The sequence below is a fragment of the Chamaea fasciata genome, unplaced genomic scaffold, assembly GCF_029207755.1.
Source record: "Chamaea fasciata isolate MVZ Bird 193981 ecotype frontalis unplaced genomic scaffold, bChaFas1.0.hap1 SCAF_5, whole genome shotgun sequence".
In the NCBI taxonomy this organism is placed as follows: Eukaryota; Metazoa; Chordata; class Aves; order Passeriformes; family Sylviidae; genus Chamaea; species Chamaea fasciata.
The window spans coordinates 68,839,044-68,960,939 of record NW_027094090.1 but is presented as its reverse complement, the minus strand read 5'-3'; the positions used below and the strand labels follow the sequence as shown (position 1 = coordinate 68,960,939).

At 44.0% G+C, this 121,896-nt stretch overlaps 1 protein-coding gene and 1 long non-coding RNA gene across 3 annotated transcripts; one reads left to right on the top strand and one right to left on the bottom strand.

Annotated features, from left to right (window-relative positions):
* Nucleotides 1-512: 512 nt before the first annotated feature.
* On the bottom strand, nt 513-95,305 carry WNT7B (Wnt family member 7B). Of its 2 annotated transcripts, none has more exons than XM_066184324.1 (4): nt 95,235-95,305; nt 42,590-42,816; nt 15,562-15,833; nt 513-3,787 (listed from the first exon to the last, which is right to left on the bottom strand). In XM_066184324.1, the coding sequence occupies exons 1-4, from the start codon at nt 95,303-95,305 to the stop codon at nt 3,308-3,310; spliced, it is 1,050 nt and encodes a 349-aa protein (XP_066040421.1). In that variant the 3' UTR covers nt 513-3,307. The 2 variants fall into 2 exon arrangements, with proteins under 2 accessions (XP_066040421.1, XP_066040420.1); XM_066184323.1 differs by lacking the exon at nt 95,235-95,305 and adding an exon at nt 88,345-89,309.
* Nucleotides 78,524-81,652, top strand: LOC136290301 (uncharacterized). The gene is made up of 3 exons (XR_010721082.1): nt 78,524-78,628; nt 78,774-78,915; nt 81,486-81,652. It is a non-coding gene; the product is annotated as an uncharacterized lncRNA (long non-coding RNA).
* Nucleotides 95,306-121,896: the final 26,591 nt, after the last annotated feature.

The following is a 121,896-nucleotide window of genomic DNA, read 5'->3' as shown; positions in this document are numbered from 1 at the left end:
TCCGATGTGTCCGTAGCTGGCTTGACTAAGCTGGAGCATGTACAAGTGCCCAAGTCAGGGTCTACAACCCTCTCCTCCACGGCTTTCATTACTCTCTATTTGCTAATCTGTTATGTAAAGTTCATGGTCAAGCAGCCTTTTTGATTTGGATGCTAAATTTCTGTCACAAAACATTTATTTTCTTCCACCAAGAGTTTAATCTTTTCATTGTAGCCAGCAAAAGTCTCTGGTAGCAGCAATGTTGGTGCCGGTTTCTCTGTAGCACTGGTGTGCGTAGTTGGGCTTGAGACTGATACCACACACAGTCACGTTCATTACTATTTTTCCTGAAACACAAAAACTGCTTAGGACTTGGAATTCGCTTATCATTTCTCATGTGGAGAAGCCTGTACACGAATGGTCTTTTCATAAGACCTTGTTGTGGTTTTTTTCTTTCCTAAACAAAGAACAAATAAAAGGAAAAGGAACTGGAAGGGGGAAAAAATTAAGTTTTAATGGAAACACATTTAGTCTTTTGCTTTCTGCTTGCCACAAAACATTAACATAGTAAACAAATTGATCTTTGCTCTTAAGTTCTTTAATAACATAAAATATTTTGAGTTTTGGCATGGCTAAGGTATGGTTAAACCACATGTTGCTGGTCGTGTTCCAACCTCTATTGTCACAGGTCTTTGACATCAAACTACATTTTTAAAAATAAAAGTTGTGTGGAACCCACTTCTATTCACAGACAGCTTCATAAAAAGTCGTGATTTTGGGGAGTGTTTCGGCATATTAGCTGTAATGGTATTTTCTGACCAAAACTACTTTTCCATGGGACATATTTCAAAGTCCAGGCATTCCCACTTCCAGCCCCTGCTTTGTGCCATACAGCACCTTTTTGAATGCTGCACCTGAAACATTACATTCTAGACTGCTCACCCAGATATGGGACTGTTACAGTGGTCTTACAGTAGCAGACAGGGCTATTTCAGATAGGGGTGTGCGAGAGAGAAAGTGTCACTTTGGTCCACTTTTTGGAGTGGTTGGTGTTATAAAATATAACCTTTTTTTCCTTTTTTTCTTTTTTTTCTTTTAACTCAGTGTAGTTCGCAATAATTTAAAATACTCTATAGACATTTAAACGATATACAATAATATAACTTAATTGGATTCCTCAATTGTACTTAACAAATACTATTCTAATATATTTACAGTATCTAGTACCATGAGACTGTGCATTAGTGTATTTGGGAGCTTTATTTGCTTCCTGTCAAGAATGTAGTGAAAGTACAGTATTATCACTATTATTCAATAACAATACCCATGAATCCAAGGGCCTTTAAATTACATGGAGTGAATGTAGTGTTTTGGGGGCCCCTGTTGACTTCTGTGAAGTTGCACTCATTCGTGCCAAGGCTGGTATTTAGAAATCAACAGCAATATCGAAAAAAAATAAGCAATTTTGCATTGCTCTGTGAGGGAGTCGTCTGATTTTCAGAGGGTAAGTACTTGGGGTCAGAAAGGTAGGTCCTCACAAGTGTTCAGATGAAGGTCCCCAAATCATTAGTTGCTTTTGATAATACAGGTCCACAAATTACAGAGGTAATTCTGGCTCATTCACGTATCCAGCACGGGAGCTGGTGGAGCTCTAGGTCCACCAGCCCCTTGCCCCAAGAGCACCACGTGGATGGACAAGTGCTTCCATGTCAGGTGGGGAGGGCTCATGGCTCTGCAGCCCCTCCATATAAGTAATGAAATGAAACAAAAGCTAAAAATGCAGATATGCAGGTGTAAGGAAATTTTTAATTCCGAGTTTTCAGAAAATCAGGCAGGGACCCTTGGGACAAGCAAACAATTACATGGTTTAATGGGCTGTGTTCTAAGTGGGCATATCTGGGCTCTTGGGGTTAAAACACTAGATTTTACAGCAGTAAAATATCTGAGGCTTTTTTTAAAATCCCTCATAGGGAAAAGGTGTGGGAATTAGGATTGAGTGCTATTAAGAAGTGAGCTTCTTTCTTTTAACATTCATGTGCTTACCAGGGGGTACGTTATTGCCGACCTTAAAATAATGATGACGCAGACTAACCCAAATTTTGGCTTTCTTATGCTCGTGAAGCCATGACAGCTCAGAGGCTGCAGCAACCTAGAGCTCAGCTGCAAGACTTTTATTGACTTCTGAGCATAAGTTTTTTAAAAGTCTCAGAAATATTAACTTTCGACCATTAAAGGGAGAACGCAATGCCTGGAAGATCCTGCCAGTGCATTCAATGTCAAAGCAAAGCCTTTGATATTTGTTGAAGCACGTCTTTGTATCCTAAAACTCCCTATGAGGAGCTGTGAGCAGGTGCTCCACACCTCAGGCCTGAGTCAAAAAAAGTCATTCTTATTCAGGAGGCAAGTGGGAAAAGTCGATATCCAACATTGGTAACCAAAGTTTCGTGTGATGTTTTCACTCAGTTCTGGCAATTGCTTAAAGCCTACAGTAATTGAACTCTCTAATAGTGGAGTGACAACAGATCAGTAGCATTGAAGAACTTAGGGAGAACCAAATACAAAAGTCATAAAGTCAGAGTTCCAATAAGTTTACATTTAGTACAGAATTAAGACATAGCTACCCGTTAGTGCTTAGAATTTTTTGATACTAATAAAAACATAAATAATTCTTTTTAATGTTCATTCAAAGACTTCCAGTGTCACTGGCAGCTGATGGAATTTTGTGAATGTTTGTTGGGGTTTTTTTCCAAACTGATAGTGGAGTATTTCTGCCATAGATTTTGCTCCCTACCAGTTGTTTTCTCTCTACCTGCTTTCTTAGAAATTTTGGTTTTTGCAGTGAGAATGCTGTGTTCTAGTCAGTGAAGATTTCATTTCCTTAAAAAAGTTTTCATTTGCACAGGGCTAGACAGTTTTGTTGCTGTAAAATAGGCGAAAGTGTCTTTTCCTTTTAAATGTCATGGGAGCTGCAATGCAATCAGCTTCTCTGATATGTATAATTTAAAACACTAAGAGAACTCTACAACACCCAGATTGTAGTTAAAAAAAAAAAAAAGAGAAAGAGACAGAGAGAAAGTTTCATGTGGTTGTCAACATCACCTTAATCCTGTTGCCCTTGCTTCCAAAGCAGTTACAACAGCCAGCCAGCCAAAATGCACCATCCTTAGAAGTATAAGTAGTAGTGGGGAGGGAGTGGTTGTTGTGGTGTTGGCTGGGGTTCTTTTCCCCAAGAGGATTAGATGTGCAAAATGATGCTGTCGTTGTTTGTTGTACTCCACTTTCCTCGCCGGCGGTGGTGGTCTGCTCTGTCGGTCGGCGCGCGACGCCGCTATTTGCAGGTGAACACCTCTGTCCGCTCGCTGCACGTGTTGCACTTGACAAAGCAGCACCAGTGGAATTTGCAATTGCACTGCCACACCTTGGTGTACTGGTGCGTGTTATATCCTCTTCCACAGCACATCATGTCGCACCCGTCCGCATTGGGAGAGGTGCGGTTGCAGAGCCGTCCCTGGGTGCCGACGCTCCCTGTGGAAGCGTCTTCCTCACAGTAGTTGGGTGACTTTTCGATGTACACTAAATCCGTTTCCATGGGTTTCTGGTAGCTCTTGATCTGCTTGATCTTCAGGAAGGTTGGCTGTCTCAGTCTGCTGGCTCGTACCACCTCCACTTGCACCGCGGCGTTGTATTTCTCCTTCAAAATATATCCAATCTCTCTGAATTTAGGAAGCGTGGTCCAGCAGGTCTTAGTTGTGCAGGAACCTGAAACTCCGTGACACTTGCACTCCAATTTCATTCTCTCTTCGAGAACCTATGTGTACAGACATTTGCATATTGTTACTGTAGGAAAACAATATTGCAAGCCTGCCTGAACCTCATTCTGTTTACTTCATATGAATATTCACTACTGCTGGTTGAAATTTTTTGAATGCATGCTTACAAATCTTCTCCCCTCCCAGCAGAACGCTCATAACACATTTTGTTTCAAGTGGCACCTGGCTGGAAATACAATATGTTGTCATTTTTTTGGAAAACATTTCCATTATTTTTCCAAATATTGGAGAATATTTACTTTCGTTTTAGAGGACATTTCTTTACAATCACAGAGGGCTTCAATTTTTTCAAATAATTTTCATTTTGAAAACAGAAAAAAAAAAGGGTGTGGGGGTTAAGTGGAATAAGGTTCAAAATACTTAATTCCTTTAAGTAATGATCAAAGAATGCTTAAAAAGAAAAATATATATTGTGTGACTGAATAAGCCTATACGCAGGGAGCTGGAACTAGATGATCTCTAAGGTCACTTCCAACCCAAACCATTTCATGATTCTATATTCACTGCATAATTAAAGATTTTGCCTATACACCAATACTTATACCACCAGTGGTAAACTTATGGACTATTCCACTCACAGAATGTCTCATCCCCTTTAAAACCAGCACTCATTGCAGCATTTAGTCCAGCTATTAAGCGAATAATCAGCCACCAATACATTTTTTTCCACCAGGGCAATGACAACAAAACATTAGAGGGAAAACAAAATCAACAGTGAGCCGAAGAGAAACGTAGTGCTGTTGTAGAGGAGGCTCAGGCAGAGGGGTTTAATTCAGCGTCAGAAGCGACACAAACTGGCGGGTGCTCAGGCTCCTGTTCCACTGTCATCCTGCCGTTTCTGCTGCAGACAGGCCGTGCCACCAGTGGCACATCCCTCCTTGCCCGGGCCAGGTTGTGCCCGGGGAAAAGGTGGGCGGTGTCCTCCCGCTCCGCTCCGTGTGTGCAGCAGAGGGAAGCCAGCCCCACGGAAGCGCCACTCTGTTTTTCTGCCCTCGCGCTACCACTTAAGCCTGACCATAATTACACCCACAGCCATCATTAGCTTATGAAAATCAAGGCCTAAGAACAAAGCGAGCTGATCTTTCCCCTTCGCAATAGGATGCTAACAAAGAAACATGAGCTACCGAGCTTGTCTGAAAGCATTACTGATGCTTCAGACCATCTCCTGTAGTGGTTTCGCTGCAGATCCCAGAACAAGACTGAAATGGGCAAGGGATAAAAGGGCCGAAATCTGAGTACAATAGCATAATGAAGTAGGAGGGAGTAAAAAATGCTTACTGCTTCAGAAACTGGCCTTAAAATAAAAGCTGTACAGATCTGGTTATCCCTGCAAATAGAGGGCACCCTCCTGAGCTGTTTGAGTTTCACTTAAATTGTATGGTTTGTTTTTCTCCCAAATTTCTGGGGTTTCAATATTAAAGAGAATATTTGGATTTGATTCTCCCTTACCAACATACGGTAGCAAGCATAAGATAGCTGAGCAACAACCTATGCAAGAATCATAAAATATCCTGAGTAGGAAGGGACCCTTTGAGTCCAGTTCAGGACAACTCCAAAATCCCACCCTGTGCATCCCTGAGAGCATTGTCCAAACTCTCCTGGAGCTCTGGCAGCCTTGGGGCCGTGACCATTCCCTGGGGAGCCTGGACAGTGCCCAACACCCTCTGTGGGAAGAACCTTTTCCTGATATCCAACCTAAACCTCCCCTGACACAGCTCCAGACATTCCCTCTAGTCTGTCTCTGGTCACAGAGAGCAGAGATTGGAGCTTCCCCTCCACTGCCCCTCAGGAGGAGCTGCAGCCCCTGCTGAGATCTGCCCTCAGTCTGCTCATACCTTAGACCTTCTGGAACCACAGCCTTTACCAGGGTCATGGTCAAGTTCTCCCATCAGAGGCAGAAAAGGTGTTTCCCAGCAAGGTTTACTGAGTTGGGGAAGAAATTCCTATAGCTGCAACTGCATTAAAAGAAGAAGATCACCAAGGCTGTGATGAGCTGTGTTTATTGTGGGCACTGGAACGCACTCTATCACCGTCCTGTCTTCCGTACTGACAGAAGAGAAAACTTGCCACCTTCCGCTGCAGCAGCAGCAGCATTTCAGTGGCTGTGAGGAGATGGATGCACTGTGACATACTCTGGGGTCTTTTAGGGGTCTCCAGGGTCTCCTCTGTATCCATTTCTGGCCTATGGAGAACGTATTTTTCCCCCCAAATAAGATTTCAATCTTGTTTCACAAATCTGATTTCAAATGATCTATTGATATTTAGATGTGTTTGTAGATATGTATAAACACGCTTCGAAGTTGTGCTTGATGTTGCTGAAAGATGTTTGGTTTTGTTGAAACTAACCCATTCCTACAACTTTCTCCAAGTGCAGTTGCAGCTGTAAGAACTGCAGCAAAATCCACGACCAGAGGTGGATGGAGACAACTTTTGCACTTCCAACAAAGAGCACTAGGATCCAAGGATTTCCAGGAAAGCATTGCCAATGGGATCTGTCACCCCAGAGTCGTATTCCTCCCTGAGGAGTAATTCTTGGTGAAGTGTACATATTTTGTCATGCTCTACATGTGTTGCTGGTGTCTGCATTTGGTTGAAAAGGCCAAGTGACTTGTTAAGAGAATGGGAGGAGGTGAAGTTCATGAGGCTCATTGTTCTTCTGTGGGGTCAACACTGTGGGTTCTGTCCCAAGGAGCCTCTGATGTGCTTCCCTGATGCACTAGAAAGTGTCACTGCTCTTGAAAGACAGACATGACCCATTTCTGTGTCCCAGGTGACATCTTCGGAAATGTATATTTATATATGGATGCCTGGCTGTCTATATAATAATTGTTTGCCTGTGTGTATTTGGTTGAGGTGCTGATGTTTATACACATTATTACATGTGATAGATAGATAGATAGATAGATAGATAGATAGATAGATAGATAAAATTTATCGACACTGCTTGGCAGCATTTACAGTACAACCTACAGCAACTTTATCCTAAATCTTGATTTTTTTTCTCTTTTTGCTGCTGTCTTTCTGGAGGTCCACTTTCGTGATTCATTTTGGTGAGCAGAAACCTGATTTAATTACTGTGTTTTTTCAAAGATTCCCACTCTTTTTGATGGTGGGAGGACTTGCAAATGCAAGCCATGCAGGCTCAAAAAAGCAGAAGTTTCAAAAAGTATTAATTTATGCTCCTGAAGCCAATCTTGCAGGTTTTTTTAATCTTTTTGGAGGCTTCTCTCATGAATGTGGAATGCTTGGGGTTACAACACTGAACAGAGGCCCAATCATCAGGTAGTTAAATTCCTGAATGCTATAATTTGTGTGCCCACAGTCAGCTGTGGGTATAAAATTGTGCCCAAAAACTTGGAGGTTAGGGAATACAAGGCCCAAACTAAGCAGATTCTAAGCAACATTTTTTTTCCCCCTCTTTCCACCCAGATGCTGCAGAGTGCCCTTGACAGGCCAGCATGCTCTGGCCCTCCAGAGGAATGTCTCTCTGCATGGCATCTTGAGCAGCTTCCCACTTGCCAGGGAGGTGCCATGGGACCTGGCAAAGGTGGCCGGATCTGACCTTGTTTGCTCGATGCTCTGGATGAAGAGCAGCTAACATTTTGCTTCCTAAAATTCTCTCCAGCTCCAGTTTTCCTCAGCAAAATTCCCATCAAAGCTCTGACCCTGAACCTTAAAGGTACTTATTTACTCAAATCTAAGATACTATGCCAAGCTAGGTGCTTAATTAAAGATTGAAAATCATTAGCTCGTACGAGCCACTCTCTCAGCGGTTTCATTTGTCATATGTCAGTGCCTCGTATCTAATCTTGAATGGTTTACAGCAAGATCTACCTCCCAGAGCAAATTCCCATCGTTGGGCTGTGCTGCCTCAGATTAATCACAGGAACATTCCTCAGGTCCCTTTTCCACATACAGGCCCACTCCCACCCCAGCATGGTTCTTGCCAAGTAAAAGTTTCTAACTGCTGCTACTTTGTTAAATGAATTGTGAAATACAACATTAAAGCTTTCTTAATCCCACATCTTTTTATACCTATATAAATCATGCATTTAAAATGCAATTTGAGGGCCGTCTGCTGCCAGTTAAGTAGGAAAAGCCTCGCAAAGACCAAAATAAAACGGAATGATACGCATGAAAAGAAATTAATTTTTTCAAGTTCCATATCTAGATCCAACTGCATAACATCAGACACAGTTTCTGTACATAGAAAAAATCCTATTTGGATAAAGTATTTAAAAACAATAGGTACATTTTGTGTGTGTGTGTGTGTGTGTGTGTGTGTGTGTTTTGGCTTACCCCTGCTGGTTTTTTTGGTTTTTTTCTTAATGGAAACACACATTGTTGGACCAAGTGTTGAATGCAACAAAATCCACATAAATTTTTGACTGAAGTATCAAAAAGAAATAAAAGACTTGATGAGTTTCGCCTCACGGAATATGCTGGTGATCAACTTTTGTTTTGGGTAATAGCTACCAAAAGAGATGGATTCTGGTCACAAGATGTCACCACTTCTTTGATGCTCTTGCGGCTGCAGCCACGAGAGCTGATGGCTTGCTGATGATGTGGTGGGCACTGGCTGACCCAAATCTCAGTGCAGCCTGAGGCCCACCACTGCTGACAAAATGCTGATCCTCCTGCACCCATCTGGGAATCCAAGCTCAGTTTGTTTGGGTTTGGTTTTTTTGTCTTGGATAGGCAGGGGTGTAACTAAGATTAGTAGGGTGTAATGCTACTGTTCTAACACAAATGTCCTGAAATTATTCTTTGTTAATGGCAGATCACAGAGCCCAAAATTGAGCAGTTCATGGCATGTCTTCTTGGGTTATGCCCAGCCCTGTGAAGAGGGAGCGTGGAGCCAGCAGGAGAGGAATGAGGGTACTTCAGCTGCATGGTTTTCTTTCTGCTCCTCTGTGAAGCTGTTCCATCAAGCATCACAACAGTATTTATATTCTGTGGGATGTGGGATGGGGAACTGAGCTACTGTGTTTATTCCTCTTGCCACATCCCTGTTTTTCTTGTTGTTTAGTTTAATGGGAGCAGAGAAGCTCTGCTTTGCAGCAGGTCAGTGCCCAGACACTGGACATCATGAGGATGGCCTGTTTTTAACCTGCCACTGGCCAGAGCTGAGCAGGGTTGGGGACTGTCAGGGCTACCAGGAGGTATCAATTCGCCTCCTCCTGCCCTCCACTTGCCTCCCTAGGTAAGGCATCCTCTTCCACAGTGTCCCCACTTAATGCACTGAAAAAGCTGAGGAAGGCCCACTGCACTCTCTACAAAAGTTCTCCTCCTGGCTACCAGGAAAATTAACCCGGCATTTTGGGACCTGCTGCCCATTAGATGGATATCTCTACTGTTATGAGGATGAACAACAGCCTAATCCACCAGTGTTTCCTCTCTACTTTCTAGGAGAAGAGAAAATAGCTATTTGAGCAATAAACAGCTGAAATTGTTTAAAACACTCTGAATATTGTTTTTACAGTGAAATGTTGCAAAGCAATTTCCTTCAGAAGCATCCTCCCAGTCATCCCCAAAGCGAGTGTGCTTGGAGTATTCTTCCACTCTCTTTTCTATGGAATTTTTTGTAAACCCCAAAGGTAAAATATCACCTGAAATAGTTAAAAATATTTCACTGGTACTTTTATTCTGTCAGGCAGAACAGATGTGTCAGGTTTGAGGTCGTGCAGTGATATTTCACTCGATGTTTGATACATGCCTTGCATGCATTACATGGTATGCATGGGCATGCACATTTCTTGAATAAAACCATTTAGCAAGTCCTAAAATATTTGGCTATTCCCCCCTCTAATTTTAAAGCAAATTGTTCAAAAAAGTAGGGTAGTACCAGATGTAGCTGCTGGCAGTCTGTGTTAAGGGTGTGTTTCTGGAAGAAAAAAAATAAGCTAACAAATCCAGCCCAACTGGAAGCAGGAGATCTGCCCTCATGAGATTTTGAGCCAAAGCTTGCATATTCAGGACATATGGATAAGCCTTTAGTTATCCATTTAACCCACCCAAGCTGTAACACCAAAATTTTTGAAATTGGATTTATGTAACTGTCTGCAAATCACTTTAAGTGGGAAGATGGAAAGTACGGCATGAAGCACAACTATCGAAAATTTTTCTTTCATGAGTTGTCTCACAAGGGACGTGCAGTGAAATAATTTGTGACTTTTAGAGAAAGAAACTTTCAGCAAATGATGGGCTCGAGGCTGTAAAACCTGGAAAGTAACATTCTTTGCATCCATGAAATGACTTAGAAAACAAAGTCACATTTTAAAGAACATTTAGGGCTTATAAGAGCATAAAATCAGTTGGCTTTCACGTTTGAAACTGGAATTCAGCCTCCACTGTGACTTCAGAACATTTCATTCAGAGTCTTTTTCTGGGCATTGCTTCCTATCTTTACATCCTGTCAGGTGACATTGTGGGCAATCTGCAGCACACCAGGCACTGCGCGTCTTGCAGGAATGAGCTGACTAATTATAATGCTTCACGCGAGGTGAAGGGAGCTAACTCCTACATAACATATGTACAGACAATACGCATAAATATGTATAAATATCCATAATTACGTGCACACACACTACATATATTTGTGTCTGTGTATGTATATCTCATATATCATAACATAATCATATCTTTATATCTGTATATATGTAATTAATCTTAATCAACAAATCACCTCATTAGCTGTTCTAAGCCAAACCAAGTGAGCAAAAAACCCCCTTTCCTAGTACCACAGGCCTATTGCCCCAGAAACTATGAGAAAAAGCCATGGCTTAGGTGGAAAAGTCATCCCAAGAAACGGAAAGATCTCTTCTGAAGAGGGCCTGAATTATTTGTTTGTTCCCCAAACTCTTATTTTTTCATATGCAAAATAAGCTGTTGTCATCTTCCAGGCATTCCAAAAAAAACAGCAGGAAAAACCCATTGCTGTTACAAAGGAGTAAATATTGGGATGGTGTCAGGCTGAGCTGCTGGCAGTCGGTGGGATGGGTGTGTTTCTGGAAGGGCCAGGTTTTTTTCCGCATAACCACAGTCACTGTCTATTGTAAGAGCCTAATTGATTGATAAACTGTTAGAAATATTTCTACTTTCTGGTAAAAGCTGCAATCTGCTACCACTTTGTCAGTTTGTTCTTTTAACTCACCCCATAAAAGCAAACAGAAACCTCCATTTTTATAAATGAGATTCCCCGTGAGAGATGGTCATTGTTTTGAGGCTTTCAACAGAAAGTAAAGCTTAATGATGCGTGTTCCCAGATGTTACTCTAAGTTCATTTATCCCAGAATAAAGATACTGATTTCTAAAAATACATGGTAGAAAGCTGCCTCATAAAACAGCATCAAAGCTGACTTGGTTTGTTGGTATTTAATTTTTCATTACTCTGTCAAAGTTTTGCCCACAGATCTCTCTATAATCCTCCAGATTCTCAACAGAACGTTCTTTCAGCAGCATTTGTGTCAGACCTATACCAGCCCTCCTCTGGGGGCTTGTTTTCATTTACCACAGTTGCACTTTCCATCCTGAATCACAGAGGACGTTTAGGAGCTGACAAGGAAGTTTGTCCCTCTGTTCTTTCACACCGTGTGTTGGTTGCCCCTTTGCCACCAGGCATAAATCTTCCCTCAGGAGAGTCTCGTGTCACCAGGAATCCCTGAGCATTTATTTATTCCACATTACACCAATGGCCAGGTTATGATTTCGTCCCCGATGCTATCCATTGTAAATTTATCAGAAACTTTGTAAATCTGCCATTGGCTGAAGCAATTCTTAGGAATTCAATGCAGAGTCATACAGGATGCAGTGCAGGGCAGTTAGGGGACTCGTTCATTCCACAGTTATCAAGAATTCCTTGAGAAGCCTAAATGTCATTTTTTTCCTAAGGAGATAATTTATTAGGGGGTTGTGCTGAACATCTCAGCACTAGACTCAAGTAAAAGACGTCCCCAAGACCGTTTTTCCCCTCATCTGTTTGCAAAGTTTGTGCAATTATTTTTACAGCATGCTGCTCGTTCCACAAAGAGAAATTCCTCTGGGCTCTGTTTTTAGCAACAGTGAAATACCAGCAGGGCAGCTTTTGAGAGCATCCCAACAAAGGCAAAATATTTAGAGCCATACTGCTGCACTTACAAACCCCTCTGGCAGCCAGGCGTGTATGGGACAAGTGCTGGGAGAGATTGGGAATGGGCAAGATTTCTGAGAGCACATGAGAAAGTCCTCGTGGTGGTATAAGAGAACGTTCAAATAATTGCTCAGGGGGCAAAACTGGTGGCCAGGGTCTCAACTGAATGAACCTCTGGCCACGTGGTAGATGTCTAGTGAGGTCATCAAGGGCCTACCACTGACTTCAGAGCAAATTGGAAACTATTGTATGTGGGATTGGAAGCTCTTCGTGTTCTTTTTTCCCCATGTTTCCGTCTTAGAAGGCTCTGAGATTCGAAGAGAAGACTAAAAGGAAGGTATAACATTTGTTAGCTAAAAGCTGTTCTTCTTAGCAAACTCAAAAAGCCAGTTTAGTGTGACTAAAAAAGAACTGCAAGCCTTACCATTACAGATGTGCATGCAGGGTTTTTTAAATGGTGAAAGTGCTGTGAAATCTCTGTAGGAAGCTACAAAAGCATATACTGTTTTCTGTCTTTACTGTCCATTACCACTCTAAGATTGAAAATACCTTATTAGAAAATATTTAAGAACTTCTAAAGCAATGAAGGAATTAAAAAATAAACTTGAGTTGCCTGTGTTTTCCTCCTTACCTTTTATTCCTATTCCTAACACAGATAAAATATCCGTACTTTGGTTCTTTATAATTGCAGTCATGAACCAGAAGTTTGGCTCCAAACTGTTTCCAAATTTTAAGACAAGCCACATACAGATCAACAGGATGGCGCTGACAGACTTTCTCAGAGCAGTACAACACATTTCCCAGTAGTGTTGTGAGAGTTTTGGAAGGGAAAAGGAGGAAGATGGAGGCAATGGCACCAGAGGAATGGGCAGGAACTGATGCCCAGGAGGTTCCACCTGGACGTGAGGCAGAACTTCTTCCCTGGGCAGTGACCGAGCCCTGAACAGATTGTCCAGAGAGGGTGTGGAGTCTCCTTCTCTTGACAGGCTCAAAAACCATCTGGGCACAATCCTGAGTAGCATGGTCTAGGGGATCCTGCTTGAGCAGAGGGGTTGGACCCTTCCACCCTTACCCATTCTGTGATTCTGTGATTTCTGACTCGAGGGTGAATAAGGACCATGTGGAGTATTGTAAGAGTGACACTCGTGCATAAGCAAAATCCGTTTTCAGATTTGTGTCAGGGTCACAGTCCAGTCCAGGTTTACCAAGGACCCCCAAAACTGCCAGATTTCAGGTGAATGTAGGTCAGATTTCAAGTTTGCCGGGATTCTCAGAAGGAACTTGTGATTTCACACTGAAATTGCAGAAAATTCTCTAACTGCTCTTGTAAGGGTCCAACCCAGAAACACAGAAGCACAGAAAGCATATCCTAGGTTCCAGAGTTTCGTTCTAACCTCAAGTTTCAGTCAGTCTTGAATTCAAAATGTCTAATTTATACAAATAACAAATTATCTCAGAAGAACCAAAATCACTAAATATTATTTACTGTACAACTCTGAATATTCAATTAATGGGAATATATATCATAACACCAACATTATTTCTAAACATGACCCCCAAAACCATATTTTATCTTAGCACATCCCTCTAGATTTGATGGATTATACCTAAAATCAAAAAACTACACCAAATCCTTTCAGTCATTCTTAGCTTTTGAAAGCAATACAATGAATTAATGAATAGCTATGGGCATAAATAACTACTGAGAAATGCCAGCAACAAAAAAGTTCATAAATTCCAAAATACTATTTATATTTTTAAAAATGGGAAAAATATATTGTCAGTATTGCAAGCCTTTTTATTCCTTTCTTAAAATAGGAAAGTATTATAATTTGTTTTTTGCAAGAACACTAGCAAAAAAAAAAAATTAGAATTGCTAAACAAAGCTCATTTGCATGAATGCTGCTATCAGAAGTATCTGTAAAAGCATGCACTTCTTTGGTTTGCTTATGTCCCTCTGCTTATGAAATTCTGATGAAAAGTAAAATACAATGTGCTTAGTAAGAATCAGCAATGTGGTCTAGTGGTTACTGGGCTGTATTTAGAATTGGGGGACCCATGATCAGTGCCTGGTTCACATAACGATCTCTTTCTGTCCTTGGGACTTCACTGTTCTCCATCTCAGAATCTGCTTTTGCTCTTTTGTCCCCCTTTCACATCTAGAGTGTGACGTGTTCCCAGCAGGACCTGCATCAGGATCTCCATGGGGACAGCAGTGCCCACACCACAGAGGATGCCAGTCTGAGCAGGGATGAGAATGCATCCAGCAATAATAAACTCTCCCTGGCAAGTTTAAGAGTTGACTTCCACCTTCTTTTGCATCCAAGGATAAATCATGACGCTGAGGTGAAATTCCCAGCCTAAGTGAAGTCATCAGCCTTGGAGCTGGTCTTCCAATGTGATGGTCAGCTGCTGAATTAAGTTCTTTTATACCCATGGCAGCAATTTTTAGGAAGACAGACTGTGCCCCTCAAGGCTGTTTTTCTGTTTGGCTCTTCAGTCAGCTTCCTCATGCACATCTGGACACCTCAGTGAGAACTAGCACTGAAGTACCAATCCTGTCTCTACACTTGAGATTATGCCTCTCTCACCACACTGAATTTATGTAGTATTTCCATCCCAGTGAACTCCTGCCCATGCAGAACCTTTCAGTGCATGGCCAATGCAACTGTGCTAATAAGCAAGATCCAGGCAGTAAGATGATTGCACTGTTTCTGCCACCACCAATTCTGCTCTCTCTGCCCAGTGCTCAGTGCAGAGCAGAAAGCACACATGGCTTTAGAGGAGGAAAAATCAGTCTTACTTTGGGGAATGGAGGGTTTTATTGGATTGCTATATTGGTCCATTGGATTTTTCCAACACTGGAGTGGAGGGCTTTTCCTGGGGGAAAACACTTGGAAGGCTACAATCTCTCCTGAGGCAGGTGTATATAATGGAGAAAGATTTGTGGCATTTTTTAAAGGACAGGCTTTGAGAGTTATGAGGATTGTTGGTGAACATAAATCAGTGTAGCTCCATGATGTTTATTGTTTCCATGACAAGCAATTCAGTCATGGTTGTAGACATGGAGCTATTTCTTCCTATGCAGCCTTTTGTAGCTGTGTAGTTACAAAGAGACAGTTGTGCATCTGATAAGTGCATTGTGTACTGCTATGTGTATTTCATCAGAGCTGGGGTAAAATAAGTGATCTGGGTTTCGCTGGAATAAATATCTGGAAGTGCTGTGGACGTTGAGCAATGCAGACAACTCAGTTCTGTCCCATCACAAGCCCTGACATCCCTTGCTGGATTTTTTTTTTTTTCCAAATTTGATGAAGAGCAGTGATTTATCATTATGCCAAACAGATCCAGCAAGGTCCTCCCTGTTATTGGAGGGCGGGTGGGCTGGAAAGAAGGCTTAGAAAGCCAACATTTTTACAGGAGTACCTACAGTACGTAGCCAGCTCTGAATAAAAAGAAACAGCAAACACAAAAGGTGAACAACAGATGCCATCCGGCGTGTTTGGGCGCGGGATAACATCAGAGAGAAGGGTAGGTTCTCAGGGAATGCCTCCTGCCACCAAGCCAGCCTCCCCCCCCGTCCTCCGGCACACACGTCCCCATCCCTCGTCCTTTCTGGAATACCTTTCTTCCAGCCTCATTGTTGTGCAAGTTCATCAGCCTCCGTGCATTCTTTTTGATTTCTCGGGCATCAACAAACCTCCGGGAGAACTCAATGCCGTATCTGATATCCGCGGAGCAGCCTCCCCACTTCCAGCCCTCCTCCTGGTTGTAGTAGCCCTGTTTCTCTCGGTCACAGCCACAATTGCTGAGGTTGCCCTGGCTGCAGGCGGCCGTGACAGCGTGTGCAACCCCGGCAGCAGTAATGGCATAGGTGAACGCAGCTTCCCTGCTTCCTGTGGAGAGAAGCCAAAAGCTGATGGGTTGGCAGAAAGGCAGCACGTACTTACTAAAGAAAGCACACACAACATCTACAGCGAGGGGGTCAGGGCGGCGGTGTGACGAGGGCATCGCTCCTCAGCGTGGATTTCTCAGCTTACGGAATTCCACGCGTATTTAGGATGCTTGGCTCAGCTCGGCCGTATTACCCCAGGTACGCGGCCATGTGATAGTCCCACCTAAACCCCTTCACCGGAGGGGAACTTGGCAATGAATGTGGACAGTGGTGAGCTGAGGCCGCAAGATCTGTTTTCACACTGTCTAGTCAGGTTTGCGAGCTGAATTTTCTCTGTTTCACATGAACAAAAAGTGAATTAACAGCTACCTCTGAGCATTGGCACTGCGTGGAAAAAGAGAACTGTTCAGACAGCATCAACAACAAAAAAAAAACCCTAGGACACAAATGGGGCTGGCTATTAATGTAACTTTAGAAATGCCCCAGTAGCATCCATTAACAATGCTGAGTGTAAAGTACTGCAAGAGAGACCTGTAGAGTCAAGAACTGGGTAGGTTTAATTTTCCTTCGTGGCGGAGTTACCCCTTTCCCTTTCTCCTGTGCATTAGTTTTGCTGAAGTGACCCTTTTCCACTCCCACTCTCACTCAAACCTCTGCATTACCATGGCTCTTGAGCATACAAAGGGCACAGAAGTGCTGTGACAGCACTATTTTCTCCCCAAAACAGGTGAGATACTGCCATAGAAGCACAGGCTTATTAAAAAAAAAAAAAAAAAAAAAAGTTTTAGAAAAGGAGTTCCTTTTTTTTATTCCCCCTGTGATGCTGCTGCTTGCGAAGGTTCCTGATTGCCAATTCCGTGTAATAGCTGTTGATAAGGAGTATATGAGGAGAGGTGAATAAGGCCCCTTTCCGTACTGATTGCCTGAGGTGCCTGGGAGGTGCAAGGAGGCAGAATGATGGGAGGGGAAGCTACAGCACATCCCTGCTCTCATTTGAGACCACACTCTGTCACTGACTTCACACAGGGCTGGATCGTGGTGTCTTGCTGCTCTCATTCGGAACCCATCCCCACAAGTTCCCTTCTCAGTGCTTTCCTCTGTGTGTTTCTCTGGTAATAAACAGACAATCCTGTAGTGCTGCAGCCAAAGAATAACAGTAAAGAATTTGCAGAAAGTTGCTGAAATGCTTTAATGACCACACACAGAGCTCTAGCATCATTAATGGATTCGGGAAGGGGGGGAAAAAAAAAAAAAAGGAACAATTTTTTTCAGAGGAGGAAAAAAAAAAACTATTTAGAAGCTGGTTTTAATGTTTTAATTTTTGGATTCATAGACGTCACAACTATTCTGGAATGATAAATTCACAGCATGGAGGGATTTATATTTCTTATTTTCATAGATAGTTTCCTGAATGATTACGCCATTGCCAGACATGAGGAAGATCCTACAAGAAACAACCAGAAGCTGAGGTTTGGCACGATTTGCTTGTTTCCCCAAAGCAATAAAAGAGAAACTTCAGGTAGGGGCAAAACAAAAGGCTTCTGTGTTCCTCAGCTCCCAAGAAGGTTGAAGTGACGTGTGCCTCGTGTGAGTGGATGGTGCAGTTGCAGGGCTGCCCCTGCTTTCAGCCACAGCTGTGTTTTTTTGGGGTGTTTGATGTGTGCAGTCTGCTCCAGTGCTGCCCAAACCCTGGTCCACAGAGCTCTGGTGGTCCAGGAGGCCACGGTAAAGGGTTCACAGCTAATCCACAGAGCTGCATTAAACACTATTTTAAATAGTGTTTTCAATTAAAAGCTTGATGATAACGATGCCTGGTGGTCCGTAAGAAATTCTGAGGGTTGATAGCAATCCAAAACAGTTATGGAACCACTGCTCTAGTTCCTAGTGTGATCCTCACATGTTGATATCCACTCCTCTCCCCTTCCTTACTAGCAGAATTCTAATCTGGGGCTCGTGTTTTAAAATGTGCTCTGTTGACTTGCAGGATTTCTTTCTTTTTCTTTTTTTTTAAAAAAATCTATTTCTACTGTATAAATTAAAATATTGGAAGGATGAAATGTTATAGAAGCTACGTACATAGACACAGTTTGCTTTTCTTCAGGATGAGGGTAAACAACAACGCAAAATCAGACCCAGGGAAATTTTTGGTCAGATACCTTTGAAGCACACGTAGAAATGCTTATTACCAAAAAGAAATTTTATCTTGTGAGGGAACATAGCAGCTGTGACCTACAGTTTAGTAGATTCACTCAGAGATTTAGTGACAGTTGCTCATCTTTCCTGTTTAAGCTCAATATATTCCCCACATCTCCAGAGTACGTGGTAAAACGTTTTATTATGGCCACCGTGTCTGTGATTTCTTTGCCAATTTTCACACGTTGCTTCCCTTGATCAGTTTAATAAAATGAAAGAAAATCATGTCTTTATCTTCCTTTCTCTCTCCCTCATTCCGATTATACCCCTGACACCATCAACAATAAAGGAAAATATCTTCCCTTTATCCGTTTGAGAGCTATAGCAGTCATGGAATTTTCTCAAGTCATGGGATAATATCAAATGGAAACCCCACTGATTCTCTTAAGAGATTACTCTCCTTTTTTTGCTACAGCTCTAAAATAAGGTCTCAGAAATTGGCAAGTTAAGTTGTCCTGCTAAGAATTAAGGTTTAGGGGGATTAGTATTTTTTTTTAACTAGAGGATGTTCTAAAACTTCACTTGTGTTCCTGAGCAGTTTGCCAAGGTCCCAGGATCAGCGGGGTCTATCAGAAACTGCTGATGGGGGAGGGAGGGGAATCTCTGTGCTCAAATAATGTCTGCCGTACACAAAGCTTTCCATTAGCATGTCATCACTTGGAATCAGTTCTAAGCAAGTCTTTGTTAGGCAGCTAAAAATATTTAAGTAATGATTGCAGTGATACCTTAATGGAGAACAATAATCTCATTTTACAGAATTTTCTGAGATTTCAAAAATATTCTTGGTCTGCAACAAAAAGGAGACAAGTCTTTCCAAAAACGCTCATGAAATGAAGACATAAGTAGCAGCAGATTTGGGATTTGACCCGAATTTGGGGCTAGGTTTTTCTTTTTCCAGTGAATATCCTGATTATCGAGTTATTATTTGCCACTGTATACACTCAGTTTCTCAGTCTCAGAAGAAAAATTCTTGTCTGACTTAAAAAGTTTTTTGTCACACAGACCAGAATAATTCTGTTGAGATTTTGGTTTTGGTGAAAAAGACACTGCTTTGGCTTTTACAGGAACCCTTGTATTCATCCATTTCTCTGTTAGAGATGCCTGTCTTGGTGTCAAAGATGACAGTTCTGACTTTATTCCCAAAACGTAGAAGGGATGTTTTCACGAGTAACATTTACTAATAACCATCGGATCTGATAACTGTCTGATCTGATAACTCCAAAAGGAGACGGCTGCCAGCATTAATTAAAATTAAGCCCTTTTTCTTTGGTGAAGGTGCTCAAGGCCACTTCTAACAGTCTGCCAGGCCATCAGAGGAGTCCGTGGTTTGCCAGTCTGAGTTACTGCCATTTTCTTGAGTTCATTTGCATTCTAGCAGAGGGCTGTACTTTAAAAGTGCTCTAACAGCCAGCAACGCAGCTGCTGCTCAGACAGACAGATATTGAACCACTGAATCCTCAGTGCATGTCTTCTGGCAGATAGGCAGAGAGGAGCTTTTATCTGTCCTTGGAGTCATGGAGTAGCCTATATTTTACCCCTCATTTAGATGCCATTTCTGATCAAGTTTTAGACTTCTAACTGAGCACTAAACTTACTATGGTTTGATGTGGAAATTCTTACAAGTTCCACAGTTGCTGTAGTTTACCAGGCTCGAACGTGCATGGATTCAGCAGAGTATTTTCAGCCTGGAGCCACAGTCAGAGAGAATCACATTGGCTAAATACGTATTCAGTTATTCAGCTGTGAGCACCGGGTCAAAGATGTAACTGTTCCATGGTTATTTGCAAGACATCTATTTGTCCGAGTAACTAGATGAGAATTCTGCTGTTGCACACATCATCCTGAAATGACTCATGTCAGCAGCTAGATGAATAAGGCTGCCACTGAATGTCAGCTATTAGAACTGTGATTTAACTTGAAATATTAAACTGCAGAACACACAGTGTCTGGCCAGTAATTTCCTAGATCTTGCACCAGCAGTGATAGAAAAAAAAAAAAAGGACTACACACTGTTGTTAAACAAAACAAATTCTTTGTGCACTTACACAAGACACCAGATTGATTATATGACACAATGCAGCATAGGTCAATGGGAAGAAGAAAGGAACCACAGCAAAACTAATTTTTTTTTACAAACCTACCCTTTTCAACAAGTCTGGTAAGCTGATGATAGACTGAGTCATTTTTATGGCAAAAGACAATAGATACATCTAGATGAGTAAACTAAAACTCAGACAACAGCACCCTGAGTAGTGTTGGATGAAGCCTTTTACAGACAAGCTATTTCCTTTGTAATTTTGTATTTTATTCAACACACATATTAACAATTCTCAAGGAAAATAATGCAGGCTCTTCTTTTTGGGTTTGATCCAAGGGCAATACAAGTCAGAGGGAGTTTTCTCACTGTCTGGAACAGATCCTTTATTCACATTTTCACTGTAATTAACTTTGAGCTTCTTGGTTTATAAAAGCAGGGACTAATTTAATTTGTCTGACCCTCTAACTTTCTATACCCGGTGCTTCATGTCAGAACTAAAGGCCACTGAAACCACTTTGTACAGGCAGAAAAAGTAAGGCAGAAGAACAGGAAACTCAGGAGGGTCTCTACTCTGTCAACCCTGACACAGGCTAATAAGAGAGACAATTCTCACAACAGCTTTTATGCTTCCTATTCTTAAAGATCTTCAGTAGAGGAGGTTCCAGGGTCCAGTCCAGTACCTCAGGACTCCTACTGGAATGTATTTCACTAGTATTAATCTGAAACTGTCTTCCTGAGTGCAAACCCTAGAGCTGCCAAGAGCAGGTTATTCCCTCCTTCTAGCATCAGCCTTGAAATATATAAAGACTCCTACCCCTTCCCAGATGTGCTGTGTTATCAGTCCTTGTCCAGCACCCCCAGGAGCTCTGCCCCTTGCCCCTGCTCTCCCAGCTGGCCTGTTGGTGTTGCAGTGCTGGAGATGTGACAGGGTGCTCCAGCTGAGGTTTTGCCTCCTTGGGGCCAGAGCAGAAGGAGCCCTGCATGTGCCTTGTAAGCCATGGTCCTGTTTATTCCTGCCAGCATTCCTTATTTCACAGCAGCAGGACACTTCTGACTCTTACTCAGTTTGCAGCCATCTTCTGTGCAGCTGCTCTCACACCAGATGTTTCCCATCTTGCATTTGTGCAGATGATCATTCCCACGTACAGATCTTTGCCTTTCTGATTTGCCTCCTCATTCTTTGCTTTAACTCTTTTTTCTTCTTCTCTGGATCACTTACCCATGATCTTGTTCAATTTTGACCCCAGCTTCCCCCAGCTTCCTTGTAGTCCTTCCTAATTCACAAATGCCATGGGCACAGCTTATTCTCTTGGTCAAGTCAAGAGCGTAATGCTGACTGGTACCAGCTTCAGCACAGCTCACAGGAAACCTAGTCAGCACACCTTTCCATTTTGATAACTACCCTCCAGGTACGATTTCCAGATGGTCTGTACCCACGTGGCATGTTCTTTTTTTCCTCTTGAGAATGTCATGTAAAGCAGTGTCAAAAGCTCCCTTTAAGTCCAAGATTTATGGTACAAACTGCTTCTGCCCTGTCTCTGAGGCCCTGGGTGGCCAAAGAAGGAAATTAGATTGTTTTAATGTGATTTGTTCTTGACAGATCCTGCTTGACTCTTACTCATATCCTTGTTCTAAGTTACGAGCTTACAAATGGGGTTTTGTTCCCATATTTTTTCATTTACTGAAGTTAAGCTGATTGGTCCTACAACTCCTTTCTTTTACTTTTTTTTTTTTTTTTCCCCCCCAGACAAAGGCAATACATTTGCCTTTTCAAGTCTTCCTAATTAGAGTTCTCCACAGGTTTTCAGCACTAGTGGCTGTAAGGACAGCCAGCTGTACACTGACTGCATTAAATGTTCTGAGACGAGGGACAGCTAACTGGAAAGCAACCAACAGGGACAAATGCTGCTCTCTAATGCTCACAGGGTATTCCTCTGTTGATGGTATTAGTTTACAACCATCTGCTCACCATTCACCTGTTTAGTGAAGTCTGAGGCAAGAAATGCTCGGCTTTCTTGATATTATCCCTGGTTTGCACTCTCCTCAGGTGTCCACTCCACTGAGTGGTGGATCAGCCTGTGTTCTACGTCTCCTGCTCACTGACAAAGTACTGCTAACCCAGTGATTTCTCTGTAGCCTTCTGGCAAGAAAAACCAACAGCCATCCGTGGTTGTGAGGTTCCTTAGCGGCACCTGTGCTCAGAAGTGTCCTTGAACAATGAACTTGGTCCTGGCTGGATATCTGTTACTGGCAGGACTTTCTGGTCAGGTCTCATGGAGCTGATGGTCATGTTCAGTAATGCTCTCTCTACAGTATTCATTCATTTCACTTTTCTTCCTTAAACCCCTTATTTTCTACTACAGACAAAGTAGAATACCCTTGTTTCATTTTGTTCCACCCGTGTAGGTCTGTTTAGTTGAACTAGAGCTAGAGCAGGGGTGATTACAGCAGCTTCTTCCTAGGCTGCCTGTGGTGTCTATTTTCAATTACACGTGGCCAGGACGGAGAAAATTGCAGATCTCAAAGCTGAGCATGTGCAGTGATATGACATAATGGTTTATTTACAGATTCTTCTCTTATTCAGCATTTTTCATCTCCAGGCTCCCACTCAGTTTTTATGGCTGGAGGTGCCAGGATCTTGGCTGTCAGTTTAGAATTGCTCTGTCAACTGGATTGTTTTTTGTTGCTCATGTGGGTTTGTCAAATCTTCTTTTAGAATGTGCTGTACACGAGCCAGAATTATTTCACACTATCCTTATTGAAGCTTCTTTCTGTCACTCTTAATTTACTTTTGAAAGCATGTCTATTAAAAAAAGATTCTTACTCTGCCTCTCCTTTTCACATTTTTCCAAACATTTTTTGAATGTCATGGTTATTTTCTAAAGGCTTGGTGTTACTTTCCACAGTGATTTCTGTAATGAGTCTTCCAAGGATTTACAGGGATTTTTTACTTAATTTACCCCCTAATTTATTCAGTTAAGTCCTGGCAACCTTAAACAATAGTCAGCATTTCTGTTCCAGTGAGCATAATTCTGTTGTGTTTTTGACTGTCTTTTGGCAACATGTCCCTTGGTGAAGTTTTCTGGGACAGTTTCTGTGAGGTTACTGAGTTTGCTATAATCTTTGAAAGGATGTTTAGCAGTGCCCAGAGAAATATGAAATTTTTGGGCTCTCCGCTATAAAACTGTGTTTGCCATAACAAATATTTCCCTACCAGCTCAGCCCTAAGAAGCAAACCGTGTCCCATTCTCACAGAAAATGGTGAAATTGAGTTTTGGTCCCAAAAGCACCACTGCTTTTGTCAGAGTTAAATCAGAACATGGTGCTGAGCACACATTTAAAGAGTGCACGAGAGCATGGCCTGAGGAGCACGAGGGGGTATTTCCCAGATGCTCTGTGCCTTTGAGAGGAGCCTGTGTGTGTCACAGACGGCTGTGCTTTCACAATGCTGCTGCTAATACTATCAAAGTAGCATGTGGGAAGCAAGAGCTGGAGCAGAGAGGTTGTCTCCTGCTTGTGTTCTCTTCTGGACCTGCTGATGTCCCACTGTGGCACTCAATGATTCCCTGCTGAATGTTTGGTGCCTTCTCTTTTCAACGCTGACAAGAGGTTTGATATGTTATGGTATGTGAAAGCTCAGCTGGAGACATCTTGCGGTGCACTGAGGTTTTAAAAAAAGTTCTTTGCACCCCGTGCCAGAAAGCATGGAATCCTGAAGGCATCCCAGAGAAACTGTGTTCTAAGGTATAGCAGTGTCCTTAAATTAAGTGGGTCTGTGAGGAACCAGATGTGTTACACATTCTATTCTATTCTATTCTATTCTATTCTATTCTATTCTATTCTATTCTATTCTATTCTGTTCTGTTCTGTTCTATTCTAATAATTCGACTGCCCCAACCTGTTAACAACAGTTTTTATGTAGGATTTGACAATGCATTAAATGCCCTCTTTTAAAGGGCGTTTCACAGGGAAAATAAGTCCAATATTTAGGAAAATGGGAAGGGAATCTGTAACTATGTGGGCACATATTTTTATCTTGTTTTTAGGTTTGCTCTTGGTAGTACTCTTGCACTAGGATATGGCCTGTTAAAGGCTTCTGGGGTACCTGTGTGCTGCTCAGCAAGGGAAACACTGTCCACTTGGATTTAGGAAGTAGAAAAGGTGCTTGCCATATAATAAAAAACAGAAGGAAAAAACAAGCAGAAAAGAAACCTCCACTCTGAAGCTGAGAAGAAAACAGAGGACAGTACTACCAATCACATTTTTAAAGAACATTTGCTTTCAAGTCAAATTCATGCTCTGTTTAATGAGATACAAGAGCAGAGCAGGTGGCTTCCATAACCACTGAGATTTTCACGTGCATAGATTTTAGACGCTTGAGCCTCCTGTGAGTGAATCAGTTCAGAATGGATACACTCAAGGTGGGATCCTGCCAATCTGAGTTATTCTGTGATTTTGTGACTGTATTTGACTTTGCTGTGGACCCCATTTCACAAATATTCTGTCATTCCCTCTACTATACCCATGAATATTAAAAATCCACTGCCATGCAGAATCAGACCTTCTCAGTGGACTTTTTGCTGGGTCAGTATTTTAATTAACTTAAATCATCTCAGTGGTCTGACATAATTATACTGTGATGAAGAGCACCTCCATAAAAATATACTGCAATGCCATTTGCAGGAAGTCACCTTTTCCTCCAGTATCTTATATCATTTCTAACCCAGATAACAAATCTTCAAGGGCAGTGGTCATGTCTGTATCCTTTTGTAAATCACCGTGTATACCTGTCCTTTGCTGTGGGAACATGTTCAATAATAACACCTTCTAAGGGGTCCACTGAATTTTGGGTGGTTGTAAGCACCAAGCTCCTATACCTGGGCATGCCAGAATGTCTGTGTCTGCAGACAAAATTTCTGATCTTGCTCCCTGAGGTGTTTTAATTAAATCACGAATATTGCCTGAATGTTCTGTGCAGAGCCTATGAACGGGCCAAGGCCACTTTGCCTGAATTATTGAATTGCAAATATCTGAGGACAGGACACCTGGACAAAACTGGTGTTAGTCACAAATCTGGTTCTGCAAGAGGCAGTCCTTGCCTTAAGGAGATGCATCTTTCAGCTGGAGAGGGCGAGAGAAGGTAGGTATAATTACCACTCTGTCACAGAGGCACGAGGAGTTAAAGGTATGTATCCAGAGGACAGAAGGACCTGCAAGAGGACAAGCTGTCCTCTCCTTGGATTCTCTCTGTGAGAAGATAACAGAGTAACTCAGTCGCAATCTTCTCAAGCGAGAACTGAAATACAAATTCAAGCCAGGGAGAAAATCCATGGAGCTGCATGGTGGGACAGGAGCCCTCCCAGAGAGGAGCAGCTGTCCTGGGTCTGGGAATCCCCTGCTCTGCTCTTCCACTGTTCAATACGGTGTTGAACTGGACACAGGCATCTGACACAGCAATGCTCAGCATCCCAGTGCCTGCCAGAGAAGGACATGGCTCTTGGGAGTCCACTCCTTACGTTCACACTCACACACATCCTCACATGCCCCACCTGCTTAGCATGGATCCACATCCTTCCTTTACTTTTAATTTGGAAAAAATAACTGACTGAAAAATAACTAACATGTTCTTCCCAGAAGAATTGCTGAGGTTCTATTTGTTCTGTTTCTGAGAGATTCCAAGTGATTTCACATCCCCATTTGGAACTGACAGCATTTCTTGACTACTAGTGAGACATGAGCAGCTTCAAGCTGAGTCTTCTCTTTGCCAGCGTAGATTTTTTTTTTCTTGTACTCACTTTTTACATTAGCCCACACAAATGTTTGAGATGATAGATAGATAGATAGATAGATAGATAGATAGATAGATAGATAGATAGATATAAATCTAGAAACCTCCTTCTGGAAACACATACAAAGCAAGCATAGCCCAGGACATTTAGCAAGTATGAGATACCGCTTTCAGAGCAGGTCCTAATGTGTATGGGATACAAAATAATTTACATCTATAGGGAAAGAGCTGATCACCTAGAGCTAAATCTACATCAGGGTGTTGGCTCTAAAAGCCTGTCTTTTAGATGTTCTTCCACATAGCATTTTCCATGTGGCTGGCACAAAAAATCCAGCCTTACCAAGCACCGAGGGAATTAGAAACCAAAAAAAAACAAGGCTCCCAGAAGGTATCAAGCTGCATGGAGAAGCCCCGAAACTGGAAGCAGAAAATGCAAAGAAAGGAAGAGTCTAGACTTATCCCATCAGAGTTAAGCCAGATTTCCCTGCACAATGAGTCTTTCCAACTATGCTGGCAGCAATCATCTTAGTGTAATTGCTGGGGGGACATGGTGGTTTGAGAAAAGGAGAGCCCACCCTTAAAATATTCTGAGTGGGGAAAAAAGATTTCTCTACATGAAAAGCAAGGAGATGACTTTGTTGGTTTCAACAAATGATTAGAAAAAAAGACATTCTTCTGAACATAATATAACTTCTTCTTGTGTATTTTTCTAGGGTGGGTTTTTTTTTTTCCCAGTATCATTTAACCTTGTTCCATCAAGTACAGAATTAAGATGAGTTTATTTAAAGTACTAATCCTACTTAGTCATGAGATTTTCAAAGATTTTTAAAGAGAAGCAGTATCTTTCATTAAACTGAATCACATACACTAGGCATCTATGTGACCTAGGAAGGGTCTAATAAACATATGTATGTATTTAAATTATCTTTTCGACTTCCAGTCTAAATCCAGACAAATACCATGAAATGGAACGACCACTGACCTTTTAGTTCTCACTGCAACAGCAACGCAAGATGAGCATTATGTCAAATAACTAGGAATTAACAACCTCTAGAAGTACCTTGCTCTACACAGCATTTTGTGGCAAGAGCAGTGAATATGGAGGACATACTGCCCAAACTGAGAAATGGTGACAGACAGGCTGGGAGCTCTGAAAAGCATTTCAGGCTGCTGCTCATGGAGAAACAGCTCCTGTGTGCCCAGGACAGCACTTTCCAGGCTCGGAGATTGTCATGCTTTCTTGCCTGACACTGCTCTTCAAGGTGGTCTTCTTCTTAAAACGTGCATAGACACAGACAAAAGACTGATGTTTGACCAAAAAAAGGAAAAATAATTTGCATCAAATAGTATACCAGAAGGTTGTCCTCTTCTGTAAAACTTCTGCACAGGACCACAGCAGAGAGGTTCCTGCTGCATTTGCTGGGAATTGCTGCTGGAATGTCTCCTGGAGGATAATTCTGTGTGAAGGTTGTCCTACAAAATCTGCAGCTCACACAAATTCCTGGCATGGTTTCCAATGCCTGGCAGGATACCTTAGAGGACCAACTCAGTAAGTCAAATTCCACAGGCGAGTCACTTGCACTGTCACAGGTGACCCATTCCTGTGGGTGTGGGAGCTCTAACGTGTTTGGTGCATTCTTGGCAAGGCAGAGTTTGGAAGGGCTGACAACAGTGTTATGTGCCTGTTTAGGGTGTTCTCACTGGAGAGTCAGGTATCTCCCTCTGGATATCTCCCCTGGCAGCAGATGTGCCTCGCTGGCTTTAGCCCACCCCACCCAGCCCTTCCCTGGTGGCTGCAGCAGAGGGGATGGGCTGGCAGACCCCTGGCATGTGTCTGTGCTCTGCTAATTCTGCTCAGAGGTCACAGTTGGGCCGGGCAGTAACCCTGCAAGTCACCGCAGTCCTCTCCCCGAGCTCAGAGGTTGTGGAGAGCAAATGAGAAAGTTCTGGTGGAAGGGCTGGGTTGAGACTTGCTTTTGAATTTGCTTAAATATTTTCCAAATGCTCTTTCACAGTGCTTGTGTGGCTGCATTCACCTTTCTGATACCTCTGACTTGCCTGCACGTCTTGCTGGCAGGAGAGACAGGGTCTAGTAATGATGTTCACCCTGCTTGGTGTTCAAAGGGTCCTTGCCTGGTCGTCACATTTGCAACCCCAGGGAGCAAGACACAGCACAAATCACACATATGAAAGAGATTTAAAAGAGTAAAGAGCTCAGAGAAGTTTGGATAAATACACAAAGTTTAGATTCTGATCCAAGCCTCTCTGGTTTGCAAAATGAGTTTGGAAGCATCACAAGAGCAAAGTAATTTTTTTTTTCTCCAGCCCTGGAGTTTCTGGTCCTGACAAGAGTTGGGAATGGACAAGATTCACATAAAGAAGGAAGGGCTATCTGAATCTTCTCAGGACTCATGACAGATACTGAATCAACGTCTAATCCGAGCCTGTCCAGCTAACCCTACTGGCTCAGGTTATCTGATCTAGTAGACAAGTGGTTGCTGTTTATTTTTTGTGCTGTGTTAAGCTTGTGTCTTGCCACAGACTGAGTGAGCTCACCCAAAAATGGTGATCCAAACCTGCAAGAGATTGACAAATGGCAGATGCAATAACAACCCTGCAAGTTACCTGCTGAAAAAACTAAATCTTATAATAAAAAGATCGAATTTCTAGCCCACAGTCATTTGCTTTTAAGCATTATACCCTAGAATGGAATGATGACGTTTAAACAAAGACAAGAAGAGAAATTTCTAGGTTTTTAAGGTATTCCAGCTTCAGACCAGGATCCAGGCTTTATGATCAGGAAAGGAGGAACAAGGCCCTTTCTGTTCTACATGAGTATTTCAATAGATAGATTGGTATTAACACCAGTCTTTGAGATGCTGCTTGTGTAAAACTGCTTCTGAAAGCCACTAGCAAATGTCTCTACTGCAAATCTCCCATTAAAGCGAGATATGGGTCCCACTAAATAATCTTTCCAGCAGCTCATTTCCAGATCTGAACTTTGGAGCTGACCCCTGTCTTTGTGATGGGCCAAACCAAAAGCCAGATCTGAACACCGCTGAACTCTGGGAAAGCTCAAATCTATCGTTTGTGGTTCAGGTTGAGCTCTAATTAAAACGGACCAGTCAGAAAGGCAAATGTCTTAAAACCAAAACAAAACAAATGTTTCACGTGAAAAGTTTTGGATCAGGCTAGATGGTACCGAGTAGTGTCTTTGTCTGTCACATGATGTCATGTTCTTCTGGTTAAGAGAAACTGACAGCCTGCACGTGCTGCTGTAGAAGATATTCCATGCAGACACTTGGAACACAACTTCAAGAAGAAGACGGTGTTCGTGGAAATGCTTTTGTGATGTGCTAATCATCAGCAGCAATCTTCCTGCCACTCAGTTCTGAGGGTAGGCTGCCACCTTTCAAACTTTCCATGCCCATCCCTTCTAGCACAGTAGTCCAGGGTCTCTCACAAAACAGTGTCTTGCCTTCTCTGAGTGAAGCTTATGCCTCGTTATGTCAGCAGTATGTGGAATATTGCCACTAATCCCTGAAAACAAACAAGAAGGGGGTGCTGCAGAACCTTTGGTTGCATAAGAGGGCAGGGAAAACCCAGCTAAATCTCCTGCTCAGAGCTTCTGTTTATACTATAGTTAATGCCACAGTGTAATAATCAACATGGCTGATCAGTGGACAAGGGAAAAGCAAACAAAAGGGAAGGGAACTTGGTTTCAGCATTACTGAACTGCTGAAGTGAATGAAAATGGGAGACAGCAAGGAGAAAGGGAAAGGGAAAGAGGGACGAAGCGCTAATGCCCCATCTTTGGTGTCAGGATGTCATAGTGCAGCAGTAGCTAGAAAAAGAGGGAACTCAGGAAGATCTATGCAAAGAATCACAGCACACATACAATAAGGAGCCAGAATTTACTGTCCCTGTGGGCTTTATTCTCTCTCCCTTTTATGCTACATGTAAGTACTGAACATCAGTTCAGTATTTTCTCTTTGTGAAATTTGAGTGGGCAATTACCTAAGGTTTGCAAACTACCTTCTTCTGCAAACTAAGCTAATAATCCTACTAGGCCTCTTCTACAGAGATTCTTTTGGCATTGTTTTTTTCAGGCCTGGACTGACTTTTTAGAAGACCAAATTCCTCCATGACCTTTCTTTCTTCTCCATTCTCCTTTCCTCTTCAAGTAAGGAGACTTTAACAGCAACCAGTTTTGTTTGAGGATACATCCCAAACTTTTAAGTGGAAGTTAGACCCCAGTCACTTCAATTCCTCACTGAAATTACTCATCTTTTGTTTCTAGAGAGTGAGGTCTTGCCCAAAGTCACAAGAAAAGGCACAGCAGAGAACAAGTCCATTATCTCCTGGTCCATGCTTTCACCATAAAATGATTGTTCTTACATTGAACTAGGAGACACAGGTATGTGAAAAAGGATAGGAAGGGAATGGTGTTGAGCTTCTCAACGTGATGCCTTCCTCTCAGCTTAGATAAAGAGAATGAAAAATTATTTTATCCATTCTGCATGAATACTTCTCAAGTTAGAGAATATTCAAATGTTTTCACTCAGGAAATTTTCGGTTCATTTTCACTGGGGAAGTTGTAACTACAAGAACAATCTTTCTAATTAAACATTCTTCGCAATGTAAATTCCATTTATGGCATCATTTTAAATACACCATAACGACAGAGAACAGTAAAAGACCCACCCAAGCAAAGGAATGACACATGATATTTTCTTCTGCCTAACTTTCATGATGTTCATGAAATAGGATTGACAGGAACCTAGTTATCACTTAAGAATTTTCTTTAAAGCAAGAAGTAGAGTAGAATGGAAATAGATACCTACTCATGTGCTACACATGATAATGTATTGATGTCCAGAAAATCTAGTTGAAAGAATCACATGATCTATTGTCATTGTGACAAATATGGCAGAAAATACATGCTTGTTGATTTGTGCTAATCCTTCTCTGAGTATGGAGGACCCAAATGCTTAGGAACGAGAAGCAGTCAGGGAAAAAAAAAAACCCACATGACTGTTTAGGAAAGTCCATCACCTTTGCTATGCACTTGATGAAATACTCTGTCTGATTCTGCCTGGAATACTGGCAAGTCTCCAATCTATAAACATCAAGTTTATCCTTCAGAAATGCACTGGCAGGTACCCACCACTGATAGCCAGAACTGCCTCAACTTAAAATAGCAATGCACAGGTGCTCCGTGCTGGCCACTTCTGATTTTGGGTCCTGTCACTGCCCTTCACCATTACCAATTTTTCCTGCTTCTGGCCCATCCCTTTTTCTTTCCCACTCCCTCCACATGCATTTTTAGGTCTGCTTCACTCTTCCCCACTTCCTCACGTCCCTAGCCAGAGAGTTGAAAGGCTTCCATCACAAAGATTGAAAACATACTCCATATTAAATGTAACGGGATAGTATGACCAGCAGGTCCATGTCTCTAACATATTCAATTTATATCAAAACCGAGAATAAAGAGCAGGGGAAGCTACTTGGTGGGTTGCTGGAGGCTGTGGCTTCCATTTTTTGTGGAACATGTCTCTGTCACTTGCTAAATAGGTGCACCATCTGGTGGTAATTTTGGACTCCCACTTCTTAAATTTCCAAAGAGCAGCGGTGGAGCTACGCCTGTGGTTGCAGCATTTATTTTTGGGTTTTGCCACCATCTGTCTGAAAGTCAACTAAACTAAGACAACTTTTGCAGGTACTACTGGTGATTGAGTACTAAGAATTGGTAGGACATTAAATAGGGATCAAGTTTCCATGTCTGCCGTGTGGGGCAAGCATGTATGACTTCATGAGAGGGACCGAATGCTCCCCTGAGAAACTATTTACATAGAGATGGAAAAATTTCAAAAACAAGGAGAAATTAGGTATTAAGGGAGGTAAAGGGATTATTTTATTAAGGGATTAAGGGTGTATTAAGGGAGTCTAAACTCCTGGGATAGGCAACAGGGACCATTGTGCAGTCAAATTAAGATCCAAATCACCCTCTGGAAGCGTTTCTCCCTGTTCTTTGACCATACAAGGAATACAGCCTGAGTTCCTATCTCAGACATCTCAAGCAAATGCCTGGAGCTGTGTGATGTGAAAACTGGGCCAAAGGAAAGAAGTGAGGAAGGGGCTCCTCATTTTTCTCCCTCTGTTGTATGAAACCCTTTAATTCAGCAGCAGAGAGAACTTCTACCTCTTGTGCCATTGCCCTCAGGAACTGCAAGGTTGCACTGACCACGTCTGATGGGACTTACAATGGAGAACTCTTCTGAACAAGATGGCTGGAGGCTGAATCAGAAAATGAGACAGAAAATGAGCTTCCAAATTTTGGTGAAGAAACGAGTGAAGAGGTAAAAAATAAGTCATGATCCACGAGTAAACTTTTTTGTTTTGTTTTAGCAACATGAATAAAGCTGTAAAGTCTACAGCAGTTTGGTGCATGTCTGTTGGGCTTCTCTCTAGAGACATTAGAGCCTTCTCCCAGTGCACCAGTGAGCTGCCTGCGGTGAGTGCAAACCAAAAAGACACCTCAGTAATCCAAGCTCATTTAACTGATACCGTTTCAGGAATCATCCCTCTCACAGAATCCCAGAACTGGAGTTTGAGCCCCTGCAGTGGAGGGAGCATTACAGATAGCAACGAATTACCCTTGTGGCTAAAAGCAGTCTCCTAGATCCACTCCAAGTGGGTCAGGGATGGGCAGGAGGACCCATCGTTGGCTTGATCTTGCATGCTGGCTTTCACTATGACTTCCATATTCTGCAAACCACTCGGTTCTGCCTTTAAAATGAAACACTTTGAAAGCCTCTTTAATAGCACTTACAATGGAGGGTTTGAAGCTAAGCAAAAATCAGGAAAAAAAAGCATGGCTGGAGTCAGTGGCCAGTTTGAATCCTGAGAGAATGACTACCTTAGAACTACAATGCTAGATTCACTTTTTCAAGCCCCCAAATAACAGATTGCAGAGTCCTCTTGCTTGCTTGCTTGCTTTTTTGCTTTTTTTCTTTTTTTAAATTTTCCTCTTCTATCAGTAACAATATTATACTTCACAGTATGAAAATCGGTAAGGAATAAACTACAGTCATGCACAATTTAATCCAATGCTAAAAGGTCAGGCACGACACGCACGAAGGAAATTTTGTCAATTAGAAAATGAGGTATTTGTCAGATGTAATATTTTGCAACACACCAGCCACTTTGTTAGGAAAAGAAATTGCTCGTGACTGCAGGCACGACAGCAAACTGCATGGATCAGTGATCTAATCCTGAATGCTAAAACATTTGTTTGCAAAGCAAAATGTGCAGATAACAAATGCTGTGTTTTTTTGTAGTGTTGGTACATGCCTCGCTCTGCATGTCAAGCTTTTCAATTTAGAAACAGATAGTTTACCAAACAGAACCTATCCCTAAGAACTGAGGAGGAAAGGGAGGGATGCTGCTACACATGTAACTCTGAGGTCTAATGTTATGTTTAGCCTGTCCTGCTTGATGTAGAGGTTGGACTGGATGACCAAACCTATCATCTGTAATTCTAGGGAAGAGAGTTTGACAACACACTTAACCGCAGTAGTAAAGCTCAGGGAATTTCCAAAGTCATTGGAACCCCAAGTTATTATGGGATCACACTCCAGCAGGTGCTGTCCTGCGCTCCCTGTCACCCTCCATAAAGAACTTCCCCTGCAGTGGCAAGGTTTGGCAGCACCTGCCTGTTTGCAAAGCTGCTCTGTACTTAAAAAGTAAAATGCTGTATGGCTGATTTCCATTTAACTAATTGGGTTTTAGCTGAGTCCCTCTATGAAATTCAGCTTCACTTTCAACTTCTGCTCATAACCAAAAGCCAGGAGACTTTTTAGTGGTTCTGGTGAAACCAGTGGCAAAACTTCTACTGACAAGAACTTGGCCCTTGTCCTTTTGGATTAAGCCCAGCCCCACTTTATTTGACTTTTAATGTCATTTGCCTTCCTGGTTTAAGCATACATTACTTTGTAAGTCATTGACCAATAGCACTGGGATGCTGAAGTCACTAATGGGTCAGCGTGCTATGGAACATTTGTACTCAACAATTTTATTAAAAAGTGATATGAAAAGAATGACACTAAATGAACATTAGTGTTCCTTGGAGGCACTTGGAAGTGAGGAAGTGCCAAGCTTAAAGCTGCTACACAAAGTTAGCCCTGTGTCCAAACTTTGGTACAGTATTCAACTGAACCATAGCCTAGAATTTGCATACTATCTTTTCCAGAGGGCCTCTGACTGACTCATCCCAAGGGAAACCAGAAAAGTAATATGGAAAATGTTACCCTGAATAGCTACGGACAAAGCTAACAGAGAAAAGGAGGACTTTTGTTCTGGCCAGTGCTGAGCAGGAAATGATCATCACAGACCCAAGGCCCCATCACACGTTCCTGTTCCCCTTCCACTCTCCCTAAGGACACAAGTAGGACCATCAAATGCCAAAACTTACGAGTACCCACCCCTCTCCCCCCAAAAATGTTTCCTTTCCATACTGACACTTAAATGGAGCAATTCCATACAATAAAAAAGGTCCATTTAGTTTTGGACCATGGAAAGGAAGTATTAAACCCCATCCCCATGTCAGTCCATTGGTTTTCAGGAGATCTGAGGTTTAGGGTCACAGGAAGACAGTGTGCTGTGCCATATGATGTTTCCTACCAGGCTGTGCAGTGTTATGGGACCTTACATCCCAGAATAACCATGGAAGCATGTGAGAGCAGAGTTCAGGAGATCCAGAGACTTGAGTCTCCCAAGTTGCAGTTCTTGGCATTAATTTACATCAATGCATGGAACAAATTTAAAATCAAGTGCTCTGACAGCAAAAATGGAATTGCTCACAGTCAGGTATGTCAGTGTATTTAAATCTGAAAATGTCTACAGAAAAGCACCTGTTCCAAGAAAATCTTCACTTTTATATGAAATGGAACGAAACAGAAGCCCTTTCCTTAGAATGGAAATTCCAGATTTCATTCCAGTCAATAACCACCCTTCCTCATCCAGCTGCAAGCCACACACAGTTCACCGAGTAATTGTATTACCATATTAGTGCTGTGTTTGGAATAAGGATATCTGCCTTTTAAAGAAAGTCTGTTGCCAAATAGGTAAATATTTAAATGGCAATAAGAACATTTCAATTTAAGATAATTTATACTATTCTTCACACTCATGACCCTTGAGGGATCAAAAAACACAGTGGAGTTATACTTGAACCAAGCAGTAAAACCTTACAAAAAGACAAAAAAGTGGAGAAGATAAATTGCGATATATAAAAATCTGTCTCTTCATGGCTGGAAATTATTATATGCTGCAGACTATACATACTTTTATTTCTTTTATAGGGAGACAAAGAATTAAAGATTATAAAATCAATATAGCAAACTGACAGTTTTCCTAGTGAAGTAAAACAAAATTTATTTCAGTCAACTCATAAATTACAAATGGTACTGTCCATTTATGCTTGTTTTTTCCTCTGTGATTTACAACGTATTTTGAAAACATTACTAAGGCCTCCCTGAATAATTTTGAGGTTCTGGCATTTAAGAAATTTTTAAAGCACAGAGATATTATCACCCACAAATGCTCAAATTGATTCACCAAGCTGAGACTCCTCAATCCTGACAAAATACGATGTTTCTTTAAAACAACTGTACTTCCATAGAATAAAAAGACATTTTTCTTCTTCTAAAAACATCCGAGTGACAGACATTAAGAGTCTGAACCTACCACTCCCACAATAGCCTGTCTCCTCAGTTAAAAAAATGCAAATTCTTAGCACCTTAGTGGTTTCATAACTTTTTGACTGCTCCTTCACAACCTCAGCTACCGCCAGCTGGGAGGGTTTATTTTTCTTATTCTGGTTTGGGTTACTGTCTTACTTTGTTACTTGTGATAGTAAAAAGCTTATCCACCCTTCTGCACTAAGAAAGCATGAACTTTTTGAATCAACTCCTCAATTTTCCCCCAAAGATGATAATGCAAACTGAAATGCCCTCTCACATACTTCGCCTTGTAATTGCTACGTTATCACACTTTTTTTCCCCAGGGTTTAGCTTTCAGCTGAGACGAAGTGCACTGAGGAAACTGTTCTGCTAAGGCAGCCTCCCTCGGAGGACTTTTCTCACTGCCTGCAGCATAACTCAGACCAGCAGGCAGGGCTTTGGGTGGAACAGCTCAGCTTTGCTCCAGCATGGCCTTTCTGCCTCTGTCAGGACAGTCACTGTCACACCAGGGTCCTTCCGCAGTAATATATAGCTAAGAAGTGAGAACAAATAGATTGGACGTTCTTAAGGTTAAAGATATTTTAGTTTCTCCTTCCAGCAACTCAACGCGCCATGTGTGAAAATAAAGGTGCTGCTTGAGACATTTTTCAGAGAAGACTTTGCAATGACTCTTTGCAGGGTGGTAAATCTTTCCTGCAAAATGAGCACGTGGAGGATGTCCACAGATTTGGGGGGTTTTACCTCTTCACTCCCTACCTGCCAGCCACTTACCTAACTGCTTGGGGTAGAGGTTCATCGTGCATGTCTTGTTTTTTGATTTTTTTTTTTTCATTCAGGCTAATAATGAGAAAAATCTCCCTCTCCAAATGACCAAGAAATATACATCTTGTTATGCACCACTGTGCTTCTATTAAGAGCCATGCCTGCTTAAGCCACAGATCATTAAATTTGCCATGGTATTCACTGTTTAACTAAATCAAACGTGCGAATGCACTGGCTCCACATGGCATCTTGGGAAATGGACATCAGCAGTCACTCCAAGTTGGCTACGTGAGAAATAAAGACACAGTTGGTGCCGGTCCTCCATCAGCTCCTTCTGGAGCTGCACACGTCCTCAGTACAGACTGCAGCAGATTGAATGCATCCTGTGCACCTCACCCCTGGAATCCCAGACAACCCACTGTACTAGCAGCTGAAAGCTGATGCCTTGCCCCGAGAAGCCACCCCTCACACTGGAAGGTTTTTTTACCATATCCTAGCACCAACGGAGAAATCCAGTTCAAATTACTGAAAACAAATTTATTTTCTGCTCAGTCGCTTGAATGCTCAAAGGGCATTGTTGTCTGGGCCCATGCTATAGTACAACAACAAAAAAAACCCCAATTTTTCCACATTCGGTCCAAAAAGCCACTGTGCAATTGAGGTTCCCCATAGCTGACAAATGCCTAAACCAATCATAGCACCTACTGCTATGACAAAGATAATTACTGCCTTTCCGTCGGTGAAGTGTGCACCCTGCTCTGTATCATATTTAAAATAATCTAATTCCAACTCATTTTCCCCCTCCAAATTGTTTCCAGCTGTACAATTCCCTTTTTTACCCCATATTGTTTTTATTGGATATAGTGCAAGTTCGTAAAGATAGATTTTCCCATAATAAATACACAGATGTTAGAATAATAAACATACAGTCAACCTGATATATGAATATTACTAAGCCTTAACAAACATATAACAAACAACATAAATTGGTTTAAAAAAAAAATTGAAAATGAGAACATAAAGTAGCAGAGAAAGAAATGGCAGGAAAAAATAAAGGCAAAAAATGAGCTAGAAATGTACTTACTTGATCAAACTGTCTGGATTCATTTATGGTTCCCTTTCTTGACTTGCTGATAGCATTAAAGCACAACTATGGTTGTAAAGCATTCCTAAGAATGCTGCCTGTCTTCATGTATTGGAAGTTTTCTGCTCACACTGAAAGCCAAGCTTTCCAAGTTGGCCAACTCATACCACACTAGACACTACTGTGCTGGATTAATGCATCTGCTTGCACCCAAATATCCATTTTTGGAGAATAATGAGCCTCTCTACTCCTCCCATTTTTGGTAGGAAGTTTTTATGAACATTTGGCATCTCGGTTAAACCATCATCATAGCCCAGAATAAAAATGACTGGATTCATATGTGGAATCCAGATTTAATTAAGCCTATATATGGCCTGAAGCAAGAATAATTTACTGGCTGACACCCTCTCAGTATGTAAGATAAGATGCCAACTGCTTCCCCATGACTCCATCACTTAGATATCTTTCATGCCCAATTCCCATGGTTTTTTTCAGGCTTGCAGTTGAAACATGGGATCGAGAGTGGACTGACAACGTTACCTGTTTCCAGTACAAACAGAGCAAAAATCACTGTTGTTTATGAGTACCTGTCCTTCAGAAGCTGTCCCCTTCCCTTTGCCAGTCTTCCATTTGGAATTATCCACCCTCTCCTCAGTTTATGTGTGCATATGTACAAGTGCATCCTTCTAGAGAGCTGTGACATTGAAGTTTATGTTCTGATTGTGTTTGCCAAAAGTCTTCTCCACCTGGGGGTTAATAAAATCCATGCACAGATTTTGTTTGTCTCCAAAACTGCGGGGTTTTTCTCCTATCCCTCCCCCTTTCTGCCTGGACAGTGGATCAAAAGTTGAGTGAATGGGAAGAGACAGGAAACTTCTTAAGACGTTCTTCTCCTAAACCTCCCCTGGCAAGCAGAGGTGCAACTTCCCTTCAGATGCATCCACACACCAGAAAGCTACAGATCAAAACAAAGGGTAAGACATTAAAAAAAAAAAAAAGACCAACTTCAGAACTCCCTTGTGTTTGGCCTACTTGTCAGTATTTCCCTGTCAGGTGTCCAGTTTAATCCAGTTTAAACTTGACAAATCACTGCACCAGTGACACAGCCAAACATTGCTAAATCGTGATCACTTTTCACATCATGAGTCTGAGCAAGGAGACAGGTACGGATCACTTTGGGTATCTTGACAGAAGTATTTTTCAAAACACCAAAAACAGCTCGGTTTTGGCCTGGATTTAGCCCTAGTAAGAGGTGCCTGTTCATAAGCACTTCAGTTTGAAGGATTCCAGTGGAAAGGGTCAATGCACAAATAATTAGCCAGAATAACCCACTGTCAAAGAACAGCAGTAGGTTTCATTTCTGCTATTGATTCAGACTTCATACTACAGAGCCCACACTGCTTACTTTTTTGGGGGTGGAGTTCTTTGCCTTCAATGCTATTAATGATCTGCAGTTTTAGAGGTGAGTGACAAATTGTTCTGCCCAGCATTTGGGGGAATAGAGACCTAGTGCTGGAGCTCTTTTGTGTCAATAACCTGATAGGACCAGAGGATTTGCTCATCCAGATCAGGGGCCTTGCTTTCAAAATGTTAGAAGGGCAATTATCTTTCAACAGTGATTACCAGTAATAACATTTGATATATAATTAGTATTGAATTAGTTTTAAAATTTTTTAAATTTCCAATCTATTTGTTAAAGAAACAGTCTTTAAAGAGGCTTAAAGCAAGAAGAATGAGTGGAGGGCACAGAAAGTTATGTGAGAAGCTGGCATGAAAACTAGGGGTGAGTGCAAGAAGGTGACAAATACAAGCATGTACAAGGACAGCATGAGTAAAGTGAGTGCAGGACTGGCTTTCTTTGGGGATGGCATGACTATGGAAGAGTTCCCAGCTATAAATATATGAAAATAAGCTATGCACACACAATGCTTGGCTAATTCATCCCATGCTACAGCCTTTGTTCATGCTAGCAATTTAGATTTCTCTGTCACTTTTATCTCTGGCTGCTACAAATCTTTCACACCAACACGAATGCCCCGTCATTTCTACAATTGTTATTTCATCCTTTGGACTATTTAAATTGTTTTTAATACAGATGCCATAAACTGTGTTGGTGATGCAGCCCTCATTCACTGTAGTACCTCTTCAAATAAATGACTCCTCACTGATCCATCTTGGAGCTTAGCTAATAAACTGAGGGTTTCTCCTGGCACAGTAGGATCCCCAGAAATCACGAGGGGGGACACGGGTGCCTGTTTCATGCCTTCTGGCTTGGTGGTGGGTGGAAGACCTGCACAGTTACAACATAAAGGCACCCGAGAGGTGATGGTAGCAACAGATGCATCTGTTGGAGAAACCTCATGCTGGGTGAGCCTTGAATTTTGAAGGGGGTGGGTTGCATCAAAATACAAGTTAGAATAAGCATAAATCTGTATTTGTCAGTGTCATGGTAGACTCTTGGTCAGTGGCTAAAGTGTAGGTCCTCTCCTTCCCATGCAGCAAGAGAGTGATTAGTATGTTTTCACTGCTTACTTTCCCTCCCCACCCTGAGACCTGAATAGCTCACCTTCAGTGTCCATCTCCCCAAGGGGTTCTGGGATGAAGCTTTCCTTTGGGGTGAAGTGAAAAACATGCCTGTCTTTTTTTTTAGTTTTAGTCCTTTCTGCAGTGTGTTCAGGCAGAACTGAATGGCAGGTTTAGTGTTTCTATGTCAGACACGGGTGTGTTTTGTTGCACATGTGAATTTTTGTGCTTAGAAGCATCTTGTACTTTTAAGTAGTTGGGTTTTTAAATCTTTGTCCATTCTTTACCAATTTTCCCCATGCTAATGTAATAACATTACTTCCTAAACCCTATCCTTTTCCTAGGTACTGACCTCATAATCTCTGGGTGCTACTCCAGTAATAAAAAAAAAAAAATTGAAGACTTGTGGATTATGGGATCCTTTATAGACCTGCATGGAACTCATCTGGCTCAGCTGGAAGGGGTCATGTAAACCTTCTGCAACTGTTAGAGTCTGTGTGGTTCCACACCCAACAAATGTCAAAGCAGAACTCAGCTGCAACAGCCAAGTTTCGTCTGTGTTTGGGTTAACCCATAAAAGAACCCACCAAATTCAACATCAGCCGTTTCAGATTTGCAAGAAACCACCCAGGTTCAGTGAAGAGGTCAAGAATCTGGTAAACATTTTGGCAAATATGGCTCAAGAAAATCCTGGTTTTTTCCACCTTTGTATAGTCTGACCAGCCTGATAGCTGGTCCATCCTAATGAAAAAAAAATTCTGTTCCTTGTAGCTCTTACTTTGTGCAGAAACGTTGAGAATGAAAGCACAACTACAACTTGTCCTCCTCAGGCATTTGAACTGCACTCACTTGCAAAGTTTTGGAGGATGAAAGGAGTCTCTCTGAAGAAGAGGACTGTTACCCACAAGCACAGCAGTGAAGATGGCGAGGCAGAACAAGATTCTCAGCTTGAAGAAGAGAGCAGAAGTGATGAAAGTCTTTTCACTGGAAAGCGACACCACCTCTGGTACAACCCTCCAGAGTGGCCTTTCTCAGGCCATAAGGGATCTCACAGAAGGTAGGACAACTCACTTTTCTAAGGTCAGAGCAGACCTGCAAGCTTTGCCAGATGAAAACAGAGCACGAAGAAGCACAGAATGCTTGGCAAATGTGTGTTTTCTGGCAGCAACATAATTCTGGTTATCAAGCGAAAGCAAACAAACATAATACCAACCAAGGAGGATCAGACCACGCTTCTAATAGTCAAGACAAGTGAGTAGATTTTTCCCTGGTTCATTTAAATTTGAAGGTAGAAGTCAAAAGTTAAGTTTTGAATATAATGCCTTGAGGATGTAACATAAAGCTCACAGAATGTGACAGTCCCTCTGCAAATATAAGTTAATTGCCCAGTGCCAATGGATTTATTGCCTTACAACACTTTACAGCTGAACCACTGTGTCCTTAAAGCACCCAGACCTCAGCCAGACTCTCAGATTTGGATGTTCTCTCAAAAAATATTCCGTTCCCTTGTTGGCCCAAACATACCCCAGTTTTCGGCATTCATTTTTGCAAGGGTGTCAGAAAAAAACCCCTGAGGCCTTGACCACCACTAACAACCACAGCGCCATGTGAATCAACACCTCTTTGCACAGATGAAATTAAATGTCACGCCTTTTTTCATACAGGTTTAATGAGATCTTGTGTCCGACCACACTTAGCTGTGTTGGAAGCACAAGACCCACCCGAACCATTGAATCCAAGAGGTATCACCCAAAGAAAAATGGGACACAAGAAGAATAGGTTACAACCCCACTGAGAAGCTGGATGGTATCACTTTGAGTGCCCTTGAGAGAGCCACACAGTACAACATGTTATCCCAACCCAGAGCAGCAGACAGGGGAGTGGGCAGCCCTTGGGGGAGAGAGAAAAGGTCAGGAACAAGCTAAGGATACCCAGCTGGGTGATGAGGAAAATAGTGACCTCAGTGCTGGAAAAAAACCTTACATAATCTCCCCAGTGAAATAGTATCAGACACAGGGTAAATGAAAAGGTATTGATTTAACTTCTGCCAGCTAACAGCTTGTCAGGCCAAGGCCATGTATTATTTTCTTTGAATAGGTTTCCTGCCTCAAAACACTTGCAGTATTTTCTTTGCAGTATGATAGCAACACTACAATGTACCATTGCCACATATTGGAAGGCCAGTGCTGTATGCACAGGACTTCCATCAATTATTTGGGACCCTCCCATTACTTAAGCTTCTGGGAAAACTGCAGAGGGGTTTTTCTGAGCTGCTTGTGGTTCATTTTTGATTGGCCATAATATTCACCACGGTTATCGTGACAACCTTTAACAAGACAACGTTTGGAAATACTCTTTCCAAGGGCTGTGACCTTGGATGGCTGTGCAGCCCCTGAGGCCATTGCTGGGTCTGAAGCTGCACAGATATGAGTGACTTCATCTACAGATCACTGGAGACTCCATTTCTCTTGCCAGTCACTTTTCAGTGAGTGGAAACACACACTTGTCCTGGAAGCATCGCTGTGGAGCTCTGAGGGTTACAAACCTTTGCAGGACCGCAGCGAGAAAGGTCAAAGAAAACCACCCCAAACAGATCCCTGCAGCAGCGTGGTGGAGACACCCTTACCTACTCGAAGCTCTTGTCCAAAGACTGTTTTCTCTCCCAGGGCAGAGCAGTTCCACCTCCCGTAGCGAAACTGGTACTGGCACTCATTGATTCCCATCTGTGCCCCTTCCCCGATCACAATGATGGCATCAGGGCGGCTCTGGCAGATCGCTCGCTGCCGAGGGGCCAGGCCTGGGATTTTGTTGCAGATTATGTTAGCTCCTAAAGCCACCACGGATGACAAAGCTCTGAAGAAGAAAGCAGAAAGACACGTTATAACCAAATTGGGGTGACCAGGTGCTGCTGTGTGGCTGGCTGTGCAAAAGGGGAGGGGTTGGAGGTCGAGTTCCTGTAGTTACGCCGGCTTGGCGCAATGCCTCTGGTCTGGTATAGCAGCCTGGAAATCTTGCAGTAATTCCTGATCCCATTTGTGCCAGAAAAAACGAAGAAACGGAATTTTGGCACTTCTGTTCCCAGTCCTACAGAGAGACGTCAGCTTGCGAGATGTGGAAAGAAAGACTTACTTAAAATCAAAAAATAGTGATAAGCCGTCATCCACAAATCTCTGAAACTCGTGTCTGCTTTGAATGCAGGTTCAGACATAGTGTTTTAGTTACTGCAGCCAGTTCATCCACCCTTCATTTGAAACTGCTAAGCACAATTTAGAAAATGACACTAGCAACACTCTTGCCCATTATTATGCTCAGGGTATTAAATGATTAATGAAGTTCACTAGCATAACTGTGCTTTTAGATCTGGCAATCATCATGGAGCACATAGGAGTGATCCTTAATATGTGCCATCCCGACTAGAAACATTTGCAGTTCTCATTCTTCAAGTATATTTTCAGAATTCGTGATGAAGTTTGCATATAACTTGCACCTGCCATATGTTTTCACTTGAGCACGTTTATTTTTCATTTTTCAGCTCACTTTTCAACATCTACACAGGTTCATTTTTCAACATCTTTACAGCCTACATTTTAAATGGTTATATTTGGGAAAAAATAGGACAACGTGGGTGCACATTCAGTGATGCCTTGTGAGCCTTCTTCCCACCTTGAACACCAGCCTAAGCCTTTGACCTCAGTGTTAAAAATTTCCCACTGGAAATGCTCCCCTTGGGGAAATGCTGACTTATCAAAATTAAAGAATTAGATAGGAATTTGTCAACTTCATCACAAGGCAACTGCAAAATTACATAAATGCTGCGTTTCAATGAAATCAGAGTGCCTAATTTCGTCATTTCAATAAGATACAGTAAAACCAGAGCAAGGAGGGTGAAACTGAGAACCCTGGCCAAAATGAAATATTGCTATTCCTGTGGAATGGAAATTCCGTGATGATCCACTCTGCCTTTAATGGGTATTTTTGCATCTTTTCCAAAGTTAACAATCCATGAGAAATTCACCACTTGTGGTTTTTTATTTATGGTGGTGGAGGGGGGTTATGGATATAGAAATGAGGTATCACACAGAGCGTGCATGCCCTGTTGTTCTGCCTACTAAACAGAAGTAAGAACAAAAGGTAGTTGCAGTCTGACCACTCTCAGTGTTGGAGCAGGAGTTCTCAGACCTGCAGCTTTAATTTGTGTTCCTCTGGGTGCTGGGAGCAACAAAGCTGGAGCATCAGCTGGAACCAGAGAGTCCCTGAGACCCCACGCAGGTTTTGAGCTAAGGGTTGGTGGTTTTTTTGGGGGTTTTTTTGGGGTTTTTTGTTGTTGTTTTTTTGTTTTGTTTTGTTTTTGTTTTTCTTTTTTTCTGGCAAAAAGTATTTCTCCACTTTAAAATTAAAAAAAAAAAATAAAAAGTGATGTCTTTAAATAAGGACTTTCCAAGAGACGTGATAATCTTAAAAAAGTATTATGTTTGATAGAGGGATAAGATTCTCTTTACAGTGGCCTATGACCTTTATGCTATGGCTTCAAAAGCTAATGAAAAGCACAGAAGAAAGTATCAATACTTTCTTTTTTTTTTTTTTTTTTTAATCAGACACTTTTCAATACGGAAAAGTAAAAGTGTTATTTCCTTTGAAAGGTCATGGAGCTTTCCTCTCTCTGACTTCATCCACTTTTCACACAAAGTAGGATGGACAATTGCAGTAAAACACAAAGGAAAACATTTTTCCTTGACAGATAATGTGTCAAATTCAGACACACTCTTGGATAATACCAAAATGCTGTGCCCCATTCCCTCCCCCCGGCTTTGCCCAGTTCCCTGGGACAGACCAGGTGCCTGCAACACCTTCCCACCTGGTAACCCATTTCACTGCTGCTTCAGACTGCGACCCTTCCAGGAAAATCTAACCCTGAGGAAATCCGGGGCTGACTCCTAGGGAAGAGACACGCACAAGGCATTCCAAGTTCCATTTGATGCTTGGCACATGCACAAGACACACAGTTCTGGTCTTGTAGCTGCCTGACAGTCATCAAGTTACCGAGGCTATGCCACCAATTTACTAGCAAAAAACTACCTCTAAAAATTGTTTTTATGTTGTATAAATACTTTTTTAAAAATTAAAAAAAACTGATCAAAACTTTGCCATAACTTCCTGACATTTTTTTTTTTAAAACTGGTGGGCTTCCACAGTTTCCACTAACTATTCTCAAGTTCAGCAGCAAAAACCTTACGACTTTCAAAACAAAGCAAGAATTGGCCACAGCATCTAAATGTATAATTTTCAGTTAAGTTGCTTCCTTCATACACGTCACTGCTGTCTCATAATTAGGTTAAAGAGTGTATTCTTTGGTCTCCCATTGTTTTTTGGAGCGGGCCTTGGTCAAAGTATTTTAATACAGTGGGTTGGTTTATTCATCCAGAAAATAAGCATGACCATATCTGCTTCAGGAGGTATTGTGAGGGTGTCATAATTATTGTGTGCTTGTGAAGTGTATTATAACAATTAAACTGCAATTATTGGGGGTGGAAGGGGTCTTAGTTCTTCTGTTATTACTTCCAGAAAGTTCCCCCTCTCTGGCCTGAACTTACCAGCATATTCCCTCAGACTTGTTTAGCCTACTTTTAAACTGTTACAGTGCCAAAAGAAATGCTGAATCATGAAACTGAGGTTTTGGAAAACTTTATTTTTTATTAAAGAAATGCACCCAACAGCATTTCAAGCTTCCTCTCCTCTATTTCTTGTGGCGTCCCTCAGTTTGTGCATCCATCACACATTTGGGAGGGTTGTGCTGTGCTCCTGCCCCTTGGCAGGTTGAAGGCTACATTATTTTTTTCTTTTAAAGATGGAGATTGTTTCGCTTTATTAGCTGTCAAAAGGCAGATCCCCCATGCCACATTTTGGCATCTTCTCCCATCTAATCTTTCTTTGTGGTTCAGATTGCCTTGATTCTTATCACCGGAAACTCCTGAGTGTGGCATTTTGTTCAGATTTCTGAAGCAGTTTGCTGTAATTGCAACCATCCTGCACCACGACAATCTCCACGCTGCTCAGTGTTCTGCTGGGTCATCCACATGGGCTATCCAGTTAAACATCATCCACGTGGCTTATCCAGATTAACAGAGCTAGTGGAATAATGACACATTTCCTAAGGAATTGGCATTAGTGTCTGGCATATGGAGAGCTTTCACATTTCTTCACGCCTATGCCATTAATCCAAGGGAAACACCAGCACTGAAATTGAGCAATATCTATAAACAGAGTCACCCCCAAATTTAAAAAACAACAACAACAAAACTCCTAAAAAAACCCAACAACCGAAAAAACCACAGGAAAAACTCAAAAAACCCAACAAAAACAACAAACAGACCAAAAAACACACACAAACAAAAAAAAAAACACGCCTCGGATCTGGGCTTGGATAGGACCTTGCAGTTCAAACTTCCATCAAGTTAAACCTGATGAAGCTGATTTTGTACGGCTTGGTTTCTGCATAAGAATCCTGAAACATCAGGGTTTTTATTTTTTGAAAAAATAACAAAAAACTAGGACTGTGTCACAGCAAGCAGAAATTCATGGCAGGGGGAGACAGCTTGTTATAAGTTTTAGCTTATTTTCTGAAACAATGCTTGCTAACTTATGCAAAGATGATGATGAATCCTGTCAGAAAAAGAGAAATTTCTCCCTCCAAATGTATTTCCTGTTACAGTTGTATCTCCTCTGTAGGACCTAAGCAACTCCAGCTTCCCTTTTCACACAGTGAAATGAAAATTATTATTCTAAGCGAATCATAAAAGTAAAGGTCTTTGAAATGCTTCAGAAATTAAACACCAAGGCCACTTGAGTTTTATGAACTGTTTGTTGGAAGAGAAATACACTCTTCATTGCTGATTGGCTTGAGTCTCCATTTTATATTTGCAAAATCAAGCATTCATTTAATTTGAGCATGAAACATTTTATTGACCTCAAATGTTGTCATGTCCTTGCAACTTCTGATCAATTTTACATATGAGAAGGACTTAATGTGAACTAGAGTGTACAGAGTCTTTGCAGGGGTGGAAAATATATAAAGTAAATCCTTATAATGGACAGGTGTACAAGCGTATGAGAAGAAAAAAAAATCTAAATTTTATTCTTCTTAAAAGAATCTGAATTTTGATAAAATTATGAAACAGAACTGTCTGCTTATAGATGAAGAATAGTAACTAGCCAATCTCTGGAGTTGTCCCCACGCTCCTGCACAGGCACGGATGTGTACCCTGATCTCTCCAAGTAGCTTAATATACCATGCTGACAAACACATGACGAAAGATGCAAAGTAAGAAATTAAACCAACAACACATTGCACACAGATGAAACACTTAATCGATCTGATTTTAACCTTTTGGCTAATAAAACCGAACATTGCTTTTAAAATCCTCTGCCAATCTACACTCCCTGGGCAAATTACATTTTATTGGAGCCCAGAAAGAAGTTCTGGGCTTCAAGAAGTTCTCCTCCTCCAGCACCCTCCCTGACTTGCATTCCTGGCTGCGCAACAGCACTTCCCCACCCAGCCAGCCTCACTGCAAGCCCTTGGAGAGGCAGCCACAGAGTCACTGTGATCCCTCCCCAGCTCTGCTTCTTGATATTCACCTGAACCTGCTGCTGGGCACGGGGTTTGTTTTCAGCAAGGAATGAAGGGATTTAGCCACATGAACCCTGTCAACAGCAGGGGAGCTGTGCAGCTTTTTGGCACGCTGCACCGAAAACTTGCCCCACCATCTCTGACAAAAAAAAAAAAAAAAATTAAAAAAAAAAATCCACATAGTGGGTTCTTTGTTAGCAGGAACCACCGAGGTATTTTGTGGTGACACTGCGACACATCTGAAACCCTACACCACTACCAAATGGTTGACTTAATTAAGAATTCCTAAGTAAATATTTTGAGTGCGTATCAGTTGCAGAAATTGGCAGGAGCGTCCCGGGCTCTGAATGCCATCTGCATATGTTTAGGCTTTCAGTTTTGTTTTCCACCCTGGCTTTGGGAAACCGTTGTTCAGCACATATGTTATTGAAGCAGAAATCCAGTCAAGGCTGCGTGGCACAGCCCTGTGCTGCTCTCCCCTCTGCTGGGGCTCTGGACCTGGGGGCTGCGCACAGCAATGCGCTCGTTCCCACCAAACGAAAGGCAGAGATTTCTTTGAGTGTCCCAAAAAGTGCCTGATATCCCACGCAGTGTGCTCGCTGGCGTGGTCAGGAATGGAAGTGGTGGGACAGGTGAGCTGAGGGAAGACTCACACAATGGCAGAGCGTGCCTCGGGCTAAATGCCTGCTTGAGAGAGGAGTGGGGGCATGGCCCCCATCCCTCTGTGCCGCAGTGATGGGGGAACACCAGCAAAGCCTTGGAGCACACCCTCCCCTACCTGCCAGCTGGGATGGCTGCTATGAAGCCAGCAGTGAATCATGAGGCTCCAGGAGAAGGAGGGGAGGCATTGCCTGGGATGCCATTCACAGATCAGCACCAGCCTCCTGCAAATTCCTACTGTTCACTGAGCAAGAGAAATCTGATTTTGACACATATCTTATTTGCTGTATGACTGGTCCACTGCAATAATTTTTAATAATGTTTTGGTGAGGCAACACTTGGTATGTAACAGCAGGATGTCTTGAAGAGTGTTACATCTGTAGTTTACCTGTATTCAACTTTTTTACGCCAAAGAAAGGCTCATGGAGAACAGAAATGCCTCACAGGCCTCAAGTGTCCTATTGTAAAGGCCATACTAGCAAATTTACATTTCCATTTTCGCTGGACATTCATTGCCCTCCAGAATTTTCATGGCAAACTACAGTATAATGAGGATTTTCTTTCTTGTCTCAAATCACTTTACTCTAGGGGCATCTTGTTATACGGTGGAAAACACATCCTGTGGATATAAAAATTCATAAAAATAAAACCGGGTGTTAAAATATCTGAAGTGTGGCAAATAAAGATTCCAAAGGAATTTGTGTTTCAAGAAGTGTTTGGTTTGCTAAACCAGAGAAAACTGATAGGGCAGCGTTGGAAAGCTGCAGGAAGGCAGCAATTCTAGCATTCTCCTGGGAAATTCATGGAAAGCTGGAATACTCCTGCTTTGGTCCTGCCAGTGGTGAAGGTGGTGACATACATGGTGTAATTGAACTTATCTGAATAAGCTTAATGAAAAATGGTGTTGATATAAAATTATTTGATTCCTTTCACAAACAGAACTTTATCAGATTCAGAAATCAAACCGAAACACTTTTGTTCCGCACGGATTTTTTTCTTTTGTCTCTATAAAACACCATTAGCAGGACCTACCAGTCCAATTCTGCAAACATGCACATGCCTTGCCTTGCAGAGAACCAAGCAGCTTCCACCCTCAGTAACAACAAAGTCCATCCCTCAATGCCCAGATGCCCCTTAAGCACTCACAGCTGGTGCTGATGTCCAGCACCACCTTCAACCCCATTTCTGGCTCCCTTTAGCACTAGAATTTGCCTTCAACCCCATTTCTGGCTCTCTTTAGCACTAGAATTTGCCTTCAACCCCATTTCTGGCTCCCTTTAGCACTAGAATTTGCCTTCAACCCCATTTCTGGCTCCCTTTAGCACTCGAGAGAGCAACACTGATATCTGACAGGGAGGCACAGAGCTGTTTGCTGAGCAGCATCCCACCACTGTGGAAAGCAAAGTTACCTTGCAGAGTAACTGGGGTGGGATATCGCAGTTCTCCTGGCACGGAATGCAACTTTGAGATACCAAAATGGCTGGAAGAGGCAACTCACAGATTTTCCGTGTCTGTGCAGAAAGAGTTCAGCATCATAGGAAATATTTCAGTACCATAGGTAAACAAAAAATTTCACACTTCTATATGTAAGGTCCACGGTTTTGTCATGTTTTTCATATAGTAAATAAGAACAAATAAGCTTTCTCCAATCACATATGACATATATATGACAAAGATATGGGCATTTTCCAAGCTTTATCAATTCCAAGCCTTAATTAAACTGAAATGCATATTTTGGCTCTGACCAAAGTTTAGCAGTCTGTTCTGTCTGGGGAACGGATTAAGAGGAAGAAAGAAACAGGTAGTCTTCAGGCAAAGTCCAAGATTTATCCAGACCATACCCTGATTAATTCGTGAGATGTGATGACAGCCTGTCACAGTCCTACCACAGATGTCCTGCACAGAAGCAGCTATCTGCTGGTTAGCTCATTCTAAAATACCAGGTATGCATTGTGACTTTAAAATCTTAAAGGTGGACTGTTACTGGAATCTGTCTTAAAATATTTGCTTCATGATCTTTTTCATTAAACATTTATGAAAGACCTTGAATTTTTTTTTTTTTTTTTTTTTGCTTGGCATGCATAGGGCTTTCATGGATGTGATAGAAAAATTGGAAGAGGAAAGCATGTAATAATGGGGCTACAGGAAAGGAAGACTCTTCCTCCTCTAAATGAAGTCAGCTGGCTTTACTGCTGTCGTGGTTCAGATAGGAACTCATTTTTGCTAGTCAGGATCTGAGCAACTAACGAGAATAAATTCTGAAAACCTACTGGTGAGCCACTATTTTGCAGAATTTGGTCTTTTGTGTTAAAATGTTGAGCCTCCATTGCAGTGTCTGTTAATCTGTATGCAGCTCTGAGGTACACCTGAAAAGCCACACAAAATCGTCTCGGATGTTCTTTTATTATTAAGGTGGAGAGGCCACATTGACCCTTCCCACAATGTCCATTTCAGACTAAATGACCACTGAAGGCTGCTATTTCTGCACAGATATATGACCACAAAACAAGACTTTCTGGTCTTAAATTAGCAGCAGAGGAGAAAAAAATTAAATTCTCTTTGTCAGTGACATTGAATTTTTATCCACTGAATACCCCACTATGATGAGCCATGATTTATTTCTTTTATTCCTTCCCTCACCACTGTTTTCATGGTGGTAAATCTTTCCTAAGGCCATAAAAAATCAGGATATGGAATTAAGTAACATCCACGAACAAAATTAAAGCAAAAAAAAACCCCACAGGCTTGGTGCTGTCAGGTTTACTTACTGGCTCCTACACCTGGAACGGGAGCATTGCTCAAACCAGCAGCAGGCTGCGTTGTTCTCATCTGCTCTAAATACCTCACTTCAGGCAAGACCATTGCCAGGGGGGACAAGGAGCAGAATGAGTTCTTCTGATGTTTCTCTACAGCTGTTGAAGCTTTGGGATGACAGGAGGGCAGCTCTTCCTGCTCTGGTGGGCAGCAGGTGAGGAAGTGAGTGTGAGGACTGGGGTGGGACCAGGCAGAACACTGGTGCCTTGACATAGCCCCAGCTTGGTTGTGAAGCTTTGAGCCCTTGTGTTTTTCCTTCTCTCTTACCCACTTTCACCTTTCCCTCAAACTACAGTAGCTGGGGGACACTCATTCATAGTGAACACACTCCATTGTTCTCAAGGTGTGGGAAAAACTGGAGAAGAAAAACAAAGTCCCAGAAGCAGAAACCGTGGACCTCTCCAGGATTAGCATGAACAGGTAAGAATGAGGAAAACTGTGGGGACCTCAAAAAAATTTTAATATTTCATTTCAGAGTTTATTCCTTCCCAGGAGAACTGCAATATCCCACCAGGCATGGGGGGTGTGTCTGCATGAGGCCGGGTGGTGGTGCAGACCTCCCTCTGTCTGAGACAGGGGTTGAATGTACAACCACTCTCCAGCTCCAGCTCCAAGGACAGGAGGGAGGAGGCACCTCCCGCATCTCCTTGAAAAGAAACAGATGCTGCTCTGCTCCTCAGAACCATGGAATGGTTTGAGTTGGAAGGGACCTCAAAGCCCATCCAATCTCCCACCCTGCCATGGGAAGGGACGCCTTCCACTATCCCAGGTTGCTCCAAGCCCCATCCAACCTGGCCTGGGACACTTCCAGGGATGAGGCAGCCACAGCTTCTCTGGAAAACCTGTGCCAGTCCCTCACTTTCCACTGGAGCAAGTTGCTCAGACTGGCACAGGCTGATTGCCTGGGTACGTGTTCTGCTCCCAGGACAGGTTTGGCAGCCAGGAAGTTGTGCTAGGGCTGGACAGGCAACTTGAAATGAGCTCTCTGGGCTGGCTGCCACTTCAAACAAAAGTGCCCTGAAAGTCCCTTTTAGCCTGCATAGCTCAGCTAAGCTCTTGCATAAACCTTGATTTAGGAAGGAAAATGCTTTTATGACCACCTTACTAAAGACATGAGATCCATCACAGATCTCAAGGTGCTAGATCCCTTTGGCTGACACCTTTTGTGTTTTCCTGGTCACGTAGTTCTGTTTGCTCCCATGGAAAATTCGTTGTTTAGCTGCAAGTCAGCGCGCCAGAATATATCACTGTACAAAGGCTTCATGCTAGCCACCAGAACCCAAAATAAATTAAGAAGGTAGAGGTTTTACACTAAGGAAGTTGCCTAAGAAATGCAGAGTGCAGAAATGCTACACTCGGTAGGTTTTATATACTTTAAATAATAGTTATGGAAAAGAAAAAGAAAATAAATGTGACGTATTTTTAAGCAAATGGCACTTGGAAATATTTTTTTTTTAATATTCTCTTAGGGCGTGTTAACTAGTTTTGTCTCTTGTTTTCTGAGTCTGTTCCCTGATGAGAAAATTATTTGCAGCCTTTCTTGTACCATCGCACCAGCTGTAAGCAAAACTGCTTGGCACTTCCATGGAGCAGGCCTGCATTCCCTGCACCCAGCAAAACTCCCACTAGCTATTGGTGATCACAAAAAGAGAAATTCTGATCCATCAGATAGACAGTTTATGGTCAGCTCCTTACAAGAATTATCCTACTGAAGTTATGAGACAGTTGGTCTGCTTGAGATTATTCATGCTGGTTAGACACGGAAATGTGATTTGATCACCAGTCTGATCGGACCTTCAAACCTGCACCTGAAAGTTGGATATTACTATAAAATAGCTGCAGTCTGAGAAAGTCTCAAGTGTGGAAACAAAGGGGGAAACCCCTCAGAAATTGAGGAATATAAAAGTTTATTTCCTATGCAGATTTCCAAGCGTCTAAAGCATGTTGGCTTTCTGTGAACAAAAACTCTCTGAACTGTCAGCAGTGGCACAAAATAATGTGACACCAAACAGGGATATCCATGGATTTCTAAGGTTTCTTTCAGCTACTTATTTCAAAATTTTAATTCTGAGTGATACAAGAGGCCTGGTAAACCACGCAGCAACTTTTCTAGTTCCCTGGCTTGTTGAGTCTATTCTAGGTGTTCAGAAGGATTAGCGAAAGTAATTTGGAGTTGTTTTTCTAGAGGGAGTTTCTAAATTTGGTATGCAGCCATAAAAATCGTGCATCTGTGTTATTATCCTAGTGGCCCGTGCTGGGTGTGTCCTTGGTGTTTTGCAAATCACTATAAGCTTGTGAAAGCAGCTGGATGGAATACTTCTCCTTCTAAAATCCCCTCTCTAAAGATCCTGCACACTCTGCCAGTCATACACATGCAGGCATTTGCCTGCTTTTTTGTTAGGTGACGTACTGACCCCAATTCAGCTGCTTCTTGCCTTCAAACTGAAGATGCTGTTGGCTGTGGGCGTCTTGAATTTCTTTTTCTTCCAGTTCTCTTTCTGAATTCAATAATTTGGAAAAAAAAAATCCCTTTATGGTCATGCAATCCAAAGAATGAAGAGATTTAAAGAGCTAAGTGATAAGGGTGGTTTGGGATTCACAGCTGAGCCTGCAGAGGTGGTACTAAAACAGCTCTACCAAAGTGAGTTGTGTGCAATCTATAGGGGCTCCAGGCAGCTTGTGACACAAACATGTCACCCAGTGAGCACCCAAAGCAGGTTAAGCCTGGCTTAATAGCTACATCTGAGCCACAGTCTAGTCTTCATCTTCCGTCAGCCCCACACTCACAGAAATCTCCTTTCACTGCTAACAAATACTCTCATTTTTCTTCCTCATGCTACCGTTCTTTTGCCACTGATCTTTTTAACTTTTTACCCTTGGGTAAAACAGAAATTGATGGAGAAGTGCTAGCTTTCCATCTGAATTACATTTATCTGCTCCATAGAAGAAAAGCTAACAGCAGCATCAGGGACTATTAGGAAGCTGAGAGATTATCAAAGTTCCCTAAAACTCTATGATTTAAATATCTTTTAAGCACTGTGGCATACTCAGAGGATGAGTTTGTGTTAAAAGGGTTGTGGTCAATAGGCAAGGACATTCATGGGCATTCTCTAAGATGTGAAGTCTGCAAGTTGCCCCTCAGTTCCCCCAGTGGTGACCTCGACGATGTGACATGCCTTTGTACACGGTGTGAGGCATGGGGCACACCTGCCTTTGGGCACTACAGCAGAACTCCTGCACCAAGGGGACCCAAAAGCACACGCCAAGGCATGTCAGGCTGGCAGCTGTGCATGCACAACTGGCCCCCGTGTGCTCACATGGAAAGGTTCCTGTTGGGAGAGCAGGAGCCCATGGATGCTGGGGACTGAACGAGCTGCATTCCCCCGAGAGAGCTTGGTGGGAAAGCAGCGTGGTGAGGACATCTGTGTGTGATGGGAAGGCACAGGGTCCACAGAAGGAAGCAAACTGGACAGTAAGTGACTTTGGGGAGACAGCAGTCCATCCACTTTCCCTGGGCGGGATCAGCTACACCTTTCCCACTCCTGACGGGCATTTTATACATTTATAAATCATCCTAACTAAATTTTCCCTAAAAGGGTGGCTGGGCACTGAACAAGCTCCCCAGGGAATGGTCATGGCTCCAAGGCTGACAGAACTGAGAGTGCATTTGAACACTCAGGCACAGGGTAAGATTCTTGAGGTTCTCCTGTGCAGGGCGAGGAGCTGGACTTGATGACCTCTGTGGGTCCCTTCCAACTCAGAATATTCCAGTGTTTCTGTTCTATGATTCTATGAAATTTCTGCAATTAAAGCCCAGGGCTTCTTCTCTGATACTCAACGGGAACAGAATATTTTGTCCCCAGAGGCCTTGCACTGTCCTTTACGTTGTTTATAAATCTGCAGCGCAAAACATCCCTCATTTAAATTTTCCTCTCATGCAAGAGACCTCTGATCATTTGTATCCCCCTTTTCAATGTTCCCTCCCACTGGTTCAAGCTCTTCTGCTTGGACAAGAAGATAAACCACACATCATGACTCCAATTACACTCCCCTCTTCTCCTCTCAGGGATACCAAAACAAGGTAACTGCTTTTGCCATTCCTTGCTTTCAGCTCCACTTCGTAACATAGAGTTGAGACCTAAAGTGGCTCTTTAATCCTCATTCTACAGTGAATTACCACGGCTTCTGACTTCTTCAGCTCCGGCATGCACTGCATTGCAGCTGGGTAAAACAGGCCTAAAAGAATTTTGACTCCTCGTTAGTGGAACAGTAGCAGTTGAGCAATTAGTGCCCGGTTATGAGCACTCCCTTGATTTGCTGCATCTGACTTCGAGAACATGGGGCAGATGGAGGGAAAGTATGGTTAAAAGCATAGAAAAACAATTTGCTTAGATTGTGCTTCATATTTACATTAGAGGTTTTACTGTCTGAGACAGGTCAAGTAAAACTATCCTCACTAGGTACCTAAAATACACAAAGGTTGTGTTTTAAAAGCACCTGTTTTAGGAGTCTTAAAAAAAACGCATATATTGCCTCCCGCTGATATGCAGCCTGAATAAATCTACGCCAACTTTTGGTGCAGGATTGAGTGGAATTAGAGTAAAGGAATCAATTTTCCCAATAAATAGTAGCCAAAGTAGGCTTGACATGCTTTGGTTTCATTGTACTTCTGAGAATCAGAGCAACTGCTCAGGAGAGTGAGAATTGCTCCAGCTAGAGGTTTGTGAACTAAGAGGATGGGGTGGCACCACTTCCAGCCTTACCAAGTTGTTCTCTTGTGTCTCAACAAAGCCAGAGAAATTTTTCTTGTAAGGAACTACACGTGTTGGTGAAAAGGTGTCTTTTAGCTGCACCCTTAAATACTACCACCCTTTGTTTAATTTCTAGGCCAGTCTGTACATTCAAGGGATCCTAGGAGTTAAGATTTACGGTTCAAATCATGTTATGCCTCTGAATTTTCTGTAAATCATGGATTTTCTATAAAGTATGGATGACATAAAAGTTTCTATCCAGTAACACTTCTAACACTTCTAGAATTAAGCCAGTGTTCACATATTTTTTGTCCAACTTCTGAGCATTTCACCCCTACTAAAAATCAAAGTGCCTGATTTTATTGGATTGCCTTTGCATTATGCCATTAACATGAATCATTAAACTCCAGTTTCTCTACCTCACACATAAAGCATTTGTGCCAAGTTTTCCTAGCATAGCCTATATGATCCAAGATGAAAGTTTACTGCCATGGAGGAACAAACATGCAGCATGGGAAAGACATTACTATTAAAAAAAACAACAAAAACTGAGTGGAAGCTGAAAGCTCAGAGTAACTTTGAGAGCTGGGTTTTGGTTTCTTTGGATCTTTAATCCCCAGAATGGCTCCATCTTTTTTCTTTTTTTTTTTTTTTTGTCCAAATTGTTCACCCTGGTCTAATGACCATTGAACAGTCTGGCAGGCACTACACATGAGATAGGATTAGGAGGTCATGGGTTCAGTCCGTGAGCAGGACCACTCACCCCTCTCACAAATCTACTCAGTTGACAGACAATTCTTTGTGATGAGTTGGCCACCCATTTGGAGGGTCAACAGAATTCTCACTTATTTTGAAAATTTGACCATGAGACACACACTGCTTTTCTGTGTGGGGAAGCCCACCCCACAGACAGGGAAAAAAAAAATCCCAGTTCATGCTGTTCAAAATCCATCTTCCCAAGGCTCTTCCTAGGCCGGCCAGTGTTGTCCAAGCTGAGTGCTTTTATTCTGTCTTCCAGTGTGCTCTCAAAAATACTTACAGAATGCTAAAAATCTTCATTTTAAAGGAAAAACTAGCTGCACTAATGGAACAACATATGTATTTGTTCAGTTACTTTAATGAAGAGAATGGTTCGCATGCTTTCAGGAAAAAAAGAATTATAAATAATACCTTAATGCCATGTCTTAAAGTATGCTTTAGAACTCTCCTAAGCATCTTGTTTGTTATGTTTCAAAACTTTCTGTCACCAGAAAGGGAAAAAAAAAATCAACAGCATTCCTTCTGTCTTACAGAGAGATGAGAGTAAGAAAATCGCCCCTTTGGGGGTTTTTTGTTTGGTGTTGGGAAAACTATAACTTCATGAAGGATCTGATAACTAACCCATATGGTGCATGATCCTGATAATACAATCCAAACATCACAAACCAACTCCCAAAAGCTAACAAGAATCAGCGTCTTTGTTGTAGAACAAACAACGAGATTTCATGCTAACCCCAAATCCAGTTCCTCTGGAGATACCAAATGCCTAATTCACAATGAAAATAGATGGTGATGGACGATGACGCATGTCCTGCAGTTTGTTGTTGCCTCCCACAGATGAAACAGGGGGCTTGATCTCTTGTGGTGTTAAAAATCCTCTGGCATTTTTTGGAATCAAAGAACTGATGGAAAATCAGATAATTAAACTTGCCTGCGTGGAATCCCTGGAAGTATTAACTGTATGTTGTATTCTTCTGTTCTTTCTGTTTAAACAGGTTTTTCTGCATTTTTTCTGTATATAAACCATCCAAGCTTTTATATTTTGGGGGCAAGAAACCTGCTGATTACTTAAGTAAAAGGGCTTAAGTAAAGGGCTGATATTTTCCAGTTCAGATTCAAATGATTCAGCCTAGAAGTTTAGACATGATATCTAACTCTACGGCCCAAGAGGACAATCCACGAATGTAAAATTGAGCACACATGTCAGAGACCTGCAACTGTCTGGGGACTCATTTGGGGGACACAAATATTGTATATTTATGACTCATCTGTATGAAACGCATACAAAGTAGGGGTGAATGTGGGTAAAACTCAAAGAGAAAAGGCATAAGATTTTATGTGTTTCTTAGGGTTCTCTCTGGCTGGAGAAGTCAAGTGATGCCAGGAGAGGTTTGGGCCATAACCTACCAAAGAATTTTGGGTGGCAGAACAGCCAGACTTATGAAATAGGTTGGGTCAGGGCTTTCTAGAAATGGTAAAGAATGAATCCACACTGCACAGAAGAGACGGGCCTCCCTGTTTCACTAATAGAGGAAAATGTGATTCACAGATCTAGAGACTTCAAATGGGAAACTTGACCTTATAATGATTTTTATACCGTGGACTATTTTTGAATCACAACTATCATGATATGTTCCCCATCCAGTTTGGTTATTTAGCTAAAAACCACCATTGTGCTATTTCAGCTAAACATTGACAGCCAGTTTCTAGGTGAAGGGATTGTTCTCAGTTCTGCCAAATATTCAGCAGTGTATCATCATGTATGTCCAAACAACATCCCCGCATGAAACTCTAACACAGAGAAAAGTTCATTATGAATAAAAATGTTTCCCATGCCAAAAAATCACTCACTCAGAAGGAAAATGTAAACCCAAAAGAGAGATCAAATAGCTTGTGGTATAAGGTCCTAACACACTGCAGCCAACTAAAGTCACTTTTACTGACTGAAGTCTGCAGCAAGGCTGAAATGGTAATAAATTCCAGGGATAAAACGGGACAGAGCAGAGCAAACTGGAAACATTGTGAGAAAGAAGTCTCACAGAGCGAACCTTCTGCTCCCCACGGCCAGGGTCACTTTGTCCGTGGTGTGGTCCCAGCTGTGACAGCAGCAGGAGAGGCTCTGCCCAGGAAGGGGGAAGGGGATTCAGTGTGGCCTGAAGGAGCTGCTGGTCCCTGCCAGGGGCACACAAGCCAGGCTGGGCCTGGCAATGCCAGCAGCTGCACTGTGCCAGCATGCCATGGCTGATCCCAGAAAAGATGGGCACTATGGCAGAGAGGATTGAGCTGCTTGACCTCAGATGACTCAGTGTGACAAATACAGGGCTTGCAGAGAAAAATAAAACTCTGCGTAGCCAACATTAAAAAAAAAAAAAAAAAAAAAAAAAAAAAAGAAAGAAAAGAAAAAAAGTGATAATTCAGTGTTTGCCTGATGGCTTTTTTTCCAGTTATAAAAAGTTTCTTTTTCAGCTTTTACAAGATATAGCTGGTGTATTCTTTTTTTATGAAAGAATGAAAGGAGAGGAAAAAAAAATTCTGGCACACTTTTTTCAGTAAGTTTCTAGAAACTGATATTCTCCCTCCCTTCTTTCCCTACCCCCATGCAATGACTGCTGTGTTCACTGCTGAACTGGAGAAGCCTTCTCTGAGGACGAAGAGAGAGTTCCTGTCCTACAACCAGTAAGTCCTGTGAATTCTATGTAGAGACCATCAGTGAGGCAATGACAGATAACAGCTGTGGTGTTCTGGGTTCTGGAAATTATCCCAAGGCTGGCCAAACTCACACCATTCCAAACTACTAGTTTCATCATGATCCAAATCAAAAAAAGTGAAAACAAAAAGCTGTATTACATTCGCCTATTATAACTTATCTCACTGTCCACCGATCCTTTGCATCTATCGTGGGTTTAAAATTCTGCACAAAATACAAAAATTCCACCCACACTCCCCACACTTCACTAAATTCGGTGAACTCACACAGAAGTAAGCTAATACTTCCAAACTGCTGTTACTCCAAGCTAGAGGGGGTGGAATTAAATATCCCTGACACGGAAGCATGGAAAACTGGTGGGTAGCTTTTATTTTTGTCTTATTGATAGACTGTGTTCCTAGTGGCTGAGATCCTTGGGTTTGATTGCAAGCTGTTGACTTGCAAGCTTACAGCTGCCCTGGCCTGGATATAGTTATAAGGAAAGCTGTGTAGAAAGCTGCCAAATTGTAACCTGACACTGACTAAGAAGAAAACAAGAAGGAATAGGTTCCTGAGAAGATCTTGTGAGTTACTGAAGCCAGGAATCAAAGCCGGACTCCAGCAATTTTTGTACAGCAACTTTATCAGGGAATTAAGTGGTGCTGCAGGAACTCCACTCTTATCCTAGCTACAATGTGTTAGTTTCCATCATTTCTTCTTAATTACCATCAGCTGATGGTGGGATCCAAAACACCCCAAACCTTCCTTTGAGCATGGTGAGACACTGCATAGGCAAACGAAATAATCTTTAAACCTATCGTGTGTGAAATAAAGAAAAGCCAAGAGTCTTAAAAAATCAGAGATTGAAATCCCCAGCAATAGCAATAGATGAGAAGTGGTACTCTAAGATGTGAATACCGCAGCACAGAACTGTGCGAAAAGCTGCTCATTTTGAATTTGAATGTGGCAGTTAATCCAAAACATCTTCTGGTTCACAAAGGTTTTAATGAATTTTAATGAAAAAGCTGGCCAAAAATGTATCTTAATTGGCTCCCTACCATCTTAACTTAGTGACATCTTCCACATGCAATATCTTTGTCAATCAACCTCTTGCTCAGCTCCTTGGCGATTACTGAAACTTAAAAAAATCACGCATTCCTTTTTGGAGACAATTCCACCCATTAGAGCACATAATAAAAGGAAGGGATTGAAAACCCACACAGGAGCTTGTAGAAAATTGTTAGAGTTTCCAGCAGATGTACATCTTTGCAGGATCAAACCCAAGCACTTGCTGGCCATGAGATTCCATTTTGCTGCTTTTAGTTGTCTGCATCAGTATCTCCCACATTCAGAGGCTTACAGCTAATAAATGGCACAGGAAGTCTCCATGGCACACACTGAGGGCAGTATTTCACAACATTTACGCTCCTGATGTCTTTCTAAATGAAAGACCTTAGGACTGTAATGTCAAATCATGGGAATGATAGGCCAGCTCATCCCGTAGGTTAGGATTTGAATTGAAAATCTGAGATGGTCCTCTGGAGTCACAGACTCAGAAAAACAGGAAACCTGACTCAGGTCTTGCACAGCTCTGTCCACACCTCGAACATCAGCTCACTTCCCATGTTTACGAGCTAAGGCAGGTTAGAGGAAGGATGCATCCAGGATATTGAGAGACTCCTGGTCCTGAAGAGCAGCTTAAACTTGCTCTCCCTGTTCACTTATTCTTCCAGAAGATCCACAGATAAGAAGTGGAGAGCCACTTCTCCAGTGGCTGCAATACCGGATCAAAGTAACAAGATCTGGTCCTACTCTTGGCTCTGATTTGCCGTGTTGGTTTGAGTGAGCCACCTCCTTGTCCTGTGCTGCTCTCCTGCTTCTTTGCAGTCTTACCTTCCTAAATAGAGTTTGAGCCAGGACACTGACTTGCCTGAACTGGAAAACACCTCCATGCTAAGTGCTAGGCATTAATTTATTTAAAAAATTAATTCGAAGGTATATATCAACTGACTCTCTCCTAGGTACCACCAGTGGCAAACAGGCTGACAGCAAAAAGGGGAGGCATTAAAAAATTTGAGTACAGTCAGTTTTAGTGCTTCCCTCTGCCATCCAAACTATCCTTTTCAAACACTTTTGAATGATCATTTTCGCTGTAGCTGCTGTTATTCATTTGCACAGAAGAAAGATGTTGGGTTGGAATCTGGTCTTGCCTCTCCAGCTGCCCGTAGATTTTTTCCTAGCTGAGCTGATGTTGTTGCCAAAGTAGTAATTCTAAAACAAACCATCCTCCTCACTCCTGCCAAACATGTGTCAGTGCTTTCCAGCCCCAGAGAAGGTACATGAGCGTAGGCACAGCAAATCTTAAACATCTCCTTCAGGGTGCTCAGGAGTCCCATCTTTAGGACAATTTTCAAGTTCAGCCATGTTAAACAGACACACACTAACTAGCATGTTAGTTCCATGCCTGGGATACTAATGCTAGCTTGTGGATCGACTATCTCCCACTAAGGATGAAGAGGACATCCTGAACGTTTTAAATCTCAAATTCTTAACACAGATGAACCAAGTATAAATCCAGCACAAGTTTGGTGACTTTTTAAGAGCACATTCCACAGGTCTGAAGGAGCTGAGCTCCTACAACACACTGAAGCCATGGCGCTGTCCTTGGCTGGTGCAACTCCAGGAGACCCATATCTGCCCTGCCTCTCTCTGAGGAACCAAGGGGCTGCACAATGCCACGCAACACTTTGTAGTTTCACCCAAATCCTCTTTTGACCCCTGAAGAGGTCAGAAATTACTTATCTGAGAAACCCAGCTTTAAAGCACATGCTGGAATGGATTTTGATTTTTCATGGGAACTTTCCAAGATGAACAGCCCGTCACTTCCCATAGTGGTTTGCTCTAGCAATTCCAATTGAAACATAAAAATACGAATCTTTCTGTTTTCTGCCTCCAGTCATTGATTCAGACACACACATTTGTCACAGAGGAGCAAATGACAGGCAAAAATAAAACTGAAACATCTGCAATACGAAATTCCGTTCTGCCCTATGACTCTGACAATGGCATCCTAAGGTACAGATGCTTTCTCTTTCTTTACTAACTAATCTCACTGCCTTTCCCTGGGTTAGTAAAATAGCAAGAGAACAAGCTTAACCCATCTCTTTTCCTATCTTAGGTTCTTCCCAGCTGCCCGCTCTCTTTTTGTGTTCAAAGGATACTACAGTGCTCACTCCACAAGTTTAGCCACAACCCAGAGGCCTCTCAGAGGGAAAGCTCTCACCTTTCCAGGCCTGCCTCATGGCCATGGAGCTACCACTGGAAATAGGAGTGTCAATTACTACTGGTTACAGAAGTGGCCTGGTGGGCCCCATGGGGGAGCTGCTGTGAAGCCACAACACTGATTTTCTCCTCAGCCATCCAGCAGCTGTGGTGTGCTGCTGTCCCCCAACTCATACTGCTCTAGACAGAATTTGGGCCACTCTTTGTGAAGCTGGGAGATCTCTGTTCAATGGACTTTGATCCACCACTCTTCTATCCAGGTACCTGCCTCAACATCCTGCTTCTACTACCTACCACCTTTCTTCACTTTACCCTGGGAAACACAGCCAAGCCGCTTTGCAGGCTGTACCTTATACAAGGGGTTTTTTCTTAAAAAAAAAAAATCCAAAGCAAATCCAGAAATTGCTGAGGTTGATTTTCTTCTTTCAGCTAAGACCCAGCTCCACCTTGTTTCAGATACTGGCACACACGTACACACGTACTCATACACACCCAGCCATTCAACCTTCCTCCCCTGCTCCTGCAGAGTGCAATCAGCCATAGAAATTACAGCATGTTCTAACACCCTTATCTAAAAATACACCTTGTTTTAATTAGAACAAGAGTTTAGGAGCTAGGATGGATTTAATCAAGAGCTTGTAAGCAGGGTGCAACCTTTAGCAAACTCACTGAAATTATCACTTAGCGGTTTTCCATCGCCCATGTAGCAAAGCTTTCATTTGCCCCGTGAATGCTTCTGTTTCTTTGGCAATACACAAAGTAGTTCTTTTTTCCTGTTGTTCCCTGCAAAGGCATCCAGATATGTCTCTTTGTTTACTGAGTTGTTGACACAAAGGAGTCCAGTGTAATAGGCCAAGTCGATGGATCTCTTCACGGTGAGTAGGACTAGCAGGATTAGCCTTCCAAAATGAAAGGGGTGCAATAAGCCAAATACCAATGTCATTAGAGCAATATGATGGATGAATTTGAGCAATGCCTCTAAAATGCCAAACTGTTAAACTCTAGGATTTAACAGGCTTCAATTAACTCGGTAATTTAAAAGTGAGTGAGACAGTGTATTACGATATATCATAGATAAAACCCTCAGAAAATTAAGTATGAAAAGAACTGTTCCTTCAAATGAAAAAAGCAAGTTGGCATCAGGGTTTTATGTCCTAGTTGATTCTGCCAGTCTTTCCATTCAAACCTCTCTAAGCATACATAATATTAAGTGATAGAAACCAACTCTACACTAACATTTTCAGGTCATGAGGTCAAGCACTTGCAAGTCAGAAGATGCCAGGACAAGGACTGACGGTGAAACTTGAATTCACCTGTCTCCTGTGCATGCACAGGAATGCAACCTGCAGTTCTACAGCAGCATAACTTTTTTTCCCCCACAGGACCCTCTCATCCACTTGGTGAACAGGGTGGACGCACTCTCTAGATGAGGAATTGCGTTGTCTTGCTTCCTCTTTGTTCGCTGTGGACACACAGGCTTTATAAGCATTTCAAACTCCACTTTATTGAAAGATTCCGAGCTTGACCTTGCCTTTTGTAGAGTGATGATCAATACAATGTGTGAGAGAATGACAGACAAGTTATCCCATAACACCCCTTTGAGGACAGGAGATATGTTTCCTCCCACCTTAGAAATTCAGTGAGATTCAGCTATGAAGTATTCACTGGTCCAAGGAGTTGAGTTTGACAACTCTTAAGACTTCAGCCTTCAAAACATTGTTTTTTGTCTGATCCTGCTGACTTCTTCTGCAGCTGGGATCATTCCCCATTTCAGCAAGCCACATTCTGGGAACCTGAATCAAGCAACCAAATACAGGGAATGGCTATTTCTCACTTAAAAACCAAAAAACTTTCATAGAGCAACACTCAAATATTTGACTCAGAGGAGCCTTCTGCTGCTCCTGCACAGCCCCCATGCCCAGACACAGCTCCTGGAGGAAAGCCTACAGCCCAAACCCACTTGAAATAAATGCCCCAAGGCCAAAGTACCATAAAAACCTGTGACTGAACTAGAGGTCAGACACTAACACACACTTAGGTGGGAACCACAACCAGGATCCATTGGCAGTTGTCAGAAAAAAAGGAATAACTGCTAGACTGAAATTTTAACTCAAATGGGAACTTTCAAATACCAAACCTGGACACTGCTTGGTTGCCAACTGCAACTCTCTGTTCAAAAGCACATTATGACTGAAACACGAGGGTCAGGGTAGCCTTGCTTTCTGCAGCCTCTTTTCTAAGCATCCTCTGAGCTATCTCATCTGAAATCACTGAGGCAGAAATTTCATGTCACAGAACAGGAAAAGTTTTGACACCCTATCAAATGCATGATAATCCCTCCTATGATTTCAGATAAAAACTCTCTCTCCCTGCTCTGGTTGGTATGCACAGCCCTCACTTATATTTGTGGCCCAGTTTCCCACACTTATATCCATTCTGAGTAGTGGTACACTTCACCTGTAAATGGAATCAGTTGAAATGGCTTAGGTGCATTATTGACCATTTCATTTGAAATTCATTGCATTCTGTCCTTCAGAAAATGGGAGGGAAAAAACCCACTTCTGAATTTTGGGAATGTCCAAAATTTAGGCTTTATAAAATTATAACAGGATTAGAGAAACCCCAGCATTGTGTGAGACATTGTTTTGCTGTCTTGGCTTCAAAGAAGCACCTCCAGCTTTTTCATTTCACAATGTCTGTTTTGTTATTAAAATACAACAGCTGAGTAAAAAGATTGTTATAGTGCTCATTCACCTCTCAATGCATTTTCCAAAGGAAGAAGATAAATGAATCGCTGATAGGCTATTGCACCCCACAGTGCAGGCCTTTGTAAGGGATAATGTTGCAAGTAAAAGCAGTAAACAGTGATGTCTGCATTGACAGAACTCCCAAAAGAAACTTCAGCAGTTAAAAATGTTTCTGCAGACTGCCTCACATTTAGTGCCACCTGAAAACCAAAGCAAGCAAGACACATAACGCTGAAATGAAGCAGCACTAGAAAAAAAAAACAGCGTCCTGCAATGCTTCATGGGCAAAACTTACTGAGTTATGGAAAGAAAAGCCACTAGAATAAGAAGGGGTTTTCTTGTATTGTTCATGCATTCTAGCACCCATTTAATAAGAGATTACTGGGAAAAACAGCACAGCATCTTTCTGGAAAAGCTAATCATCCGATCTTGTTGCCCATGCCACATAATTGCTGCTAATCCGTATTCCATTATGTCATCCTCCACAATACTCCTTTCCTTGCAGTCACAGCCCTGATATCTCCTCTTCCTCCACTCACGTCGTCTTCTCTGCCCCTTCTAACCACAGGAAAGAGTTTTCCTTTATTACTTTCTGAAAACCGTGGTTGCTAAAACCTCTTTGGTATTTATGATAACTATTAGGATCTATAGGGTCCAATTGACTCACACAGCAGCCCTTTGCTCTTTCATGGTAATTGCCTTCCACCCACACTCTCTACCTTCCCAGATCTGAGCTCCCTTCTCCCTCTCTCTCTCTCTGTCCCACCCTGTGACTCACCCTCACTGCCTGGAAGTCCCAAGCACATGCTGGCAGCTCTAGAGATTATGTTCCCTCTGCCCAAAGTGCTGCTGAACCCCGAAGCTGTTTGAGAAAACACCTTTGCTCTGCTTCCTTCTCACTTGGACGTTGATAAACCAAAGCAAAGCTGGAGAAGCAGTTTTGCCTCAGGAACAGGAGTGGGTTGGTAGAAGTGGAAGCTGTGTCAGGGGAGGTTTAGGTTGGATATCAGGGAAAAGTTCTTCCCACAGAGGGTCTCAGGGCACTGCCCAGGCTCCCCAGAGAATGGTCACGGCCCCAAGGCTGCCAGAGCTCCAGGAGAGTTTGGACAATGCTCTCAGGGATGCACAGGGTGGGATTGTTGGGGTGTCTGTGCAGGGCCAAGAGTTGGACTCGATGATCCACCTCTGTTCCTTCCAACTCAAGATGATACACTATCCCACTTTCAAAGAACTGTAGCCATCTGTCAATGTCCTCACCCTCCCCAGTCCAGCAGCCTAAAGAAGGATGCCACTGGTGCAGCACCTCAGGACTATTTCGACATACAAGGGGCTGTTACAGCAACAGTTAAGCAACCCAAAAATCCATGCAGCACAAAGACTGCCACTGCTGTATTTCCAACTCTGCTTGAGTTCCTTGGATGTGGTGGATCACAGGCACAAAGCAGAGTTTGGTCCTCTGCCTCTTTAGCATCCCATTTGCTCCCTTCTAATTCTCTTTCTGCTCAGCATTCAGGCAACCAGGCTAGGTCCAATTAATTTTAACGGGAATTAAAAACAGATTTTTCACAGAATCATAGAACATCCTGAGTTTTGGTAGACTTTTTCACTGGGTCCTGTTTTCTGTCTATTCACAATGCCACCAGATGCACTTGAGGGACACAACCAGGTGCACCAGGTTCCTTCTAACATCAAGGAAAGAGCCAGACACCTCCCAGGATGATTCAGAGCAGAGGTGGTTTGAATTACCCCACGGACCTGCCTGTCTCTCCATCAACTACAGGAGGCACCCACGGAGACTGGACTCCTAACCTGAGAACCTCTCCTCATTGCCTAAAGTCGGCTGTGTGAATCCAGCTTTGCATGTTGCTGCAGATAAACATTCAAATAGATTGCAACACGCCACTGCCTTTCACAGCTCCTTTTTGTTCTTCTCTCTGTTTACCTCTCTCTTATCGTGCAGCAATTGTGGTTTCCGCATATTGAATTTTTCAAAGTAAAAATCTGACACACAAGTATGCATTCCAGTTGACTGAAAACAACTCTGGATTTTAACACCGAGGCCAATATTCTGTCACTCCGAGCAAGTCATCTCTGAGGAGCCACTCTGGTATGCTTTGGCTTTAACAGGAGCTGCCAAATACTAGCAGCAATGTCTGCTGTCCTGGGCCACTCAGGAACATGCAGTGTGTGCTATCAGCCACCCCTGGGCTTGATCTAAAGCTCATTGAAAAGAGCAGGAGTCTTTGACTGGGTTAATAGGACTGGGAAGTCAGTTCTCATAGCAAAATGATTCCTTCACATGTTCATCAGTACACTACAGACAGGTGGATTTTGAATGTTTCATGATAAAGAGGCCTGAGCTTTGGCCAGACTGGGGTGTCAGTTCCCCACAGATCAGGGGCCATGTGGGTCTGGTGTTACAGTCTCTTGCCTTTTAATCCTGATGCGTGTGCACTAATCTTCCTTTGCTAGGCTGGGGATGACTTCTCATCCACACGGGGGTTTCGCAAGAGAAGATAAGTGCCTTTTCCAGCACTAAGCTCCTCTCTCTCTGTGCTCCATCCAGCATTCTGCATTTGAATAATAGGGTGTCAAGTAATCTCAGACTTGCACTCCAATTTATGGCTTAGCTTTTCATTTTTATGCAATTAGAAGAAGTGGTAACATTTATCTGCTTTCAAAGGAGACTATTCCCTCTTCCCCCCTCCTACCGCAACTCCACACCCTCCACTTCAATCAGCTGCATCTCAAACTGGAAGGAAACTGGAGTAATTTGACTCACATCGTTAAAGCAAATTATTGTATCAAAAAAAAGGCAACCTGAGCCAAAGTCCATTTAAGTCTACAAGTCTCTGGGGGCTTCAAAGAAATTACCGTTCTCACTGGCAATGAGTATATTAAGAAGCCAGGATTAGTATCCGTGCTCGTGACTGTTGCCTTAGTGTTCCTGTCTTGTGCAGGACCTTGCTGGTGCACGTTTTTCCCTTTCCTTCCCTGCTTGACCAGGCGATGGGTGGTGGATGACGACCCCATGGGTGCTGATGATTGAGTCTGCTAGAAGACAGAAGTTCGGGCAGCCGTAGAGCCCAGCTTAAAATAAATAAATAGCAAATGTCAGAGTGGCAAAGGATGGGAAAGAACAATGCTGGGGTGACCACCCCTAGAGCAGAGAGGGAGAAGACCAGGAATAAAGGGTCACACCACATCTTTGTGTATGGATGGGGTGGTGAGGCAGCCCTGGGGGCACTTCTGTGCAAAGAGGCACTGGGAAGAGATCCAGGCTACAGCCATAGCCAGGAAATCTGTGCATCTTTGGCTGAGTGCACTGGCAATAGCACAGGCATGCAAGGGAATGAATGTTCTTCAGAGAAGGTGACTACCTTCACTAAGCTTTTAGCTGTGCTAAAATGCTTCAGAACGGGTTCAGGGGCAGATAATTAAACAGAAATCTGTCCAGCAGCTGAATTTTCCAGAGTTCAATGCCATATTTCCAGCACAGGAGCAGCCTGATTTCCTGAAGAGCTCACATCTCCATTGGACAGTTCGTGACATTACACATTCAGCACGTTCCATATGCAGATCTCTCGCTTCCGATTTTGCTGATTGCGGGCAGATTCCCTAGGGGCAGCTCTTTAAAAGAGCAACACAACTGTGCAAGCAAAGAGGAAAGGGACAAACAGGAAAAAGAAATGTAACTGAAAACAGCCTGGTGAAGCAACCACCCACCCGGGGGAGCAGGCTGTGACTGAAGCACGCACGTCACTGGCGGCTGCTGATGGCATTCAACCTCTTGTTGCTGGCCCCGTGGAGCACACCAGGCACGGGCTTTTGACATGCTCCAAAGTGCACGTGGAAAGTTTTAAACACGCCTATGCTCCCACTGAGTCCAAACCAGAGGCAGTGGGATACTCCCAGACCTAAAGAGTTTTGGTGGAATTAGGCCACAAAACGCCAGAACTGACCCTAGACGGGAACTCAGCTCAGCAGATTGCTTTGCTCAGCAAGACACTGATATCACTTACATTGTGGTGATATCAGCTGCTAAGCTGTGGAAATCCTCCTACGGTACTTATCCTGCACCTCTTGTACCCATTAATCCAGGCTCCCTGGAGCCACTTCTGAAGCCCCAAACCTAAGAGGCAGTTATAAAACCACCAGCACAAACATAAACATATCTCCCCCCAGAATCAGTGTTTCCTGCGTCAGACACAACAGTCACCCTCAGATGACTGACGGACTTCCTGGGTCATATCTCGTAAGTCATTTTGGCTGGAAAAGAGTATGCTGCACCCCTGAGGAGCTAGGAATTGTCTTCTGCCCATGTCTAGGCCTTATAGGATCATATGACTCCACGGCAATCCACAATTTCACATAGCTTATGGCCTCAGGTTGCCCAAAAAAGCACCCCTGGTCTGACACATTCTCATTCACCCTGTGGTTTATAGCTTATGAGACTTTTTATACTTAGAAAGAATACAATTGCATTTTTTCCTGGTTGCAAATAACTACACTAGACAACCAAGTGGTCCTAGAGCTGGATGGGATAAAGTGAGAGGATATGATCATAGAAGCATTAAGGTTGTAAAAGACCTGGCAGACCATCAAGTCCAACCTGTGAGCAGTTCCTACCCTATCAATCAAGGCGTTCCTTGGACAACTCCAGGGATGGAGAATCCACCACCTCCCTAGGCAGCCAATGTCTACAACCCTTTCCATGAAGAAATTCCTCCTGACTTCCAGCCTGAACCTCTCCTGGTACAACTTAAGACAATGTTCTCTTGTCCTGCCAAACTGAAGTTGAACGTCAATTTCCAGACCTTCACCAAATGCCAAGTCACCAGAGCAGTGCCAGCCAAAAGGATTTTGCACAACTGGGCACTTTCACACCTCCACCGTGCCAGTTCTGTGTTACAGACAAGAACTGTCAGTATTAGAGACACCTGGCTTTGGGGGGAGGTGAGCATGACCAGCAGTGAAAATAATGTTTCATAACTCTCTCAGGTATTTCCAGGACAAACCTTTTTTTCTGTACAGAGCATCAGAGAAGAACACAGAAAGCACGTACAGAATTACTCTGGGTGCAGCAATCCCATCCCACCCCAGCCAACAGCAGCACCCACAGTGTCTCCCTGTGCCATGTGTGGGGGGCTCTGAGTGATGCCTCAAGTTTTAGCTTTCACGTTTTTCAGATTTTCTGTGCTGCCCAGGGCTGCAGTTCTGAGCCTCACATTCAGTGCTAGTAAGCTCTCTTCACAGACTAGGGAGACAAAACAAATCCTTTTCCTGCTGAAGACCAAGAACACCAAGTACAACTTTCAGGCCCAAAAGCACAAACAACAGGGGACTGAAGAAAGAAAAAAAGAAGGATGGGACCTCACAACCTGAAGCTGTAATTGCACAATTAAACTCCAATACGCAAATGGACCAAAACTTACAAAAGTGTAAGACCTCGTGATCGGTTGTCCACTTTATGACGACCTTAAATTCACCTTGGGTGTAGCCCTGGTCAGGCTCTTGTCCTGCTCCAGGTGTACCCTTAAAGGCCCTTCTTTATTCTCTAGCTCTGCTCAGTCTCTGTTCCAGGCCAGCCTTCCCAAGGCCTCAGTTTCTGGTGACTGCAGCAGGACAGTAAGGTACCACAACAAAGCCATCCCCGGAGCACACGGTGACAGAGGCAACAAGGCTTTGCTGCCAGCAGCTCCACACCCCCAGCAGCACTTTGCACACATGCTGGCAGGCTCTCCCACGGACAAGAACCAGGGACATGAGCATGTCCTCACTGCTGGAGCTGCAGCCCTGTTCTGATGGCCAGTGCTTCTCTAATGAGATCATTAGCCCTTCAACACATCAGCCACTGCAGCTGACTGCTCCCCTCAGTCTGCAAGGAGCCTGAAACCCTGGCTCTGTGAGAAACATGAGCTGGCTACTTCATGCCACAAATTCTGATTTTCCTGAAATCTGGCAGGAATGGTAATTAATGTGTTTAATCATTTCGCTCCTAGTAATGCAACAAAAAGCTTTTAGGCAATGTGCTCATGGATCCCTTTGGGCTGAAGCAGCAGCTAAACGGGACGCAGCATGGAGAAGATTCCTCAGAGCCACTGCTGATGTGGGACTTAAGGAAGGAATTCAAGCTCTGCACCTTTGCATAAAGCCCTGCTCTACCTCCTGTCTAAAAGATAACCCAAGCACTCAAATTACCAGAACCCCTTCCTATGGAAAGTTCCCAAGTTTCAAAGGTGCCAGCTTTCACATCCTTGTGTCCAAATCCCTACTTTTCTCCCGACAGCCTCTTGCACCAAGGAAACAAGGGGAAAGGATTCAGATTGTAAAATTAAAATTTGGAGCAACACAAAATGCCATGCATCTTATCAGAATATACAAATGCACAAAATAAGGCTTTTAACAGACAAGAGGTCATGCCCAACCAGATATAATTTAAATGCAATCTTGCTGTCACGTATTTTGCAGGTTGTATGAGAACAGCTCCATTTATATTCTCTCTCTTAAAACTCAAAGTTGTTTCCAAAGTCTCAGCTCTAATGAGATGTGAGATTTTGAACAGTATTCAAGATAGTCCTTGGAGCTGGTCCAGCTTCAGAGATGGTGCAATATAGAGGAGAAGAGCAAGCAGACGTGAAAACACTAATGAGAATGCATTAGGATTTTGAAGGAAGAGGGGCACACGAGTACCATCCAGACATTACTTTCCCTCTTTACGCTCCAGGATGGTTAGCAGCAAAGTCCAGCACTTTCCTGTCTGGTCAAACATGCCCAGCATACTGCCAGATAATATTTGAGAATTCCCTGCTCCTCAGTGGTTAAATTTTTGTCCTTTGCAACTTCCAGATTTCTGAGAGAACTCCTAGTGACAGTTGTAATAATATTCTGTAAAATGTTGTGGTGGTGATTCTTTGAATGCCTTTGTGGTTTGCTGTCCAGAGTTATAATAACCTATGCTTGCCCAGATATGTGTTCTCAACTTGGAAGCACTGGAGCCAGCATTTACTCTTCTGCCTGGGCAACTGCATGTGTGTGCCTGCATGTGCTGCTGAACATGGGAGCAAGTCTCTCTCCAGGTATTTGTCTGGTGCTTCCTGGTCTCTGGGAAGTGTATTTTGGGGTTCACATCTGCAGGAAAGTGAGTGACCCGAGGTTTATTTCAAATAGAAGAATACACCAATGGGAATCATAGGCGGTTTCTGAGCCTCCTCTGAGTTTCATGTGTTTCTCTATCAGTTATCCCCTTCCTTAATCATTTTATTTTAGAAACAATAATAAGGGAAGAAGAAGAAAATACAGCTCTCTGGCTGTATGGCAAGACTGAAATGGCATAGCTACACTGAGAAAAGCCTTGATGAGATAGCTTACTTCAGATATCAATCTTCATCTCAGGGAGTTTAATTTGTGTTACTGAGAAGCATGAGATGCAACAGCCAGTTTATGTCAACATTTGCCTGGTCTCAGGTCTACACATACATGTCCTGGTGAAAACTGTCCTCATGGTGAAACCATGAGGATCAGGCTTGGACACACACCAAAATAATAGAAGTATGGATGAGGCACCAATTTCAACTAAAATGGTGTGTAACTCTGAAAAGACGACTCTAAGACAAACTAAAAGAATATTCCAAAATCACTCAGTCAGATCTTCTCTGGAGTCTTTCTTTACCCCATAAAGATTTTAGATATATTTGTATCCATGAAGAAAACAACAGAGAAGAGAGATGTGGAATTTGAATTGTACTGAGCTTAGTTTTATATAAAGAAAGATACATCCCAAAAACACTTTACAAAGTAATAAACTAGACCTTAGTAGTACATGGATGCTATAAAAGCCAAAGTCTCTATTCTGTGCCAAGCAAAGGCTCCTATATATATTTTAAAAACTGGATCCCAGTCAGCTGAAATATTGAAAATAGTTCTAAATATGACAAGGAAAGAGCTGAATTTATTTTGGGTGAAAAATCCCTTATGGTTTGGCTGCACACAAACAATGCTATACTCCCCAAAAGCTGGCTTTTGGAATGAATTCGTGCTCTAGAGGAAGGCAAAGCTGAGCATCCCCTCAGCAGTGACTGCGTGAGTTCAGCCTCACACACCAGCGTCACACCAAAGATTTGCAATATTATGTACCCCCAGTACACACTGCAGTTGTAGACTCCCAGGACAAACAATATTTTTACCCCATGCCCACAAATTAAAACCTGTAAAGACAGCCCTTAATTCATGTCTGTTTTGGACCATCAGTATTAGAGCATTTCTGAATCTCTAAGTTTAAAAGTGCCCCCACGTAGGACCTTGGGTTTCTCAGATATTAAACTGCAAAACTGTCCTTAGGACAATTCAAGAGCCTCATCAGAGACCCCAGAATCCTGCAGCTGTAGAGCTGAGCACAGTTTATGTGGAGCAGGCATGCAGAAAATCTTCCTCCAACACCAAATTCTCTTATTGATGTAAACTGTGCTTTGTCTCTTCTCTCTTTTACATTCCCTCTCCTGTACTTCTCCCCTCAAAAAGGGGATCATGCTCTGCTAGCTGAAACTAGCCAGCTGTGACCTGCACTCTGTCCTGTGCTGTCTCTCTCCCTGGTCAGGAATGGTCAGTCACATCCTGTCTGGGGACAAACACGCCACAGGAGCACAGTGGGTGTCTCTGGGCTGAGTTTGGTGTCCTGAGCCACTCTGCTCACACCTCCTGACCATAATTCCTAATGTCCCACTTGCATTCTGGTTCCAGGATAGGCTTCTGTCCCAGCTGTTATCCTCATGCTGAGGGGAAAATAAGCTGCTATCAGGTAATTAAATTTAGGACCAGCTGATGGGGTCATGGCTTGGACAAACAGGACAGGCTGAGCAGTGATTTGGCTAAATGCTGAACCTCCCAAGAACTGGCTCCCTCTCTGTCAGTTATCCTAAAGCCTGCTTCATCCTCCAGATCCACCTTTTCCAGGCTCTGTGGACTTCTTACTTTCTTCCTTTCCGTTGTGAGTCTCCTTCCAGATGGGTTTTTCCACCCTTCTCTCCATTCTCTGCTCCCTGGGGAACATGCAGGCCCTTCCCTGGCTGTCCCTCCCATGCCACCATCACTCCTCATCACCTCTCATCTCAAAACCCCTATAGGATGGTAAGCTTGCTCTTCACACACAGCCAACAGGCTGAAAGGAAAAATCTGACTCACTTACGGAGTGTCCCAAGCTGAGATTTCTCTGGCAAGGTACATTTCCAGTTCACTTTTCATGGGTTTGGAAAGGAAAAGGCAAAATTGAGAGACGCCACTGAAATTTAGAGCTCGGTTCAGCAAAGAGTCAAGCATGTCTTGGAATCCCTTCATACTCAGGGAACATACAAGGGTGCTGGGCACTGTGTATATCCTGTGTTTTCTGTGTCTGTGACATGGTCTGTTTAAATATTTGATGTAACTACAAACTCTCCAAAGCCTGTATGCTTCCAGCTCTCCATGAGCTTAAGCTTTAGCTGTTACTGAAAGGGAAGCTTCTACTCTGGAAAGAGAAACGAAATATATAGGGTTCCAAATAAGCAGAGAAAAGCTTCTGAAAGAGAAGAGACACACTAGACACACTGATTAAAAAAAAATTATTTCTATGCATAGCCATATGGCTACATATAATCTTTGAAGCACAATTTCTTCTCTGCCCTTTATCTTCCTCTATTTCTCTTAACAGGGATAACTTTTCACAGCAGATGGATACATAAAATAAAATCTCTTCCCCTTTTCTTTTTAACAAAATAAAAGGAAATCCAAAATATATGTTTCACTATCCAACACTAATAAATCACTGGTAGGATGCCTCTGACACTTCACCTGTGTGCAAGAAAGCAGATTCTACCACAGCCTCACAATCCCACCAATAAACACCATCATTTTTTCCTCTGTTTGTTGCTTCTGAATATCCACGGCTGCAATGGATTTGCTCAGGTTTCTCTACCATCTGAACAGTCACTCCTTTGTTATCCCAGCACACATCACTTCCATGTGTAATAGGGAAGAAAGAGACAGGTGACTCACTGTTCCAAGGAACTAAAGCAATCAAAGTAGTGCTCTCACGCTAGCTTCAATGTAAATCACCCCCAGAAAAACAAAACCAGTTACACTTCAGGAGTTGCTTCAGCTCAAGGGAGAGATGGTGGCAACACTGCATGGTTATGTATTACCATGAGAAAGGCCAGAATCTTTCATTTGGCACCCTGAAAACGTGTTGCTGGTGTTTTCTGGGGCTGGAGCTCTTGCCCAGAAGAGACCCAGCCCCAGGAAGCAATAACATTTATTGCCAACAAAACTATTTCAACTGGCAATAACTCCACACTCAGGTGTGCTGAAGAGAACTTATGGTTTGGGGGTTCAGCTGGAACTCCACTCCATTTCCATGCCCTTCAGGGCCCTGTGATTTGTGCAAAAAGATTTAGTCTCCATCTCTGAGAAATAAAACACCCCCAAAAAACTCGGGGTGCTAGTGGGCATGCACAGAGATTTGTGGTGGATCAACGGGGGCCACTGACAATATAAACAGCTGCTGGCAATGCTGCCAGATCTGAGTCACAACTAGGTACCTCTGAAAGAACAAGAGCAATGGAGAACCCGATCTTCAATTTTAATGGCAGTTTTTCTCCCGAGGGATTGTGAGATAAATTTCAAGGTGTAAAATCAGTTTTAGGTCAAAATATAACGTAAGCTGGGGTGCCAGAGCTTGTAACCACTATCTCTGAGAGCTTATTTTGGATCACACCACGTGGGTCTACCACCTGCCATCTTCCAAAATCCTTCCCATCATCTGAGCCCTCTACAACCAAGTAATGAAAATTATGTACCTCAAAGTGCCAATACGCACTTTAAAAATCAGCAGATCAAAGTAAAACCTAGGACAAAAAAAAAAAATAGCATTTTCCTTCTTTAAAAAAAAAATTATTTCGGGAAACTGTATGGCTCAGGGGCTTGGTGTTGGGATACGGAGCCTTTCATCGCTGGTCCAAACATGACCCAAGTCGGTAGTGACCAAAGAAATGGTCCCTGGTTGGCAGAAGCTTTGTGGCCTAGAGTATTTGAAATGAGTTGATGGTCTTAATCCAGTTCCCAGTGGATGACTATCCACATCACAGAAACCACCACCACAATTGGCACCGTCTTCAGCAGCCTTGGCAGGTTGGCCAAGGATTAAATAAGTACAGAGACTGAGCCACCCGCCTGTGCCTAGCTAGAGGTTGCCCCTCTAGGTCATGGATGAGACATGAGGATGGGGTGGAGTGGGGAAGCTCACACACCCTCTGCTTGTGCTGCGCTGGTTTTGTGGGTAAGAAGAGGAATTCATTTTCCAGGGCTGTGATTCAGGCACCCTTCACAAGCAGCATTTTCACATACATCTGTTTAATTTTAAAAGAAGACAGAAACTGAAAGAATTTCAGGATTTTGTTTTGTTTTGTTTTGTTTTTCAAAAAATAAGGCATCAATTTCTGGGGAATTTGTCCAAGTCAAGGTTGTTATGCCTGGGCTGCATTTAACAAAACGCACACAACCAACCTGTAAAGTGGCTCTGTTTTGAGAAATATTCCTTGTGCTGTGCTATGTTTTCAGTCAACGCTTTAATTATCTCACAAGACATCTAAGAGTGTACATAATTTATGCCAACTATTGTCAGAAAGCTAAAGCTGATTTCTAATTAGGCATACAATGGCAACTATCATGTAAAAAAAGATCTGATACACCTCAAAAAATCCTATCTGGGCATAACAAAGAAAAGCAAGACTTTGGTTAGTGCTGAAAGAGGTTTTCAATTTTGGAGAGGTAAAATGCACCAGTCTCTCTTTCCAAAAGACAGCACTCTCCTAACAAAATACTGTGAGCTAAATCCTGAAGTTATTTAGACAGTGTTTGGATGGAACCAAAGTTTAAACTTCAGCTTTAGGCAGTACCTAGCTGGTTGTGAGAAGGGCAAATAGCACAAGCCTTGCATGTGCTTCCCTGCGTGAAGGCACAGAGCCTTCCTCCCCTGCTTGCAGGTCAAGCAGGCAATGCTGGAAGAATTTTCCTGTGCACTGTCAGGAAAGGCTTCCCCAAAGTTGCAGCAAGACTTGGCAGCACTTCAAGACTCTTCTCAGCTGTCTCATTTCTTGCCTCCTACAACACGGCAGCAAACATGGAAAGCAATGACAGCACTGCCCAAGGAAAGACACAGAGAACAAACTGCAATCCACAGGAGGCCCCCCTTTCCTATTCACCTCCGTGATAGTCAGAGCACTTAGTTTAGTGTTGGACCTTGCTACACCAAGTCTTTAATAAGAAGGTGAGGCTGAATTGACCTCTGGCTTCCACACCAGGAGTAAGACAGAAAGGCAAGCCGGCCTGGGACAGAAAGGCATTTTCAAACTACAAAAAGGAACTGTCATTTGATCACTCCTGCCGCCTGGCCCTCATATGTTTAAGATTTAAGAGACCTTCTTGAAAAATGGAAATCCCAGGAAGCAAAAGTGGCAAACTCTTAAAAGCTTCCTCATCGGTTACACACAAAATTGAGCATCTTGTCCAAGGGAGCCATTTCATTATTTGCACCTGAAGCAATGCTCAGATTAGTGGGTCTTCACGAAGGGAAAGCCCAGATTTGGAACCAAGCAGAGATCAAAGCGGTGAGAAGTGGGATTCCCCTGTTAGTTGGAAGAACACTCCTCAGCCTAGAGCATCTCCTGGCCCTGGACATCCACACGTTTCTCCCATGGCAACACACGTTAGGCGTGAAGAGCACCCTAATAGTAGTGCTTGGCCCAAACTGAACAAATTTCCCAAGCTGCACTAAGACAACACTTGAGGGTGTGGTTTCGACAGAAAATCACACCCATGGATGGATCAGGAGCACCTGGATGCACCTCATGACTCCTAATGTCCCAGGGGCACAATTATCTCATCAGGTGCCACCTGCCAAGTCTTGTTGCTGAGGAACTGGCTTTGGCACGCTGCATAACTGGAGTGGGGAGAGGAGAGGGCCAGGCACACATGCTTGTTTTAAGTGCATTCCTTAAAAGTGAGTATTTACACCAAGGGGATACCTTGGCTCTGCTCAGAAGCGTGTCTGCATTTGGAGGTTACAAAGGAAGGAGCAAGCTGTTAATTCTGAATCCTGTCCTGCACCTCCTACACCCTTGGCACAGTTTCCATTCTGTGCTACTGTTTAATGGACATCGCTGACTTTGCCACTCTCCATCCACAGCTTTTCCAACCACTCAGTGCAGCCTACAAGAGTCCCAAAGACACTGACAAGCTTGGAAAACTTCTTGGCTGGCAAGTCTCAAAATGTTTTGCCCTTTTTCTCCAAAGAGAGGACAAAGCCAAGGTGAGATGCAGACTTTTTGACTTCCAAAGTGTTCTGACCATGAATCCAGCATACTGACTTCAAAGTTGATAGCATGTGTCTGGGTGAGGCATTGCACCTCTGCATGCAAGTCCTTCTCATCTCCCCTGCTCTCTTTCATCTTTAGTTCAAGGTGTGAAGCCTAAGCTCAACACAATTAGTGGATCATGGCCCAGCAAGAGAAGAGAGAACAAACCTCTGCCTCGGCTGTAGAGCTTCTCTGGAACAATGGAGATCATAAAACACATGACAAAGCTCTGTGCCTAGAGGTAAGTTACTCTCGGTCGAAAGGATCTGTCTGGGGAACAAATTTTTAGAGATTAGCCTAATCCAGAGTCCGATGACCTTTAGGTCATAGTGCAAGAACTTCCTCTTTGATACATCCTTTACAACATAACCAGAGTGACATTAACAACAATAACCTGACCCCATCCCTCCCCTCAGAAGCACCTACCCTGGGCAGAGCTCCCCAGCGACAGAGTAGGCAGAGGAACAAAAGACTCCAGGGAGTCTACTAGGGATGTGCCAATCTAATTATCGTGGGCAGTGCCAATGAGAAAAAAAAAAGCCAGCCAAAAATTGTAAAGCTGGTTGATGTACCCTTTAGGCCATGGGAGTGGAGAAAAAGGAATTTACTGTGAATCAGATGAGGCCATATTTATTTGCTCTTCCACCCTCTTGATAGCGTCAAAGTCCACTGGGTTTGAAGCTACCCTGAGAGATTTAGCAGTAGTCCACAGCAGCAGGGAACGGATTTAAGTCCCATCCTTTGCTTCTTGCTCACTGTGCTGCAGCAGAGCTGTTCTCCATCCAGCAAAATCATCCTCTTCTTTAAGGCTCAGCACAACAGATCTGATTCAGGAATGTTTCCCTTCCTCTTCATTCCCCTTGAATTTCTCACCCTGAGTCATCGGACTACAATACAACTTTAATGCGGAAAGTTTTGTGGGTACGTTTTGTTTTTCTTTTAACTTCAGAAAAGAAAAGGTACAACCAGAGGGGGAAAAAAAAAGTGTCTCATGGTTGAGAGGACTCCTTTGACCAAGGAGTCACATGGCTCCCTGGCGAGCAGCCAAAGGAGTCATGAGAGATGTGGCCATTCCCCTCAGCACTCCCTTAACCATGTCCTGCCTGCTGCCCAGCACACCAGCCGGGCATGGACCCCGAGGCCACCAGCTCTCCAAGACTTGCTCAGTGGCAGCCAGGCTCCCACAGAAGGAGAAGGCACTCTCAGAAATGCTGCTCATGACTCTGGTGAGCAGCCCTTCTCCCCTGACCTGCCCCCAAGGCCACAGTGGTGAAGAGGGCGATGGTGACGCCGCGTTTCAGAGGAGACGCAATCGCTTGTGGTCAGAAAGGGAGTCACTGAAAGTAACGACGCGGCACTTACGCTGCGTTTTCTCTTTCCAAAGTGCTGCGGCAGCTCTTGCTCTCCCGCCCCTCCCCTCCCCTTAAGCCTTGCCAGTGCTGTTATTGCCCTATTAAAGCTGTGGGAAACTGAGGCAGGCAGAAGTCACGATACTGCTATTCAGCATCTCGGACACTGGCCCAGTCTGAGACCGCTCCTATCTTCACCACAGAGTGAAACCCATCACGGGGAGGTGCAACCTTTAGAGGGACTGGCCCTGGCCAAGGTCCAGATCAATTAGAGATGTTCTTGGGCTTTTTCAGATGCTTTCCTGCCTCGCTGCCAGGAATGTCAGGACTGGTGCTGGTCCTGCATGTCCATACAGCTCGGCCGGGTGCTGCACAGCAACTGCTGTATTCCACCCCAGCAGTGAGGGGAATGATCCTTGCCCAATTCACTTGAATGCTGGTAGGATTAATTCGCTTCCAATCCCCGAATGAAAGAAATTGTTATTAAATACTAGTCACATTTGATACTCATGTCTCACTTCAACCAGACTAGGAAGGTGCATATGATATCCAGACCCAGTATTGCAGCACTTTAAAATTTTAAATTAAATACAACTCCAAACGTTTCCCAGGCCCTGCTTGCATGCAGACAGTGGTCTACATCTTACTGGCATATGCTTACTTCCAGCTTTGGGCTGCTCTGCAATACCTCACACTCAACAGCAAATGCTGCAAGGTTTTTGATGTGTTTCTCTCCTCCAAAAATCAGATAAGGTTTTTGGATCTATGTCTGGTCTTGCTGATTCCAAAAGCCATGATTCTTTCAGTGGCCCATAGAACTGATTTTGGGCTTTGTCTGGCATGGCCTCCTATTAATATTGTCTTTGCTGTTTGTTCTTGCGAACTGTGGCCAGATGACACATAAATTGCACAAAATAGCAGCCTGTGTCAAGGCTGCCTTCAAATGGGTACTGTAAGAACAAGGCTGGTGCTGACTTTGTGTTTGGTACTCTTCTTGATTGCACTGGAGTCACTCTGTTGACTGCAGCAGTTACTCCTGCTTTATTAGCTTGCTGAGCTGTGGATATGGCCTCAGAGGAGAGAAGCTTTGGAGCCTTAGTGCTTGAAGGACAAAATGCAAGAGTTTCCCAAAATGCTACACAGTGATTTCCATCCAGAAGGAAATCATTCTGAGTGCCTTTGCTGTGCATTCCAAGTACGTGCTGGTGGAGACGCAACTCACCATCATTACTTTTTGCACCACAAATCTGCCAGTGTAGTCCACAGAGTCCATGCTAGGTGCCACTGCCTAGCAACAGTGTGGCTCTACTTCAGATAAAATATTTGGGGTGTGCTGGGACCGGTGGATTTGGTGCCACAACACGGGGGAAATTCTTCTGCCACCTATCAAACACCTGACCCTCACTTCTGCCCTGGCTTGCACACTTGCTGCACCACTGGATGTCTTTTTTCTCCTTATTAGGAACTCGGGGTGAAATCTGACCTTGGACAAAGAGCTGGAACAAAGACTGTCACCATGATGATTAAGTGGGATTTTTGCATAAACGTGAAGTTTATCCTCTTTTAAGGGAAATCTGATCCACAAGCATAGGCTGAAACAAAAATAAGTGTTCAAAACCGCAACAGCGATACGGGTACAAACTGTTTGTTCTATTAAAATTATTTCCAGAAAAGAAAGATACAATAACTCTCTGATTTACTCTGCCTTGAGATTTTCTAGAGAAGATATGAGTTGCTGAAAAATAATTAGTAGGTGATAATCATCTTACTATCAGATCCTAGGGGAAGAAAGATGCTTTTATGATGAGAGCAACTATTTGGCCTTAAATACCTTAACTGCAGAAAAACTGCTCATACTCTGTTAGAACTGAACGAGGCAGTGAACTTTCAGCTCCATTCAGGAAACTGACTTTTAAAAAGAGAGCCCAAGAGGAAAGCATAGAAAAAACAACTCAGCATGTTAACTAAAGGTTTGTCCTCAAAACATTTTGGCAGTAACAGAAGGCAGAAGTCATAGAAATGCCTACGGACAGAAAAACATACTGGGCAAATATTTAAGTCTCTGTATCTGAATTTCTTTCCATTTTTGCTAGTGCAGAATTTGCAGTGTTCCTTAGGCCTGTGTCGTAGCAAATGCAAATACACAGGAATTGTCTTGGCAAGAAGTTAGCAGCAAGTCCTGTGCAGCTCTCCACAATGGAGAGAAAATATATCATTTTACATTTGGGAGAGGATTGAAGGAACAGCAAAAGAGGAGATGGTTCTAACAACCTTTAAAAGACTGAAGGGCATTCTCCAGAAACATGCCTTCCCTGGCTTTTCTTCCAGAGTACTCCTGTGCCTACACTCGTGGACCTTCTTATCCTCCTACATAATTCTGGGCTTGTAAACCTGAAGGTTTCAGTGACAAGTTTCTTCAGCTCATTGACAGGATATTTATACGTGCATGGCATGAATTCCAGAACAAAAAAGTCATGGAGATTTTGCATTTCAGTCATGGTTCTCAGGGAGAGAGGCCTGTCTGGTTCTCATAGAACCCTTCCAAGCAGAGTTTTACTGTACCACTATGCCAGTTAGATACCTGGAGAGATGCTCTAGAGAAGGGCAGTGGAGTGTCAAGGGGGAAAGAGCAAAAATCATGAGGAGAACCAGACAGGTGAACCCATATTGCAAAAATTCATCTGTCAGGTAATTAACAGGTAGACCTGCTTTGCCAGCAGTCATGAAAGGCACTGGTGAGAGTCCATTGAGGGTAAGACAACATGCAAAAGTTGTGGGCTGAAGAAATTGGGCTTGCAATATTAACAAGTTCTGTAACTCATGGTGTCAGCACATCTGTAGAACTCCTTTGATCTACAGCTGGTCCTAGGTTTTTGTTGCTCGGGGTAATTTCGGAGGACTAGAGGGTCAAACTGTATTTTGGGGTCAGGAGGCTCTCTGACTGCATCTCAGCCCCAATTACAGAGTCCCATGCACTGACAAAGCCTATGACACCATTCTACCCCCAGCGTGCCACATTGCCAGGTACACATGATGTCTTTCCCATTGCAAAAAAAGGTGTCTGTCAGTCTAACTGTATAATTGCAGGTCATTTTGTTTGGCTCTTTAGCACTTCCTTTGAAAGACTCTCATCTGAGGGATTAGCCTTGTTGGGTGCTTAATAAGCAAATACATCTGTATTCATCCTTACCCATTCATCTGAATGTTTCATATTGCTTTATACCCACTTTTTATTTTATGTTAGTAATACAACGTATGTAGCAATTCCATCCTGTCATCCTGCACATTCTGAATGCTGCCACCTTTCCTTAGAATTTCTAAAGGTTTGGGTGTTTTTTTTTTTTTTTTTGGTTATTTTTGGGTTTTTTGCAATTTCAAGGATGTGTTAAACATCTAATTCCTGGAACCTGATTGTTGCTAATGATTGGGAGAGTTGCTTTCATCCAAATCCTTTTGGATTCAGGGATATTCAGGAGTCGAGTGCTTGATCTAGACCTTGGCAGGGAGAGGAGTGGCCAGGCACAGATTTACCAGAGCTCTCTGGTTTTAGACAGGGAATTTTATTCTGGGTCTCACAGTGAAATGCTGGATTTTACCTTCTAGAGCTACCAAGAAATCATATCACAATCATTCTCCCTTCTCTGTGTAGCTGCTTCAATACGTGGAAATATCCTGTGTCAGGCAGGTAAGCCAAGTTTATGGCAGTCCAGCATAAAAATATCCTCTATCTTTCTCTTTTCTGCTGAGCAAAAGCATGAGCTTTAGATGAGCCTGAAAATACTTGATACCCTTTGAAGATTCACCTGTTCTGTCTATAAGCAAACACATCTTTGAGGGATGGGAAAGTGGAAGTCCTATTACAAATCCTCTTATAGAGAATCATTATTACAGTATCAAGTAAAAGGAGAATCTAAGCATCTCAACAGAGCTCTCCTTGGGCATTGTACACTGCGTAAGTAGAGGTTAAGAGAGCAAGCTTGCCCTGAAGTCTCAGTTATAAAATTAACAAGGTGCCAAAGCAGGGAAATGATGGATTTACACTGCAGCTCAGTGACTGAGCCAGAGACAATCCCATTCCTGTAACAGCCAGCTTAATCACAGAGGTTGATCCTGCCCTGACCTAACCAGGGTGGGAAGCGTGGGCCAGGCTGTGTAACTCTGACTGCACCAGCTAAAGTGGGAGCATCAGTCACGCTGGTTGGCATTGCTGGTGAAGTGGTGCCCACTGTCCCCTTGAAGGCTCTGCCTCAGAGAGCAGCCGGGTTGTTCTCTGCCTGAGCAGCTCCCTCCAGCACTGACAGATTAAGAGGCAAACTCCAGGGACTCCCTGCAGCAGTTCTAGTCTTTAGGGATTAGGCATGACAACTTTCCTGTAGGCAAATGAATCTGCATTCCTTCTAATCTGCTTCCCACAAGTGTTGAGAAGCCCTGTAGTTAAGGATATGGAATTGAAAGGATGTGGAAGCACCAGCAGAACAAACGCAAAACATGCAGAGGATTTTCCTTCCTCTACATTTCCTAACCAAGCAGTGATATCTACTCACCAGTATAAACGATCTGCTGTGTTATGGTGTTAGAAAATGCATCTGCTTTGAAGATTTGTGCTGCTGTTATTATATACACTCACACTCTTAAGAGAGTTATTCCAAATCCCTTTATAGCAAATAACTGAGTTAACTGTATCTACGTGCCAGCAGATAATCCCCAAAAAAGCCACTTCAGAACCAACTCTCATGTTGCTGGTGAATTCATCCAGCCCTGAATAAGATGAACAGTGAAAGGGGTGCACCAATGGAAAACCAATGAGCAGATTTAGAAGCAGCTAAATATGTATATGTGTACAGACACATGCACTGCAAAAACCAGTGCCAGTGTTCTGCATAATCCTGGTGTTTATATATTCATATTAATTACACTGGTATTATTTAATGGCACCTTTATACTTTAAATATTTAATTGGGTTACCAAAATGTGTCCAGCAATAAAATGCATCAGCTATTGGAGCCGCAGTCAGTTTTCTTTTTCAGAGAGTCAGACACTAATTTCTTCTGGTTGTAAGAATGTTCACAGTGCCTCAGCAGGCCAAAGGTTACCAGGCAAGCACAGTGAAGAAGATGACTTTATCAGATGGCACAGTTACAATATAGAAATCGATTTTATAAAGGAGTAGGTTTTTAAATTAATTTTGGATGTAGCTGACTATGATTTAACTTTCTTCCCAGCTATTGCACAAAAATCACTGAGGTGTGGTGCCCTTTTCACTTCATTTCACTTCACCATTGCCTTTTCCATTCTGAAAACCCCATTTCACCACGATGGGGCTCTTGCCTGACGGGTTTTCTCGCAAAATAACAGGTCAGCATCCCATCACCCCCGGCCTGCATTCCCCTCACCAAGAGAGACTGAGCATGCACACCCCGCACTCCATTTGCTTGCCCGCTGAAATTCGCCCCCTCTGTGCCCGAAGAAGCAGCAATGCAGAAGCCAAGGGGACGTTCCCATAGCCAAAAGATGATAGGGATCTCGGGGAAAATTAACATAACCATTGACAGTCCCTGAGAGCTCGCTAAATAGCAGCTTGGGAAGCATCCTCCCCTCCGGAGGGCGAGGGTAGCAGAAACAGACACCAGCAGATAATGCTCCAACAGGCTATACTACGCTTTAATCTTCAGAAACTACCATTAGAAAACCAGAGAAGTATATTTGCCCACCAGACAAACAGCACAAGTTCAGTAGGCCACTCTCAATTAAGCACTGAAATAACTCCTCCTTCTTTTCACTTCCTACGGAGAGTGAGGCGAAGCGCCGCAGCCCGCCCGGCTCTCCCGCCGCAGCTCCCGTTCTCCGGGAGGGATGTGGGGGACACAGCGGACATGGAACAAGTGTGGCCGGGGGCCGGGGCCGGGGGTGGCACGGAGGAGAAGTGGGGGGGTCGGGTCCCGGGCACCCTTGTCCCCAGTGGCCCCGTGTGCGCTGCTTTCTCCCCGGGGAAAGCAGCCGGCTCCGTCCCTCCGGAGTGATGGATGGAGGGAGGTGCGCGTCGCTTTGGGGCTCCGCTTTGTTGGGTTTCACCTCCTGATCCCTTTCTCTTCTGCTCTGCTGGGCTGCAATAGGCACCTCGGCTCCGGCTCCGCGGGTCCAGCTCCGAGTGACCTGCCGCCGAGGGGATGAACTGGGGACGGCCCAGGGAAAGGCGAGAGAGCATTATTTCTCCACCACAACTTCTCATTGTCGCGGGGCAGCGCTCAAAAGATCCCAAGCAGTTGGCTTTAAATAAAGCAGGCATTGCTTCCCTTGTATTTCCCCTCAGCAGTCGCCTTAGTATTATTATTATACTTCTATAGCTTTTGCTTTCGGACCTTATAATTATGTCACACAGCAAGGGAAACCGCCAGCATCCCAGCATCTGGTATGTGGTTGCAAACTTTTGTTTTAAGATTTGAACTATTTATAGAAGGAAAACTTTGTAGGATAGTAATTTCCTACGGTTTTGAGAAAAATATGGCTACGCTTATATTAAAAGGGTGTCTTTATTTATTTATTACGACTCCTTCCTCCTGTATAAAAAAAAAAAAATAACCACAAAAAAAAACCCCAACCAACCAAAGATAGCACGGGAAGCTTTTTTTACAAGCTATCGGTCACCTACGCAGCAGACATATCCCTCCTGTGAACAGAAACAGGCAGCTCTGCCTGAATTAATCTAACATATTTCCAGAAACCAAAGCGCTTTTAAAAATCGGTGGCCAAGACATGTGCATTTCACTAAGAATTAAGAATGTAGAAATAGGCTTTTAGTTTCTTTTTGTGGGTATGTTCATTCCTACTTTTCTCCCATAGCAGAGGGATATGTTTTTTCCATAGCCCACAGCAAAGAGATGGACACACACACAGGAACACAGGCACACGTGCTTGTTTTACGTGCATGTGCTCCTATGCGCGCATACAGAGAAAAAAACCCAAATATCTATATTTCCATATACAGTTCAAGGATAGGACCTCAAATTCACATCCGCCGGGGCACAAAAAACTGAGGTCGGCATGGAGGTGGGAGAGTAGGGAAATCCGTCCGGCCCCAGCAGCCGAGATAAATGCGGGGCCGGGGATGCCCAGGCGGGGTTCCCCGTCACCGACAGGGGTGAACCCCTCTGCCGCAGCCCGGACAAGCTCCGAACCACCCCAGAGCTCCCCGGGGCCCGATCCCCACGTTCCGGCACCGAGACTCTTTCCCCGGGGCTGGGGGGGATGCTCAAGGGAGGGAGAGGTCTCCCCGATTTTAAAGCGGCTCCCTCCGCCGGCTACCTGCCGCCCCGGCGCCCTCCTCTCCGCACGGCTGCCCCGCGGCGCGGTCAGGTCTCCTCCGGAGTGCAGGAGAACAGAAGCCCTTGACAGCTCCCCGGCAGCCCCTCCGGAGTCCGGCTGCAGCCCCGGCCGGGCCCGGCTCCCCTCCGACCGGCTCGGGGACCCCGGCCCACCACCCTCGCCACCCTAACGCGGCGGCCCGGCGGGCACAGAGACCTGCCGGGGGACCTGCAGGAGAACGACGGCGGACATTCTCTCCGCAGCCCTCACGGACTAGCCCAGCCGCTTCTTATCCACCGCAACGATAGATACAGATATAGATATTAAAAAAAAGAGACCGAAATTCCTCGCAGTCCCACCCACCGACTCTCATTTCCCCCACCCCTACCTCCACCCCCTTCCTCACAAGGAAAAGGTCCTGGAGCCAGCTCTAACTGCGGGACTGGAGATCCCTCCGGAGCGAAGGCAGCCGGCCGGCGAGCGCCTCGGCGGCGGGGGCTCTCCGCGGGCGGCCCGGGCTGGGCGCTCGCCGCCGGCTGCGGCAGCCCCGCGCTCCCCGGCATCTCGGCACACAAAACAGCCTCCCCCCGACGGGCGCCAAGCGATGCCCATCTCCGGTTTGGCAGGAGGAGGAGTCGGGGTCGGAGTCCCCAAGGGAGACGCCGGCCGCTCCGCGTCCCCGTTGCCCCGCCGCCCTCCCAGGTGCGCCGCCCCCGCTGCGGGCACGCCGGGCCCCGGCCTCGCCGGCGGGGCAGCCCCGGGAGTTACCTGGCGGTGCGTCCCTTCCCCCGGCGGGGTCCGACCAGCAGCGCCAGCACCGCCACCAGCACAGCATCTCCTCCTCCTCCTCCGCCGCCACCACCACCACCATCCTCACCACCACGCACCGCACGGAGCTGCCGCCCGTGCTGGCTTCTCCCGGCTCCCTCTGCTCGCTCTGCGCATCGCCCCTAGGTAGCTGCTAGCGGGGGCATTGCAAACAGTATTTCGGAAAAAAAAAAAAAATCTGGATCACTTACAGGTAACTCCCACTGGTAAGGATGAGGAAAATCTGAGGGTAATACACTGAGAGTAACACACTGCGAGATGAAAAAAGGATCATGGCTGAATCCCGTTTACACTCTTGAGTTCGGTTCCTTGGTTATTCCTTTCTGGCCCCCCCTGGTCGTAATTCCCCACCCTTTTTGGTGTCAGCTGTGGCTTGAATCTGAGTTGGAATCCAGTCCCTTGGGCTTGGGGGGGCTTTGTCTGTTTGTTTGTTTGTTTGTTTGTATTGTTGTGTGTAGTATTCCCCTGGTGCTAATGCTGCTCCCTGTGCAGAGTGTGTGCTGCTGTTGCTGCTGCTGCTCTCGCTGCTGCTGCTGCCTCTGGGCTCCTGCCTGTCATGTCTCAGTGGTTGGAAGTTGTTACAGTGGGTTCTCGTGTTGGAATGAGGATGGTTTAAGGGATTTGGATGGCAGAAAGTGCCTCTCTCTCTCTCTCTCCCTCTCTCTCTGTAACTCTCCTGAGACCCGGGGCTGCCATTGGGCAGTCAGTCACTGCAATCCGCCTACTTTTTTTCTCTCCCTCTCCCTTTTTTTTTTTTTTTCTTTTTTTTTTTTTTTTTTTTCTAGGGGGAGGATGACAATGGAAAGACACTGATCTAGCCCGGGCTGCAATGAATTCGTCCTCCCCGGCTGAGCCCTCTCCGTATGCCTCGCCCGGCAAGCGCTCCTTTCGCTCCCCGTGGGGCATTTTTAACTCCCCCCTCAGCGCTGGGTGGGCTGAGAGCTCCCTGCGTCTGCCGAGGCACCCTTAGCTCGCCCTGGGAGAGACTGAACGAGCTGGCAGCTCCCAACTCCACTCTCGGTTAATCGCTTTATTGTGGCCGGCTGTCCCGGCTCCACCGAAGAGTTCCTCCTTCCCTCCAGCCTCGGCGGGGGTTTGGCTGTTGCCGTCGCCCCGATGTTAAAAATTAGGCTTCGATTTCAAGAGCAACGTCAAGAAAAAAGGGACGTATACGTAGTCATAGCCTTACTGAGTGATAAATAAAGACATGCACACTCGTAGCTTCCTGGCGAGGTTGGGTTTCGCGTGAGAGCAGGGAAGGGAAAGGACTAGTGTGGAACAGCCGCTGCAGGGAGCGAGCGGGGGGCGGCTGCCGGCGGCTCCCGGCTTCCCACACCTCTCTCCACCCCCGCTAGGAAGAGCGTTCCTCTCCGCTCTTTCCTCTCCTTCTCTCGCTCCCGAGAAGATTCGAGTCCGAAGAGACGTTTCCCGGCAGGTTAGTTGCCTCCCCCCCGCCTTCCCCCTGAGCCGAGAGACTCCTGCCCCTCGGCACCGCCGCGCCCCGCGGCAAAGAGATGCTCGACCCCTTCCCGCTCCGGCCCCAGGCGTCCAGGAGACAGTCGCTCTTCCTCTGCACTGTTGAGAGTTTGTCCCTGATTTCGGAAGTCCTGAGAGCGATGGTGAAATACGTGCGCTGCGGATATACCGGGGCTGGGGGTTGAAAACGAACCCCGAAAAAGAAACGGCCACCGAAGACACTTAAATAGAAATGCGGATGAAGGGGGCAAGAACCAGACTCCGAAGTGTCGTCGGTCTGTAAATGTTCGTCTCAGGTTAATTGCCTAATGACTGAAGAAGATGTCTTGGCTAAGAGCTCTACCAAACGCCCTGGTAACACCTCCTCCAGTTAGCCAGTCCCAGAACACGGGTGCAGCTGTCTCAGCAACACAACGAAATATTCCCTCAGATGGAATGGGAGTTGCAGAATTGGTGGAAAAACGTTGTACGCCGCTCAATATGCGATAAAAATCTTCTCGGAGTTGGGTTGCTTTAAACACTTTCATCTGCAAGTTTAGCACAGACGGCGGGGCAGTCAAGGTCCTTTCGAGAAACTCTGATCTCGATTAACAAGAGATGGAAGCTTAAGCCTTTCAACGATTCTTTACACCCCAGAACCGTCTTATTTATAATTATTTAAGATTCTAAAATGAACGTATTTATACTTCTCTAAGTGTGCGTGCACGTCTATATATAGCGAAAGAGTCAGAGATGTGTATCTCCTGCAGTGCCCTTTCCCCTGCTAGACATGTTCCTGGGGCAACTCTGCTGAACGTGAAACCAGGAGAACGAGTAGCCACTTTGAATGTTTTATTTCTAGCATTTGTTCCGCTTCGGACAGGTTATTTTAAATGTGCATCTTCTTTTAAAGATGTGCCTGTGGGGGAAAGGAGGGGGAGAGCGAAGTGTAAAAATGCAGAGTAAACGTTGGCACTGGAAAGCCTCGGACTCGTGCTGGCAAAGTTTGACCCACTCCACCTGAAACGATGACGGTTTGCCAATTTCCACGATTTTCAGGTCGAAAATTACTTTATCCACAGATGTGTTGTGTAGGGGAAGAAAAGTCGTATAAAGAAACCAAACCATGCAGTTTCTTTCCGGGGAGGTAATTTTTATTCTAAAACCACGGGCCGGTTATTATGTCGAAAAATTACTGATGACGAATGATGATGAGGAGGAGGATGAAAATTATGACGATGATGATGAGAATAACCTCGTAAATTCCATCCAAATGGTTTCTATACGTATGTCAGCCGGGGAAGCGAGAGCCACGCTCACTTTCTTGATTGACGACGAAAATATTCCCTTCAATAAAACGTCACACTGGAAGAGAGGTATTGTCGGTAACGTCTAATACGGGCACTTCAGCACCTGTAGCTCCTTTTTCCACAAACAGCTGTGTTTTGGACAAAATGGGGCAGAATTACACTGAAATAGTTGCCGACACTATATAGTCGGGAAGGCATTAATAAACTGCTCGCCTTTTTTTTTTTTTTTTTTTTTTCTTTTCTTTTCCTCTCTTATCTATCTATTCCCAGCCGCGGTTCCTTTTACCCCAGACCTGTGGAGAGCCTGGCAGAAGGACACGTGGGAACCCAGGAAAGGTGCGTCAGGCGAGGCAACGCACCGGGGTCCTTTCTGGGCGGAACCGTGCGTTTCTTTGCATCCCTCACCGAGCTGCAAGTCCAGCGCCGGAGCAAAGAAGGCAACGATGAGTCTCAGAACGAGCGGTGTCCGGTGTGCGATGTCCGATGGGAGAGCGGGGAAAGGCGGGGGCGACGGCACAAGGGCAGGTGCCTGTGGAGGGGCCGGGGAGCGGATGGTCCCTCCAGGCAGCCCCGGCGCTCCGGGCGGGAATGGCACGGGTCTCCTGCCGGGGCCTCGCCCCTCTCCCGGAGCTCCACGTGCCGCCCGCCGTCGAGGCTGAGCCGCCGGGGGAACAGGGCCGGCCCGGGTGGGCTCCCCGCGGACGGACAGCCCCGAGGAGGGCGAGGACGGCGGGATTTCGTTGGCCTTTACTGCAAACGCCGCAAAGCCAAGGCGAACTTCGCCGTAGGGGAGGCGAGTGGCACCGGCTCTCACGTTGCCCCGCGGCAGCATCCCTGGAAGTCCCGAGAGGGCGCGGTGCGCTCCGGCCTTCCCAGAATGGGCCGGGGTCCCCGACGCCCTTTGCACCCTCAGCTCCGATGGACACGAAAGAAGCCCCAAAGGGGCGCCGACACCTTTCGTTGCTCCCTTGGGCAGCACCAGCTCCCGCCGTCCGCATCCCTCTAACGTCATAGCGACCTTCTCCCCGCGGGAAAAGGGTGTCTTCCCGGCTCCCTTTGGAGATGCCCGGCTGTCACCCTTCTTTACCTCCAGAATAAAGAGCCTCCCCCCTCCCCCCCAGAATAAAGATCTTTGCCCCCAGATCTCTGATCCGGGTAATTGTCCCGACTTCACCTTTCCAAAAGACACATCACTCATACCTAGAGCTTCCGCAGTGGTTTGCATCTGTGGCACTGCTGTGATTTTTAATTTCTGACGTATTTATTAATTAAACGGTATCCGAATGCTCTGCGATCTTGGCAGGAAATATTTCTGTTCCAGTCCTGCCTGAGGTCAATATTTGACGTGACCTGTTATCACGGGGGGTTACAGGCAGTCAGCAGGGCTGCAGATGCTTTATGCTTCGGTGCCTGGAAACGTCATCTACAGAAATATTGAGGGATGCTTCACCTCACCCCTGTTTCTCCAGCAAACTAGGGGACCGGAAACAGAAACGGGGACAACGGAAGATTCCCGAGAGGAAGGACTGCCTGAGTGGGACCTTGCTCTCTTCTTCTAACTGGAGGAGGTAGTGGCTTCTTTATGGGACCCTGCCTTGTCAGCCTATGCAACACCCCGGCCCGTCCAACAGCTTATGCATTGCGTTATTTTCTCTCCTCTCCGTGTCATTTTTGCCACCGAAAGCGGAGCTCTTAGCATGTTTTATTAAGACAGGAAGATGTGCTCAGCAGCAAGAAAAAAAAAAAACAAACAACAAAACAACCAAAACCAAAACAAAAACCAACAAACAACCTGCCAAGCCTCCCCTCCTTTTCGTGGCTGACAGGAACGCTCTCTCCTTCCTGCTGAAAATCAACCGAATGCCCTGGAAGACATTTTATCCACCTTCACCTCCCCCTTTTCAAGGCAAAGAGCTCACCAGAAAAAGGCATCATTACTCCCAAAGGATATGCTTTCAACAAAATGGTAGTTCCAGTGGCTGATGAAATAGGAAATAATTGCATCCCGCATGCCTAGCCTAGAAGTAGCCCTGGATCTCAGCGCAAATTTCCCTCCTATTGTTCAGAGAAAGTGAAGTATCCTCGTCGCCTTACAGGCATGGTGATGGATCTGATAGCGTTTCCGCAAGGGCTTTTACTGTTCCTGATGTCCGCTCAGTTTCACTTCCAGGCTCAGTCCGACAGCATTCTTGTGATTTTTGCTCTGAATCCCGTTCTAAAATAGCCAAAATCAATTTCAAAGAGAGATCTGCCTTCCAGATTGCAACATATGCCAAATCCCCTGTTCCCTTCCGCCGCAGCGAAAGCAATAGCTGTACCGTTGCCCTTATTTTGCAAAGCGTTTTCTTTGAGCTCGCCTGCTTCTCTGTGAGGGGTGTGCTGTACAAAGTCCTCACACTATTGAAGTAGCTTGGGCACCCTGTCATCGCTTCATTTATGGATACACAGCCTCAACAAATTCACTACGCATCTAAACTCCCGGCAATCCGAGCCTAGAGGGGGACAGAGCCCAACGCTGCCGACCCCGGCTACGACGAAGGGCGGCGCAGGTTCTCGGCCCCGCAAAGGTAAAAGCACTGAAAGGACCAGTCTCCAGCAGGCAGGATTTGGAGTTACCCCCGGGGCAGGGGCGGACGCGGGCTCCCCACCGGGACAGGGCAGCGCGGAGGGCGGCATCTGTACCCCTCCCGCATCCGCGCATCCTCCGCGGGTCACCTGCGGGGCAGCGCCGTGCTCCGCCGGCCACCGCGGCGGCACCTGCGGCTGCAGGGGCGGGCCGAGAGCCGTGCCAAAAATACCTAAATAAGCCAACACAAAGGGATGCGATCCGGCTGGTGCCTGCCGAGCAATCCGCCGGGAACCCTCCGGGAAGCAGCCCCGCGGGTCTCGCCGGCACCCTGTAAATGAGACAGCTCTGCCCTTGCTGCCCCCGCAGCGGGAGCTCCCGGTGTGGTGTACAGAGCCTGCCGCTCCCTTTCTCATCCCCGAGGAACCCAGTTTAAATCCTTCCCCCCGCTGCTAAACCTTAATCCTCGGCTCTGGAGCGCTCCCTCTTGAAGATTCCCTCCCTCTCCCGGCCCCCTCCTCCCGCCGCTGCCCGGGCTGCTGACAGCGGGGACGAGGCTGTTCCTGCCGCGCATCCTGCGCGGAGCAGCGCCCGCGGCTCCCGGCGGGCAGGGCCGGGCCGCTCCTCGCTGCCCGCCACCCTCCCGCTCCGCTGCCCCGGCCGGGCTCCAGCCTGCCCGTCGCTCTGAGGAACTGTGCCCGTTCTCCTCCTGCCTTTTGGGAGCTTGCCCTTTGGCTTCCCCGTCCTCTTCCACGGATTGATTACAAGGTGGGAAGCGAGCGCTTTTTGGACTGCAAACTCACCTCGTGTATTCTTGATCATAAAAAAATAAATAAATAAAAAAAAAATCCCGCAGCTATGCAAAGACAGGATCTTTAAAGAGTTTGTAGTTCGACAGGTAAGGACTCGGCTGGGGCTCAGGAATGTGGAAATTCAACTCAAGTCAGCCTACTGCGACGAGCAATATTAATAAGGGCATACAGGCACTGGGGGGAGAGGCAGAGGGAAAGAGGGCGAAACTTGGCAACCAAAATAACCGCGTGCTCTCGATTGCGCTGATCAAACACCGAGGAGCAAACAGCGGGCTCCCCGGGAGCCCCCGCCGCACCCTCCAGGGCCTCGGGCCGGTCCCTTCGCCTGAGCCCGCTTGGCTTCCCGGGAGCACCAGAGCAGAGGTAGCCGGACCAGTTGTCAAGTTAATTTCAACACGTCCGTGTGATGGATAGAAACGCAAATTGTGTCTAGGCCTGCATAAACCAAATCCCTGAGCGCAGGTTCAGAGCAGGGATTCCCCTCCTCCCGCCCCTTTCGCCTAATACCTCAGCTCTGCTCTATTGTCCCAGCAGCAGCGCCTGAGTTAACTCTGTCAGGCTGCCTTTTCTTTCTTTCTTTTTTTTTTTTCTTCTTCCCTCTGAGGGTACTGTAAGCCAGAGATAATATTTAAGTTCGCTTAAGCAGTACAAAATAAAAGGATCCGTCATCACCCGCGACCGGCTCCCTGCAGGCTCGGGGCGGGCGGAGCGCCTCGCCGCCGGGCATGGCCCGGCACCGGGGGAGACCCACGGCCGTGCTTCGGGGAGCTGCCGGCGCTTGGACACCCGGGGGCGGAGAGAAATAAACACATATTTTCTTTTCTTTTTCTTTTTCTTTTCCTTTTTTTTTTTTTTTCCTCCTCTGCAGTAGTTTGCTCCCAACTCCGCACTAAACGTGACCCAAAAGCCAAGGAGATTTGTCGTGCAGAAGGACTTACCCTAATTTGACATAGATGACTCCAAAGCATAGAAACACGTAGAAAATCCACTTCCGAAAGTTTCTGTGCATGATCTAGAAAATGGACTGAGCCATAAAAATTGCACAAAAAGTCGAACTGATCTTTGTCGATTAAATCCCAGTCAAGAGCATTGCTGAAGCTACCCAGGAGCAAAGCCGGCCGAGCTGTCCGCGCAGATAGGCAGCTCTTCCCAGAGCCATGGTGACCGAAACCGGCTCCGATATTAAAGCTAAAGAGGAAGAAAAAACGGAAAGGGCTGCTCAAAACAGTAAAACAAAACCCCAAGACAGACAGTCTGAGGGAGAGAATGAGCAAGCACTGATCTTGATCAACTGCCTCATAGAGCCCTGAAGTTCAATCTGTTTTTACTTGTTCTGACTTCCCCAGGTAACACTACGTATCTTGCAATCTATGGCTCCAGGTAGGAGGATCTCTCTTTCTTTCTCTCTCTCTCTCTCTCTCTCTCTCTCTCTCTCTCTCTCTCTCTCTTTCTCTCTCTCTCTCTCCCGCTCTTCCCTCCACCCCGCATGTGTCAGGATCCAATACATATCTTATCTGTGTGTGCGTGTGCGAGCTGTGCGTGTGTTTGTGTTTCAAAAGGCATGTCCTTAAACCGGAGTGTTGGGGAAAACACATGAAACGTATCCAATAAGGGAAATAAAGGACTCGTCCTCTCAAACCGAAGCATTTTTTCATTTCCTCTAGTATGGTAACGCGGCTGGATTTGCAATGTACGAACTTCACAAAAGAAACTGTTAAACTTTTCTACTTGTTTTTCTTCTTTTATTTTTTCTTTTTCTTTTCCTTTTTTTCCCCCTTTTTTCTTTTTTTCTTTTTTCTTTTTTCTTTTTTCTTTTTCTTTTTCTTTCTTTCTAAACAAACAGAGGCAGGCGTTAATCCCCACTTGCTGGCAGCTCCGTATCCTAAAGGGCAACAACGTGTGTCCAGACTACTTCTTCAGCCGTTTGACCCTGCTGGACACAAATGCCTGCCACCAATTTTGATATCATTTTCCGCAGTAAGAAAATATGCTTCCTCCTTTGAGAAACAGATACACTTGGCTTTTTAACACCAGCTTAGGATACTCAGTTTGCTGCTCCTAGAGAGATTAATCGGTGGGACAAAACCTCACTTTGTGTTCAGAAACTAAGAGCGGAGCAAGGCTTCATCTTCTTTCTGTTTTTTGGTTGGTTGGTTGGTTTGGGTTTTTTTTTTCCCTTTTATTTCTTTCTCTCTGTTTTTTCTATTTTTATTCCTCACTGATTTCTGAGCTGCTCCGTTTATTCCTGCATTCTGTGGAATTATCTATTCCAGTCTGCTACACAATGTGTGCCTGTCCGGAGGCACAGATCTGCATGCATATGCACGCTTAAATAGCACTCCGGTACAAGTCTGTGGGCTGCAGGGAGTTACACAGATACGGAAAAACTCGTGCACCTCTGCCCTCTCCTACACATACATTCATATACGTGTAGCAACAGTCAGCACAGATGGCTCTAGGCATCTCTCAAGGAGAATCGGCTAAACACACACCAGGAAAAGCTGAAAGGAAAGCAGGCAGTGACAAGCAAGCAAAAGAGGCTGAACACAGAACTTCATCGTAAAGTATCTATCCTGACGGAGAAAACAAAGGATTTTTTAAAGGCCAGTCAGGCTGCCGTGGCTGAAGAGGTGCAGTGTGAAATCGCAGGTCAGGTTCAGACTCCCATAGTAAAGGCTGCCCGCACCTTGTCATCACCCACCCAGCCCACAAGTACAGGGTCCTCTCCAGGCACCATGCAGAGACCCCGAACCAGTCCCTGTGAGGAGAAGGGGAAGTGAAGAGAGACAGAGAAGGGCCGTGCTGGAGAAAGGGGGCTCAGAGCAAGTCCCCCAGTAGCGACAAAGGCAGCCGAGACTTCCCATTCCACTGGCAGCTCCGATTCCTCTGCTGCGGATCGGTTTGGCTCTTTTCCCCCTGCATTCCTCAGTTTTATTCTTCAATAATCAGCACTCCGGCTCTCGGAGGCAGCCAGCTCTCCTCCAGTCCACTCGGCTACACTGTCATCAACACTCAACTACAGACAATTTGTCCTTAAAAAATGCCGAGTCTTCCCTTCACACTCATTTCCTTGTATTTAAATGTCATTTTTTTTTCCTTACCCAGCACAAGGGGGGTTTTTTTGTTCTTCATCCCCACTATTTTTTAAGCAATTCTTTGTAAGACGAGGCCGTGTTTCACAGAATCACAGGAATCCCAGGTACATGGTGCGATTCTTGGGGCTGTCCTGTGCAAGTCCGTGAGCTGGACTTTGAGGATCCTTATGGGGCCCGTCCAACTCAGAATATTCCGCGACTCTGATTCTATGTTTCGCTTTTGCAGAACCCTGTCTCCAACAGCCTCATAACTTTACCCACAGCTGCCCCCCAAACTCTTCGACCAACACCAAACATCACTCACGATGCAGCCCCACCACCACCCGCCACCCCAGTTTTTGAAACTTTTTGGAAACGAAGTGTCATGTGTCCCTCACGAGAGTCGCGGGGATGTACTGGCAGGAGGAGCGGGGTACGCAAAGACCTTCCCCGCGGCCGGGGCAGGACGAGGAGGGCGATAGGGCCGGGCGATGCCGACGGCGGCGGCGGGCCCGAACCGCGGCAGCCACGGGGATGTAGCCGGGAGATGTGCCCCGGAGAGCTGCCCCGGGGATGTGTCCGGAGCACTGTCCCGGGGATGTGTCCGGAGCACTGTCCCGGGGATGTGTCCGGAGCACTGTCTCGGGGATGCGTCCCGGAGAGCTGCCCCGAAGATATGTCCGGAGCACTGCCCCGGGGATGTGTCCGGAGCACTGCCCCGGGGATGCGTCCGGAGCACTGTCCCGGGGATGTGCCCGGAGAGCTGTCTCGGGGATGCTGTCCGCAGCGCTGCTCCGGGGATGTCCCCCGGGGATGTGCCCGGCTGTCTGTCCGCAGCGCTGCCCCGGCCCCGGGCGGTCCCGCGGGGTCACAGCGCCACCCCGCGGCGGTGTGCGGGGCCGGGCGGGGTGTGCGGGGCTCGGGGAGCGGAGGCTGCGGGCCGACCCGTCCTGCGGGGCCGGGATGCGCTCAGGAGCCCCGGCGCTGCCTCTCCCGTGGCCGCTGGCTGCAGGAGCGGAGCACCTGGGAGCTGCCCCCGCGCTACCTCCCTTTGCCCCCGCACGAAGCCGGGAGTGGGTTGGAAACCGGCGCGGAGGGGCAGGCTGCCTCCTCTCTCCGGCCAGGGAGATGAGGAGGAGCTCGGGGCTCCGCATCACAACTATTTGTTATTACAGGTCTCCTCTACAGACAGACCCCCCGGTGCCTGCTTTCTCACAAACCCCATGGAAGTGGGAATACAACTCACATTGTCTCCGCCTCCTCAGTGACTGTCAGGCTAGCGCATCCCACTTGCTTCTGCCAACTAGTGATTATTCTTCATGCAAACGCAAGAAGTTTCAGCAACAGAAACTAGACTAGATTGTAGCAACATTTAAAGGGCAAAAATTTTCTCTATTTTTGACCCTCACTCCGTGTTATCTTCAGCTAAATGATTTCAAGATCCTGGACTGGGGGAAAATGATTTTTTTTTTTTTAACCTTCAAATATCAGTTTGACTATTCCTGAAAACTTAGGCTGAGGAAAAGAAGATTTAATGAAACTTAATAGTTCTGTTATTTAAGAAAAATACTCTGTAGTATATTAAAATGCTTTATTCCCACATCAGTATTTAGAGATTCACCTGATTATGTGCAAAATAGAGAAAATCTGTTTAATTACTTTAAACAAATTCCACCTTAATAATGCTAAAAGACTTCCTGGATGCAAGGTAATATTCCTAAATACAAAAGCATTGGTAGTTGTGGGTTAAAATTATTTGCTGAATGATCTTCCTGTACACCATTCTTATTTATTACTCATCCAAAACAACTGGCATAGCAGGAGATAGAGTCAATTAAAAATTCAGTAATTCACTTTCTCACCCACCGACCTTCTGCTGACAAAGCTCAACATTCACGCCTCCGAAACCTGCCAAAGGAAAGGTCACCTACACACACTGTTGCTGGCCCCCACACCCCTCCTACATCTCCCCACAGCCTTTTGATAAAGTGGCTCCTGTGGTAAAATATTTCAAAACCCTACTGAGCTTCAGCTTTCCCAATCCATCACAAATGCATTTACCCCCACTCCAACTGGAGAGACTTTTCCTTCTCTTTGGAAGGAAAGTCACTTCTAGCGAGGAGAATCCAAGCGACCTTCAGAAGTCACTGGTCAGGCTGTGAATCTGAAAGCTTAGTCAACAGGAGATAAATTTTGGGCGCAGGTACTCAAGGGCAGCTCAGGTGTGCATCTCTAAAAAATGAAGATGATGAGAATGAGAGTCACTGGCCCAGGCATGGGTCTCATTTATCCCAGGACAAGGGACACAGTGCTGTTTGTCTGACCTGGGGCTCATAGGGTTTCATGAACAGGGAACTCTGCCCAAGCAGAGGGAGCTATCCCCACAGTATGGGAACAGCTAACAGCCTGTAAATGGAAGTATGAGCAAGCAGATCCAAAGGGAAAAGGAACTGTTGGTCACAGCTCACATCATCTTCCCTAGCATTTTTCCAAGAACAGTGTTCAAAATCAGAGTAAGTCCCGTGAAATTTCTAGGGAACGCAGACAACAGCGATAATTACTCAGCAACAGGCCGCTTTACGTGCCTTTCTCTTCTTTCTGTGCTGCTCAGATCAACCACTGGACCAGGAGGTGGACTTCAATGATCCTTGTGGTTCCCATCCTGCTCAGCATATTCTGTGATTCTGTGTGTGCTTGTTATAAGTCTCAAAGGCTTAACCACAAGGCAAATCCAGCTGCATTTAGCCCCGGCAGCCACTCTTTGGCACTGTTGCTCCACGCAGTTGTAGATGAAGGCCCCAAATATCACTACAAAAACAATTGCACAAAAACGTTCCTTAGGGGAAACGCCTAGAGCATATGGGGTTAAAAAAGAAAGAGAGCAAAAAGAGCTAAAAAAAGAGAAAAAATTTAAAAATTAAGCACACAAAGATAGGTATGTCACATCTGATCAGGATCTTACACACAAATTATGTGTGTTCTTAACAAATGCACACATCAAGTATATGCACAGACTACTAGTCTTTATTATTTTGTACATGTGTTACCATACCTTCACACATGCAGTCCTTCCTTAAATCACACTACTTCATTCACCCACCTGCTTCCTAGGTCTAAGATGTCCCTTCTTTCTGAAAGACTACCAAACCCACTCTCTGATGCCAGAGTTTTTTTCAGACCTGGGATGTCCTTTGGTAAGCTTCTGATGCTGAGGCATGTTCTCAATCATCTGGTCTCCAAGCTTAGAGTCAGCAGAAGGGTACCAAACTCATCTGGTAAGAGATTATGCTTTTGGCATGTGCATCTGGCATGGTGTCCTGCACAGCACCACTTAATGGCAACAAAACCTGCACCATAGTCAAAGTTTGTATCAAGTCTTACATAGTAACTGACCTGTCCACTGCTCTCTTAGTTCTTCTCTCACTTGGTATTACACAGAACAGCATCTGGTCACATCTTTGATCACCACTGGCTTTCATCTCAGTTCCTTTTCTGTTTCTCTCCCTCTTTTTCTTTCCTCTCTTTCACATTTCATTACCTGGAATATGTTCCACTTTCACAAGCTATAAGTCTTCCTGTAATTCCCAAGCCTGTTAAGCCTCCACCAGTTTAGCAGACACCTAATTAGATTAATAAGTAACACAGTTGTCCATTCTCTGTTGCTTCAGGTGTTTCATAGTTACAGGTAAATGCTGGTTTGAAAATTTCTGCTTATTTGTCTCATCCAAGCTGAGTCACTATTCAAGAAGAGTTACAGTACACGTCTTTATAGCAACATGAAATGCAGTTTACAGACTTTCTCACAAACTCCTCCATTGACAACTGAAGCTTTACTGGCTTTGTTGCACTGGATTTAATATCATTTTAGATTCTTTCTTCTGTTCTTCATGAACTGATTTCTTACTTCATTGACTGTATTACTTTGAAAAATTCTCAGCAGAAGAAGGTTGGGCAGTTAAAAAGGAATGTCAGTCAGCTATAATAACATACGGTTGCAAAAACAGAGAAATACTATGAATAAACAGGCATCTTATATGGGAAAGAACATAACATGTTCTGTTACTCTGCAGCAGTAAGAAGTCCAGACTCATGTATGAAATCGTCTTCTGGGCAGTGAACTTCAATATGTAGAGGTCTCATCAGCTAGAGATGACCCAGAGGTGAACAACAGGAAAATGATCCACTACAACAATAAAATGCATGATCCACGAGGAAAGGTCGTGTTGCTTTATTTTACAGAAACACAAACTGAGCAGGGAGAGTGTAATAGTCTTCAAATGTGCAAAATCACATTGCAAAGACAGCAAGGTAAGGAATTGCTGTACTCATGATAAACGGATGTGAACGACATTTAGACAAAATTAGTTTAATGGCAAATATTGCCAAGAGTTGAGATCAGGTTAAATAATCATCATTGAACCCAAGTCCATGACTTGCTCAAGGTAGCCCTACTAAAGAAGACTTATACCAAATGAATGCAAACTAAATATTGAGTTTAGCAAGATTTCTAATGGAATCAAGATAATATAATTTTAGACTAGCAAACTGATCTATCATTGGCAAGTCTCTAGGCCCTGCAACTATATACGATACAACAAAAGGAAAAGTCAAGACTCAGAAGTAATTTTTGCTCTGATTTACACTCTCATTCCTATTTTCTTATTTTATTCTCAGACATATCTAGATGGGAAAACAAATTTTTAGTCATGTATGGTTTTGAAAGATGACTACAGAAGACACCACAGTTGGTTTAGATTACACTTAACCTTTAAAATCATCTTTCAGAAGCTAAGGGACTGAGTGGTTTTATGTGATACACTGATTTTATTTTGCCTGCCTATAGAGTGCTGCAATATTTGTAAATATTTGTAAGGAAATTTGTGCAGGGAAGCTGCACATTGTTAAGGAGTTTTTCCTTCCTAACTGATCTTCTCTATTGTAACCTTACTCCATCTAGTGCAAAATGCTTTTTAGCTTCTGAATTGCAAACCAATAAACATTGATAATCAGTCAGAGAAGACTAAAGCTCTACGTCTCCTGTGTGTTTGGCCTGATGTTCCATCCCAGTGAAATTGCATCACTGTAGATTTCAAACACAACTAAGAATTACAGTTTGCATCACAGGGAGAAACCTTGAAACCTCATTGAGGTAAGCAACATATTCCCCTTGGTTCAGACACAGTGAGAGTCACAGAGTGTTTGTCAGCAGGGCAGCACCCCGGTGTAAGGCCGCAGGGGCCACAGTGCCAAATCTGAGGATGAGCTTGTAGATAGGGAGCATGGCACTCTCCTGTCAATGCTTCTATCAAGGAAAGATTGCTTCTTAGCAGAATTATGACAGAAACCTTCCTACCCTTTAATTGCCAAAGAGAAAAGTCTACCAGGTCCCGCTGTAGGTTTTTCACCACTGTAGCTGACCCCTTACTAGATATCGGTTTTATCGCAATATTGTAAGTAAAGAGATTGTGAGTCTAGAGTAGCAGGGTCCTTTGGGTTCCTTCCTCAGGCAACCCTCCAGAGATGTACTTTTCACTGTCAGAAGACAGGGTGCCTTAGTAAGAATAAGCAAGAGAAATACAGCAGGGAAGAGCATTAATTGACAAATACAGTGTGACAATGGTTCTCTCGTCCAATCAAGCCAGACATCAACATCTGGAGCTGAAAGGTATCAGGAGGTTTCCACTTACCCTGCCTCATTTCCATCCATGCATCTTCTGGCTTCACTGCCATACACCGAGAGAAAATTTACTTGTTTCTACTTTGGGCAGTGAGGAGATTACTCATTTCCCACTGTCTTGACCTCAACATGGATGAGCTTACCTTTTTTTCATTTGTCAGTACATCACTGGTGATACAGTTTAATCATGTGAATCTCCTTCAGCAATTCATCTTACTCCTTTCAAAGGAATTGCTCATAGTCTCTCAGATAAATGCTTAAATGCATTTCTGCCATCAGAAGAAATTCATGCCTCTGGGATTGCCCCCAGACCAGAACAGCATCACTGCGTGTAACCACACAAAAATCTTGCATTTTCACTAACTGCAAACACAAAATGCTGTAGCTTCATTAACTGCAAAACCAAAAACCTTGTCATTTCACTAATTACAAGTAACCATCTATAAAAGAGAGAAAAAGCCCTATTGCTGCTCTTCTTTTTTTTCTTTCTGATTTCTAAACTACCCTTTCCAGAAATCTCAGGTCTAGAGTCAAAGTGCCTATTTGTATCTTGCTACCTGGCGCAGTCTCCCGTCAGGGAAACATCTTGAAAGGCAAATAGTGCAGATTTAAAAGTACTTTTTTTCCCTCTCATATTAGGAAAATATTCAATTATTCCAGCAACCAGTAAGAAAAACTGTAATAGCAGACCTATGTTTAGGTCATATTTGCTATCTTGTAATTGAGCCTTTAAACATTCATTTTTCTCCTAAGAATAACTCATTAACAGACTTGATAACCATCTCTTCATAAAAATACAGGACTTTATTCATATTGAAATTATTAATTTGTTTTATTGTATACTGCTTACTATTTTGAGATCAATCTGTGTGAATAAGAACCCTCCTGTTGGAATAAAAACATCATCTCTCAATTTTGTGCATGGTTGTGTTAAAAAATTACTCTGATGATCTGTATTTATATAGATACATTTTTATATATACATTTATATATATAAATGTATATATATAAATACACATACATTATATATTCATTTACATATATATATACATTTTTATATATACATTTGACAGTACATTATTTCTAGATTTCAAAAGCTAATCACATCCTTTCCAATGCTTGATGTTTTTAAATGACAAATGAGAACCTCTGTATTATTTTGTTCCGTATATGTGAGACGCCAAGAAAAATTCTTAAATGTGATTTTTTTTCCTGCTCACAGAAACTATGGCCATCTAAGAAAAACAAGCATATCTAGAACTGCAATATTTAAAATTATCCTGATTTTTAAAGTAAATCTAATAATGGAAGTGGGGGTAGGGAGAGTCCAGACATTATTTTTGAAAGCACAGGATTGATGATATTAATGTTGCCAACCTAAACATGAGAACATTGGTTTGTTTAGCTTGCTGTCTTTTCCACCAGCCATTAGTTAAAACCATCGACTGCTCTTACCTAAGAGAGCCTGCAATTTATTTACAGCTACAGTAAAGTCAGTACTGAAATAAATGTCCATCCATTAGGCTACTTCTTAGGAGTCAGAAATATTTCTAGTGTTTTAATCTAAAATAAATGCTCCATTATAGAGGTTTTCAGGTGAAGATGACCCTTGGTGAGTAGTTTTATGAGTCCAATGAAGTTTACTCTTCATTCATTCTTCATCTGTTTTCCTGAACATTTGTCTCTTTTACACAGATATTTTAATCATTGCCTCTGTGTATCAAGGTTTGACTAACCTAGTTGTGTTGTCATGCTGCAGTTCTATGACAAAGCAGAATTATATATATTAACTTATATATATGTTATCTAAAAAAGGTTTGCCACTCTTCCCTTTACAGCTTTCAATGATTCATCAAATAATGTTGTTTGCATCATGTCCTCCCCCAGGTCACTGACTTAGAATGGTCACTTATCTACAAATCCTTCCTACATTTTCTTTCTATTACAATAAGCCTCTCTTTCATCAGGATTATCAGCAAAAGCTGCAGGATATTTTAACTGGCTGCAATTCAGTTTCATGTGGGGGTGCTCACATGCACCCTGCGGTATTTTGTGCAGTTACAAGCAATTTATGAGATGTTTAAAAGTGCATACTTCACTTTACAGATTTAACTCTTTGCTTGACTCCAGTGTCTGCTTAAACTCAGTACAAGGTGTCTGTAGAGACCGGGGTTTAAATTTTATGTGGTGTTGACAGCCTCTACTCTTTCGTCACCTCCTTTGGAGCTGAAGGCTCTCCATAGATTGCTTGGATGCAGCCCTAACATGCCTTACATGCATTATAAAAATCATTAAAAATTTATTTCCAAACCACTCCAAACTGAGAGCAAAACAAGTCAAGCATAGAGCAGAGACCAGTTGTTTAGTGTCTCCAGACATGGCCTTGCCATAGCAAGTCTTCAGTTCTCTGTTGTTTCCAGAATCAATTTATCTCTCTGCTCTTTTAAAAGAAGGGGGGAACTAAGAATAGGTGCCACTGTGCTTGTACCTGCACACCCCTACCTGTGCTTTCAGAAAACTGAAGAATCTTTTAGGAAGTACAAACAAGATGAACGCGTTTCACCCCAGGGTATTAATTAAATTCCTTCATTCTTTGAGTGCAGACAATGACTTTTTGCTACAAGTTCCTGCGAGGGTTAGCAAACTGGAGCCTAGCTTTGTGACCTTCACGTAATTTAACACACAATTTCTGATTACTGAGTGTAAATGATTAGTCCCCAACATCCTTCCAAATCCAGAGCATTGCTCCAACACCCAGTATAGCTCTTGGGAATGTTTCTCACTACCTCACATTGTTTCTGTGGGGTCTCTGGATGTGGGAGAATTTTATACTGAATAAATTGTTTTATACTGAGTAAATTACTCCCTCTAAAGTGATTAAAAGCCTTATTCATGGAATTATTTTGGACTTGTTCATGTGCATGCCAGAGCTAACACAGTCCTCTGCCCTTTGCTATTTGGGACCTTTCAAACTCCACTTGATTGTTATGAATTGTCTACTGAGCCTCCATGAGCCATAAAGTGAGAACTCATTTATTGCCTTGACGGTGTCTTGGCTAACTGTGTTTTTATCATATCTTTTCACTGCATCTTTTCTTCTTTTAAAAAAGTCATAACTTGGGTTGATTCTAAAGGCAGTGGCCCATGGACAGCATCTTTCATAATTATGAGGCATAAACATAGGGAGCAAACCCTCCTTTGTCTGACAGCTGTAGGTGTTCCCTTACTTTTGGCAGTTAAGAAGAAAGAAAAGCAATTTCCTAGAAGTTCCCTTCCGATTACCACACTGCTGTATGGGTACTTTTCCTTTGTAATGTGAAAATCAAAACTTGTCTTTTTTAGAACTGTACTGTGTCAGCACTTGTAAAGCTTGCCCTGTTAAAAAATCTTACTTTTCTTCCTGTCATAACACAAGAACATTCTGTTTTCTATATGTAGCACAAGTATGCTACATATAGAAGAAAAATCCGATTTAAGACAAAAAATATTTAGAGGGCTTTAAGGGTGGCTATTATTTCTACTTGCATATTGACCAAAAAGCAGAGTCTGCAAGAGAACAGAAAATGGAAGGCAGAAATTGAAGAACAGTGATATAAGAGAAAAATGGCGTGCAGAAGAGAATCAGCAGATAGAGGAAAGAGAAGAGGACTGAAGGAAATCGGAGTTAACTGAAATAGAAGTAAAGGAAAGAAAGGCTCTGGAACCAAACCAAATCAAGCACTTTGATAAAATGGATCACTATATTAAAAATATACCGGAAATACAGCATTTCTTTAGTATTTCTAAGAATTTTTCATAAATCAACAACTATATTTTGAAAATAAAAATTAAATGTGTTCAAGAGTATAATCTGACAGAAAATGCAGTATTTCTAGAATCCACAAGACACTGTTTCTTTTACAATTTCCATGGCTAGAGCTCCGTTTTTGAAATTAGAACATTACCTCTCCTTCAGATTGGCTTTTCTGATGGTCTTCCTTTTAGATGCTGACAGAACAAGGCATTTCAGCTCCAGCTCAGTCATTTTAAGTGTATTACATTGCTAGTCTTTCAAGCCATACTGCTGATAATGCAGTAAAATAATACAACCCTAGAAATCAAACAACTGGCAGGGGTGTGCCTTCTGCCTTCTGATTCTTTGTCACAGATTATCTCAGCTCATCATTGCTCCTGTGGTTTGTCGTGACTTCAGGAAACCTGAGGATGCTGAATTTGACATGCCTAAGTGCTAGTCTGCACTGAATCACTGCCCTACTGAATGACAGTGAGTCACTTCTCCTGAGCAAGGAGACAGGACTTTCCTGCCAGTTCCTTCCCTACAGGCTTTACTATCCACCCAGAATCAGTGCTAGAAAAGACAGCAGGGATTCAGTAGTAGGGGGAAAGCTAAACAGGTGGCAGTAGATTTGGCTGATATGAAAGAAGTGATAATAAAGCCAAAGGATATAAATATTCCACAGCCTTTGGATGCGTGAGCTAGTTTTACCAAGTGGGAAATGCCAAACCTGTGACCTAGACCTTTGCATTCATGGCTTGCAAAAAGCAACATGGATGTTTTGATGTTATTACAGAAAAAACTGTTAAAACTTTTCTACATAAAGAGCAGGGTATTGGTCACTTCAGCACAATTTGTAATGAAGGCACTTGCACAGAAAGCATCTGTGAGTGCCAGTGACTTCAGCAGTTTTTGCTCATTATAGGCAATTAAGTTGTTGGTATTCTCACCTAAGAGGTCTTCCGTAAGTTATCTGTTTAATTACTAATATGGATGAAGCAGGGGATGATAACCACTTCCTCCCAGGGGGAGAAACCAGTCAGGAGATCATTACCTTGTTAATGACACCACATGTATTTTATGAGATCTCCTGATACTCCTGAATCACTCTTGGTTTCTTCAAGGAGCTTTTTGGAAGTACAAGGTCTTTTTCTGTGGCTACTTCTACTCTCTTAAGATACCAAAATAATGATTTACCTATCATTCCTAAAAGCAATGAAGTTTCCACAGACACTGGAAAACCCTCTCTAGAGAGGTGATCAATGATCAGAGTCAGACCTTAAGATGCATTTGGACAATGATAACATATTCTAACTTTTGGCCAGCCCTGAAGTGGTCAGGTAGCTAGATCAGATGATTGCTGTGGTTCCTTTCCAACTGAAAATATTCTGTTCTATTCTATTCTATTCTATTCTCTCAGTTTGCAAACAGTTTGCATGAAAAAAAAACCTTTTCTTTCCCAACTACCTAGAGAAAATGCATCACACTCAATTCAAACCAGATAATAGTGATACTGGCATGTAGACATATCTTGAAGGAAACAATTCACGATGATAAAAGGATAGCATTGGTGCAGAAACAATTTTCACACTTCTGCCAAAAGACCCACAGTGTGTTTGTTGTGCTAAGAACAAAAAAGTAAAAAGCTGTATACATAAAGACAAGCTTTCTTAGACCTTAACATATACAGAGAATCTCCCATTTCACTGAATTCCAAATCAACGCTTTAAGCGGAAACCTTTATTCACAAGAGCGACAAGGAACTGGACACACGGTGTCAAAACACACTCAGGTGGATGCACCATTCTGGGTTTTGGTGGTGGGTTGTTTGAGCATGGAATCATTAAATAAAACCTGCACACCTTAAGAATTCTCATGGCTTAAGACATATATATCTTCACCTATGCAAACCTCAAGGACTCATTTAAAGGAGCTTACTTGTATTTCTTTTGACAGGTCTACGACTTCCCATTTCTCTTCTTCCAATTGTTTTTGTTAACCACTCTGTACGTCCTGCATCTGGGTTTACAAGATGCTACTGACCACACATAATTTAATATCCTCTCTTTGGTTTCCTACCAAACCACAAGACCATATATCCTATTTATTTTTCTCATTTTTCTGTCTTTTTTTTTCTTTTATATAATCCTCAGTCTCACGTGAACAAGCTCAACTCTCTCTGTTGCTGCACTAATGTTACTGAAACTCAGATCTACCTCTTAGAAATTGACACTCAGTTTCTTCTATTGACACCACTAACACTTTTTCCGTAAACTTCCTCATTCTCCCATTATTGTTTTATGTTACAGCAGAATATTATTCTAATCCAGTCACTTTCAACCAATCTAATATAGCCCCAAAGTGGATTAGCCAGCAGGCACTGGTAGGCTGTGCATCCATCAGTTGACAGCTATAAAATCCCAGGATAATTAAATCCAGAGAGATATCCAGAAAGGGAAGGGAAAATTAATTTGTCTCCTACTTTTCCATCTGTTGCTGTTCATTCTACAGAATTGCGGATCAGCTCCTTGCCCTTTCTTCTTCCATCCACCCAAAGCTGGAAGTGGCTTCCACCCCTGGGGCAGAAGAAACAATGCTTAGAGGAACTGAACTAAGGGCAAGGAAATGTCTGATTCCCCCCCCCCCCACTCCTGTCCCTAGGCAGGAAGTTTCTCCAGCAGTCCCACCAACACTATGGTTCCTGCAGAGGGTTTGCACCATGATGGCTACATCAGTGTCAGTACAGTGAAGTATCCAACCCCATGGCTGGCGTGTCCTGAGGGTGAGCATTCTGCAAACCACCTGTAAACTGTCCTGAAAGCTGGACCTTATATGACTGTTACGGGGAAATAAATCGAGCGTCATAATCCCATTACTAAGCGCTGATGGTAGTGTCCTTCGTGTGCGTGGCCTTCTTCTCCATGTTCACATTTCACCATGTGGACAAAATGAGGGGATGAATCAGATTTTCTTTGTGAGTTTAATTTGCCTCTTTCTCTCTGCCCACCTTTTTCTTCCTTAAGTACATGTCACCAGAACATGCAAGTGGGCACATTCTATAGTCATGATTTCTTTCAGTCGTGTTCCTTTTCTAAGCAGTTTTTTCCTTAGGTTGCAGAACTTATCTTCAGAACAAAGAAGGAGCTTGAACTTGCATGTTTTGTTCACAACAGGATGTCTTCCTTCAAGCCGGCTAAATCCCACTATGCCAACACTAAGGCCAATACTCCTTTGTATGAGTATTACTATTTCCATTCTTTTAGAAGGCTGTTCACTATCTGTAAGCAGTAAATTTATATTTGCTATAAATATCTTCTGTAGCATCTTCCATGTAATTAATTGCAATGTGATGTCCATCTAACTGAATGTAACTGGTTATCAAGCACGTAGACTTTTCCCCTGCTGTATCAGCATCCCCCACCCCGTCTTTTCCTTCTGACACCATCAGAGCCACTACACTGCTGCTGCTGAACTACCACTCTCATCAGTGAGTCAAAAAAGTAAAACTTCAATGAAAAGTAAGAGGCCCATTTCTCCTTTTGGCTATCTGCCAGCAGAGTAGTTGGTAGGGATTAGAGCTGGAGGTTTTTTCCTCCTGCTTTAAGGAGTGGCAATTGAAAGATGCTTGAGAAAACTACTTTGGCAGGGAGAAGCTAAAAGATTTTGTTTGTTACTGTGTGTGCATGAGGTGGACACTGTAGCACATTTTTGTCAGTCTGAAATAAAATGGCCTTTTTATGGTGTGGACTCCTCCCTGCTGCCCAGAAGGTGCTTCAAACAATTGCAATGGAATGGGAGTTCTGGGGAAGGAGGAAGATGGAACGAGTCATGAGGCCTCCAAAAGACTCAGGCTGCCCCATTCCACAGACCTTTAACTCTTGTCCTAACATTTTAAAATATTCCTCTGACATATTAAAAAAAATTCTATTTTCTTCTCCTTGGGCAACGAATAACAAAACTCTCCTTGGACAATGAATAAGATAACATTACTCCTTACTTCTACAGATCCAGCTCTTTCAACAGATGCATACAACATCCCTGTTTCTCCAACATCAAAAAAGCTTTGTGCAGGGTATAGCTTTATTTCCATAACTGATCAAAAGGGACTCGTATTAAGCAGCATCCAAAGCAGGCCAATCCACAAATCTTGGCTTTCTAACTTGACATGCCTTAAAGCCAGAAGCACTGAAGTGATTGACAGCTTGTAAGAGACCCAGGAAACAGGCAGTGGCCCCCTCCCACCGCTCCCTGCTCTAAGCTTCACTATCTTCATGGACTTATGCTCAGCTTCACAATGGAACATATGAGTCTGAAGGGCTGGGAGAAAGTCTTCCATAACAAATTATAATCCCACTGAAATCAGTCACACTGAAGGTACAATGCCACTTGCATATCTGGAAAGTATACGAGTATACCCATCAGCTTTAAATAATGGACTGCTAATTGAAGCATCTAAGTGTGATTACAGCTGCAAAAACATTTAGAAATACAGCCAGTGCTCACTGATGGTGTACTTCTGTGGTACTTTTGACAGCATCATTTATTAAATGATGCAGAGCAGTGTTTATGCACAGAAGTTGAGCTTCTCCATCTTACGGTCTGCCGCTGTTGGATTTGTGTGCTTTGGCAGCCAAACCAAGCCAATGCCAAGACAGAGTCTGAGCACAGGCAAACTAAACAGCCTGTAATGGATGCGGTGTAATGGATGCGGTGTAATGGATGCAGCACCTTCCTGGAGGAGACAGACCCCTGAGGGCACCAGATCCCACCCCTGACAGAAGCCAGTCAGCTTGACAAAAAGGTGGAATTAAGGGTCTTCCCCTTTCCTCTTACTCACCAGAGTCTGAAACATCCTCTGACCTCCCCACTCCACAGCACACTCTACAGAATGTCTTTCTGGACACGCCACTGAGGGGAAGAGTTCTTGTTTTTTAGCTGGAGGACACTGAGGTCAGACCTCACCATGGTCTGCAGCTTCCTCCCAAGGGGCGTTGGAGGGACAGCTCCAACCTCTGCTGTGACCAGGGACAGGACCCGATGGAATGGCTGGAGCTGGGAATGGGTCAGGGGAGGGTCAGACTGGATATCAGGGAAAGGTTCTTCCCCCAGAGGGTGTCGGGCACTGCCCAGGCTCCCCAGGGAATGGTCACGGCCTCAAGGCTGCCAGAGTTCCAAGAGCGTTTGGGCAATGCTCTCAGGGATGCCCAGGGTGAGATTGTTGGAGTGTTCAGGGCAGGGCCAGAAGTTGGACTTTATGATCCGTTTGGGTCCCTTTAATTTTGGAATATTCCATGATTCTGTGAGAAGAAAGGGGATGACGAGCACTCGGTCCTGAGGAAGGAGATCATTCTCTCTCACAGGACAGCAAGATTTATGTCATGCTTAAAAAAAGCTAACGCAAGGCACAAATTCATCCCTACCCCTCTTACTTCCACAAAATCCCAAACTGTTATCATATCTTAAAGGAGTATTTCAATGCACAAGCCCAGTGTCAGCAACACTGTACGGAGTATCAGCCAATCTTTGCTTTTTAAAAGTAAACTTGGAATAAAACCTTGATTACCTGCATAATTAATCCCTGTTCACGGTAATTTGCATGCCTGAATAATTAAAGAATTAGGTTCTAAAAATGAACAGCGAGAAAATCCTGCATTTTTGTACTTGAAAAGCTGCAGCAGCAATCATGATAGTTCATAGCACATAAATAATTCAAACTGAGCTTCCCTGCCTTTATTTTTTTTCCTTGCAGAAATCCTCTTAGCGTTCCCTAATTAAATGAAAATATTTTATAAGCCATCACTTTCTGACATCACAAGAATATTTTAAACTCCAGATTAGACAAACCGGATTTACATTTTCAGTATTTGTGATCTGATATTCGGGGCCATTTAAAGGAGCCATAAACCACCATAAAGGGGTGATAAAATGGGAACGTACTTCTAAAGGAAAAAAAAAAAAAATGGGAAAAGAAACTGTAGTGCGCTGACCGGCTGAGTTTAACTCAACATCCATTTTACTCGGCAACTCTGCACTTTCGATTTGCACTGCTAAATTTAAAAATTGACAAAATCCTGACACAAATTAGACACTCGGCAGGCGCGGGGCGGAGGTGTATACTGCAGGATGCCAAGCCAGCGTTGAAAGTCGACCTTTTCCCCAGAGAATTAGTAAATTTCACGTGTTTTACTGTCCCGGCGCCGCTGAGGGCCGTGACCGCGGCGTGAGGGCAGCAGGGGGCGCCCTCCGCCCTCCATGCCGGGCCGGCAGGGCCGAGCGCGGGGAACGTTCTGGAACGGCCCCGGGGCCGCCGTGAGGCGCCGCGCCGTGTCCCGAGCCCGGCGAGGATCGGGCGGCGTGTCGCTACCGCGTCCCGGTTAAGCCCGGGCGGGCGGAGGGAAGCTGACTCGCCCCCGCCTCAGCACGAAGCTCGGACCGCCCCTCGGCCGTCCCGCAGCCGCCATGCAGCCACTCAGCGCCGCGATGCCGCCTGCCTCCATTTTCTCTGGGCTCCCCCCCCCCCCGGCGGCGGCCGCCCTCAGCCCGCCCTTCGCTGCGGGCCGAGCGGGGTGGTTAGGATGGGTGCCTGGCATGGGGAGCCCGGCTGGCGAGGCTGAGAGCCCACTCCGCCGTGAGGGGCAGCACCCGGCGGCCCGCAGACATCTTCATTCCGGCCACCCCTTCGCCGGGGGACACAGGCGCGTTCGCTTGGAGGGCCGCGCCTGGCAACACAAACTGGAAAAGGTCGCGGCTCTCCTCCATCGTTATCACCAGATTTTTTGAACTCTTGGGCTCTCTGGAAGCAGCGCTGGAGGGGCGCGGTGGGCGCAGGGCTCTGTGTGCTCGCATGCCCCTCTGGGGGTCCCTTGGCTCCTCCGCAGCCGCGGATTAAAGCTTGTGCCACTCCTGGATGTGATCCCACCCCGTCCTCCGCTGTCCCGTTTAACGAGCAGGAGCCGTGGCTGTGTAAAATGGCGAGGCTGTGTGCGTGGTGCTGTGTGCAGGGACCGCCTGCTCCCCCGCGGGGCTCCTGTCCTTGGATCTAACAAAAATTCCCCGAAGTGCTAACATCCACAGCGTCCCGGTCCGTCCTTTCCCTCCCGAGTAACCGAGCACGTAACATTCCGGACCCCCGAAGTGTATTCCAAAGACAAGGTTGCTGAAATCGTACTAACCCTTTTAAAGCAACCCACGCCGATTGTTTAAAAATACTTGCATTGCACCCGTGTCCCGATTTTTAAACGAGTTTATCGCTACTCCTGAACACTACATTTTAAAAAGAATGTTGTTCTTTAAAAATAACTTTTAAAAAAAATTAAAAACGTGTTGCCCCCGTGTCACGATTTTAGCATGAGAGCTTATCACTACACCTGAATTTGTTTCGCCGTTCGTGAGGAGGAAAGTGAATCCTGGGATTTAAAACTTTCCCCGGGTGCGATGGTGGGTTTTAATTCCCGCAGCCAGCGCCGCGGCCGGCAGTCACGGAGCAGAGGGATAACCGGGGATGTGCCGCTGTAAAACAATCCCGAGGTGTCTGCAGAGGGTGGCACGGTCATATTTTAGCACTGCGGTTTGTCACGCTGCTCAGGATCACCCGGGGATCGTCCTGGTTAATCCAGTTGGTTTAGACTGAGCTCTGTCTGACGCAGACATAGAAACAAAGCCTGTCAGACTGAGCCGGAGAAAAGCTGCTCATGTTTCTGACTTTGCATTACCTCGAGTCTGATTTTTTTTCCCCCGGTATGTTGAAAAAGGCCGGGAGGAGGTTAGATATATATTTTTATACGTGCACATATATAATACGTAATTTTTATATTTTATGTGTATAAAAACTAAATGCCAATCAGAATGTCTCAGTCCCGGGTTTACTCTTTGTTGAACTGGTTTTGGAAGGTTCTGCAAGGCCTAGTACACAGGGACGGGGTTGCTGCTTCGTACAGGAAAAATAACGAAGAGACGTTGCAGGGGAAAAAACAATCAAATAAACAAAAAACGAACTAAAAAAAAGAACCAAACCAACAACAACAACAAAAAAGAAGGTTCCTTCCCTCCGTGGTTGGAGGGTCGCGGAGGGTAACCCGAGCAGCAGCTCAGTCTGCGGGATCCAGCAGTGCTGTGCTGCTGCCCGCCTGTCCTAAGCTGGTATTTGGGGGTGTATTTTTGTTGCTTTTTTTCTTTCTTTTTTTTTTTTTTTTTTTTCTCTTTATTGAGATCTCGGCAATGTTTTGGGTTTGGGTAATTAACTCTTTCTGTTGCTAATTTAAGGCTCAGGGAGGGCGGCGTGCGGGCCCGATGCCGCAGCCCTGCCCGGGTCCCCGTCGGAGCCGCGGGCTCCTGGCTGCCGGTGGTGGGCTCGGTGTGTCCCTGCGAGCTCGGCTGAGTTCTAAGAGTGCTTTTCTATCTCCCCGCCTCGCAGTGAATATCTCATGGGTCGGAAAGGCCGGACGCGGATAAAAATAACTGGTGGGAGTCCGGGGAACCCTCGGCTGTCTCCCCCGGCGGTTTTGGTTCTCAGCCGGCGGCCCTTGTGCTGAGCATCCCCCGCCGGTGGGTGCCGGGGCAGCGGCGTTGACAGCCCCGGGTAAAGCCGCGGTGGCCGTGGGACGGCGGTCGGAGCGCGCTGCCTCTGCTTCCTCAGGGAACGCATCAGTCTGCCGGTCCTGCTCCAGACTGCGGCTGTCACATCCCCTAAAAGCATTTGAAGCATTTTTGGGTTATGAGAGCCCTTTAATTTAGTTATTTATTTATTTTTAATTCCCGTTTTGGCTGTAACTTTCGCGCACTGTTTCTGTACTGCTCACGTTGTTTACGTCATTCTTTGATCGCGGTGCAGTGAATTTGGGATTGAAACGAAGTCGTAGGTTTATTGCTTGCTAATGTGGGCTTTTCAAGTACGGCTGTTTAAGTCCATAGTTAGGCCTTTCTCAAGAGGTGACCCGTTTTCTCCTAAGGCTTCAGCACCCAGCACCTTCCAGGGAGATCCACGGGAATAGTGAGTGCTTAGCAAGGAGGAAAAGAATTTTCTTTGCGTTAAAAATGAAACTAGGAGCCGCAGTGGTGTGTCCGTCTTGCAAAGTGAGGGACTAACTGCGTTTTCCTGTTTGAGAGCCCTCTTGCTTTCTTCGAGCAGTGCATGCTATGTGGAGAGGAACTGGAAATAGCAAAGAATTTTCAAATAAATTATAACTTTCACGGAGCACTGGTGAATAAGTAACGCTGGTCGTCGAAGCAGTTAATGGATTATTAGAAAAGTAATTTCTTTGAAACGTGAATGGAAGCAGAATATTTCGGGGTACTTGGTAATTCAGAGTAATCCCTTTTCGCTGCGCTTTGGAAGGAAATATTTGCAAAGCCCCTGGCTTGGTTCTAGCTCCCGCTGCCGCTCGAGCAGGGCAGCTGCCGCCTGCCACTCGTGTGCCCTCCCTCTGCAAGGGAAGAGATCCTGGACGGTGGCGAGGGATCCCGAAAAGTTTTGGGAGCGGCTCCGTGCCGCTTGGGCCGGAGCAGCCCTGCCCTGGGTTGGTGCAGCCGCCGGTGTGTGCGGCATTGTCCCCCTCGTCTCTCAAAGCTGAGGAGAGAAAGGAAAATACACCTGGTTCCTGCAGTGATTCTCACAGGGCCTCGTTCCCTTCCGCACTAAGTCAATAGAATTTTTTTTCCCCGTTAATTAAAAAAGTACAGTAAGGCCCTACTCTTTGCCTCCATAGTTTGGGGTTTGGGGGTTTTTTTGTTTGTTTGTTTGGGTTTTTTTCTTCTGGAAATTCTTAGTAATGGACTAATGTAATAAACATGGATACAAAGTGGATACAGAAAAAAACAAACAAACAAACAACAATAAAAACTCAAAATAATAAAATAAAATGCAACCAGCCAAAAATCTGGCACCTCCTGAACTCTACATTTTTTACTGCTTGTGGAGAGGAAGGTCAATACAAGCAAAAATACTGAGGTCTTGTTTTGTGACGTCCCTATTGTAAAAATAATTCTTAAAAAAACCCATTAATTCCTATTTAGGGAAAATGCATAGCTATCACAGTCTTTTTACCTAAAATGCTTAGTTCTTAAACTGGTGGAGTCACGTTTTAAATGTTCCATACGTCTGTAACCACGTTAATGAGATCTTTAGTGCGGTGTCAGCCAATATTTTAACTACAAAAGTAATAAATTAAGCGAGCAGGATTTCTAGGAACGTATTGTGTGTTTCCTCCTAAACGCGGCGACACTGGAGCTCGGGGGATGTTCTGTCTTTTTTTTTCTTTTTCTTTTTTCCCTTTTTTTTTTTTTTTTTGATCGTCAGCTATCAGTCCTTCAGCATTCACAGGCTTCCCTGAAAGGTACTGACAGTTTCGGGAATGCTTTGTTACTTTACCGTCATTTCCAGGTAAACTCCGATGTGGTCTCAGAATTATTTCCTGCATTTACATGTTTATGATTTAAAACCAGTTGCGGCAAAGTAGCCCTTAATAGGAGAACGTTTACTATCTGTAAGGTGTATTAGCTTCCCACAGGGAGCTGTAGTCTGGATACAGGGGTTTTTTCCTCTCCATTTTAACTACTTCAAATAATCCCGCATCCTTTCAGCAGAAAAACCAGGGGAGCGTCTTGTAAAATGTTATTTAACGAGAAATAACGGCGCGTTTGAACGTCCACAAAGTAGTGATTTCGTGTCTGCTCTCAATCTATTACCTCAAATAACATCCCACGCTGTGTTCAGGGCAGGCGTTTGCTCTCCCGGCTCTTCCTGTGTCCTATTAATAGGACAAATCCGCCCGCGCATGACCCTCCCTACAAGATTTCGGCTACAGTTTGCTTTGACTTCTCACTGCCTGTAAAATGGGTCCTTTAATTTTTTAAATTTTTTTTTTTTTTTAAAAGGAGTATCTTTTCTGTTTCACAGCACTTCGATGGGAGCTTGGGGTGGAAGAGCACCACGCGTGTATGCCTACAAACCGTGATTGGTGCGGAGCCTAGCCTGCATCTCGACAACAGAAATCTGCTGGCTTTTACTAAATAAATTGTGTTTAGTTCAGCATTTTTTAGTCACGAGGGAGTGTGTTTTGGTTGGTATGCAAAAAGCGGAGCGGCCGTCAGGGACTTGCCGCTAATTTCCCCAAACTTTGTCAAGCATTGTCAGATCAGGAGGTGAAAGCACTTGCATAAGTAGCTTCCTTTTAAAAAGAAAGAAAAAAGAAGAAAAATAAACACACAAAAACAAACGAACAAAAATTTTTTAAAAAAGTCATTAAGAAAAAAAAAAGTAATAAAACAAACCTATGCTTTGTTTTTAAGGTGGCTTTGTCCTTAACTGAGGGAGAAGCCCAGCACCTCCTGCCCACATGGAAAGGGTGCCGAGAGGAAGAGCTGCAGTCCAAGGGCAGCTGAAACCCCCGCGACGGGAACCATCTCCCACCTGGACACCCCGCGGGGCCGACCTCCCCGCCGCCGGACCACCCCCCATCACAAAGCGGTTCCTGCCAAAAATCGCCGGGAGGGGCTGGAAGATACATTTGCTGGAAGGTACTAGGAATGAAGGGAAAATAGCTGGTAAAGATGAGCTGGGAAGCTCTTTGTATTTGTCTCCAATCAGCATAAATACCGCGCCCCACCCCCGTTTTAATTTTAGGGGTTAAAGCCAGAATATATTTCCTCAGTAGGTAGCTAAAGGAAGAGCCCTGATGTTTGCTCTACCGGTTTGCTCTGTCGGCCCCTTTGCATTTTGAAGTGGGCTTTTGTGCATTTGTTTCTCACAAGTAGCTATTATCGCTATTAATGGTTGGAAAAATGTTTAAGAAAAGATGTTAAAAAATGTGAATTCGTAGCCTGCTAGCAGAGAGCGCTCCTCACTCTCCTGGCAATTAAATTAAGGCTGTCGATTTGGGTTAGGGAGCATCGTTCAATTTTAAGGGAGAGGTGCTTGAAGTCAAGAATGCCTTTTCTGTTTTGTTGTTTGTTTGCCTGTTTTTCTCTTTTTTCGAAGGCTTTTCCCTTTTAGTATTTAAGTCATGTTGGAAGAAGACATTTCTCCTCCGTGCACGTTTAGGCTATCCCTCCCTTGGAAACTCCAGACGGGAAGGAAACAGGCGCGCGTAATTTGGGAGGTTTTGTTGTTTTTTAAAAATGCTTGTCATGCTGCAACCATTAGTCCGAGGATCCTGCGAGGTTTTCATTCACCGGCTTTCAGGGCTCCTTTCTTCATATGGCAGCCGGCCCTACTTGAGACTCCGGAGGAAAAAAAAAATTTAAAAAATAGTAAAAATAATAAGAATTTAAAAAATAAAATAACCATCCTCCTTACCTCCCCGTCACCCCGAAACTAAGCTGTAGCCCAAGCCAGGCTTCGCTTGGGGAGAGTCAAGCCCATCTTCCCGTCGGAACGCTTACGAGTCACTTTATCTTCCTGAACTTTAGGACAAAGCTGTTGTGCAGAGGAAATTTCCACTCCTGCTGCCGCCTCACACCAGAGGGCGCCTGGAGCCTTCCCAGGCTTTTCTGCCTGGAGTGCTGCTGGAAATTAACCCTTCGGGCGCTCTCTCCGAATGTTTTTCTAACCTTTCCCTTTTAAAAGATACAACTGGATTCTAACTTTTTTCCCCCCCTATAAAATGCCTGTTATTTTGTTCTGGTTTGGGTTTGCAAGGTTTTTATTCCCCGTCCTTGCAGTACCCTTTCCCAGCTCTTCCTGGCCTTCGCCCTCCTGCAGCAGTCCTCCGGGACAGCTTCCCTCTGTCTCTGCTGACTTGATTCTGATTAAATCACTGGGTTGCGTTTGCGTGACATTACCGTGTTGTCCCTCATAAACCTCTAGGATAAAACTTGTCTGGCTGTGTTTAAGCTTAAAGGGTACTTAAGGTTCTTCCTTAGGGCTCTTCAAGCAGAACAGCAAAATGTGGCACCAGAGGGGAAAGAGTTGCACAGGTTGCTCAGAGAATCTGTGGCTGCCCAGTCTCTGGAAGTGTTCAAAGCCAGGTGGGACAGGACTTGGAGCAACCTGGACTAGTGAAGGGTGTCCCAGCCCTCATATGCACAGTATAGGGTCTCCAACAGAGCTTATTATTCTAAATAAATTACTAAAAGGGAAGATGAATAATAAAAAAGAGAAGAAGAAAGAATAAACTAAATATTAGGATATGTCGTTTCCATCTTTCCTGAAAACTTTTATCAAGAAGCTGGATATGATTTTGCTATTCACATCTGAGGATCAACAGAAATGCAAAATGCATCATACAAATAATTATTTTAAAAATCTGAGCATAAAACATAAAAACCTACAAAGAAAAACATTTTAATTCTGGAGGCTGGTGGGAAAACTCAGCGGAAGATAAATGTTTGTCCTTGTGCTACTTAAATTAAAATATGGATTTGAAAAATTTATGGGCCTGTTTGTTCATTTTTATAATTTAATTTTGCATCTATCAATCATAAAAAATGAAAACAAATCAAAGGTTGCTGACTTTACTCAAACTCTAATCCCTTTGAAGGGTCAGACTGTACTACTTACTTGTTCATGTTCTTTTATCTTTGAAGTGCGTGCATAAGATGAGAATCTTTGTCTCAGATCAAGTGGGAAGGTGTGTTAGATATTGTGAGAAAATATTTTAAAAGGCAACAGAAGCCTTCCAGTCCTAAACTTGGAAACAACACAGTTTTTCTCTGCCCAGCATACCGTGTGTGGTGGAACTCTGACATTCAGAAGTCCTGATGGATGTTCCTGTCTGGCTGTGGCAGTGACAGATGCTTGATAACTTGCTTGATTTTTTTTCTTCTTCTCCTTTTTTTTTTTAAGGTGTAAAGAGGCCTTTGGAGAGATTTCTTGACTCTTGGAACAAAACAAACAAACAAAAAAATCATGTTAAATTGCATCTTGGCCCTTATGCCACTTTCATTGAAGCTGACGGTAACCCCCTCTTTGACTTTACTGGGAACAAGACTGAGCCATTTAAAATGTTATTTTCTAATATAAATCTTTTAAGTCTTAAATATTTCCATACAAAGAAGTAAAGAAGGAGCAAAGAAGTCTCAAACGTCATCAGAAAGACTGCTTCTTGTTAGGCTGTTACAATGTGCTATTTCTGTTCAAATAACTTTTACAAATAGGAGAGACAAATACATTTGTACAACTTGGAAGCATGACACTACAGTTGGGTGTTTGCAGCTTTTATACATTATGGTATTTCTGACAATAATTTTAACCCTTTGGTTGCATAAAACAAAGCCCAGCAGCAGCACTTCCTCATCAGGTCTTTTAGCTGAGCCTTACTGGAGTGTAGAGTTTGGTTACAGCTAAGCTCAAATCCAAATTTTCCAAAAGTATGGAGGGACTATGTGACAAGGCAGAGGTAGGAAGAGGGAAGAGGTACATGGAAGGAGGAAACAGTCTTCTTCTCCAGATGCGTCAAGTCCACACCTGTAGGACCTTGGAGAACTGTTAAGTTCTCATCTTTGGAACTTCTTCCCACCTTGGCAGTGGCTTTAAAAAGGATCAAATGAGAGAATAATTGCAGAAAAATCCCTCAAAACACTACACTTTGGGACAGTCAGGGAGGCTGCCTTCTCCAGATTTATGGGGGCTCCAGGGTTCAAATCTGAATCCTGAGCTGCTGTGGTGTCCTGCTCAACACCATGTCTTCTCACTCAGGAATAAACTTCCATGGATTAGCTGATTTTTCCCCCCAGTTTGGCTGGGTAAGTACAACTGAGCAGCATTCATGTAGTTATATAGGTCTTACCAGTGATCTCGTAACAGGGGGGTACTGTCCAAGTGAAAATTCATCTATTTTTTGCCAAATACCACAACAAGCCTCAATTTTCTTTCTTTTTCTGGGTGTGTTGCCCAACTCTGATGTCTTTTAGTAAGCTTTTCAGGAGAGGAACTGTCTTTATAGCTGGTGTCTTTGTAGCATCTTGTGCCGTGGTCCAGACTTACAATTACTGGCGATAATTGTCTGAAGAAAGACAAATTGATCTTTTAAATCCATATTTTGAAGTAGATGATGATTAACAAAAGGAAAAGAAAGTGAAGGGTGAGGGTGCATATACATTGAGGTGAGAAGGGAGGCTTTTGTTGTCTCTGCGCTTTC

What these genes read in the sequence shown, in the direction of transcription:
- WNT7B (XM_066184323.1), bottom strand. Translation starts at nt 88,427, where the DNA reads ATGATCCTTTTTTCATCTCGCAGTGTGTTACTCTCAGTGTATTACCCT. An exon ending in TGGACAAGAGCTTCGAGTAG is followed by an intron (nt 15,834 to 42,589) that starts GTAAGGGTGTCT and finishes TTCTCTCCACAG; the next exon opens with GAAGCAGGGAAGCTGCGTTC. An exon ending in ACAATGAGGCTGGAAGAAAG is followed by an intron (nt 3,788 to 15,561) that starts GTATTCCAGAAA and finishes CTGTACACATAG; the next exon opens with GTTCTCGAAGAGAGAATGAA.